Here is a 126,198-nt window from a genome sequence, read left to right as displayed (position 1 = left end):
TGAGGTTTTTGAATTAATCAATAAAAAGTTAGGTATAAAATTAGCCCATAGCAGTGCTGCTCATCCTCAAAGTAATGGAATGAGTGAACGCATTAATCAAGCTATTAAGTCTTCTGTTTTAACTTTACATGAGAAAGGTGTGTCATTTGCAACCAGCTTATTAATTCACCAAAATATATACAATGGTTCAATTCACTCTTCAACCAAATTCACCCCTAACTTACTTCATTTTGGTCGTAATTTGGCCTTAATTTTTGATTGTTTTGAAACTAGTGTTGAACCAATACATTTGGATAAATCTCACTATTTATTGGAGACCTTGAATGAACTCAATATTGCATATGAAAATGCTTACCATAATTCTGAACGAGCACAAGTCAAACAAAATTCGAGACAAGGTGCGAAAGCAAAATTAAGATCACTAAATATTGGTGATATTGTCTACTTAAAACATACTAATGTGTTTAAACCTAAATTTGATGGTCCGTTTACTATTTTGTCAAAATTTAATGATGTGGATTATGTAATACAACTTTTGGACAATACAAAGGCACCTAAACTAACTGTTCATATAGACCGTTTACGTCTATGTCCTCATAGGAGGCAAAATTTGCTTTTTCATCCCTCTTTGGATACCTCCCCTAGTGTAATTGATAGTGATATCACCCTCCCTAAGGCTTGTCCTTACAATTTAAGAAGTAAATAATTTTTTTTCTAATAAATTTTGGTTAAATGTAACATTGATATGTGTGATGGGTGTTATTTGGGTATCGGTGTATATGATGCTGGCCGTCATATCCGCGGAACATCGGGATCCTGTAGTACTTGTCAGGCAATACCAGTGATTTTTTTGGTTAATTTTTTTGATATACAGTTCTTGTAACTAATTTTGTCAATGGTTCTAAAATTTTTTTAATTATTGAATGAGGTATTCAAATAGTGATATGGTTTGTATGGTGGATGATGAGCAGTGCCCTCCTTTTTGCGACTCTACAAACTTATAACTATGGGTTCGTGTTTTTGGTTGTTCATGTTTAACTGATTGCAATTTTTTTAACAAATATTTCATGGTAATATTTGTATTTTTAAATTACTTAAACACATAATTGTAATTAATTAATGACGTCTGATTTTCGAATGCCAAATTTTTTTGTTTTTCGACCCTGTAGTTCTGTACAGTATTTTTTTTCCTTTTCTAGTATGTCATAAGTCACTATTATTACATACAAAATTTTTTTTGGATTTTTGCAGAGTGTGAATTCTCTTTGCATTAGTAATGTATACAAGTACACCTCATTGTACATCTCAAGGTGTCACAACGGTTGTTATGATTTTTTATTGTTTTGTGTTATGTTGTTTTATACAAATTGTTGATGCTGAGTTTGTTAATTGTATATTGTTCAGCAATTTTTGTTAGGTAATGCTTTTTGTAAGCAATGTGTCAAGGCCTTGTTTGCTTTTGTTTTGTTTTAGCAGTTTTTTTTGGTCAAAGTTCTGTGAGTCAATTTGTTGTTTTTTTAAGTGTTAAAATTCCTTGCAGTTTTTGTTAAGTTTAATGTTTTGCCTAGGCTTTTCCTGTTACAACTAGTAAATTTAATTGCAATTTTTTTTAAACTTTTTTCAAGTCTAAAATTAATAATTTTTATGCACTTATTGCTCTCACTAATGACTTTGATTTGTTTCAGGTATACATTTTGATGTGTACTAATTTTTTTTGTCGTTTTAACTCGGATTACTACTTATCAATCTTGTTTGATTGGTTTCAATTTTTTTTTCTCAAAATTCACTTAATGGATTGATGTACAAAAGGTTGTACAAAGTTTTTTTTCCGTTTAAGCTCGGAGTATTGTCAGTCTACAATGGTAGCCTGATTTTTTTCGTTTGTTTGCAATTTTTCAAATTTTTTTTCATAATAAATTCCAGCAAACAAATCAATTTCTTTTCAATTCCTTCTTACAAGGAATAATTTGAGTTAATGTCCTTTACCTCAAAAATTGTTTTTCCACTATTACTAAGTGAGATTTTTTTGAATAATCAATTATCCATTTTACCTCCTTAATGTTATTTTCTTTGGAGAAGATTTTCTCAGTCTACTTCATGTAGCCTGAATTTTTTATACGGGTGTTATTGCACTTATAGGCAATCACATGCATCAAGGCATATGTTGTTTAATTTATATTGCATGTGTAGACGATTCATTGTCAAAATGTTTGTTTTCATGTAGCAAACAATTAAGATTGGTTTGTGTTTTTCGTCCATTTATCAAACAATTCACATTGTTTTACCATTTCACTAATCAAGATGCAGCCATGTAAAGCTGCTTATATGTATGTGTTGTTATGTGTTACTCGTTCTTTGTATGTCTTATGTTTGAGGCACAGCTTTTCTCATTTCAGACTCTTACTATCAAAAGTTTTGATATAGATTGTTATGTAAACATCTGACTATTTGTAAGTGGAGTAGTGGTGAACTGGAGTTGCAGGCTGTTAGAACTTAATTTCATTTATAAATTTTTTTGGATTAATATCTTTTTTTGACAAAAACAAAAAAAAAAATTTTTTTCTTCAAAATTTTTTTCTGCATGTGACATTAGGTCACAGCCTAATTTTCTAAATATCCTGTTTTTTTAATCAAAAATACTAATTCTTTCGACTTAATTTATAATTTTGTAATACATTTTTATTTCATCATCTTTCTTTAGCCCCTTAAGCGGTAGCGCAATTTGGACATTCTCCCCCTAAAATTCCTTACCAGCTCCTTGAAGAGCCCCTTTCTTTCGAGAACTTTCCACCCTTTTTCGTTTCTGAGAATTTCGCACTGGTTGTCGGCATCTTTCATCTCCGCGTGTATGTTGTGTTTCTCAACCGTAACTGTTAACGTATAATCAATTTTTTCGTCTCAACTCGTGATTTTTAGATAATTTAACTTCAACTTGCACAACATGCACTACAACTTCAACTTTAAGTTTTTGTATCTTATAAAAAGGAAGAGCGCGAAAGACGAGAGGCTTTTTCGATAATTTGATGGTCAAAGAATTTGCTGCCCTCCGCTTAACGGAGTTTTGATATTTTTGCTCCCACCTCCCTAAGGTGGAGAAGCTTTTTGGAAGAATGGCTTCCTTGCGACATCTTTATTTGTTGTATTGTTCTCGGTAACTAACTCATCTACCGCCATGCTGTCCAGCTGCTGTCCTTTTCATTGTCTCGGATTAATGCCTACTAAAGAATTTTCCTGATAAATCTCCAGCTTTTAAGATGATCCGCTGACCAACTACCGCCAGTGATGGAAATCCTTCACAGTCATTTTCTAACTCCTGTTCCAGTTATCACTAGTTACCACAATTTTAGGATGTGCCATTGATGATTCCTTACATGATGTGCCTCAACATGATGATTTGTTTAACATGTTTTTCTCCAATAAAACAACAATGATTTTTTTCAAAAAAGAACTGGACTAAATTCATTTTCACTAGCCAAGGATTTTTCTGTTTGTTTCATCCTAAACTCAGGTAGCTTCTATGGATAAGAAGGTATGTTTTTTTGAATATACTTGTTATCTTCTGGAACTTGTTTTTTGAAGAAGAAAAATTACTATTCCTCATGGGTCATAAATGTTTTGCGTCACCACTTCAAAAATGTACTAACTATATGTTTCACCCGGCCATTAATTTTTAGTTTTTTTTCTTTCTAAATTGTTATCATTTTTGCAACTTTTTCATTTTTATTCTATACCCAACCGTAACAGGGCACCATGAAAAGCATTTTTTTATGTGACTCATGAATACTTGTTACTTAGCTATGTAGTAGCTATCTAACCATGCAAGGTACAATTTTCGATGAATTTTTCGGTTACTGAATTGAAACAGATAAAATTCGAATTGATAAGCTTAATAAATGTTATCGCGTTGGGGGTTCGTATAAGAGAGATAATGTTGATCATCAGGGCAGGTGGTGTAGTGATGAATTTAACTGGGTTCCTTACCTATTCTTGGAGTTAAACATTTGATGAGCTGCAGGTAGACATTCGGTGAACCATCTTTCTAAACGCTGAAGACAGGTAATACTGGAACAGAAATTCACAGGATTTGATAAAAAGGTTGCTCATTCTTTTATTTATTTGTTTAATTTACAAATAACGTACACTTCCAGTTCTTCATGACGCACAAATTTAAAGAGGAAATCCAACACGTAGATTGTTGAGTCCTCCCTGTGTACTTCAGGGAGTAAAAAAATTAAATTTATGTAATCAGCATATTTGAGACATCTGCAGTTAAAATTTACGAAATAGATGATTTGCAATTTATTGAATTTATAGAATTGAAAAAGTAAAACTATATATAAATTATTACAAATTTGAAGTAAACAGGGGGAACAAAAATCAAAAACGCCGCCCAAAAAAAGGAAGAAGCAGCACGCTTGAGAGATCCACGGGGAATACTGGTCCATCTCCAAAAGATAGCGTCCCCTCCTTAGCGGTTGCGAGAATCTCTAAAGACGAGCTAGGAGTCGAGCCCTAGAGATCCTGCAAAGGCAATGAAGAGGGCGCTCCTGTTGAAGACAGCCCAGTTGGAAAAGTAACCATTAGGAAAAGTAAACATTGTGGTGATCGGTTGATGTGAAATTATAATCACCACAAATGTGAACTTATAAGGATGCGTTTTTTTCTTAATAAGTGCAATTCAAAAATTTTACTTTTAATACAAAAAATCTATTCAACTTTTAAAAGGCCAGTCCTTTTGATTCGTTTTTCGTCACATTCGACGAAGCAAAGATAAATACACAAGAAACGATACCTCACTTCTACATGCAACATGTAGAAGTATGCAACATGGCATAAATAAGTACTAATACAAAATTGTATTCTTTGTACACATAACCCTTATAATTTTTTAACTATTTATCTTATAGAGTTCTGCTATGTATTATTTATTCAATTTAACATGAAAAATTACGCCTGAAAATCAATTTTACATGATCAAATAATTCCTGGATAGCAATCAATGAAGAATGCGAACATGAGTACGTGCCACAAGAAATACTTTTCATGCATAAAAACTCATGCAAATTTTGAACTATTTGCTCTGTTAACTTGTATAAAGCCTCATTCGATTCGATATGTAAGAAACAATGCTTCCCTTGTTTAGATAACAATATTAAATGAGTAAATAGGTGCAAGTCCGACTTGAATATCTCAAAAATTGAAATAGTTTCAGGCAATTTTCTTATTAGTTTTCGTACTTTATATAAGGAAGTTCAAAAACATTATTTTCCGTTTGTAGTTTATTGTTGGTCCCTCAAGGCTTTAACTTTGTTAAATGCATGAGAAAACGCATGATCTAAACATGTCTGAAGTTATAAAATGATTCTTTTAATATTTCTTGAGAAAGATAAAAAATTGCATTAGTATAAAAGTGTTTCCATTATTTTGTCCGCACTCTATGCATAATAGTAAATTTTTGGTCTCGTCTGTTTCAAACTATACTATAAGGAAATGGATCTACGCCAGTTCATCAGTTTCCGGCATGCACTACCACCTAAGCCCTAATAATTCTTTATAAGTAAATTTATAATTATTTCATATTAGGAAATTTTTTTAAATGTAGCTGAAAATGACGAAATAAAATATGAAACATTAGATAATTTATCCTTTCATTTCACGGAGAAAAAAAATTTAAAAATGAGAATATTAATAAATTGAACTTCTAGACCAGAAAACCACCTTAATACGATTGTCTCGGTATTAATCTGATTCAGAGTGAAAAAATAAACAAATGTCTAACTTGCCTGTCTAGAAAAAATTACCGCTATCAAATCATCCAACTTTCCCCAAAAAAGAGGTGAGCGAGAAGAAGAGAGAAGAAAGGAAATTTTAGGTAACATTTATAAAAGTAATTAGTCAAAAAATACCTTAGGAATTAATTTTTCTGAAGAAACTCTTCTTTTTTTACTGTAATCACTTGACTTATTATAAAAAAGAAAGTTGCAAATACTTTACCACTAGTTAGTCCATAAATTTGGTTTAAATAAATATATATATTATTAAGGAAATCTGGCGTATATTTATTAAAAATGATACTTTTAATGTAACAATCTGCTTTATCTTAAAATAATTTAGAAGTAATAGTGGGGGAATGGAGTGAGTAATTGACATAGATTTCCCCAAGTGACATGAATTGAAATTTAAAAAAAAAAAAAAAAAAAAAAAAAAAAAAATTAAAATTTTAAGACACCGCTCAATTTTGAACGTATGAAATTATTGTTATGGGCTAAAACTGAAATGGGCTTCCATCCAAAATTAAAACTTGATTCGAATTGTACATGCGTACCAAGTTTTCAATTTTATGCTTCGATCATTAAAGGCACGATTGCTGTAAACTATATTAATAATATTTAATGATTGATATTTGCAGTACTACGAATAAAACAGAACTTTTTTTTAAAAAAAGAATCATCATTTGTTTTTAAATACTGACATGGTAAATTTAAAAGCAAACTAACACATTTTCTTAACAACGTTTTATTATAAACTGCGAATATGAACACATTTTTGTAACAATGTTTTATTATAAACTGCAAAAATGAACACATTTTTGTAACAATGTTTTATTATAAATTGCAAATATAAACACATTTTAGCAACAATGTTTTATTATAAACTGCAAATATCAACATATTTTTGCAACAATGTTTATTATAAACTGTAAATTTGGACACATTTTTTCAACAATATTTTATTATCAACTGCAAAAATAAACATATTTATTTTACAAAAAAAATTTCGTATAAACCAGTAATAAGTACTTCAATTTCTAGCACTTTAGTAATAAATAACATACATATGTTACATTAATAAAAGGACAGGTACCAAGAGAGCAGCATTATCCATTTTTTTTAGCCTGAGCAATTTCTTTTTGTAAAAAAACTTAGGGGAGTGTCGGGTACCCCCGCCCACTGTCAATTTCATGTGTATAGAATATTTTTTCAAGTCAATGGGCCATCGGACATTAATTATTATATTAAAAAAAGATTATTTTCAAAGTTTCAAGCATTTATGCAGCTGGTAGTGTGGTAAACAATAGTTTTGAAAATATGTTGAATACAGTAGCCAATTTTTTTAAATTTCTATTTTTTTAAGTTGAACTATTCTTTTTTTGGTTTATTCTTTTTGCATTACTTAATTAGATGATAAAACAATAGAAACATACAAAAATATTGACTATTACTCAATATTATACAGAAATATAAGCAATACTCCTTAAGTGGGCGGGGCTACCCGACTCTCCCCTACATAAAAAATATTAAGTATTTCAATCTCAACACATTAATGTTGATAAAATTACAAATGTAATTACAAAAGTAATATACAAATTTCAGTTAAAAAATATTTTAAGGAATCACTTTATACGGATTAAGTACACCTTTTGGATCAAATAACTTTTTAAGAGACTTCATAGTGGCAATAGCATTGTCTGTTTTATTGAGGTGTAAATACTTTGTTTTCTTATATCCAATACCATGCTCCGCACTTATGCTTCCTTTCCTTTCGGCAGTCCATTCATATATAAAAGGTTCGATTAAAGAAAGAACTTCTGGATCGAATTCCCGGGTTGTGGCATTAAAATGAACATTACCGTCTCCTATGTGTCCATAACCCACGCAGCGAGTGACTTTCTTGCCGAGACGATCTCGCATCACTTTCACAATATCATAATAATCTTTGTGGGGTAGAGATATGTCATATTTGTAGCCACACCCTTCCTGTAAGAGAGCCTCTGTAATTCTTTCTCGGACAGCCCAAATTCCCTATAACATAAACAACATTGTTAAAAATATGATTTTTAAAAAAAGGGTACTTAAGTATTGATATTTAAAAATACATAGTTAGATATGGCCGAGCACACAGTGGGATAAGTAATTATTGCAGCTGTGATGGTTGGAGTTCTTCTTGGTACTCATTTTTCAAATTCCCACCATCATACTATTTTTAATCATAACGCATTTAATCCACATGCTGCTTTTGCAGTCTTCCAAATAAATGATCCTCATGGACGAATTTCATAAAATTAAGATTTCATGGAATTGCATGAAGCTCACAACCATGGAGGGTTAAGGCGTCACTCACACGGATGGTGGAGAGCAGGAGATTGTGAGTTCGATCCCAGAAGCTGGACTAAACAACCGGCTTTTATACCCAGCAAAGTGCATGTTAAATCTGTTGTGGCAGAAAATCCTCTCGTTGGTTGTGGTGAGGAATTTTGGAGTGAGGGGTGACAGCACATGTGATGTCTACGTCATTTGACTGGGGTCAAAATTGTCTAAAGTAAGAACTCCCCCACCCATTCGTCTGGATCCATGTCGGTGACTATGGTAACGAGATATAACTATTTAAAGTGTGGGGTGACTGTTAAAGACAAGTTTTGGCTCGGGTCAGCTAGAGAAAGGCAGCTGTTATTGTTAATTTACGTCGCACTAGAGCTGTACAATGGGCTATTGGCGACGGTCTGGGAAACATCCCGGAGGATGATCCGAAGACATGCCATCACAATTTTGATCCTTTGCGGAGGGGATGGCACCCCCGCTTTGGTAGCCCGACGACTTGCGCGCAAAATCGAGCACTTTACGGTAGCACAGTTTAACGAGGACCAATACCGCACACCCTCGGTCCCTACACAGACTGATCCAAGTGTGGGGTGACTGTTAAAGACAAGTTTTGGCTCGGGTCAGCTAGAGAAAGGTAGCTGTTATTGTTAATTTACGTCGCACTAGAGCTGTACAATGGGCTATTGGCGACGGTCTGGGAAACATCCCGGAGGATGATCCGAAGACATGCCATCACAATTTTGATCCTTTGCGGAGGGGATGGCACCCCCGCTTTGGTAGCCCGACGACTTGCGCGCAAAGTCGAGCACTTTACGGTAGCACAGTTTAACGAGGACCAATACCGCACACCCTCGGTCCCTTCGCAGACTGATCCAAGCGGTCACCCACCCGCACACTGACCGTAGCCAGTGATGCTTGACTTCGGTGATCTGCTGGGATCCGTGTCTTAACGATCAGTCCACTGCGGGACCCAGAGAAAGGTAATCTTTTTCTCTGGTCTATTGTGTTAGACCTAGAGTGAAGAGAAGCTACCCTCCCCGAAATGCGCTGTTCTTGTTTCCATAGCAGCAGACGATCTCAGACTTTGTGGCGGATGGAGTTCTTACCGTAGACAAACTATATATGACATTCCTGCCATCTAATGAAAGAGCTCTGAAAAAGCAACCCTCCCTCCAAACATGCCATGGGAGCCATGGTAAATTGATGTGCTGTTATTGCATCTCATATGTTAAGTTAAATATTTATATTTGATCACTCTAGGTTGTTGTGGTTCTTCTTTTTTTTAAGGAACATCATGCAACGAGTTTATGCCCAATAATACCCTGACTTAGTGAGGCAATTAAGCCGTATTAATTATAAAGTTGTACTTTCACGTAAAGTATTCATAACCTTCAATATTCAACTAATGGCTTGAGAAATGAATGAACACCATTCATTGGTCAAAACCATTGATCAATAAATTTGCCAACAAATCTGGTTAATAAATTGACTAATTTATTGAGCAAAATAAACATAAGATTTAAAAGTAAACCAAAAGTGGAGTAAATCTATAATTACCTCCAAACCATAAATTAATGGCTATTTCCAATTCCAAATGTAATTCAAATCTCTCAAAATTAAAAAAAAAACACTCTAAGTAAAGAAGATATTGATATTTTTAATTCTCAAATGTAATTCAAATCATTCAAAACCTTTAAAGTAAATAAGATAATGGTTGCTTGAATTTTGAAAAGTCTTAAGCTAGCAGGTTTTAATCTCTCCAAATTCAAATCACTTCTAGCATTAAAACGATTCTAAACTTTTTGGGTTTTTAAATTCAAAGTCCAAGCAGATAAACTCAAGTTACATTAAAAACACAATCTTTTATAAACTGAAATACTTTGACTACAGTATCTAAATTATATAAAACAAATTGGAACAATTAATATTCCTATTGCTGCAATATTACTGCCAATGAATTAAAATTTTCTAATACTCAAAGGGTAGCAATTACAAAATTATGCAAACACAATCCCTCAACTGCACCTTCTTTTAAAACTGAAAAAAATTATTTGGAATAACAACACTACATTCCATAGTAGGGCTATAAATGAAATTTTTTAGTATTAAGTATATCACAGTTTTGTTTCAATTTTAGTTGTGAAAAAAAAAATATGTGCAATAGCATCTTTTCACGAAAGTATCTTCATCTGCATACTTTTTAAATTGTCATAAATATATATGTAACACAGAGTTTGCATTAAAATATTTTCTGATCATAAGCTTTAAAGCACATATCCTTTAATACATAGTTTCTGAGTTGTTCCGCTTTAAAATTTGTTTGTTAACTTAAGTAATTCTAAAAATTTCTTTTGTTCAGCAAAAATTAATGCAAACTAAAAACATATTTACTTGAATGCTTTGCTAGTGAATTAACTTTATTTTTGCATGTATTTAAAACAAATACAATATTTAAGAATTAGAACTAATTTATAGACTTATTGTGAATCATGATGATATAAGATGGAATACAATATTACAAGTTTGAAATTTTGAGTAAAAGAATACAAAATATTAAATACTAAATTAACAAAACTATCTTTGAAAGAAATGCGCTTAAAAGCAGCAGAATTTTCAAAAGAAAGAATAATTGAAGCAATAAAAAATCAATGGAATTAAAATTAAAATATGACCACCGAAGCCGACGTCTTCCGGGGGTACCGGCCGCGGTAGCCATAAAACAAAACCTTTTCTATTGAGAGAGAGGACAAATGCCAAATTAACTCTCTTAGTACCCCGAAGGCTTCGTATATGTACAAACAGTACTGAATACATCAAGTATTGGCATTTTGATGATAAATCAGTCAACTGTAAAAATAATACGCATATATAATTTACATAAAATCTTTATTATACTGTCAATCAAGTAAAGAGAATACATTTCATTTTACAACCCAAAATATGTGTAAACAGTATTGAACACATCAAGTTCAGGCACTTAGGTCACAACACATTCAACTATAAAAATAAAAAGCACATTAAAAATATAAGTTATTAACTCGTTAACAATTGCAGTATTTGGTCCCATACCTCTTGTATAAAATTCAAAAATGTGAAATTTATGAATGAATAAAAATATATTTTGAAAATACTTAAAATTTCAATTATGATGAGAATATTTAAACCATTTTAAAACCAGAAATTTGTATGAACAGTATTGAAAGCTCTGGCACTTTCGTAAAAAGACATTCAACAATAAAAATAATAAATATGACGTATGGAAAACACATACATTATTAACTTTAAAAAGTCACAATACCTGCAGAAATTTGTAAAGCATTCCCCTACCATTCCTATGAATAACATGTATCTTCTATGAATAACATGTGTCTGCTATGAATAACACGTGTCTGCTATGAATAACACGTGTCTCCTATGAGTAACACAGGTTTTGAACACTTCTTGGATAAAATAACTTTTCAATTGACTTTAAACAGGCAATAACATTGCCGAGTTGATTTAAATACAAAAAAAAAAAAAATTCCGTGCATCAAATACTATTTAAGTATATATCAAATATATGTAACTCAATAATATATACAACTAAATAACATATTAATATAAACAATATCATGAAATTTTTGATTCAAACATTATTTAAAGAAGAGTTGGGCAAAAGGTAATTAATTACATGCAAGCATGACAGTTAGCCACAATTAGTGATTGGAATTATTAGTATTGGAATTAGTAATTGTGATTACAGGTAATCACAAATGAATCACAAAAAGAAACGATTACAAGTAAACATGATTAAAAGTAATCAAAATCAACGATTATAAGTAATCATGATAAGTAACTGTGATTACAAGTAAGCATGGCTGCAAGCAATCATAATTAGTGATTATAAAAAAGTGATCATCAAAATTACCTGTACTCACAAAAGAAACAATAAGTAATCAAAATCAATTATGAGTAATCAAAATGAACGATCATAAATAATTATGATCTTTAGCAATTGTGATTACAAGATACCAAGTAATTATACCAACAATTAAAAGTTGATTGCCCATGATATTACCCACAACCAAAATCTAATAGTCACAAGAACCTGAAAGCATGTAATAATACATAATTATTGATAATCATAATTTTAAGTGATCTTGATTACAATGTAATCAAGATTATACATAATGTATTGCTCAGTAATTATTATCGGTAACAAATTGGTAATCAATTACTGATATCAGTTCCAAATCTTCTCTAAGGAAGTACTTTATATGGATTTAGAATTCCTTTTGGATCAAATAATTTCTTTAGCATCTTCATGGTGGCAATAGCATTGTCTGTTTGGTTTAAACACAAACATTTTGCCTTCTGATATCCAATACCATGCTCGGCACTTATACTCCCTTTTCTTTCAGCAGTCCATTTATATATGAATGGTTCCATTAAAGAGAGAACTTCAGGATCAAATTCTCGCGTAGTAGCAATAAAATGAACATTACCATCTCCTAAATGGCCACATGCTGCACAACGAGTAACCTTTTTACCTAGACGTTTGCGCATCACTTCCACAATTTCATAAAAATCCTTGTGTGGTAATGACAGGTCATAACTATAGTAGTATCCTTCTTGCAGTGCAGCTTCCGCTATTCGTTCTCGAACTGCCCAGATACCCTAAGAGGCAATATAATACAAATTGTTTTTTTTAAACAACACAATATCTCAATCTAAAAATAAGTGATTTAAAACAGGATATCTAAAAATTGAAGGTGTTCAGCTGGTAAGTTACCCGACTTGGAGTTTTTTGGAGTATGCTTCAAAATGCTCTAATGTTATAGTTCGAAAACAGTAAAAAAAAATTTGCCGATTTATAATTTTAAGAAAAGAGTGGAGTTATGTAATCTCTTTTATCTTTTTTCATAAACAAATAATTTTAAATACAATCAAAATGTTTTAAAAACATTTAAAGAAAAAATACTGAATTTAAATATAGAATATTTTCTAATGCAATTTTTAACTGTAACTTTCTCATCAAAATAAAAATTCATACGAAATATTTATCTAAAAATTGAGTATATGACTAGTACATTTTAAACAGAATTTCTGTTCTTTCTGAAAGATCAATCCAGATTCATTAAGAATGTTATCTCAGTTTCTAAAACTCGTGAATTGATATTCCATTATTCTTTGGGACTTTAACTTTTAGCTTTGTAGTTAATTTTTTAGAAAGAATTATTTAAAATATTGATCAAAATAATTAATATTAAATAAAAATAATGACGTTACTTAGAAACTAAATTCTTCGAAAAAACGTCAAGGTCAACAAAGTTGAAGGAGTTTGTAGCACTTTCAAAAAGTTTCATGTTGCAGAAATTACTTTTAAAAAACCTTGTTAAAAATGAAGTTGAAAAGTATATCCACTATGGGTAGCAAATTAATGTAAAGAAAGTAGCAGAAAGAAAAACGCTATCGAAAAATTAAAACTGTTATTGCTGTGTCATAAATGACAAAAAAAAAGATAAAATTTTTAAAATCCGCTTGTTCGCAAAAAAAAAAAAAAAAACTGATAGGAAGCGAAAAGTGATTGTTGATTGTTAGAAACACCTTCAAGGTACAATCTGATGATATACGGATTAAAATAGAAATATTAAATGTGTTACTCAAAACAAACCTAGCAAATGCTTTTTAATTTAATTGTAAATGTTATTATTTGGTTTCAGATTGGATTAGGTTTTCCTGATTTCAAGAGTGTAAAAAAATTTCTTGCAAAAAAATGAAATACTTAAGATTATTGTAAAACTTATATTTTTACCTGAAACTGGAAACGTTTATTTTGATATATACAAATTTACCTTTCAGAAAAATATTGATTCATGCACATTGAAAACTTACAAAGATTTAAAATGAACAAAAATCAGCTTTTTCGCAATATACAGTAGGCATCACTAATAAATAGCTAGACTAAAAAATCTGGTGAAGAGAAAAAATTTCTTGTATATTATATAATATTTTTGCGTAATAAAGTTCATTAAAAAAATCAGTTCCAATAAAAAAATTCATAAATTAAAAGTTTAGCAATCATAAAAAGTTCCATTTCATAAGCCTATAAATTAAAAACGTCGTAGAGTGAACATGTAAACAAAGAATTAAATTTAAATAGAGCCTATAGCATAAAAAAATAAGTAGGTAATCGAGAAGGCACACAAACAATGTTTGCTCTTGTGCAACCTGTTCAGTGCTTTTGTTCACATTAAACTATGTCATAGTACACACAATATAGAAAGGATAAGGCCTAGCAGTTATTGTATAAAGCTTTCATTCATACCTTACTCATAAAATATCATGATCATTAACTGAAATCCAACAAAAAGCTAACAACACTAAAATTTTTATGAATTTATAATCATATAATTTAAACTCGAACAATCATAAATGACATTTTTGGCAACTATGCTCAAGACTGCTACACAAACAAATCAGCATACTTCAAAAGACTGAATTTATGAAAAATATTTTTACCTATATCATCATGTTTACATTTTTTTTCCACATTTTTAAATATCTAAATTTTTTTTTAAAAATTATAACTTAGTAATGAGCTTTTTGCAAAGAACAATAATTATAGAAAAGTTTCTATTCAAATAATTCATAATTCAAATAAATCAATAAATACATAACATATTTAATACAAATAAATTATATATGTGAAACAATATTGCTGTCAAACAAATATTCTAAAACAGCACCATTCAGAATGACTTTTCTATGAAAATTGCTTCACATTATTAACTTTATATATTTACAAACCTTCATCTAAATGATAAAAAAAATAAAACTTAGTTATGAGCTTTTTGTAATGAATCATGAAAATAAGAATAAAAAAGTGTAATAAATATACAGAAAGAATCATTTTGAATCAACCACATTTAGTTAACCAATACACATTTTTTAATAGTGAATTTCTATACATAGTCAAAATATTTTAAAAAATAACAGTAAACAAAATTCCTTGAATATTCAAATACAGGAATTTATTATAAATACCACATCATTTACCTATCTTTCCCTTCAAATGATTAAAATTAAAGCCAACAATATGATCTTTAATTAAATTGAAATTAAATTCAACTAAACAAAATCTTGATTTAAAATAATTCAAGGATTTTCGTATGAATCTGGATCATTTTTAGATTATTTTACCTTAATTTGGTTAAAATCACAACAAACAGTACCATTATTAACAAGACCATGATGTATCAAATATGTTAAGCATTCAGTATATTTATAAACTCAATAAATGGTGAAAATTTTATGTTATTCAAAGATATCTCCATTAATATAATTTGAAATCACATACAACAGTGCCATCAAAACCAAGACTCTGCATTAAATATGTTAAGCATTTATCAATCGTATAAATTTCGCATCATATATTCATTTGCTTAGAGTTTTCATTTGCTTAAAGATTCTACCTGCAGAAAATCCTCAATCGAAAAGCTGCTTAACCATTAACGTTTTCAATTTTTTCTTTAAACTGATTCTAAGTATTTTGCTTTAAACAAAAACTAGGAGGCTTCGCCTACTGCTCGCTGGCGCTCGCCAACTCCCAGAACTGCTTTTGCAGTTCATTTCGGACTGCTTCGCAATCCGATGCTCTCTTTGCTCGCTCATTGGATATGTTCTTAACGTCTAGCTTTTGTATACTTTTTTGAACACTGAAGTTCCGAAAACTTTACAATGTAGAAAATTCTAAACCTGTGCATTTCAATATTAATTTGAAATTGCAAACAGTTCGCATATTTTTCTTAATCACACTATTCTAAATTTCAGTTGTTGAGAAAAGTAACTGTTGCAAGTTTTGTTTTAAAGTTTTTCCCACCAGAGGGCTAAAACCATGTGTTGTAAAACAATATAAAATAGTACTGAACGCCGGATGTAAAGCATCGGCTTCGATGAAGATAATTTTGTGAGAATTTTTTTGATAATTCGGTGAGAATTCACCTGATTAGACATATGATGCTCACTACGTGCTCTTGCGCACTGAAGCCTATCAATTAAAACGTATTAGCGTTTTATATAATATAGATTAGCCATATGATGATCACTATGTGCTCTTGCGCACCGAATCCTCTCAATTAAAAATGAAAACTGTTGCCAAAGCGAGAAAAGAAATATCATCGGTTTTATTGATACATACGTATTAGCGTTTTATATAATATAGATTGTTTGCACTTATAGAAAGTGCCACTCACAGGAATAGTGAGAGAGCAATTGTTTCACAAAACAATTCAAATTAATTCTTATTTTTAGAGTGTTACAGTATTTAGAAACCACCCTGTACAAGACTCTGATGCCTCAAATTAATGTTCTTAATTTTATAAATTCTCACAGGAACTCTATTAAATTGTGCGAAATATGTATTATTAACAAACATTTACCTTAATACGATTAAAATCACAGGCAACAGTACCATCATTGACAAGGTTCTGATCCATTAAATATGTCAAGCATTCACTTAGTTTTTCTTCATTATGTTGACGATTTGAACCTGAAAAATAAAATTGTGTTAAAAACATGATAAGTAGTTTTAAACCTTTTTGAAAAAGAATTAGTCTAATTAAATTTAATCTTATATTAATGAGCATTATAAGTTAGTATAGTGACATGAAATTAAATTAATACCTTTTTGAGAATAAAAGTTTGTTCAGAATGAAGTTACCATTTTAATTAATAAATCAATTTTATTTAACTATTTTAAAGGTACAGAGATTTCTTTCAATCATTTCTAAATTTATCTTTCAGAATTTCTCTACTGATTCTAATTTTCAGATAAGAAAAATTTAGTCTGAATGAATTTTAATGCATTTAAACAGATCATTCTTAACAAACTATACGGTATGGTGGTTTCATAAAAATAAATTTAATCATTTATTTCCATTCCTTTATTTAAACAGATTAGAGCTTCAAAAGAATTTTTTTCATAAAAATTATCCCTCTTAATTTAATTAGTTAATTAGACATTAAAAACAAGAATATGAAAGTAATTAATTTTTTTAAAAATGTGAAAGTAAACCAAATTGATTTTTCAAAAAAAAGAAATACATATAAGTTTAATAAAACTTCAAGTAACAAATTAATAGCTGAATAAAATTTTTTAATATTTAATTTCAATAAAATTCTTATTTAAATAAAGTTTTCATTTAAAGGAAGTTCATAGAGTTCTTTATGAACAGATGTTTTTTGTTGCTAAAATTATTTAGATAGCTGAAAAAAAATAATAATAAAAGAAGAAACAGGGGGTTCCATTTCCATTTTTCCAGGACTTATTGCCAAAATTATGGTATAGGTACAATAAATAATTAATACAGGGACATAAAATATTAATACAAACCTTAATCAATCATTTATCACAGGACCATTCATTGAGGAAAATAGATATGGGAAAACAAAGAATGCTGATCAATATAAAACATCAGATAATAACTTGAAAATATATTAAAAGTATTAGAAAAATATGCACTCAATGAAAAAATAGTTACAATGCAAAAGAAAAATGAAAAAACACATTTATTTACTTAAAACATTTGGAAATTTTGGTTTGAACGCAGTTTTCACTTCTCAGCACAAACAATAAATGTTCAACATTTGTTACAGATAGCTGTTTATTTACCATAAGTTCGTGAAAATACAAAAAGTTACTTATTGTTTCATATGTTTTGTGGTCTTCTGCAAACCTTGACACTGATTATGGTTCTGTTTCGCCGACTTCTTTCGTATCACTTTGCACTTCTTCAGCTTGAATCAAGAGCACCATAGGTTTCATAATTTTCATCAACTGACACAGAAACATCAAATGTGCTATTACCCAAACTGCAACAAATCTTCATTTTCTTCTTCATCATAAGCATCAAGAATTACTGTTTGTCTTCTCACATCGTAACATAACTTCAATATCTTTCTCTAATGTCAGTAGAATTTCTGAAAATAGATGTGGGAATCTTCTAGTTCCAAATGATGATCTAAACAAGCATTATTAACATTATAGGAGTAGTATTTGTAACCAGACCCTTAAAAATAAGACGATACATACATAAAAACTAAAGATACCTAAATTATGGATCAAGATTCGACTATAATAATGTATCTATGTCATAGAAATTGTAGTCTGCATAGTCATTTAAAGATATCATTAATGAATAGCAGGATGTAAAAACATTGAATGCTAAAATAATGAATAAAGAAAAATATACTTAAGTTATTTTTGCCTAATTCTAAAATAATGACTTTACCTTCCTACACTTTATTTTAAAAAATATAGCAAAATATAGCTCTAATTTTTTCACAAGTTATAACTCTGTTGCTGTATCACAAATTTATAGTCAAGTCAAAAGTGTCCAGAGTGTTTTATTTATAAATTTCTTCAAATAAAATATGGTATATCAAAACATTTTTCAGCTATACTGTGTAAGTTATAAAAAATATTCGAAAACCAATTTGGAATCATTTACAAAAAAATAAAATTTCAGGTTTTGTATACTTTAATATTTAGTGAGAAAACCTATTGAATATCAATTCAGGTTAAAGGTCAAGGATTTTAAAAATAGTATACTTTACCAGATATTTCAACTAGAACATAGAATGGGTGTCTCTCAATAGGGACCGTTAATTTCAAATTATCCCTAACAGTATCAGCAGCTTCATCGTCTAACATTTCAAGTGATGATAGTATTTCTGCGAGCCTTTGTCTAATAACTTTTGCAGTGCCAAGTACATTGTCAAATGAATTGCAGCCTAAAATAAATAAAGTTCCTTTAAAAAAAAGTAAGCAGCAGAGTAATACTATAACTAATATACAATATAATAATATACTATAATACATATACATAATAGAAAATACAATTACTTAGTGTGAGTAAATTTACTATGATCTTGAAAATAATGCAGTAAAATTTAAGCATAATTTAACTAAACAACATTATAGTAAACTTATAATAAATTAATATTTAGACAAAAGTAAAATATGAAAATACATCTAGGCTACTAATGTATTTTAATTTTAAATTTCCTTTTTCTAAAAACGTATTTACAAATTTTTATGTATCATAACATTTATAAACAATTTTCAGGATTTTTACTATGTGTATTATCAAGTTTTAGTAGGTCTCAATCTGAGTGTTATGATAATTTTAAATTAAATTAATTAATTTAAATTGATTTTAAATTAAAATATAATTTAAAATAATTTTTGTTTTATTTTGGGATAGTTTTATTAATAGTTATTAAAATTAAGATTAATAATTTTGATTTATTTTATGACAAGTTAAGTTTTTAAATTTTATAGTTACATTCAATTTTCATAGTTGAAGAAAGTGTTATTTTTAAAATTAAAACATTAAAAAATAAGTTTTTATAAATAAGTTTGTTTTTAATGAGACTACCTTAAGACTGGTTATGATAAACGCATATCTGGCAAAGTCTAAATTAATGGCTAACACAGAATACCGCACTTTTTAGAGAGTATATTTACATTAATATCAATACATATTTTTATAATGTGTAAAAAATTAATTTTAAAAAACTATTCACTTTAGGGATAACAAATTGAAAACTAAATTTAAAATTTTTTTCCTAACTCTTACCAATCATTATAGCTGGAAATAACAGAAAGACTAAAAACCAGATTATCTGTCTTGCAGGACAAGAAAGCATTTTTGTTTTTTCTAGAAGACGATTTTAAGCGTCATATATTTTTTAAAAAATAGTTTTAGAGCATTTGAATTTTTTGTAAAAACATGAAATACGTGTCTCCATGGATAATGGTAAACCTTTAAAAAAATAACATTTATAAAAATCAAGAACTATAAACAATAAAAGTCCAAATCATTTCAGTAATCTAAAAGAGAAAATAATTAACTCACCCAAAAAAGCTACAGAAGTTTCAAGACTTTTAGGATAACAAAGTATAGCAGCATCAGTAATTATTCCAAGTGTTCCTTCAGAACCAATAAACAAGTGCTTTAAATCATAGCCAGTATTATTTTTTGGCATAGAATTCATACAATCCAATATCTGACCATTAGGTAAAACCTATATAAGATAAACAGCACTAAAAAATTCATGAATTTTTTACAGAAAATTCTAAAATCATATTAAAAATATCATAACTACATTGAGGTTTGTATAAACAAGTATTTTATAAGTAATAAATAAATTTGAAAAAGAAAAAAAAACAATCAACAAAAAACTTTATAAAAGAAAAAAATTTTTATATATACGTTTCCGTTTTTCTTTGTATAAAACTTTGTAGAGCTTCATATTGCTAATGAAGGTTTATACCAAAAGGTTATACAAAATCTTATTAAAAAATACTACCTAACTTTCAAAGAAGTACATTCAAAAATCGATAGAAACTCAAGTAAGTTTTAAAATAAAATAATCAGCCATTCTGTGAAAACATCAAATTCGAAGCAGAAAAGAAATATTGTAAATTGAATAATCATTCTTTAAACAACATTTTTCTTATTTCTCTCAAAATTTTTTGAGATAGTATGAATACAATTTTATCCAACTAGTTTCCAAAAAAAAAAGATAACACAAATAATTCCTAAACAATTTTTTCTAACTATTAAAAGACGTATTTTATAATAATAAACTTACAGCTTTTAAGCCAAGTACATTTCCATGTAGAGAGCCATAGCGAATAAATCTCAAACCTCCAGCATTTGTAGAGATATTTCCACCGATTTGACACGTTCCTTTAGCACCTAAATCTACCGGAACAGTGTAACCCTTCTCATTCACAAAATTTTCTAAATTTTCAAGAACACAACCAGCTTGACATTGTAGAACACCTAAGAAGCAATTATTTAAATATGATGCTAATTCGTGAAATTTTAACAAGCTAAGTCAAATATGATACTTTAATTAATAAAACATTTCAATAACTACAATTAGTTGTCAATATATTCATATATAGTTCTAAAAAGAGTCATATAATGTGCATGATACTTTTTAGATTTTATATATGATATTTAGATACAAAATAAGACACCTGGTTTAAAAATTTTCTGAATTTATTTTTGATGTTTGAATGTTAAAAATAATTAACTTTAACATTATGAATTTTTAAAAACATGTTAGTGATAAGAAAAAATAGGAAGAAAAAACAGGCATATAACGCTTCTTACATGAAAGGTTTATTTCAGATTACCAAAGAAAATTACTTTAATTAGTAAATATTTTTTAATGAGCTATGGCATATTTATCAATTTATTTTTAAGGAAAAAAAATCTATACATTTAAAAAAACTAGAGAAAATTTTATAAACACAGAAAAATTACAATTCCAGCAATTTAAAAAATGCCTGTATGCTTTTTTAAATAAAATTATGTTCTAAAGTGTAGAAATAAGTATGTTATAACCCATGTTTTTAAAAATCCCGAAATCCAAATTTGGATCACAAACAGTTTAACCCTCAAACTGCCGTGTTATTTAGGCAAATTTGAGCACAAATTTTCTTGACAAGCACTTTACCTCCATTAAATAACTTTGTGAAAAAGATGGTTTTCTGATTCACGTTGAAATGTTAAGAAATCCAATTTTAGAAAATGCATCAGGAACAAAAAAAATTAGATCTACTCAAATTTATGTTTTACAAAGCAGAAAAATTCAGGTTCAGGTACAAGTTTTTCAGGAAACCAAAATCCCAATTTGGAATTGGATTCATTAATTCAAGAACCATGTATTAGAGAATTCAAAAAGAAAAAATAAAGATGAGGATAAATGATAATACTTTATAATTAAGTGTAAGATTTATTTTAAAATCAAAAGAATTTTACCAGCATTATCATCAAAACAGGTGATTTTATTCATCAAACTTAAGGATAAAACAATTTCATCAAATATAGGAATGCTTCCTCCTACAAGACCAGTATTACCACCCTGAGGACAAACTGCTAAGTTATGTTCATTACAATACTTTAAGATTTCTGATATTTCTTCACTAAGTTTCGGTCTAAGAACTACTGTGCTAGAACCTAAAACAATGAGAGACATTATTAGTGGGTATAAATAATAAATTTGTTAGTCTTTTATTAGTCATATTGAGAATAAGACTTAAGCTAGAAACCATTAAATTTTTGTACAATCATTAAAAAGATATTGGAATATCAAAAAGTCATGTTTTATTATGAAGATAAGATAAACTTTGCACTGTGTATTTAAAAAAAATAACAAGACAATATTAGAAAGCACCAAAAAACAGGGTGTAATTCAGAAATCTGGGGGTCCTAGGCTGTTGGTGGCACCATTGTTCCTCAGATTTACATGCTGTTCATTTACAAGATTTTAAACTTTTTATAACGTGAATAAATTATAATATATTTATAAATTTGTGATTATATTTGTTTCAATTTTTGTTAATTCATAATTCTGATAGGCAATTCTTAAGGAAAAACACACACAAAAAAAATATTTGTAACATTTAGGAGGTTTCAAGATATGTGGGAACCCTAGGCTCAGGCATTCTAGCTTAATAAGCCAAACCATCCAACAACAACAACAAAAAGTTTTTTTATTTCCTTGAACACTAGGGAATTCTTGCTTTATAGAACTGGAACTATAGTCTGCTCATTTTTGTATTTTATTTACCTGTTTTGCTAATTTTTTTTTTCATGTTTCCTCATTATCTATATAAAGAAAAATACATTGTTTTCAACTGCCTAAAAAGAAAGCAAAAGCAGTTAACTATACTATGTAATACACATATCTGTCTAAAAGAAAAAAAAAAGGCACTAAATCCATTTTTTTAAAGAAAAATTAAGTTTTTTATAGTTTTCTATAAAAAAAATTTTACAGAGGTGCAACGCACTTTTTTTAGAAGCACAATGTACTATGACCAAAACTTTAAAAAAAATAATTAAAAAAAACATACTTAGCTAGTTAGTAAAAGTAGTGAAATTAAACAGATAAAAAAAAATTTCTGTATTGTTTAAACATTTAACATTTGCAAGAATAAACATATTGAGAATTTAAAAAAAAACTTCAATATTTTATCATCTAAATTTTGTTACCTTATTTTATTATTCCAGGAAAAAATCAGAAATTTTAGAAAAACTAAAAATTTAAACGTACCATTTTTTACAGTCGAACCTCAAATACCTCATTCAGTTGAAATTGAAATTTTATTCATAATTAAAGTCGACAGAATAGCTTCCTTATGCTGAAATGGCTTCTACATTTGGCTAATAAGCTTAATTTTAAACAGATTATTATTTACACATTTTATTACATAAATAATTAAATGTGTAATTAATAATTTGTAAATCTGCATTTTGTTATATGTTTGATTAAATGTGTAATTAATAATCTTACCCGTGTTAACCAGGACTATTTACTATATGAAACTAAAGTAATGCCCTAAGATGAAGGAAGTTGTATTAAACATATCACCTTGCATTAGATATAAATAAATAGAAAATTTCAATTGTTATTCATTTATATGGTTATAAAATGTGTAACAGTAATTTATGATGAATACAAAAAAGCCATGAAGATGTAATGAAATCATACTGCTATGAAAATGCTTAAATATACATTCACAATTCCATTATATTATTATTCCCATATCATCATATTATGACTAAAATTCCATTATATTCCTATTTTCTTTCATCTGAAGAATGTAAGGGTGTAAATCGGCTGGATTATTCTTCACATATAATAAGTTTAAAAAAATATTCAATAATAAGGTTTAGCTTCTTTTTTTTTTTCCTTTATTGATAAAACCATTAGAAATCATGAAAGCATTGTATGATATTATTAAATAAAAACATACTGAATCAGCCATTACACACAGATATAGGTTTTTAAAATTTCAAAAGTTTTATGTATAGTTCGTTAAAACTTTTTAAACTTTAAGACACTATTTAAAAACATATAAATCATTAGGTAGACAAAAAATTAACATGAAGCTAATCTGATTTAATTTTGAAATCGTAAGTAGGTTTTATTTTGTGATGAGAAATTAATATTTCACAAATTATTTCCAAATATTTAAATTGATTACAATATATGGTAATTAACTTTATCTATATCTCCTGATATCATGAGAACTTGGTTTAGACTTGAGAAATTAGGTTTTCATAGTAAAAATGGTTTTACACTGAGGTGAGATTGAGTTAATACCCACATTATGAAAATGGATTAAGTCAACAGTTTCTTGAATAATTCTCTTACTCATTGTAGGATTTGTAAACTAAAATCAAATCATTATTTTAACTGATAATAACAATAAAATAATGAGATAGGATGCAATTTACCACGATGACTTCGAAGCCAGTCTGTATTATATGCAACTAATTCATCAGAATTTTGAATTACTCCACTAGGTCCAAGTAAAGAATTAAAAAAATCGATATCTTTAGAAGAGATTGATTTGAAGTTTCCTCGCAGAGTACTATAAAAATTTATTTTAGTTTTTAAATTAATAATTTTATTTTCTAATTTCAAGGGTAAACTAAATAATGTCCGAAAAGTGACGCATTTTTTCAACATGGAATGCATTTTATAGACCATTTATATCATAAAAACTTCCTGAAAGATTTGAAGATCTCTGAATGTTTGAATGTATGAAGCAATGTTTGAATCAGAATTCAAATCAATAACGCTAAAATACAAATTAACATCAGTAACCATAAGATTAGAATTTAACTATCGAATAAAATATAGTTTTAAAGCAACAAATAAATTTAAATTTAAAAAAAAAATTAGTTTTAAAGCAACAAATAAATTTAAATTTAAAAAAAAAATTAGTTAGACATAGACATGATCACGGGAACGACAGGGCAATGAGCTGCTTGTTTATTTACATTTTAATATGATGCCAAACTTTAATAATATAATTTTCCATCCAGCTCATCAATGTTTTAAGTTATGAGCTATTCTCACTGTCCTTGATTCACGCAAATACAATCACGATCATGAGAGATTGAGATCCTGATTGGTGAAATATATTTTCAAAAGGAAAATTAACCAATCAGATTCTCCATTTTCAACAGTACAGTTTGGATAAACCTGTTTAATTATGTCATATTTATGTAACTGCAACTGTATTTCTTTTTTCTCATTTGTTTATTTTTTCGCCAACATCTGAAACTTTTCCTTGTATTCCGCTTAGAATGACTCTCTAAGCCCCGCGAAAATTTAATTTTAAATTTCGAAAATGGGTATTACTGGATTACTCCCATTTGTCAAAAATTCATGTCGACCTGCTAATATTAAAGATTTTTCGGGAGCCACGGTTGCAATTGATGCATACAGTTGGCTCCATAAAGGAGCATTTTCCTGTGCAGAAAAATTAGTTAAAGGAGAAAAGACAGATGGGTAAATTTATATCTTATGTTTGAAGAGTTATTCGCAAAGTAAACTATTATGAAACAACGATATATCTTATTTCATAATATTTGTCAGCAAATTTTCTGCTGAAAGTAATAAATTTTAATCAGGTCATAACAGGGATGGAATTTTGTACGTCCTAAACTTATTTTGGACGTACAGTATTAAGTGGGTTTTACTGTCTTAAAGTGTCCAAAGCCTTGAACTTTGGTAAAACGTAAAAATTCAATTGGTGTAACCATTACACATGTAATAATTACATAGATTAATAAATATTTGATACTTTTTATATCATTTGCTTTAACCTACTAAAGGAAAATAATATAATAGGAAACAATTTATAACTTTTGAAGTTCCACAATTCATTGAACAACAAAAGTGAATACCTTATGCTTTTAATACTGGTAAATTATGTTTATGCAAAAGGATAAATAATGCAATATTAAAAATAACAAACTTTTTTAATAAAACAAAAACTTGTCTTCATTTTGTTTCTTGTTCAAAAATTAACCTTTTATTTTTTACAATATCTTTTTTTTTAAAATTGTGATATAATTTGAATAAAAGGGTTTTGGACAGTTTTAGACAAAGGGGTTTTGGACAGGACGGTTTTAACCAGGGTTCTGTCGTAAACCTTGCCAATTCTGGGTTATAATGATTCCCTGAGCTAATTGTTTGTATTTTTATCTGCTTTCATATTCTGTTTTACAAAATGCATTTATTGCTATTTATTCTTATTGAATTCAGTAAATTTTAATTTTTTTAGTTATTTAATGATAATCATTTTATTTGTAATTTAAGTCCTACTGATGTTTATTTAAAAACTTTTATTCTTAGTTTGCATTCAGAAAAATCTTCTTTAGTTTTATATATTTATTATGTATTTATGGCATTAATATTTTAAAACTCTTGACTTATTTAGCTAGCTTGTGATCATGTTCTTAAATTGTTATATACTGTTTATTATTGCTTGATAATTGCATTTTATAATTATAGGTATGTCTTTTATTGTATTAAACTGCTTAATATGCTTCTGGATGCAGGCGTAAAACCTATAATGGTTTTTGATGGGTGTAACTTGGCCTCTAAAGCTATTACAGAGAAGAAGCGCAGAGAGTATGTTTATTTTATTTTTTCTAAGTGTTAAAATTTTGTTTATTATCCTATTTAATAAGCTTAAAATTGGATTTTAATAAGATTAGATGGGATTTCAGCAAACTTTATTTTAACTTTTAAACTTTGATTATTCGCAGTAATAGTAAATTATATCTACTTAAGTCATTCAATAACTGTTTTATCATTAAAGTATTTTTTCTTTAGATGTGTACCTATTAAAGCTTGGCAAAAATCAGGAAAACATGTCAATTTGGTGATTAGAACATGGTTTTTCTTTATGAAAAGTAGCATTTGCATGATTAAACACGTATAATCATTAGGCAATTGACAAATTTTGCAGTTTATCTTGGTGTTTTAAAATTTTTAATTAACAGTTAGCTATTCTAAAAATAAGCTCTTTAAATGTAGTAACTAACCGGTTCTAGATAGTTTAGTTGTAGCTGTCCTCTGCTTTAAAAACTTCGTGATTATTTTGGCTCAGAGATTTGAATTTGGCATCTGGATAACATTTAGGTAACCATCCATCTAGTGATCCATTTTCATCAGTTAACTCAGAAAAGTGCAATAATTCTGCTCAAGCTTGGCATTTTATTAATAATGATACTTACCTATTCCATGACAATGGAAGAGGCAAGACAAAATAGAAAAAAACTGGAGGAAATGGAAAAGAAATTAAAATAACTAACATAATTGTTTAGCTATATAAACGGAATAAAAATAGCTCAAATTTATATGGATTAAATTTAATGTAGTACAATAACTAGGTTAAAGTTTTTTATATCAATGCTTTTTAAAATGAAACTATTTTATTGTTATTTATTTCAATTTTTCACAAAATTTTAAAATCTATGCATAATTTTTTTTCTCTCTTTGCGGAGTATACTTGGTCGTGTAAATGAAAACAACAACTGGAGAAGGAGATTTAACTTTGAACTGTACAAGATTCATAAACAGCCCAATATTATTAAATACATAAAAATGATTTGGATGGCCCATGTGATTCGAATGAGTGATGACAATACAATAAAAAAGATACATCTTTTTACACCCACTGGAGATCAAAGATAAATCGGATTTCGTTATGGAGAAATCTTCAGAGGAAGACATTGACCCACATTGGGCTGTCTGGCCAACTATGACGATGATGATGACATCATATTATTTAAAAGGTGCTTTAAGTAATAATACTTGGCAGTATTTGATTATAAAATTTTTTATGCTATTTGTAATTGAATTGAATGTGTAATTTATAGTAGTTTATATTTTTCCATTTGATTTGTTCATTTAGTAACATTAATAAAACTTGACTGCAATATTATAGGAATAGAGATAAGACAAAACAACGAGGAAAGGAACTTTTATGTGAAGGAAAAGTAAAGGAAGCAAGAGAATGTTTCCAAAGATGTGTTGATGTTACTCCAGAAATGGCTCGAGAAGTTATTCTGGTTGAGTATTTTTTTTATTTTTGAAAGAAAGAAAATGTTATTGGCCTAATTATAGTTTGAAACTTTCAAAATTAAATTTATGTTTTAGTTTTCTTAAAATTTATCATGAAATTGAGCTTATAGTAGTTTGGAAATACGAGTATATTAGTTACGTTACCATTTTAAATTAATTAACAATTCCATAACTGACTAGTTAAATTATATATTTATACTGAATGAAAAGTGACTTTTAAATTGAATGGAGGTGACAAATATTGTGTCTATTTAACATTTAAACGTACGCTAAATCTGTGAATAAAATACTTTTGTGTCATAAGGATCCTCAGAAATTTGAGCCAAGTGTAATTTTAAATTAAGCATTGTAAGTTCCAGTTTAGTACCCATGTTTGTAAAATGAATGGAATTGTTTTAAGCATAATTATTAATTAATATTTATTAATAAAGGAAATAATATTAGTTACATTACATTAACTACATGTATTTACTATTTGTAAGCTAATAATATTTATAATGATATAAATGTACTCATGGGCATTGTTAGTTGGGGGATGTGAGTATGTGTCCACCCTTAATAATTCGAAATCTTTTAAAGTTCTCTTTAATATTTCAGACAAGTAATGACAATTTTCATAAATTAACATCACTCGTGAAATGTAAGATCAAGAAAGTGTTTAATCTTTTAGCAGATGTTTAGCAATTAAGAAATATTTTTTTTGTGTGTGTTAAATTTAGAGAACTAGTTTACAAACAGATGTTTTTACAGTCCCAAAAAATATATGAAGTCTAATTTTCTAAAATAAAAAAAGTTTTTTTTTTAATGTAAAACATTTATAGGATCTGTTTTATTATATGCATCTAAGACATGTGGGCTCTAACCTTGAGATATTTGTCGGCATTTTGTAATTCTTAAGAGAGATATAATAAGAAGTATTTGTGGTTGAACTCAATTGGACGGCTTATAGCGAAGGCAAACAAATTCAAAATTATATAAAATCTTTAAAGAACCTGATGTTGTGAAATACTTGAAAATCCAAAGGATAAATTAGGCGGGATATCTGGTTAGAATTAAGAAAGATCAAAACTGCTAAAAACTTCTTATCAAGCCTATAGGAACAACAAAAATAGCAGACCTCACCTTAGATGGATTGACCATCTTCAAAAAGAATGGAGATTCTGAATACGAAAAATTGAAAGACAGTTACCAAACAGAGAGAGGTCTGAGAAAAACTTCTGGAGAAGACCAGGGCCCACGTAGGGCTGTTGTGCCTCTGAAAAAGAAATATGAATGTGTATTTTAATTTTGTCTCCTTAAAAAATTAAGCTTCTTCAGCACCCATGAATGTATTTATTTTTATTTATTATAATAATTTAAAAGAGATTTTGAACTTCCCAACAAGAAGAAATAGTAATTAGAGGTATGTTAGTGTGAATTTCATGATTACAAATGTTAGTTTACAATTTAAAAACTTAAAGAAGGAAATAATTTATAGTTTAATCTGAACTACTTAAAAAGCATGGTATAGTCAGAAACTATAACCAAATTCTGATATTTTTTTTCTGAATGATAATCTGAACAAATCTGCTATTTCTGTGTGCTACATATTTTTCATTATTATTGTTTTAAGTTTTGTTAATATGTTTGCAAATAACAAAATATTGTTATAGGCATGTAAAAAGAAATCTATTGATTGTATTGTTGCTCCATATGAAGCTGATGCTCAAATGGCTTACCTAGACAAAATAGGGGTGACACAGCTGACAATCACTGAGGATTCTGATCTGATACTTTTTGGCTGCACAAAAGTATGCTATGCTTACAATTACTTTGAATTTTTCTTAAATTAAAATGAACTTGGTTCTTAACAAATATGCATACATGCCTGCTGTTAATTCTAGCAAATCAAGGTGTTATGTACTATACTTATTATGATATAGTTAGGTTTTGTTTAAGGTTTACTAGCAGACGTCTTACTGTAGTATTGAATAAGATTTGGCTGTATTTTCTTGAATTTGCCATTGAATTAAGTCATTCATACCAATTACTAATTTATTTTAAACTTGTGCATTGAAAAATATCACTGTTTTATCTGCTTTCCTTATCAAAATTCATTGTAAAAATGCAATGAATAAGAATAATTTTTAAGTAGTATTTGCCGGTTTCCTTTAAACATCATATATCTTGTTCTAAACTTATTGTATCTATGACAAACTTATTCAGAGTGTTTAAATAATTATGTTTTAAAAAATATAAAGACCATTACAATTTTTTTTATATGCTGTTGCTATATTTCCTGAGTAAAAGCAACCTCTATTTTTTAAATCTAAATTGTTGTATTTTGTATGCATTCAATTTATAAGTTTTTACCTGATTTAATTCTTGTTATAAGTAGAGTTTTTTTACTTCATATGTTTACATTAAAATGGCCAATTTTAATATCTCTTTTCTTATTAACAATTTTTAAATAAATCCTTTAAAAAATTTGACAATTCCCCCCCCCCTTTTTTTTGGTGCATGCATTAACTTTGAAAAAAAAACTATTTAAAAATCTACATAAATAGCATAAGAAAAATTTCAATAATTCTCTTTAAAGGACAAATGAATTACATTAAAAAATCAAACTTTAAGTGCCAAAATATTTAATTAATTTAAAGGAACTTTTTCTAAAACAAAATATGTTCAAAACAATTATTCATTTGAAAAAAAAAATATATATATATATATATATATATATATAAAGGCAGCATGTGTATGATAAATAAAAATAATACAATTGCTTTTCCATTAGAAAATTAAAATCTTGCTAATTATTTTATTATATGTTGAGAAGACAACTTGAGAATTTTATTGCTCTAAATAATAAAAATATTAACTGTTATTTTATGCTAAATCTTAAATAAAAGTTAGAATTTCAATAATTTTATGAAAATTTTCATTTACTTACCTAAAGGGTAATTTCATGCAATAGTATAATCAATCATAAAATGTGTACCAATCAATTGAACTCAACTGTGACTAACAGAGAAGTAATTCAATAAATGTGGCTGGTGTTTCCCAAAAACTGTTCCCAATTTTAAAAATTAATAATAAAAAAAAGTAGAATGAAATAGAAATGTGTGTTTTACTTTTGATGCCAGTTAATTTAATTTCTCCATCAAAATCAGTAATAAAGTTTGTTTGCAAATGGCACTGTTACAAAGCAGTGTTTCCTTCCTTTAATGTGGCATCAAATTAGCAAAACAATTTGGCAGAAAATGACTCTTACAAAGGACCGTTTTACAAAAATATCACCCTTAACAATGTGGCATAATTTAATGATAAAAATAACAGATACCTGTACAAATATTTTAATTGGTTCTGTCATGCAACAGAAAATAGTTTTTTAGTTTTTCAAATTCGTAGCAAAATCTCATGAAGAACTTTGACTCTAGTTTTGAAATTTAATGGGGAAAAAACTGTTTTCCTCTACAGAAGCTAGGGTATAATATTACAAATTATTTATATGTATTTTAAACAATATTTCAGATACTATTCAAAATGGATAATTGCGGTGGTGGAATGTTGTTTGAAAAAGAAAATCTCAACAAATCGTTTGGTAGTAATGCTTCCAAATATAGTTTTGAAAAGTTTCGTTACATGTGTATTCTCTCTGGATGTGATTATTTACCTTCTCTGCCTGGTATTGGACTTGCTAAAGCATTCAAGTTCTTTTCTTTAACTACCAATACAGATTTAACTGTTGTAAGTATGCATGTTTATTTTGTCTTTGTTTGCTGCATGTAACAATGCGTATAATAGTTAATAATGTATCAATCAAAATTTTACAAATTGTACTGAAAATTTTAAAGGTGTTTCACAGCTATTAAAAGATATAAAACATAATGTAGTCTTACTTAATATGTAACTGGTGTCAGTCATAATTAGTAAAGGTCACTTTTGGTATTGTTCTAAAATACAAGTTGTTTCAGTTGTGTAAAATAATAGAAAAGATTTTTTTGCTGAACTTTTAATTGTGCTCAAATGAGGTACAGAAAAAAAAATATTTATTATCTATACATAATTTATAAGAAATTGATGTATCAAATAATAAAATGTAGACTTGGAAATAACCACAAAAGTGATGAATTAGCGAAACAAATTAGTGAGTCAACAAAAAAGATTGGTGACTTAAGATAAATGAACAACCATCCACTTTTTTAAATTTTTTTTTAATTGTTTGATGATAAAAAATACATCAATGCCTCCCCAAGTATTTCGAAGTTGTAATGTATGCATCAAATGTATTTTGCCTCCCCAAGTATTTTTAATAAAGTTCTTTAAAGTCAGTATGCTAATCCTAGTTAACTTAATTTTGTCACACATTTATATTTTTATTGCTGAATTAACTTTTTATAGCTGTTGATAATTTCTAATGATTTTTTTTAAGAATGTCACTTAATTTAAGTAACAAAAGTAAAGTTTGGAAAAAGCTGGCTATTAAATTATAGAAATCTAGCGGCTTCTGGCTATTTACCAAAAATTCAGGTCTATGAGTCAGGTCTAAATTTTCAGATCTAGGAAAAAACAAATCAGTCCAAAATTAGAGTTTAATTTATTTTCTATTTAAAAACAATATAGTAACAGTTTTTTTTTTATTAATTTTTTTTCCTTGCTGACACAATGATAATTTTATATACATGTCAAGATTTAGGCAAAAATTGTTTATTTCTGAAAATGAGCCTCTAACTTTTCATCTTTTTTAATCTATTTTTTTAAGCCCTGTATCTTAAAGAATTCGCATTTTTTATTTAATATGCTATAATGTTACTTAATAAAGCTATATTTATTGATTTTATATTATGTTCATGTCACAATGCCTAACTTTGAACAAATTTTTACCCTTTCTCTAAAATTATAACATTCTTTTTTAAAAAAGAAAAAAAATTGTATCTTTTGTTATTATGTATGTTTTTACTTTTTTTTAAACAAACATTTACAAAATGTTGAAATGTGCATCATAGAAAAATGATAAAAAAAAGTATTGATTTTTTCAAAATTTGTTACTTTTTTTTTACGAAAAATTTTGTCCTTGTTGGGCATTTTATAGGTCACACTCAATAAATCTTTGTTTTTTTTTCTCCTTAGCTCTTTAACCCACTGACGGTTCTGCACGTAAAAAGTCGCATTTTAACCTGCAGTCTTCTCTGCATAGCAAAACCAGTTTTCCCATGTTAATGGATAGGGGAACTGTGTGTAGGGGAGAAACATTCTCCCAATTTTGCCCATTTCCTTAACCGCCAGTGGGTTAATCCTAGTTTTGAAATATTTACATTCATACTATGTGTGATAATGAATATTGATAATTAAAAAAATTTTTGTGTTTGATTCGCTGAAATTGCTTTTTAATGTTATTCTGTTAAAATGCACTAAAATATGCTTTTAATATTTAGATATTATCTAAATTGCCCAGTTATCTGAGGATGCCCAAACTATCAGTGTCTGAAGATTATAAAGACTCTTTCATCAAAGCTGATAACACATTTTTGTACCAGTTAGTTTTCTGTCCTAGAAAAAAGTGTCTTGTTCCTCTTAATCCGTATCCAGAAGGAGTAAACCCTGATGATATGGAATATGCTGGAAAGTATCCTTCTACTGTTAATTTGATATAAAACTTGCAATATTGCCTTCCAAAATTGTGTTTTATATTTGATTTGATTGATTATTTGATTTTAATGTATTCTTATATTAGCAAATAGTAAGTTTAATTAAATTAGTAATAGTAATTAAATTTTTTTGTCATTAAATGGACTTTACCTTGTGATTTGTTTTTTTTTTTATCCAGTTGAATGTAATTTTTCTTCAACATATTTTCATATCAAACATCGATGTTGCAATATCAAACATTGATGTTGTAATATCAAACATCGATTTTCGTATTTATACTCTCTTTGAAAACTACTCGTTACGATTCGTGTTCATGTGACCATGTCAAGTGCGAATCATTGATGCTACTGAAAAAAAATTAATTCAAGTATGAGTGGTTAATTATAACAGTCAAAGTGACCAAAATTGTCAGTAAGAATCTATCAGAAGATATTGAGGTGAAAGTTGGCAACTGATTCAATTTAAAATGGTTGACCCGTAATAAATTTAAAATGATAATTAAGCCACAACATCCAATAATTGATTAATTTTCTTTAATAGAAAAGTGGTCAAAATTTCAAAATTATATTTAAGAATAATTTAAATTTCACTGTCTAAATGCTTCTTCCAATTTAAATATTAAATAAAAATCTCCCGGCAGAGTTGTTTTTAAATGTCTAATTGATATCACAGTATTATATAGAACATCCCCCCCCCTCCCGTCCTGCCCGAATTTTTGCTTATTCAAAGGTTGTATACCTAGCTTAAAATAGGCCTTGTGCAAAATTCAAATCTGACGTTTTTATGAATCATGAATTTTATTCTTGACTTGATGCCAATCACCCTTGCTTTTTTTAAACTTAGATCACTTTTTGAAATCAAAAGAGCAATGGAAGTCTTATTTTTCAGTACTGCTATTACCGTCAACTAACTATTATCATCAAAACATTTTAGTTTAAAATGTAAAAATTTTGTCTATCTTTTACTAAAACTTAAGTCCTTGAGAATTTTATAATAAGTCTTAAAAAGTCCTTGAAAAGTACTTGAATTTTATTTCTAAAGTAGGGCATGAACCCTGTATATAGTTTTTGAAAATTCTCCAAAATTAGGAAAGATTTCCCACACACATACATATATATATATGTGTGTGTTACGGACTGGAAGTGTCGAGGATTAGCTTCAAAGTAATCTAGGAGAGTTATATTTCAAATCTAATAAAATATGGAAAAATCATTAAAATCAAATAAGGAAACACAAAACAATTATAGTTAGAACATCTTTCGGAGCTCTCTCCCTGTTGCCGACTCGTGAGAGAGTGTGTGAAGAGAGCATGTTCTACTATAGATGGCGCTGCATGGCATATTCAACATATATATATATATATATATATATATATATATATATATATATATATATATATATATATATATATATATATATATATATATATATATATATATATATATATATACAGGATAAAAAGATAAAAAACAAAGAAAATTAATAAGTTTTATTTACTGTGCATAAGCTGCAAATATATAGAACTCATGAAATAAGTTTCAAATATAAAGAAAGCATGGAAATAAAGATAACTTTATCTTCAATCAATCTTTATTATTCTTCATGTTTTCTCTATATTTTTAAATTATATATATATAAATATATAAGTTATATAATATATAAGTTATATATATAAGTTATATATATAACTTATAAATATATAAGTTATATATATAAGTATAAGTTAAAAATATCTCTATATTTTTAACTTATACTTATATATATATATACTTCCATATCTAAATCACTATTTTCTTTCACGTAATCTGAAAATAAAATCAAGCTTTAATCATGAAGTAATTATTTTTTTTATGTTTGAAGGAATTCTTGTCTGTTTAATTAGTCTAATTTATTAGCAAATTATGTACTATCCCAATTATTATTTTTAACTATATTACTCTCACATGCTATTATTTGTAGTGGACTTATTGCTGGGATCTCAGATAGTTCGCTATATTAGGTTTTGACTATTATTCTAAAAATGAAAAAACTCCTACATTTACTTGAATCAGACAATTGTTCTAAACTTCCGAAGGACTTCCATGTCTCATATTAAATGATAAAAAATTGACAAAATCGTGTTAAAAAAACCTTTTAAATATATTTATAACTACGATAAATAGAATATAAAAGTCCTAAGTGCATGTATTCCTCCTTTCTATTCTAAAAAGCCTCATTTATTGAACTTTACAACTGAAATTTAGATTTATTTTTAGAAGTTAATATCGTAATTTGTTGTGTTTACTTCTAGCATAGTGCAAGTATGTTCTTTAACGTATTTTAGATATCTTGACAATGATTTAGCTTACCAATTGGCTATGGGGGACATCAATGTCAAGACTTTCAAAAAGTACGATTCAAATGATATTCAGAACTGGTCCGACTCCCACACAAATAAAAGTGGATTATGGAGTCCACTGAATAATTCAGCGATTACCAAGACACCTAAGAAAGGAATAGCTTTTAAATTTAGTACCCCAAAGAGAAAGGCTGGAGATGTTCACAAACATAAATCTTTTGAACAAGGTAAATTATATGAAATATAGTTTATTGTTCTTGTCAATGTGATAAGCATTTTTTTTTTTTAAATTATCTAATTATGCTAGTATTTCTTTTCAGTGCTTGATTCTGTTGTTATTACCAAAGAAATTATTTTATGTATACAGCTTTTATAATATTTTATTTAGTCTTTTTATTGACTAAATTGCTTATTTGAATTAAAAAAGTAGATAAAGATCTGTATAAAAATTTTTACCCTTACTAATTAGCATCAGTTTATAGGTAAAAATCACAAAAAAAGGCCATTAAATATCATTTAAAAGAATAGAATCTCAGGGGCGACTGTTCAAGTAATGTTTTTACTTGCTCTAAAGTAATAAAGGTGCTTTCTTCTTTCTGAAAAAAATTAGTTATTCGAAAATTAAATTTTTTTCCCTTCATCGCTTATTTTTAAGTATCGCTTATATATTATATATATTAAAATATCGCTTATTTTTAAGTATTAAATTTAAAGGGAGAATATGATTGAAAACTTTTTCTTCAATTACTTTGCGAACCCTAATGATATTGGTATCCTTGTTTTAATTTTTTGAAAACTGACTGCAAAATTAACTAGAAATAGTCTGGAAAACAATATTCCACTTTCCCTAAGCTTCTTGAATGTGCTGAAATATAATTCATTAATATAAAAATATTCACTCAAGTTAGTCTAAAAATTGGTTTTTAATGTGTGATGATTTCAAGTATATTTTATGAACTTGTATCCTTTTGTAGTACACAACAAATTATTTTTGAACTTTTAAATACTACTAATATTTCTCATTATTTAGATATCTATTATTGATATATTGAAAATTTGTTGTTGCCTTATGCCACATGCCAATTCTGACAAGCCTATTTTAAGGCAAGATGAGTGCACTTCTTGTTTTCCTCCAAGAAATGTTGCACCCATATGCCACATCGCGTTTTACAGGCAGGACACACATTCACACACTATCCTTCCATCTGCAGATCGTAATTTTGACCTGAACCAAAGCATGAGCAATCTCTAATCCAGTACCCCCAGAGCTATTGATTTGTTATGGGAACAACTTGGGAGTCTTTGGTCAATGGGGCTCTAACTCACGACCTCTTGGATATGGGCCTAATGCCCTACCAGCCAGGCTCTTGGCCACTGAAAATTTGTATGAACAAATTGGAAATATTATTTTAATATTACTGTCAAACTCTCTTGCAAGGGAGAGATTTGTTTATTATAAAAAAACGGGGGCAAGAGATATTAGAAATAAGAATCTTTTGGTGCAAAACAAAAATTTAAAATATTTTTTTTAAAAAAATGTTCTCTTTTGTGTACATAAATGTAGAAGCTAATAAATTTTGTTGATGTTTTATTTTGCATCGGTGCCAACTACTACTATTTATCAGTAATCATTACGATTTTATAGTCAAAATTTCTTAGTCTTGTAATTCAATAACTAGTATTACGGCATTTGAGAATTCCCATAATCTGTTTTAAAAAATTTATTTGAACTATCAAGTGCTATAAAATTTTGTTATTTGCAACTAATCTGCAATAATTTTTTTGTACTCCTTAAACAATTATAAAAACAATAAACAAAAGCAATGTAATAGAAATAAGAAATAAAAAAGGAAAGAAATCCATAAACTCAATTCTAAAATGCTGTGAGCAAAAAAAAATTTTTTTTGTTCAAATTTTAGCAGTTTAAATGAGTTGGTTTTAATTTAGCCAATAACTAGGACATAGTTTCCAACTTAAAAATTTAATTTTATCATTTTTCTAATGTATAAAATTTCAGTATTGTATAAATTTTAATGCCTTTGCTTTTTTTAGCACTTTTACCTAGGTGTTACTTTTTTTTTATTTAATTGTAAATTATTTATGCATATTTTTTTTACATAATATACCTGTATAAAATTAAGTTTTATATGTATCTTAAAACTGTGCTGAATTGCATTTCATAAAAATTCCCTGTACATTTCTGTTTTATTGTAATTATAGGATACTAGATACTGATCTTTACTGATAGGATAGCTAGTTTAGAAAGTTGGCAACTGTGATTTCAAAACTATATTTATATTTACAAATTTGTTATTATAATTAGGTATTTAAATTTTCAGTGGATACAAATAAGAGTGACCTGCCTTCCTCGGAAGAGCTATTTGAAATGTATGGTGGTAATACTAAAAAAAGCAAATCTCATGATCCATATGAAGAAGAACCCATTTTTGTTTCCTCCGAAAAAAAGCCATCATTTGACGTTGATTCATTCAAAAAATCACCTTCCTCCTCTGTCAAAAAAGTAGTTAAAAGCCGGTAATGATTTATTTTTATTTTACTTAGTTTTATTGAAACTATTTTGACTTATTGTTCACATTTGTGAAGCTTCTCACTTTTAAATGTAATTTTATGTGAATTAATGTTTTATATTTTAAAGCTGCAATTTTTAAACTTCACTTCAAATTTTTAGAAATTTTTTTCTAATCCATTTCAAGCTATTTGGTCTGAAGAAAAGGGAGGTAAAAGATGTTGTAGCTGATTAGACAAAATATCAGCATCTAATTTATACAAAAGAAACCTTTATTTTAATATTATGCATTAGAGTCATATTTAATTGAATAGATTCTTCCCCAAAATCGATTCTTAGTGATAAAAAGTACGTTGTCTTGTAAGTTTTCCTGTACTAATAACAGATTTTAGTAGTTTCTTTTTCCTCAAAAATTTTCATCGCTTTTTTCTTTCAAACGCATGACATTTTTCTTTGTATTAACTTTCTCTACTTGTTGTTTTTGACCTTTATTAAACGTGAAATCTTTTTTTAGCAGTTATAAGGTTTTTTAGTGCAGGGATCTACTGCTGGACTTGCGTACTACCATTAAATAAAAAATTTGGTAGAAATTAAAGTGACTTTATTTGTTTAAAAATTTCTGCTTAAAGACTAATTTTTATCTGCAATATATTATTTTATTTTATAACTGGCGTTTAACATCCTACCCATTTCTGACTAACTCTCATTGTTCAATTCTGCTGCCATGTATTTTTGAGTCCTACTCAGAAGACAACAGAACTTCTGGATCAAACATTAGGACATTCAACCTCTGTGGAGTACTTTTTGATGGATTTATATTACAGGAGAAGGAAAACCACCCACTATCAGCTCGACTATTCTAACTCATGATCTCTCTACCATTGAGGATATTTTTATACCTGTACAGTTTTAGTTAGTGCGAAGTAGGAGCAGAATCCGTATCAACCAGCCACTGCTGGGGTTCGAGTCTGGGTCATCTCATTGAGAGGAATGCTCTATCCCTTGAGCCACCATGGTTCTATAATCTGCAGGACAGGCATTAAATTTTTGTGTATCATTTTTAAAATCTATATTAAAAATGGTGATTTAAACAAATTGCATTAAGTTTTTGGCAAAACATGATAAACTCAAAATATTTAAAACTCAAGTTTAACCCACTGACGATTCTGCACATAAAAAGTCACATTTTAACCTGCAGTTTTCTAGGCATAGCAAAACCGGTTTTTACACGTTAATGGATGGGGAAATAGTGTATAGGGAAGGAACATTCTCTCAATTTTGCCCATTCGCTAAACCACCAGTGGATTAATATAATCCATAGTTAAGCTTCCCCAATGGAAAATCTTAACATAAAATTTTAAAAATTAGTCTTTGCATTATATAAAATATTGTGTTATATTGATAATTTCACATGAAATGTTCGTAAGTTAGATCTCCTACTGTATTTATTGCTAGCAATAGTTTTTTAAATTCCAATCTGAGTGTTCTGTCCAAAAATATTTCCTAATTATCGATTTTTTTCTTTCTTTTTATCCGTGTTTATGAGTTTGTATTCTAAATTAATAAATGAAATTATGTACTTTTTTAAGGTTCTTTTCACTTGGGTCTGTGTCAAGTAGTAAAGAAAGTTCTTCTGGATACTTTTCTTCTCCTTCGTCTACCAATAATAGCATCAATGAAGATTTTTTATCTAATTCATTAGCATCTGATTCCTCAATTCATGCCCTGGCTTCACCAGCTGAACCAGAAAGAGATGCAAATCTATTAGATCAGTCTGCTCGAAGTAATAAAGAAAATTTAATAAATAGGTATTATATTTGTTTTTTAAAAAGTAGTTTTCCATTTACATTCTTTGTTCATATATGTTTTCCCCTTATTTATATTTTTTGCTTTGGGATCAAGTTTTGCTATTTAAGGTGCAATATTTTCACATTCCAAATAAAATGTGGATGTTTTGTATTAATTATTATACATTTCTGTTCTCTTTTGGTGGGACTATATGCTCTGCCTCACACTAGACTTCAACTGGCATTGAAAATTGAACAAGTTAGTTGCTACAAGTTGCAAAATTGCAAGAAAAATTTAAACCAAGTGTAATAGCTTTTGATTTCCTTGATAACACTGTATGTTGATTTCCGTATTAAGTTGCCAAGAATGGAAGTTAAGAAGCATACTAGATAAAGCTAAAAAATAATTAAATTAAATAATAAAAAATTATTCTTTTGAAGTACCCTGCGGGATTCCTAAAAGTAACAATTTTTTTATAAAGAGGAAAATAACTTTTATTTTCCTACCTATGTTTGCTTTGTAAACAAAAAATGGATAAGATTGCAAAAAGGAAATAAAGTGAAATGATGTTCGTTTTTCTCTTTTTTGTTGTATTAGATATATTTATTTAGCATAAATTTCTACTTTTAAAAATCTTAACCTGCTACTAATAACTGATTTAAGCAGGAACCTTCAACCTATGTTTAGAAATAAGAAATAATCTAATATAATTAAAAGTGGTAAATTTTTTCTAAACTTGTTAGCCCCCATAATTTTATTTAAATACATCAAAGGCTTAATTTATTTACATTAATTGAAGGTATTTCTATATCTAGAATTTAATTTATGAAAAGAATTCTGAATTTGAAAAATAGATTTTCTTTTCATGAACTGTTTTAAAATCCATATGGAGAAGTTTGCTAAATAAATTTTCAATTAAGTTTACGGTAAAGCTCCATCTGTTTAAAAATAAAAACCCTACATATCCACTAAGTTATGAATAAAAAGGATATAAAATATTTATAAATTGCATCAAGGGTAAATTTCATATAAAAAAATTTTTGAAAATTAAAACATTACATTAAAATTTAATAAAATTGTAATATGGTAATCTTCAAAAATCAGCTAGTTCTTGTTTCGTAAACCCCTAGTTGACAGTAACTAAAAAATTCAGTAAAAATCACTGTTAGAAAATTTGCCTTTATTTTTAGTACATTGTTTTAGCAATTTTCAATACATCAAAAAATAATGTTAACACTAAATGTTCTTTTGATTTCATATTTTTAAAAGTTTGCCATTTAAACAAAAAATATTTTTAAACAATAACTGCCTTCTACATTTGCTTTTATTTTACAATAAAGCAATAGCCTTAATTAAGATCATAAGTTCATGTGTTTTTTATATGTGCCATCTTTTTAAACCTTATCTTTTATTGAATAAATGAAACTTTTTGCATCAATATTTAGGTTAGAGATAGATTGAGTTAAATATATTAATTTTTAAATTGGTAATTTATGCTTAGTCAGAAAATGTAACTATTTAACAAAAATGTTTTTTTTTTTTTCAAGGTTTGCCAAAAAGAAACCTACTGAAGTTAGTCCAGTGCTGAGTGAGGATAAAGATAAGGATATTCCAAAAACACCTAACGATAAAAAAGCATCGGTATTAGACATTTTCAGCTCAGAATCAACTATAGCCACTTCCACCATTTCATCCATGCAAAAATCTGCCAAAATATTGTCCCAAACTGCAGAAGTATCTGTAGTAAAACTAAAACCAAGGAACTTATTCTGCAAAAAGAATAAACTAATCACCACTAAAATAGAAGATTACAAATGGACGAAAGAAGAAAGCCCTCCAAAAGCAACTGAAGCTGATAAAAGTTGTCAAAAAAGTATAGAAGATTCTCCAAAGACAGACAGTGTGGAGAAAAGTCCCTTGAAGGAAATATCACCTTATTTCTTAAATATAAGTGACAATCAGAAACTTAGTGATGCATCTCAAGATGATTCTGTGATAACTATTTTAAGTGACAGTGATGATCCTGATCCTATTGAAGGAGAAACCAACACCTCACCCAAAACTGCTGTTAAGAATACAAAACATTCCAGTTTAAATGGTAAATGTTCGAAAGATATTTTTTTATTTCGTGTGTCAACTATAAACTGTTTGCTTTTCATAGTAATTTAGTTTTGCTTGCTCGAGACCAGTGATTCTCAACCACTGTGCCACTAAATATTAGAAATGATACTTTTTTTTATTATGAGTAAAGTTTAAATTTAAAAAAAGTATATATATATATATATATATATATATATATATATATATATATATATATATATATATATATATATATATATATATATACTTTTCATAATTTTTCCACGCTTCAACCGCAAACATCTTTGTCGGTGATTGTCTGATAATCTTAAAATAAGCTGGAAGTGTTTAAATTGTCTTTGACATACAATTTTAAGAAATGTTAAAATAAGTAGGAAATTTAATGACTGTTAAAATTATTAATTAACAAAGGAAAGCAAGCTAATTATTAACTTTCAAACGGAAATAAAAGCTAATCATTGAAGTGAGCTATGCAATTAATAAGCAAATTAACAAAGGATAACAACAAAAAAACAAATTAGCAAAGGATCGTTAACAAATAATAAGCTAACAATTAATAATTAGCAAAAAAAAAAACTAGTTAACAGGAAATCACAAAAAATAACAGTTAATGCAAAAAAACTAACTGTTAATAACTATAGAAAACAAGCTAACAATTAATAACTAGAAAAAAAAATTACTGTTACTAACTAATAAAAAAATTGTCGAAAAAAATAATTAATCCATTAATAAACATGCTTTTGTAGTACATATTATTTTATTTCACATTCAAGATTATTATCACAAACTATTTTAACACAGTGTATTATTGATAAGTAAACAACTTTTAATCGAATTTTTTTCATTGTGTGTCATCACATTTTGAAATCGTTAAAAGTGTACCGCAACAACAAAAAAAGGTTGAGAATCACTGCTCTAGACAGTATTCTTTAATGTGATAATACAGTGGAATCTTGTGAGACTGTTTTGTTTCTCATGAAGCCATTCACTGCGAAAGTAGGTGGGAGAAAACGATGAATGCAAGTCACATAAAACTATAATATAATGACTTGAAAGCATATAAAAAGTAGTAAAGATTAACTAAATTTAAAAATAATTAAATTTGCAAAAAGTATTTAAAATTTTAATTGAAAAATTATATACTTACTGTAAAAATATTTATGATGCAAAAGAAAGATGAATGAACTGATTTATTTATTTAAAATATAGACAATTTTGGTTTGAAGAGACCTTTTTTTCTTTCGCACAAACAATTAATTTTTGACATTTGTAACTGCTGTTCGTTTTCTGTATGTTTGTATGAATGCCGAAAGTTCCCAAAGCTTTGAGGCCTTCCGCAAATGTTGGCATTGGCTGTAGATCCATTTCACTGTATTTATAGATATCACTTTGCGCTTCCTCAACTTCTGCAACCATTTCTTGACTCAACAACTTCACAAGTTTTCATCAACTGATGCATTAACATCAAATGTGATGTTTGTGGCTTTCTCTCCAAACTGTAACAAATCCTCATTTTCTTCCTACTCTGTAGCATCATAAGTTACTGTTTCTACTCATAAAACCAAATAATTTAATGTTTTTTTTTTAAGTGTTGGTAGGATTTTTGAACGATAATTGCGGGAATCGTCTTATTATCATTATGGCCGCGATAGCTCATCGGGTGGAATAGGACGTTCGCTTTCCAATGAGGTGAACTGGCTTGCACTGACCTCGGTGCTGATGTGAAATATCCTCAGTAGTCGACGTATCATGGATTAGAGTCCCCTTACTGTCAAGCTAACCGTGATCTACCTCTCCTTGTAACACAAACGTGGGTTAGTTCCATCGAAAAGCTCTCCATGAAAATAAATTTCTCCCAATACTTGATCCAGGAGTTCTCTTGTCTTCTGGATTGGGTTCAAAACTACATAGTTGAACATTAGTAGTCGTAAACCCAAAAATTCGGTCGACTAATCAGCACGGTTATAATATAATATTATGTTTATGAAAATAGCATTTGTCTTGGGAATATAAAACAATCGGACACATGGGAGAAAACAAATGATGCGGGAACGATGGATTGAGGTTCAGCTGTCATAGTTTTGAAAAAATATGATTTTAGACAACTGAATGTAAGTAACAATAATTAAAATTAAAGACTAAAAATTTTAGAGTGTCAGGTTAAGGTAAAATTAAGTTGTTGTTTTTTTTAGTTTTACATAATGCATGCATTACTGGCTTCTTATTACCTGTTACTTGTTTGTTTAGGAGATAATTTGATGCTTATTGTAATAAAATATTTAAATTTGTATAAAAAAAAAAAATTTTCTGATGTCCTCAAATATTAAACTCATTTAAATGTAATAAAACACATTTTTTATAATTCATTATGTGAATTCCAATTAAAAAGTTGTTACAGATTTTATTAAAATAAAACTGCATAAATGAAAATTAAGTTAATGACCTGATACTTTGATTTTATATTATATATGATTTTATTGTATTTTTGTGGTACATCTCCAAATGAAATTTTTACGATTTTTGATTTTATTTTGTAATCAATAGTGAGCAAACATAAATGTTAAAATTAATCTTTTAACTATTTTTCTTTTTAAAATTATTTTAATTTGTTCACTATGTTATACTATTAAATGCTTTATTCAAAGACTTCCCCTGATTTATTCTTGCTTTTAGATAAACTCAGTAAATGTCGTTCAATTGGTCTTTCAAAGAAAAGAAAAAGTACTGGCACGGCAGCAAGGAAAGAATCTCTCCTAAATTTTAATTTTACTAGGTATGCTTCTTATTTTTCTTAATTTTAGTTTTGTTATTTTGATAAATGTCTACTTATAAACTATAACTTTTTTGTTTATTTTTTACAGAAAGACTGTTTCTGAAAAATAAAGATAAGAATATTGTTTTTAAAATCATTTACTTGTGTGTTTTAAGGACTTTGCCTAAAATAAGGCTGGACTATATTTTCATTTTCAGTGTTATTTAATTTGCATTCTGTTATTTGCTATTTCCTGAATAGAAGTTTCTATGTATTTTAATTTTTCCTTTTAGTAGAACTATTTAATTATTTTTTCCCCACTTATTTCTTTCCCAACGGCTACCCAATATTTTAAATAGTTATGTTAATAATCCGTTTACTATTCTATGAATATGTTGTTTTTATGCAAAAACTTGAATAACGAAGAGGAAAAATTATTAGCTTGAAAAATACTGATTGAAATGTTTCTTATATTGCCACTCAAAACAATTTTTCATAATCATTGTATTTCTATCATTATATTTTAACCAGAAACTATTAAAATTTTATTAAGTAAAAAGAAAATAAAAATTAATTGCTTTACAATCCTGTTGATAATTATGTAACTAAAGATATCCTATGTATAAATAAAATTATATATGAAAACACCTATTATTTCTATACAAGCATAAACTTATACAGTTGGTGGATCATTATTATCCATGATTGATTTATAAAATATCTTAGTTATTTGATTGCTAAACAGTTACTCTAAAAAACATCTTCTTTTTTTTTTAAATAATTGATAATGCCTTCATTACTTATACATTTTCTATAAATTTTTATACTATATTCTATAAAACTCAAATTGTCCATTTCAATTGAAAGATGCCAAATCTTGATTATTAATAGAAAACTGCAATTATCTTAATTGGAAACTATTCCAGGTCAGAAAGTATTAATATCAGCATAAACAAGTAAATTAATTTGAAAAAATTGCTTTTACTTAGGAGAATCAAACTATATTTTCTTATAACAAATTGATATGTCGTCTCTAACTTTTTTCCTTTTTTACTAGGTTTCATAGTACATGCTTATTTTTCATTTGCTTATAGTTTCATATATTCATTTCTACCTCATTGATGTTTTGACTTAACTTAAAATCTGGTAGCTATCTCCTGTCTTCTGTTTTTCTTTTTAAGTGACTGTAATCATCATCTAATTTAAATCATTGTAAATCTTTTTATTCCTATTTGGCAACCTGATTAATTGGAATTCCACTTTAATATGTGTGCTAGCTTTTATTGTCATTAAAATATGACTTAGTTTATAAAATCAAGCATGATATATATATGTGTGTGTATATATATATATATATATATATATATATATATATATATATATATATATATATATATATATATATATTGTAATTATTTTCTGTAGTCGTATTGTCTATTTTTGGATGTGTACTATTCATAAGAAACAAAAGTATGTTCTCCTTAGTGATGTTATTTGTATATATTTTCTCATTTTGTGTTGAATATTCTAAAATTTAATTTTATTACAAGATTGTGAAAAAAAATCCTTATTAATACTTTTATGTGAGTTTATTAATACTAATATATACTTTTTTTTTTTTTTTGAAAAATTATGAATAGTAAGAACAATTATAGTTTTAAAAAAATCATGCAACATAGTTTTCACTTTGATTTATCTTTCTTTTTGATTTTGAAAATATTTAGTGATAGTAGTTTTATATTTTTCTTTTCTAAACACTGTTAAAAAATTAATGAAAGAACATTAATGAAACAAAAAATGCTTTCTTAGAATGCTGTGCATTTGAATGTTATTCTTATTAGAAATAAAAATTTTAATAATTTGTGATTATGAATAAGAAGTCATTTCTGGGAATAAGTTTATATATATATATATATATATATATATATATATATATATATATATATATTTTAAGGAAAAAAGTTTATTTTGCATGTACAATAAATCCTCAGCCATTCTTATATATTTTTTAAATAAAAAAAGTTATAGTTCCTTGCATTCTTTATGTTGAATCAGGCCATATTTATCTTTTTTAATTTTGAAATTATTTAGGGATTATATTTTTGTATTTCTTTTTGAAACACTTCCAAAATATTTAGGAAGGCTCATTTAAGAAGCTTAAAAGTGCACTCATGGAATGCTGTATATTTTAATGTCATTTTTACTTTTAATAAACATATCGTAATCAGAAATCATTAAAAAAAGAATTATTTCTGGTAATAGTTTTCAATATTTTAGAAAGCCCAGTTGGCATCTAATCTTTAGCTATTTTTAAATGGGTAAAGTTCAATGTTGAAACAGATTTAAGATTCTTGCTATTTTCTAATTTTTTGTTTTTTTCCATGACTGTTGGGAAACAATCATCCTTCTAAAAATGTTTTATTGTGCAGTTTTTATTTTCATAATGTGGAAAAAATCGAAAAATCTAAATCCATTGATTGGTGTCAATTATTAAAAATTAGGATTATAGGGGAACATTCATTAATTTCTGTAAATAAAGAATCACAATTAAGTTGAGGTTTTTGTCTTTAGTCAGCTAAATCTTTCATGTTCATATAAATAGTTTTTTTATGTTCTATTATTATCTTATTTAATTAAAATTTAACGTTATCAAAATTTCATTAGTCAATCTAACATTTTTCAAGGGCTATATTTTCTAATTTGTCTATTATCAATAATGTAATATATCAATCCTCGCTCGAAAAATTCAAACTTTTTATAAGTTACTATGATATACGGTGAAATTTCTTTTTTAATGGCTACCTCTAAAGAAAAGACATTTAAAATATAGCTTAACATTTGTGGAACAGTAAGTCTCTCATAGGATTTACATTAAGTTAAAACTTTTAACAGCCATATCCACTCATTACAAACTTAAAATTTTATTTCAAGTTGAAGTGATAATTACTAAAAATAATTAAAGTGCTAATATAATGCTTAAATATCCAATTTATTATTTTAAGTTTTTCCTTAAACTTTTTTTAAATCAAAAATTTGAAGAAAATATTATCTGAAATTTTGTATAAACAATTTTTTATTTAATTCTAAAAACTTAAATTAATAAATCTTATGAAAAATGCTAATTGTAATTTTAAAGAAAATTCAAAATGTTTGATGTTTAATTGTTGAATCCCCGTCATTTTCAAATAAAGAAATAAATATCCCAATTTGGTGTAAACTTTTCCATTTAGGTTGAAGTTTTGTCATTATCAGTTTTTAATATTATAATATTTAACAAAGTTGACTAAAGTTTTTAGAAAGGCAGAACACAATTCAGTGTTTATTTTATTTTCACACTTTTAATAACATAAAAGCATCACTTATAAAAAAAAAAAAGCTAATTAATAATTCTGATATTAGATCTGCATAACTGAAAGATGATTTTAAATACATAATTGGCAAATATGTGATACAGCTTTAGAAATAATCATTACAACACAAATGGTTTACATTATGCATTAGCACAAAACAAAGAATTTATTGTTTTGTGCAATAGCAAAATAACAATTAATTACATTAGCATAATATGAATCAGTAGCAATATGCACTATGTCACTATATGTGTGTTACTATTACAAACATTTTCCATTAATAGGCAAGTTTAGGCCGTTACTAACTTAGCAATGTAAGTTAAAGTTCTGTGTTAACAGTTAAACTGTAACCTAAACTTAAACCTAAAAATCTAAAAAAATTTCAAAATATTAATGTATTAAAAAAATAAAAATTAGAAAAAGGATAGTGTTTTATGGACCAATTTATTGAAAGCTGCACAAAACGAATTTTTATTATGGTTTTCAATATTGCATAATTTTTACTGTAGTTATTATAATGAAATTATAGCGATAATACCGAAGAACATTAATTCAATATCAATAATTAACAAATAATTTTTAATTCATTAATTTCTTAGCAATAAACTTTAATTTTATTAAAAATTAAATAAGTAGTATCTTAATTGAATAGTATCTTTAAATAAATAGTATCTTGATTGATTCGAGGAATCTGAAAACGGGTAATCTCCGTAAGAAATTCATGTTAGGTGAACTCATGAATTAAATAATAACATTCAAAATGAAATTATTTCATTTGAATTAAAGTATTTATACTTTAAAATGCAATGAGTTCCATTTTTTGAAAAATAAATGCAAATATATATATATATATATTTTTTTTTTTTGTTCATGATGACAAGATTAGGAATGTTAAAACATTAAATAAACTATAACGGATTGACTGTTCATAAATGACAATAAAATAAAGTGATGCACCAGATTTTCTTTGTGGAGGATATAGTTAATTTCCACACAGACAACTTGCAATTAATTTTCATCATGTATCTCTCTTGCATTAATATCAATACTTGACTAAACATTCGAATCCATCTATCGTCAAGCCTATGTGTATCAACCCTTTAATTGTTTAGCTGAGTAAATTTCTACAAAAATTTTCTTCTGAACAAGGTTTGCCCGTTGTATAATGCTGACAAAACCAGTTTCTCTGCAGCAGTCAGTTAACACTATTCAAATTTCTTTTATAAGACTATATAATCAGGCTTTAAATATTATTTCATTATTTTAACGGTATTGTACTTATTTTGAAAAAGAGAGTTCAATATTCTCTATGCAAGGGCATGTGCATCTTTTGTCATCTGCTGACACAACTCCTATTAGAAAAGCAACCAGACACTACCTCAAACTGAATTCAAAGGGTATGCTCACTTCAAAACATCTTTGCAACATTTGTTAAATTATTTATCCCATCATTTGATGCTACTATGTCACTTATTATTTAAAATGGCAAACTCATTTTTTGTTTGCTGCTGTGTCCTGTTTTTCTATGGAAGTTTTCCTTCCTCTTCTGATATTTTCTACTAGAATGAGCTGTCACTGTGAAGGATTTTGGATCGATTTCCGGTGACAGTTTCTGGGAAGTAAGATGGCTAGAGGAGAACAATGCCACAATTTAGCCATTGGCTTCAAAATTTTGTAGAATCTTAACAATCACAAATCCTTTTCCTGGCAACTGGCCCTTATAGGAAAAAAATGACAAAAAAGAAACAAACTTTTAATAGTTTGATCAATATTCTGTGGTAATTATAACTGAAATTGCATACACTTTTGTGCTTAAAGACTTTTTTTTTTTGATGCGTACAAACTTCTAAATATTTAAATGCATAATTCTTAAGGAAAATGTCCCCCACGCCCTTTAAAAATTTGGCTTGCTTTAAAATGCATGTCTATTACACAATTATTACATAATGTATGAAATAGAATTATTTTGCATGAAAATGGCAGTAAGAAAATATGTACAAAAGAAATAAAACATTTAAGACTTCAACATAAATGTTCACTTTTACGCGAAGTGTTTATCTACATGAAAAATGAAGCTCCATTTCACCATCTTTCAGAATAAATAGGAACATTATCGAACATCCAGATTGCACGTTTTCTAGCACCATTTTATAACATGTCTATTTCTTTGCTTTACTTATTTGGCTGTTCCATTTTAAATGTAGAAAACGCAGGTCGAGTAAAACTGTGGACTTCGATGTAGTTGTTTGGCAACACTTGGACAGCTCTAGTCCTGTCCAATTTGCAAGATGGTTTAGGTGGTACTTTAGGGGGAGGATCACTGACATCTATTGGATGTTCATTAGTCAGCAATGGGTCGTAAAGTTTTTCTGATGGAGCACTTGGTACTACAGACTGGAAAAAAAAGAACGTCATTTTAATGGCATGTTTAAAAGTTTAACTCAAATGGAAACATACACTTGTACGATTCATCAGTAACATTACACATATAAATTTTATTTCACAGATCGAGGAAAAAAGACATCTTTAATAGCTTTTGATTTAATGATCGTATTTTGACATACTAGAACTAAAATGACCTGACTTCTTCAAATCTTGAGGACAATCCTCAAATTTCAACCTCAAAAACTTTTGAATACAGAAAATGTCCTCAAATCATAGCATATGCCCTCAAAAATCTCTGAAAACATATCTTTTTTTTTTATATGCAGTGAAATATCAAGAAAAGAATGTGCATGCTTTTTTTATAAACTAGATGGTTTTATCTTAAAGGGAAAAGTCTAAGAGAACCATGCTAAAATTAACAAAAACTCCATATTCGTCTGAAAATAAATTCATCAAAAAATAAACAAAATTAATAATCCTGTACTCATTCATTTACCTGAGTTAAGAAAATGTAGAATATGTATGATATGACAGAATTACTTAGTAATGAAATGAAGTTTAATGAAAATGGTTCTGCACCTGATATTTGTTATCATTTAAATAGAAAGAAACCTTTGGTACATATATAAGTGAATATTTTACAGATTTTTTTCGAGGATGTACCACTGATTATCCTTAAATCATGTCTTAGAAATCTGGTCACTTAACTAGGACTCAATCGTAATTTAAATATGCTTATGTATGCAATCAGAACACAAAAATTTATATTCTTTGAGTACATACATATTCGACAGGGTTGTATTCTAGACTCTCAAAATATGGGGAGTCTTGTAAGTAAGATCCTAATAGTTATAACAGGATCGCAGTTGAAAATGTGGACCTCTTAAATGTAAAATTTGATGCTAAAACTGTGTAACTTATTGCGTATTTCGCCCACTCAAAAAAAGTTTTTTTTAAATTTTATTTAAGAACTATTCAATCGATACCCTTCAAATATTTTCGACAATTAATTAATGATAAAAAAATGAGTTTTTTTTAAACACAAGTTTCTTAACAATCTTACATTTTTTATTAGTTTTGGAGATTTTGCAAAAAGCATAATTAACATTAAGGAGTCAGAACTTCCGATCGCTGTACTGACTAAATTCCTTTGGGACTTTTCCAGATTCCGGCTATCCTCCTGTTTTTAAAATCCAAATCCATTAAGGAAAAAAATTCAGAGAATGGAAGTTATAGTTTATGATTTCGCATATTATCGTCTGCATCAAATAAGTAACATATTTCAGATGTGCTGTTTGAACTACAAGTATTAGATTGATTTTATTGAAATTACATACATTTGCTGACTTGTGTGCTCAATATAGGCTTATAAGTCATTGTCAAGTAGAAAATGCAGATAGAACAATTCAGAGAAAGACATCACAAAGAATACATCCAGGGTAACGGCGGGATTCGAACCCGCTACCTCCACGCTTAACAGAGCGTTTGGAACGGCGATACCGCTCGGCCAGGGAGGCCCCTGAACTATTAGAATAATATATATATGTGATCGTTAAATTATCGTAGAATTATTTGTTCCATATTCCTATAATATTTTGTATTTGCTAAGTGCAGTTTTTGAAGTTATACTTCTTATGCGACTTCCAACAAGGTTGCGTTAAACGTTTAACGCTACATTTTTATTGGCCGGGAAATCACGTGGTAGGATCCAGTTTTCCCTCATTCATTTCCATATTGTTTTGGTTCTCACTAGCATAAAAGTATTGTTTTTCTATAAACTAGGAGGCTTCGCCCCCTGCTCGCTGGCGCTCGCCAACCCCGGATTACGGATTGCTACGCAATCCGATGCTCGCGCATTAGATACGTTCTTAAAGTCTAGCTTTTGTATACTTTTTTAAACACTGAAGTTCCGAAAACTTTTCACTGTAGAAAATTCTCAATTTGTGCATTTCAATATTAATTTGAAATTGCAAACAGTTCACATATTTTTCTTAATCACACTATTCTAAATTTCAGTTGTTGAGAAAAGTAACTTTTGTAAGTTTTGTTTTAAAGTCTATCCCACCAGAAGGCTAAAACCATGTGTTGTAAAACAATATGAAATAGTACTGAACGCCGGATGTAAAGCATCGGCTTCGATGAAGATAATTTTGTGAGAATTGTTTTGATAATTCGGTGAGAATTCACCCGATTAGACATATGATATGCGTGCCGAAACCTATCAATTAAAACGTATTGGCGTTTTATATAATATAGATTAGCCATATGATGCTCACTACGTGCTCTTGCGCGCCGAAGCCTATCAATTAAAAATGAAAACTGTTGCCAACGCGAGAAAAGAAATATCATCGGTTTTATTGATACATACGCATTAGCGTTTTATATAATATAGATATTTTTTTAGTTTGTTTTGATACACATATAATTTAATAGGGTAGTATTTTTTATTTTCAAATTTAGTGGATAACAATTGTAAAAAATGAGTGAAAACAATCCCACGGACAATGCGACGGAATATCAATAGTGAATATCAATTGATTGTTAGGTTTTCTCTTCTGAAATTACATTATGACGCATTCACATACATTATTATGACGCATTCACATACATTATTAATACAAATACATTTTCCAGGGCGAGACGATGAGGCAACCACAAGCACTTCCACTGGTTCAAGAGGTCCACGAAGGAAAAATGCACAATATTACCGTGATTACAGAGCACGGAAGCGAGCGGAGCAGAAAAAAGAGTCGTTGAATAGAACTAGTGATCCTTCTACGACTGCTGATTCTTCTACAACTAACGTCACAGGTTGCGAAGTTTAACTTCTTCCGCGCGGAGGGACTCCACGCACTATTTTTTTTTTTTTTACTCATCTCCCGTAATCTGTTTAATTACTTACTATGAACTACAAACATGAGATAATGATAAAACGCATGACTGATTGGATAAGCTTACAAACATCGTAATTTTTTAATAAATAAAATAAAAACATTGCATTGTGTATGGATTTGAACGTCTGTTTTTACGAACAATTTAAAATGTGTTCAAAAGTCTTAATTTGTTTTTATTATTAAATTGCGAGGCTGATAATTAGAATTTCCTCTATCTACTAAGCAATCAAGCAACCAATTTCTATATCAAATGTGATTAAAAAAAATTTCCGCAATCAATAAGACGCATCATTCTCATGATTACCGCAATCACTAATATAAAAACTTCAATTTAGCCATTTTATTGCCAACCATTCAAATCTAATCACAGATAAATCGCTGTGAAAAAAAATCAAAAGAAGAATTTAATCAAGAAAGACGAAAGCAAAACGATGAATTGAATATTAAAAATAAATATGAAAGCGAGTTCTTCTTCTGGTACATACTATGCAACATCATCATTCGACCTTCCTTTGTTGTTTAAGATGGAGATGTTGACATCTGAAAAGATGTTACTTTTTTTTTACACGCAACTGTCTTATATGGAAAGGGATTGCATAAAACTACAGAACTACGCATGTCTTCTGTAACTGTTGCATAACGTAATTTCTTATCAGACATTTTTTCTTGTTTTCATTTGCACTTCAATTAAGGTGTTCATTTAAAAAACAATGAGCTACTTATACATACTTTGCTGAAATACATAAAAATTTTGTTTCCTTGTGTAAAAGTAAAATGAATTGATATGAAGTTCGTTTTCAAATTTTGTACAATTTGTAATGTATTTGATGTAAAACAATTTGTTACTAAAAAATTAATTTTTTTTCATTAAATAAATTTTTACAGAAAGGAAAAGAACACAATTTTTAAGAAAAAGATTTTATTTTAAAGTTTTGTCGTTTGTTTTGCGTAAAATTGAACGATTCTCGAATATATAATAAATTTCTAAAAATAAATAAATCAAATCAGTTCAATGCCAAACTATAATTTCGTGCGATTTGCTGTAACAGCAATAAGGAACTAAATTGAAAAATATTTCTATTTGAGTCATAATATCGTTGAATGTCGTTACTTAATTTGCTCGATAATATGGTTATATTTGACAAGAAATTTGTCACTGCGCAAAATTTTTAATAGTGTGAATGGGGGATATGTCAGCTGAATGCAGGGATTCTGCTCATTCAAGAAAGGATCGGGAAAAAAAAACATAATAATAACCATTAGTTTGATTTGTAATCACAACGAATTATTTCACAGGCAAAAGATAGATACCAAATTTGTTTTCCCTCCTCAATGGCACGACAGCCAATCGTAGGTCCTGCCCTTCTTCAGAATTTTTAACCACGTTACACATCTTTTGCCTTGTAAATTTATTTACATAACAAAAATTCAAGTAATAAAAAGAAAGAAACATGTCAGTAAACTTACATTATTATAGGGCATCGCGTTCGATTTTTCTGAAGATTTCGCTCCGAAAAGTGCCTCTTGTATGAGATGCGGCGGAAGTTCTAAAGTTAGATCAGGTCCCCATTTCGACGTACTTGAAGATGCGCATGCCCACATAGCAAGAACCAGCACCAAACATGCAACTGTTAACCTGTAACATACATGAAAATTAACATTCATCCAATTATGTAAGATGTATTATTTTTTGTTATAAAGATTAATTGAAAAATTGGTGTAAGACTAGTGAATATTTATTAAACTATTTAAAACTTGCCATACACAGAAAATTAAAGATATGCGTTTCGTGATGGACTAGCTTCCCTTCTTGTAGTTAAGAATGTTAGTTCCAGTTGTATCATGAGAGGAAAGTACTATTTAAAAAATTGGGAGTATTTTCCTAGAAAAATATAATTTTAGTTTTCTGGGTATGATGATTTAAGAAGTTTTAATAAATATTCATATAATTTGTTTTGTATCTTCTTTCATTTTTACTTTTGTGTCAGGTATAGTTTGTTGCATCTCTTTCAATTTTGTCATGTTAAGTAAGTTATAACGTTAGTTATTAAATCATAATTTTCGATTTTTTTTTATCTCGAGTTTTGTGCCATTAATCCTAAACTAAATGATTTCTAGCAAAAAGAATTTTAAAATTTGTTTAACAAAAATGCAAAACAAGCATTTATGTCAAACATAACAAAGTGAAGCAGAAAATGGCGCCTGAATAACTGCTTTACAAAGCTTCCAGGTACAATATTCCATCTTATTTACAAAACTTAATTAAACTGTTTTTTACGAATGCTATAAAAATTGAATAAAATCTGACGTTTCGGAAGCCATTGTGAAATATCGTACAATAAATACTTTTCAAGAAAAACAGGATGATGATTTGACAGGTTACTGCTAAAAACTCATATGGTTTGCTTCCGTTTATTGTTATAGCAACGTAGAACATACTTAGCAGCTGCGACTTCTCTTAATATTAGGAGGACCGAAGTTAGTAGCTAATATGACTTGTTATTTCGAGAAAATAAAGCGCAGTTACTATAGGAAATAAAATAGCTACGCCAAGAAAGCAATATTATTATGTATTTTTATGAAACATAAAAAGAAATCAATTTAATGTTATAAAATAATATCGGTAACCTTGAACTGAAATATCGTGGAAAAGCCGCAAACTTAATAAGATATTAAATTGAATCCCATTTTTTTCTCCGTTTAGTTGAACAATAGAATCGTAAAATCATGTTAAGGCTATGTTGTCACATGAAATAATCTTTTTATGGTACTTTTATAATTGTTATGAATTTATAACAGTTATTCATGACTGCCAGGATATCTTTTGCCTATTTTAAGTCAGCACCCTTGTACTAATTAGGAAAAAGGCGCATGTCAACAAGAAGAAAAATCCCATTTTTTTTTTTAATTAAAAGTATTTGTGATCTAATTTTTTAATGTTTGATAATTAACTCCACCAAATAAGAGATTTTTAAAAAATTATATATTAAATTAAACTATAGCTTTTTGTCATGTTTAAGATACTAAAACCTTTGCTGTTTCTTTCTTTTCCTTGGCTGAAAATTTCGAAAAACACCCTTAAAGAAAAGTTCTTTTGAACAATAATATTGTTCAACAATAGAGTTCAAAGCGTTCAGAAATTTCGAACATTTTACAAAGATTTATTTTTGTTATTCACATTTCATAGTATATATTTCACGAGAATTCATAAGCTATTTATATTCATAAGCTCATAACGTTTAATAATCGCTTTATGTTGCCTTATATTCTTATCAAATACTTTTTACGAATACAAAATTATTGTGTATGCTTATAGTTATTACGAATACGAAAATAGTTGTTATCAGCGAAAAGTTCGAAAATACAAAATATTGAATAAACATTTTGTACCTTAAGATAAGATTATAAATCAAATATTTATAAATGAAATGATAATTAAGCCGTGTTATTAGCCATCAAAATGCGTTCAAAAATGTTAATGAAATAAATAATGGATAAATCTGAGGGAAAATACAAATCATAAAATTACAGCTAAGGTAAACTTGAAATATTTAAATATATAACAAACATATTTGAGAAAATCATCACCTAAAAACCGTTTATTCGGTAAAATTTACTTTCAGTTTCGTATTTTTCACTAAATGTGAGGTAATAAGAACTATAATTTTGAAATTATTATGAACGGAAAAATTACGTAATAATTTAAAATACCACATATATTGGATTTTATTGCTAGAATTATGGTTTTTCACTGCTAGGTAAGTTAATCTTATTTTAATATCTCAATTTAAATTAGTCATAACTAATAAGTAGTACTATATTTTATTACTTAAAAAGACTTGAAAATCTTTCATTATACTCTGTGTTATTTAAATTGTAAGATACAGTTATAAAAATATCAGGAGTCTGTTCATCCAAATATTATTAACCAGGATGACATTTACAACAAGCTGTGTTTGTCAAACATCGATTACTTATTTTTGTACGTTGTAAAACATATATTTATTCTCCGCCTAACTAAAAAGTAGCACAGCCGTTAAAAACGTGCATCACGTGACACTTGTTTTCTTAAGCTAATGTTAACTTAAAAAATTTTAAATATCTGGCAGAAACATTTAAGAAAATCGTGAACCAATTTCGTTGCTTTTTTTTAAATTTCCATTGCTAAATTATAGTTTCATTTTTCTATAGCATAGCAGTTTAAAGACTTTTTACTGAATTTAAAAATTGCGTATTGTGGTTACATTATTGTGAAAACGAAATTGTGGCTTTACTTTAAAGTTCGTCAGAAATATTTTTTATTGATCATTATTTCTAACTTCACCGGCAAATGACGACTTCCAAAATTGAATTGATAGTGAATGATGTACAGTGCGCAAAAAATAAAAATGGACAAACCTGAATAGCTTTTGACGTAATGATTGGATTTTCATGTTCTAAAAACATAAAATTCTGTTTATAAATATTAATTTCGATTGATAATATGTGTTAACTCTTTGTCGCAGATCGGACACCGGTGTTCCAGTTATATATGCATTTTCTTTCTGATGCTTTAATTGCAAGTAAAAATACATTTAATTATATTTTAATTATAAAAAGCAGTCTAATAGTTACTAAAAAACTCAGTTAGATTGTTGGAATTATATTTGAACTAAAATATAAAATTCAATAAAAGTAGTTTGAATTTTTTTTTTCATTCATATTCAAAAATATATCAATAATTCATTTTGAAAATAAAAAAAATTCAAGAAATATTAACTGAAAAGAACTGCAAATTCGAAAATTTTTTTTTTTTGAAGTGAGCTATCTTTTGAAGATTTTACCTTTAAAACCAAAAGGGACAACGGTGTCCTATGCCGCATTTCATAACCATAAATTATTAGGATGCTTAATACAATATTTATCGCTTATTTCACTTAAATCTAATATTTTTCACTTTTTGAAAATTAATAAAAATATATTTAATTCTGCGTCAAATGGTTAACTAATTTCAAGATTTAAATTAAAGGTGTATTGATGTACAAAATTCATGAATTGGTCAATTTATAGATAAGTTTAAATAAGGAAAACTAATTTACTGTGCTAAAAATATTTAAAATTCTTATATATTATTTTTTTTATTTACATCTAATCAAGAACTGTTTAGTTATAAATTTATCGCATTACAATCAACAACTGATTAAGGAAAGGGATAAAAACTTCGATTTAACTCTATATTTTAAAATATTTGAGGAATTCCGCTTATTTCACTGCAGTTTCCTTATCTGAATTCAAGAATAAAATTTAAAATAATTTGCAATTAAATAAAAATATTTCCTAGAATACACATAAGCATTTCACACAATACAGAATTTCCCATTAAATTTTCTCGATGAGGAATTGTATAGCTTGAAAACAGTAATTTGAAAGAACATTATTTTTCCCAATGGGCGTTGACTTGGTTAATATGAAGCCAAAAACTGTTTCAAGGTCAGTTAACAAAAGACTAGTAATAATAACAATTGCTTTCATAAAACAATGATTAAACTTTGTCGCTTTCAATAGAACTATAATTTGAATGAAGCATCTACCTCTTCAAATCGAACCTAAATGGATTTTGGAATAAATGGACTCGATGAAAGGAAATAAGTAGTACTCTGTGGTTTTCAAGGTTCAATTCATTTAAACTTATGAATAATATCTAACCCACACATCACTTTCATTGGATCGATGTAAAATAAAGACGATATTTGATTACAGATGTAAAATTTATTAAAAAAATTTTAAAAAAATACTAAATACCATGGGAGGATTCGAGGAAAATTGTTTTAAATTTAAGGATTGTGCAAAAATGGTGTCCAACTTTCTTCAAAAAAATATTAAATAACTTTTTTCATAAAAATCATAAAAGATAAGCATTCCCGCTGCAGTTAATTGTGGGCAAAGGGATCATGGTGATTCAGGCTACACAATTTCAAGACCAATGGTATGATGGAGGCAATATGTTCAGATGGCGTGCTGACTACCTCTAATGCCTAGATGGTGTGGTACCCATCGATCTAAAGTTTGGTGGGCTTCAAATCGCCACTGAGGATCGAACTTCAGTCCTCCACAATGACAGCTCACTGTCTTTAACCACTGAGCTATAGTGGATTCCTTTATCACATTCCACGCTATAGTACTTAAACAAATATACTTGCAGTTCAAAAACAAAGCACTTCATTGCAGTTTAAGTCCCAAATTTTATTTCTAAACTTTAACTATGGATTTTAATAACACTAGTAAGAGTAATAATAATATGTGTCCTTATTTTATATGAAAGACAAAAGTATCGCATAAAAAAATTAATTGAAAGGTAATGGTAATAAAAAAAACAATTGAAAGCAGTGATATTTTGGATTAGATATAATTTGCGTTAAATCGCTTTAAATTAATCAATACAAAATATGTACTTGTAAATATATAGATTTTTTTCTTTAAAAAAAAGTTCATTGTTTTTACTAAAATTACCATCTCATTTCATTTGGTCACATAATTTTATATTAATTTATAAAGTCATATACACAATCATAAAATTTCAATAACTTGGATTCATTTTAGTACTACCCATTCTTTCTCCTATGTCAAGAGCTAGCTTGTCCACATAGTACATGGGTATTTTGACATCATTCTCATAGAATACTAACGTGCCCGAAATTTTGTGAAAATCAACCGCTACATTTTATTTTAAAAGTAAAAATGCCCATGAAAATTCTTAAATTTAAACGTATTACTAGGACTTAAATAAAACATAAACCGAAATCCACGTTTTTCGATACAGAAGAAAATCAATCCAAATGTTAAACAAAAGCAAAGGAAAAACCATTTTTTATTTTTATTTTCAAAATAAATGTAAAATTAAGAAAAGAATTAAATAAAATTTTATACAAACATTAAATTGGCGGGCTTTAAATGTTTTATATCGACCAAAATGCGCGATTGCTCACATCTTGTTATCCATAATTTAATATTAAGGAAACGTCATCTGATTTTTTTCCCGCTACAATGACGAATGTTTGTAGTTTTATTTAGTGCATCAAGTGATGTTTATAATTTGAAGGGGAACAACCCCCTTCCCTCCAAAAATAATTTCCCTAATTGTTGCAACTATTCTTAAACTTTTCACCTGCTTAGCCCCACCTCATGATAAACAGTAAAAATTAATCTTTCTCCATGACAAATAATGTGGAAATTTTTTATATATATATGAATAGTTTTCTTATAATATGTATAGCTAAACAGTTGTATTGGTTATTTTTAGTTTCTTCCATTTTGTCAGTTTCTTTAGATTTCTTTCAGGTTCTTCTATCCTGGAAAAAGTAGGTTTCTTCTGGACGAAATGCCAACCCTGTGATACGCCTGGAGGGGGTATCCTATAAAACGATTGCTAAAGCGTAAAAACAGGGGTCATTTTTCATGAAAATCATCAGCAGCAATGGTGTCAAGGTCTTGTATACATGCGGTGCAGTGTTTTGTTGATTTTTGTTTTTGCATAAATTTGTTGATTCCATAAAGGAGATTTCTCATTCTGTAAGCGTATAAGTACTTTAAAAATAAAATAACGTTAAAAGTGATTATTCCACCAATAATGAATTTCAACCAAGTGCATATCTTTTATCACATTATGAGTTTCGAAAACGCTTGCACCTGTCGTAAAAAATGACAAAACCTAGGATTTATTTGTTATAAAACCGCGTGGAGGAATCTTTAACTTGCTTTTAAGTAGCTAGACAGACTGATGTGAAATCTTCGTAGACAAATGTCCTATTTAAGCGAAGTCTTTGTAGGTCACAAAGATTAGGCTCGTTTACATGGTTTTTTTGAAAAGATGAAAGTATTTTACACTACCCTTTCCTCTGCAAAATAAAACTTTTGAAAAATTCATAAACACTTCTTCGACAAAGCAATGAGGGCAACAGGGCTAATTTCTGTAAATTTTTTGAGAACGAAAATCTAGCTGAAGAAGAAACTTCATTCCCCTGCAGTTATGCCGTTCTTTCAAATTCATAACAAATTTAATCAAACCGTCAAACAATAATGCTGTAAATATTCTACTACATACAAATATACTAAATTAATCAATCAAAGTCAGATCTTTTTTTTCTTTTTCTTTTAGATGAACAAAACGATATTGAATACCACTATACAATCCATCTTAAAGCAACGTGCCAAGTAAGATGAATAAGCAAAAGCTCTTCGGAACCAGGTACCTGTCTCCTTCAACAACAAGATTAAGATAACTACGTCTTTGCCTAAGAAAAAGAACAATTTAAGTGACTTTTTTATTTCTACAAGGGACAAATTTAATCAGTTAAAATTTCAGTTCATAACCATTATTAGTTCAAACTTGCACAAAGGATAAAAATTAACTCGCTCAATGGCCACTATATCTGTTACTACATGTTAAGAAATTCGGAATACTTGTTGATGAAGGACATATGTACGAGAGGAATAAATATTAAATTTCGAAAAATTGCAGTTTTATAATAAAAGTTGATCACTGTTGAACATGCTATTTTCGCTATTAATTTGAGTGTGTTATTTGAAATCAGGGGTCTGTCTAGGTTTTTCTGAGAGGTACCTATTTTGTGAAAATGTAGACATAATTTGTGAAAATTAAAAATTATATTAAAAAATCAACACAAAAATAAGGATTTATCATTTCTTACAGGATAAAAAAATTAAATTTAAAAAAAAAGTATTTTGTGAAAGTACCGTTTTTCCAAAAGTTGAATTTGTGAAGGTACCGCTTAACGGTAGTAAATTTGGCCTGGGCAGATCCCTGGAAATTATAGCGAAAATATTAAACACGATTTGCGTTGATAAATCAATTTTCCAGTCTATTTTCACTAATATAACATAAAACAAATCTAGTCAGTTTAGTCAAGCAATATATCATTTTTAGTTAAAATTTTTTATGAAATAATTTCATTTCAAATTTCTTTGTCACGTATCCTTTCATTATTGCGATGTTTTTTTTACGAAAGACAATTATTTTTACTGTATTTGTAATACTTATTTATTTGCATACAATTTGCTTGTAAACATTGAGGTCCGGACTTAAGTTTGGGTAAGAAACTAAGTTTTCTTTGTTGAAGATCAGTGAAAACGAAACTCATTGAACTTGCAAGCAATCTCTCAGTTATGTTATAATATTTAAAGATCTTAATCAAGAAATCGCAAGTATTTTTTTAAATAAATATTAGAACCTTCCTTTCCTAAGTCTTTAAAGTATAAAACTTAATTGAGTTACCATAAAAAAAATTTCGATTAATTTGACACACTAATCTACATTTTCGTAAATATCGAGCATTCGAATATTAACAGAAATGACTTCGCGTTTTTAGAAGAACTCTTTTACCGACACGCATATATTCTATTATTTAACGAACCTTGACACACGAACGGCTTTTTATACGATGGTCATATATCATTCAAAGTGAACAACCCTACTTTAAATAAAAATAAAAAGATTCTAACAGGCTTTAAAAGATAACATTACTGACTTTACAAGCAATTTACGCAACCGTTTTCAATGATCTGGGCAATTATTGTGATCATTTTCTTTTGAAGGTAGAAATCACGTTACAACTGTTATCAAATAATTTAGATTAAAGACACGATTAGCGGAAATGAAAAATAGTAAGTCTCTTTGGAAAGTGCGATTTTATAAGCAAATGTTAGGTAAATTAACATAATGTAATTATTAAAATTTGGAAATGTTAATTTATAGAGGGAGTTTAAATGTTGCTGTTGTTAACAAGCCTTTTAGATTAGCGACAAGATTTATAGAAATAAAATTTCCTCCGGCCACTTTTTTTATTCACTACGGACGATTTTGAAAACTTATCTGTCGATGAACTTATGATAGGTGCAATTATAAACACTGCGATCACGGTTTAAAAACGAGATAAGATTTTCATATTTACATCAAATTGCTTTCGGCACTATTCACTTCTGTAGCTTTTGAACATTTCAACACATTTCCAAAAGAGTTAGATTAATATTTTATGCTAAAAGTAGCGTGAAGGGAAATATTCGCTAAAATGAAACTGGTAAAAAACATTAAATAAATAACTCGCAATGAATATCAAACATGCTTTAAAGACTGTTGTCTTCTGATGTTAAAGTAGGAGGAGAATATGCGTTCATATGTATATATATTTTTACATATAAAAATACAGTTTCCATATTTTTCAGTTTGAGGCTCAAATTCTTTAAATGTCAAAAATCCGATTGAATAATTTTTTTTTTTGAGAGAGAGAGAGAAATTATGTTTTGGAACGTGCGTACGGACAGAGGAGAAAGGCAATTGTTAGAAACATGTCCAAACTTCATCAGGCAATTAAACTGGGTTTGGTGTTTTCATCCCTGCATTCGTCAGTATCAGTAATGATTCGTTAAATTTGTTTTTGTTTATTTCTTTGCTTTTTTGAAAATTTAAAACACCTATTGAGCAAACATTTTTTACTTCATATTTTAAAATGGGTTATACGAGTATTACTTTCTTTTAAACACATACTTGCATTTAAACTCAGAAATGCTTTAAAAAAAAAAAAAAAAAAAAAAAAAAACCATCGTTTGATCTAAATATATAATACACAAAATCTTGGTAGAAATATACTGTTAAGTTATGACGACAATACTTTCTTTTCACTATTGGAACAAATCAAAAATAAATTTCCAATTAAAACAGAAAACATTAAATGTTAACATAATACAGATTTTTCAAAATAGTTACATGAATTTTCCTATTCTACTCATAGAAAAGACAGTCTTATTTCTTTCAAATAAATAAAAAAAAGTGGAGAAATGTGCGAACAAAAATTTGGACAATCATGCAATTCAAAATGAAGTTAAAAGACATAATACGCACGTGAAATGCTTTAATACTACTATGGAATTAATATTTTTCAATTATAATAGAATTTATAAGATGTTAAAATAAATGCGCATTTTTTGAAATAATTATTAGATTTTACCTATTGTACTCATAAAAAAATATTTACATTTCTTTCAAATAAATAAATAAAAAGGTAAAAAATGTCAGAACAAAAATTTAGACTAACACGGCATTGAAAATAAAACTGCAAGAAGGCATAAAGATGCACAAGAACTGCATGGAATAACTATGCTGTACACACTTTATTTGAATACAAGATTATTTTTTTAAAAAAATATATAAAATATGAGATGTTTAAACAAATACACATTTTTTAAAATAATTATTAGATTTTTATCTCTTCTACTCATTACAGAAAGGATTATCTCATTTCTTTCAAATAAATGGAACGAACAAAAGTTACTTTCCATTCTGTTTGTGTAGAAAAGAAAATGGCGAATCTCTGAAAATTTTGGACCAAAATGGCAATCAAAATAAAGTGGAAACAAAGCAAAATTTGTAAGTAAAGAATTTTGAACTCTTTGAACAACAAACAAAATAATAAATTTGTTTACAGACGCTATACAGTTCGTACCACATGAATTATTCACATGAATTGAGAGCCGAACAATTTGACCTACCTAATAATTTACCTGCGTGCAATGTGATTAGTATAATTAGGACTTAATTAAAATTAACCTCTGAAAGTTGGCGTTCCTAGTTTTGTTAATGTGTGACATACTTAAATCCGCATTCGAATCTTTGCTTTAAGGTAGGCCGGTTTTCAGAAATTGTTGAGGTGATAATCTGTTCTTATATCAAAGACTGGATCCATTAACAAAATCTTTATATGTTTGCAAATGTCAAGGTATGGAATCTAAAGTAAAAATGAGCTAAACGAATTAGAAGCGACAAAGAAAAAGTATTCCACAAATTTTCTAATAATTTTATTAAAATGATCAAAATTAATGAATTTTAATCAAAAATAATGAATTTGAATTATGAAATAATTAATGCTCAAAAAAGATCTGCATACCTATATATATATCTTTTCAAAAATAAAATTTAAAAATTTAAATAAGAAAACGATTTAAAATATATATAAAATCGTATGCGAAAAAATTTTTTCTCATCAAAAAATTTTACAATCTCATTTTTATATGTTACTCTTCATTAAAGTTAAAAATAAAATTTTAAAATTAATAATAGTTGAATATTAACTTTATTAGAAACTGAAAACACTCTTCTAACTGAAATTTTTTCGAATACAAACTTTTAAGATTTATATAAAGAAAACGATTTCAAAGACACATAAAATCGTTTGCATAAATTATTATTCATTTTCTTATTTTTAAATAATATTTTGCGATTAACATAACTATAATATTTTTTAAATTTAATAAAGTTTAATTCGCGATAAAAAAAATTTCAGCAACGTATGAGAATCACTTAAATAAATACATTAAACCTTTCGTCATTCTAAGAAAAAAATATTAAAAAGCTAGAATTATGTTAATGATTAACCTCGGTTTAAGAACACTGAAAAAATTCTTTGTTTAGAAAAGTGCTTTGAAATGGATCCTTGCAAATTTCTTAGAACATTCACGTAAATATTTATTCTAATTGGATTCAGTTGAGTTCCATCTCATCAATGATTCTGACCACGTTATTATAGCCACGCTTCACTAAGTGCCATTTCCCTACAACATGTTTTCATTGAAAAAAAAAATAATAAATTTTTAAAAAAAAGCATGTCTACTGCTAATCTACGTTGTATCTCAGCAGGTAGATATACACCTGTTTCAAAATTAGAAATCATTAGCATTCGTACATCATCGGTCAGCAATAAAATATATACACTAAGGATATATACACTAAATTATTATTTCTTTTATTAATTTTTATCTAATAATATTTTAATATTTTTTTATTTAACGGTTACATAATACTTATTTTATGTTAATTTTGCTTATTAATTATCTTTATTTAATATGCTTAAGTTTGTTTTATAATTTATCCCTAATTCTATATAAAAATTTAATGATGGTATCGCAGTTTTCCATTGCTGTAGATACATTTTTATTGGCCGGAAAATCACGTGGTAGGATCCACATTAATTTCCGTTGGATCGCTCTAGTGATCAAACTATGAGAACCATACTTACCAGATTGCGGTTAACGCCTATATTTCGGGAGTCAGAAATCCGAATCCGTTGAAAAAAAGGTTTATTTACTCAGAGAAAGTGCGTTTTTGTGTCTGATTTTGGAACTTAAAATATCTTCTGTACTAATTAATTAACACATTTGAGGTCAACCCCTTCAGCCATTAAGTTTGAGTCCTAGAACGTCTTAGAACGTAGTCCGTTTTATTTATTTATTTATTATTATTATATACATTTTTTTTTGGCGCACTGTACAGTGTGATGCATACAAGAATTGTATTAATATATAGCCTTATTGGTAAACAATATATTAGCCATTAGGCTTAAGGCCATATATTAGCCATTAGGCTTAATAATATATATATTATTAGCCTTATTGGTAAACAATAATATTGAATTACAGTTGCGAACTCAAATATCTTTAATTTGAAATGTTATTTAATGATTACTGAGCAAAATTTTTTGTGAACCTAGAATAATTATTTATGGAGATATGGTCATTTTTATAAATAAAAAAAAAAATTATAAAATTTTTTTTAAAAAAACTAATTGCTGTAACTTTATAAATATTCAATGGAATCAAAAATTATTTTGTTATTAATTTGGAAAGCATAGTTATTATGAGTTTTATGTTATTTCCTTATTCCTCTTTCAAAAGTGTTCTGTTACGAATGTGTCCTGTTAATCCACGGTTTTAAATTAATAGATATAAGTTTTATTTATTCCTAATTGTGAAAAATTTTGCAACATCATCATCAGGCTTATTTTGAAACAATAGACAAGAGAGAAAGAATTATGAACTTCCCACTTTATCAGTGATTTATAGCACAAAAATGCAGTCCGTACTATGTGACAACAGTGCTGCGTTGTCGGTATGAAATCTTTTTAAAAGAATTCGCATGAATTCAATGCAATGATTTTAAAGTTGAAAAAAGAAAGTGTTTCGTAACATTTCTATGAAGGAATAAAGTGTTACACGTTACGTTAATGATTTCTTTTAAATCTCACCCTTTTTTTTAATGAACAAAACGCATTTTTGTTTCTTTGTTAAGCATTACGCATTGGCACTGCTAATTGCAATTTTTTTTATTTAGATATTAATGCTTTTTTTTTCTTTTCATGTTTTGTAACACTTTTAATTTAAAACTTACTTAATTAATTTTTAATTCCTTTGAATTGCAAGATCAAAAATAAGCAAAATAAAATATTGTGACTAGAAAAATAATATATTGGGAACAAGGATTATATCGAAAGTTAATTTAATAACTTCTAATTCTTAATAAAGGATAATTACAAGAAAAAAAATCATTACAAAATTGGCTTCTTGCAACTAGAGAAGTAACGTGATCATGCCTAACCAAGTGATTTATATCAGATTTAATTGGATACTTGCAAGTGACTTCACGCATGTGTTTCGAACCTGATTGGCTTCCGAATCGACAAATGCCGCGATTTACCAAAGATTACGTCACTTGCAGGTATCCAATTTCAAAAGCATGCATTTTTTTAAAATTTTCTATTTATTTCATTTTACATTTATTTTTATTGTTTATTTATATACATAAAAAATACTTATTGATTGTTTAATTAAGTTGCCACTTTTCAGCTGATTCAGGTGATTTTCAGGTCTATATTACAAGTTTAATGTCTAAAGTGAATCAAAATTTTAAGAAACAAGAGTGTAATAAAATAATTTTCCAATAAAATATTCATAATAATTCCAGATTTATTAAAAAATAACATGAATAAAATCCATATAGGGTTTATTTTCGACGAAAATAGTGATGATTGGCTGGCGACTGAAAGACAATTTTTAATCGCCATTTCTAAAACTTACTCATCCTTGTAAATTCGTGTAGTAAGTAGTAAGTATGGATCAGAAGGTGAATTAACTTATCAATAAACACGAATTCACATAACAAACAAACTTAACAAATTTTATTATTAAATATAACAGATCTGTAAAAAATGGCAAGAAAAAGAACGATAATGTTTTTCTTATAAAAAGCAAGCGCGTGGCTAGATAATGATTGCACGCGACAACTGTTAAACGGTTTCAGCGCAGTGAAAGTATTTAACGATAGGTGGCGGTCGCCACACCATCTCCCCTTCTGGAAAAAAATAATTAAAGTTCAAATTCCTCAGTTAGCCTTTTTGGGAAGTGTACTACTCGTCCAAAACGAGTCTTTTTTATGGCAGCAGGAATTCGATCATTTTCAGTTGGTCGTAAAACTGGAGTATTATGTACCAATTTGGAAGGAATATCTGGCGGTTCTGGTAAATCAGAACTATCTGAGAGTAAATGAGCTGGTTTTACTCTATCAATTGACACTACACAGTTTTTACCTTTTATTCTGATAGTGAAAGTTTTGTCGTTACGACTGTAAACTTCATAGGGTCCAGTGTAAGGTGTATGAAGAGTTGGTTTTACTGCATCAACTCGTAAGAAAACATGTGTGCAAGCAACCAAGTCTTTGGAAACAAAAACATGTCTTTTGTCGTGAGAAGAGGTCGGAACTGGCTTAAGATCGTGTAGGTGACGATTCAATTTTTGCAAAAACATATTATCGACCTTCTCTATTTCCGAAGAGGTAAAAAATTGTCCCGGAAGACGCAGATTCTCTCCATAAACCAACTCAGCTGGAGAGCATCCCAAATCCTCTCTATACACAGAGCGCAATCCAAGTAACACAGCAGGTAAAGCAAAAGTCCAGTGGATTGAGGTATGACACATAATGGACTGCTTGAGAACCCTATGCCACCTTTCTATCATTCCGTTCGCTTGAGGATGATATGACGTTGTATACGAAAGACGTATACCAAAGTTTTTTGCTAAAGTACGAAATAGTTCACTTCTGAACTGAGATCCTCGATCAGTTGTTATACCTTCAGGAATCCCATATCTAGCAAACCAATGAGTGTAAAGAGCTTGAGCAACTGTCTCGGCTTGTATATTTGTCAACGGTATTGCCTCAGTCCATCTCGTGTACCTATCGATACATGTGAGACAATATGAAAACCCTTGTGAAGAAGGCATAGGTCCAACTAAATCAATGTTTATATGGCTAAATCTTTTGCTTGGGACAATAAATTCTTGCAGCGGCGAGTGAACATGGTGAGAAATCTTTGCTTTTTGACATGCTATGCATGATTTGGCTAGTTTTGCGATTTCTCTTTTCATGTTTGGCCAAATAAAACGATCAGTAATTAGCTTCACAGTAGTTTTAACACCAGGATGAGCAAGGTTATGCATGGCGTCAAATACTTGGATACGAAATTTTTCAGGAATAAATGGACGAATGAATTTACTAGACGTATCACAGAATATGAAATTTTCACTGTTGGGTATTGGAAGTTGTTGAAGTTTAAGGCTGGAATTTGTATCAGATAAAATTTGTTGCAATTCGGGATCATTTTTCTGAGAATGAGCGATTTCATCGAAGTTCAATGATTGAGGGAACTTAATGCTGTTGATTCTTGAAAAGGCATCTGCAACAGGATTTTGTGATCCGTCAATATGTCGAATGTCACTAGTAAATTGAGTAATGAAATTTAGATGGTTAATTTGTCGAGGTGATAGTTTGTCATATTTTTGATTCAAGGCATGAGTTAAAGCTTTATGATCAGTGAAAATGATGAAGTTTACTCCTTCTAATATGTATCGGAAATATTTAATAGCTGCAAAAATGGCTAAAAGTTCTCGGTCATATGTGCTGTACTTTTGCTCTGCCATGCTAAGTTTACGAGAGAAAAAATCAAGAGGCTCCCAACTATTGTCACTGGTTACTTGTTGAATCGATGCTCCAATGGCCTTATCAGACGCATCACACATTAATGCAAGTGTTGCTTTAGAATCAGGATGGGCAAGAAAAGTTACATTTTTTAGCTCTTCTTTGCACTGAGTAAAAGCATTGTCTGACTCTTCTGACCATACTAAAGGAGTCTTGTCATTTTTCTTTGTGACACCCAACATACCATTTAAAACAAATTGTTTTTCAGCAGCTCGAGGAAGAAATCGTCTGTAAAAGTTAATAATGCCAAGGAATCTACGAAGCTCATTAACAGTTGAAGGTTTGGGAAAATTCTCTATTATTTGAATTTTTTCAGGAAGTGGAGTTATACCCTTTTGGTCAATGAAGTGACCCAAAAATTTAACTTTATCAGTAGCAAACACGCATTTGGATAAATTTACCTTTAAATTATGTGCCTTCAACCTACGGAGTACTTCATCTAGATGTAACAAATGCTCTTCAATAGAGGAAGAGGCGATGAGTATGTCATCAATGTATACAAAACAGAAGTTCAAACCCTGAAGGATGTGATCAAGGAGTCTCTGCATGGTCTGGGCGGCATTTCTTAACCCAAAGGTCATGTAGTTAAATTCAAATAAACCGAAGGGAGTTATGATAGCTGTTTTCTTTATATCATCTTTATGCATTGGCACTTGGTGGAATGCTTTTTTTAAATCCAAAGTGGAAAAGACAGTTTTTCCATACAAATTCGAGGAAAAGTCATGTAAGTGACGTATGGGATAATTATCCGGTACTGTCTTTACATTTAATGCCCGAAAATCCCCACAAGGTCTCCAAGATCCATCTGATTTTTTAACTATATGTAGAGGACTACTCCAACAACTATTAGAAGGGCTGCAAATCCCTTTCTGGACCAAAACAGAAAATGCAGCTTTAGCTGCTTCTAGCTTGTCAGCAGATAATCGTCTAGCTTTAGCTGCCACAGGAGGTCCTTTAGTCTCAATAACATGAGTGGTATCGTGAGTTTGAGTTTGGTTTGGAGTATATTCAATATCATCAAATACGGTATTGTATTTTTTGATGACGCTATCAAGTTCAAAAGAAGATTTTAAAGTAGTTATACTAGGTAAACTGTCTGTACTTATTTTACCTCTAGTTGAAACTGATGTTAATCTGTCAATCAAACATTTTCGCTTTAAATCGACAAGTATATCGTAATTTGACAAAAAATCTGCACCCAAAATAGGTCTGGAAACATCAGCTACCGTGAAAGTCCATTTAAAAAGACGACGTAAACCTAAGTCAACAGTTAAAGAGCGTTTTCCATAAACAGGAATTTTGGATCCATTAGCAGCTACTAAATTTAAAATTGACTCTTGTTTTTTGCGTTCTGCAACAGATGGTGGTAGGACGGATATATCTGCACCTGTATCTACAAGAAATTTAAGACCTAATGTCTTCTCACAGATGATTAAGCGGCATTTATTTTCTTTGCCATAAACGCCTGCCACCAACGACGTCTGGCATCCTAGTTTTCCGACTTAAAACTACAAGGAGGAATGCATTTGTTTGCCCTGTCTCTAAACCGAAAATGATACCAACACATCCGTGTTTTGCTATTAGAGCGATCACGACGTTTGTATTCATCCCTGTTTTGGCTACGACTGCGAAATCTCAATGCTTTATCTAGCTTTTTACTCAGTTCATTAATTTGAGTCTGCATGGTAATTATAGTGTCAGATAAACGAACAATTTCGTTCTCAGACTGCAGTGTCGATTTTACCGTAAAAGAGTGAATTTCATTTGAATTTGACACATCGGAAATTTTATCAGCCATCATTGCAAGTTTATTTAATTCGTCAGACGAAGTACTAAGTATAGTTTGCATCTGTGTTGGCAGTCTTTGCAGCCATAACGATCTCAAAAATTTATCATCCACACTATCGCCAGCTAAATTATGCATTTGGCGAAGCAATGCAGATGGGCGTTTATCGCCTAAATCGATATCTTGAAGGAGTTTTTTAAGTCGTCTCTCTTCCGAATCACTAAATACTTCAATTAGTCGATTTTTTAATGTTTTGTACATATCATTAACTGGAGGTGAAGTAATTATATCACTTACTTGCGCCAAGATTTCAGTTTCGATTGATGCAACGACAATATGGTACTTTGTATTGTCTTGCGTTATTCCACTCGTAATGAATTGCGATTCGACTTGCGAAAACCAGATGATAGGATTATCTTTCCAAAATTGTGGACATTTTACGGCAACTCGAGCCAATTCAGTAGTGCCAGTTTCACTTTCATTCGTGTTCGGCATAATTCACAGTTCGTGTCACCAATATAAATTCTCTGTCCGGGTCACCAGTGTAAATTCGTGTAGTAAGTAGTAAGTATGGATCAGAAGGTGAATTAACTTATCAATAAACACGAATTCACATAACAAACAAACTTAACAAATTTTATTATTAAATATAACAGATCTGTAAAAAATGGCAAGAAAAAGAACGATAATGTTTTTCTTATAAAAAGCAAGCGCGTGGCTAGATAATGATTGCACGCGACAACTGTTAAACGGTTTCAGCGCAGTGAAAGTATTTAACGATAGGTGGCGGTCGCCACATCCTGTTGACGGAGGTGACAGTTAGTTTATTTTTAAAGGTTAATTAGTAAGCGAAGTTAAATTCTAAAGTGAAGCAAAATTTTAAGAAGCAAGTGTGTAAGAAAGTAATTTTCAGATTATTATAAAGTATCCATAATAATTTCAGATTTATTAAAAAATAACAACAACAAAAATCCTCATTAGGTGCAATCTCGACGAAAATAGCAGAGATAGGGTGACGACTGGAAGAAAATTTTTTAAACGCCATTTCTTTAACTTACTCATTCTGTGGCTGGAGGTGACCATTAATTTTGCTTTTTTCTGAGACTCCCCCGCAAACGTAAATGTTAATAATGAAATATATATACTAAGCAAAAAGTGATTTTGAGAAGAGATCCGGTAGAAGAAGTAATTTTAGGGGCAAAATTACCATTACAGAGATGAACAGAAGAAAAAAAATTCTCTGACAAATGCGTGAGAAGATGTAGTGAAGCAAACAGACAAGCAAATTTCGCTTCGCTTAAATGGCCAGTGATTTTCTGGTCACTGACCGATTCAGAGAATGAATTATGCCTTGGTCACGCCAGAATCACAGGCGTGAAAGAAATGTACAAATACTCTTATAAATCCAGTACCGGCTGAACTACATCCGTATGTTGATGTTTGATCGGAGTAGAAAAAATGCCTTCAGAAAATTGGAGGTTTAAGAAGTTTTCTACAAGCATTACTGAAAGTATCAATATACTAATAAGTTATTTATTACAAGCTATTTACAAAACACAAGTTTGAATTATTTCATTAGTTTTTTAATTTTAATAATTTAATCCTAAAGAATAAATAATAATAATTTTTGGTATACTTTTATTAAAATTCATTTGATAATTGCAGATACATAAAACAATTTTTCACTTTTTCAACGTTAATATTTAGCTTTTATAGATATATCATAAGTTACTATTTTGTTTCGAGAAAAAAACATTTAAATACATTTTTAGAAAGGAAGCAAAGGATTGGTAGAAAAAATGTCTGCAAATAATATAATTCATACTTTGTTTTGTTTTTCTTCTTTCTTATAGTAGCAGAGGAACGAATTTCACAAATAAAGAAACAAGTAACAAATCAATGTATTATTCTAACAGTAAAATATTCACATAAAAAATGATAAAATACAATAATATTCGTAATATAATAATTGGGCATAATAAGATTCGTAAACAAGATAAACTGTTATAAGCTAGTTAAACTATCTTCTATTCAAGATGAGAATTCAAAGCAATTGATGTATTATAGATGTACGTATTATACACTAAAATATGGTATAAATGCAAAATATGAAGAAAAAAATTTTAAAAAATATGAGAAAACTCAGGGGCGGATCTACCTAAGGGCTTTTTGGGCTGCAGCCCAGGGCCCCGTGGATACAAAGGGCCCCAGTCCCCACTGAAAACAATAGGTGATATTTTGAATTTAAAAAAAATATCTAATATTAAAAAAAACTATTATAAGGTTGGCAACCCCGAGATCAATCAACCCATGCATGTGCGCGTCTATCGAACGGAACGGGAAATTCCCCATCTCTTGTTTTTGGCCAGTGTATTTTTTCGTGTCTATTACGGGGGACTTCCCGCCGAGCCGCTTAACGCCTACGTAATATTTTTTTCGCACTTCTGTTCTCATCGTCAAAGTGACAAACTTGTTTAGTTTACTAACTTGTTTAGAAAATCATGAAGATTCTAATGAACATTAGAAACCAATGTTAGTGTGGTTGACACGAAAAGAAAATAGATCTGTTTTAGACAAGCAGCTTCAGAAACAATTAAGAAAAGAAACAGAATATTATCACTATGTCCTAAAACAGGTTATTGCAGTGGTCAAATTTTAAGTATAAGGGACTTAGCATTTAGAGGTTCCGAGGAAGTATTTGGTTCTCCACATAATGGTAATTTTATGGGTGCTCTGGAGCTATTGGCAGAGTTTGATCCATTCATTCGTAAACACATTGAACAACGAGAGCTGCGACCAAAATCGATAATATCGTAATTATCAAAAACAGTATATGAGGAAATAATTGAGATTATGGGCCAACAGATAATTAAACAAATTATAACTCAAATAAATAACGACGACACAAAGTATTATTCAATTGTGGTGGATTCTACTCCAGATCTATCTCACAATGATCAACTTGCTATTGTATTACGATACTATTTTCGGGGAAAAGTGTATGAAAGATTGTATGAAAGATGTGTATCCTTCATTAAAATTAGTAGTCGTACTGGCTTACATTTATTTAATATTCTACAAGACGTTTTAGAAACAAATGAACTACTACTGGATAATTGTAGGGGACAATCTTATGACAACGCTGCTAATATGGCGGGTCACTACAATGGTGTACAAGCACTACTAAAACAAAGAAATAAATCCGCGGATTGTGTGCCATGTGCTGCTCATTCCCTTAAGTTGGTGAAGAATCTGTTAAGGTTGCAACCAAAATTGTGAACTTTTTTGGAGTAGTGCAAAAAATATACTTTTTCTTTTCTACTTCGACCTATAGGTGGGAACTGTTAAATCGTGAAACAAAACTCAAATTTACATTAAAAAGTTTAAGACAGACTGGATGGTCTTGTCACTATGATGCTGTCAAAGCTTTGAAAAATAATTATGATGACAGTATGAAAATTTTCGAAAGTTTCAGTGAAAATGAGGATGAGAAAGTTGATTTTCGGAAAGAGGCACGAAATTTATTCAATAAAATGGCGAAACTCGATACTGCAATTTTGATTATTTTTTTGGGAAGAAATTTTGGGGAGATTTAATTTAGTTAATAGAAAAATACTGAGCCCTGGATATATATGTGTAGATATTTGATATAATTGTGATATTTGTGAAGGCGACAAGTTAATTGTGTCATTAAAAGACTTCGTGAACAACATAAGGCACCAATCACATCAGAAGCTAAAGGAATACGAAGAGAAAGCTAAAAAATTAAGTACTAGTGTGGGAATTGACAACAATGACATAAACAAGAGACGCATTACTCCAAAATTTTCGGATAAGTCTACAGATAAATTCTCAGTATACGGCGCAGAAAAATTTAAAAGAGACACTCTAAACGTTGTGTTGGATAAGCTGATTATGGATTTAAATAAAAGGAGCCAAGTCTATGAGATGTATAGCAAGAAATTCAAATTTTTAATGGATTTGCAAGACGAAAATATGGAAAACATAGATCGTGTACGCAATATTTTTTATTATTATCCAGAACACGCAAACGAGCATTTAATGAATGAGTGCATTCAGTTAAAATCTTATTTACTTCAGCCTAAGCCAGTCCTACACCTCTTGCAGTGAAATTTTTATGCTAATTTAAGAAAAGAAACTTGTTGATGTTTTCCAAATTGCTATACTATCTTAAAGATTTTTTTAACTTTGCCAATCACTAGCTGTGAAGCGGAGCGCTTTCTCCAGGATGTCATATATAGAAAACAAATATAGGACAACAATGTCAAACCATCGACTAAATCATTTATCAACTCTTTCCATAAATTCTGATTTAACGAAGGACTTACAATGTGATGAGCAAATAAAGGAATTTGCAGCACGAAAATGCAGAAAGGTTGCTTTATAATTTATACAACATAACTACACATAACCTGTCAATTTCTTTTGCAATAATGTTGTACAGTTGCTGTTTGTATACACAAATAAAAATAAATAAATAAAAATAAATAAATAAAATTATTTTATTGTCCTATTTTTTTCTATATGCTTATCTACATCACTAAAGAAAACAGTTTTTTTTGACAAAATGGCTATTAGGGCCCCTAAGTAGTTTTAGCCCAGGGCCCCACAAATTCACGATCCGCCCATGAGAAAACTGATTAAAAAAGACCAAAAGATCATTTTTAACAAATAATATTATTTTGTTAAAATTTATTACTCTTTCATTATTCCTGCTTTATAATACTCAGAAAAATATAACTTAAGAGAATAGGCACTAAGGATTAGACATAATATAGGACATACATAATAAGGATTAGACAGCAATTATAGAAATTTATTCGGTAAAAAAGGCCAAAAATTGCGATTAAATGAATAATAGTTTAATTCACTAGTCCGTAGTCTATTTCCAAGGCATTATGTATGGATAACATTCATTCAAAATTTAAAGTATTATGAGCTAAAATATTTTAAGAGATTTAATTTAGAATGAAATAAGAAAATTAGTTTTGAAAATATAATGCTTTTTTTAAAAATCATCATAACTTATGTTCTATTTGACGTAGAAGCAAAACTCAAATGGTTTTTGAAAGAGAAAGGTCCATATTCTTATTTTACTCATAGAAAAAAAGAAATTAAAAAAATTATATTATGACCAAAATCGACTTAAAAACCTATGATTTTTTTTAATTAAATATTTTTGGATCATGCCAGGTCTGCTTTTTATTTTTCTTGACTTTTTCCACAGCAGTTCTTAGGGGCTGCCCTCCACACACCCACACTCACAAATAGGCAATAGTTGAAGTTCCTAATGCAATTAATTTCAATGACATGAAAGTTGAACAGAAATTTTATTAAAAGTTCCATGTTGTTATCTTAAAAATTACGCTCCTGATATAAGGAAACATAAACTGAAATGAAATTAGTCACATTTTGAAATATAATTATAATAACTCGTATATATTGAATACTCGAGGAATAGAAAAAATTATCCACAATTTGCCAAATGTTAGAGAATTTTGAACTTGTTATATAACCTTTAGAAAAACTTATATAATATATAACCTTTAGAACATTTAAAGAAAAACTTGTTATATAACCTTTAACCAGTCCTGAATTTTTGGCAGACCTGGCCGGTTGTCCAGTTCGCCCAAACCTAAGCATAGGCCCTGGGTGTTAATGTAGAGTTTTCTATATTTTAAAAGCAGTGATAAAAAGCCTATAAAAAAAAGGTAAAATAATCATAAACAATTCACTGTTTGTTTCACTAATTCCAAGAAACAGCTTTTAAAAACACCTGCAAGTACTGACAAAATCGTGAGGCGTCATGAAATTGTCTCTATTCTTGCGTCAGCTAAAAAACCACACGTTTTCAATTACAATTTTATTTACTTTTATGACGTAACCACTCGTCCGTAAAATGATTCCTACAATGTTCATTAAATATAAATCAAGCCTTTTTCACCTCTAATGACAACAAGGCATTATTTTAGTAGAATTTAAAAGGAAGAAACACAAGTAATTGCTTCAAAGCTTTCGCTGGAAAAAAACAACGGAAGACTGGTTTGTGTTTTGAAGTGAATTTGATTGATTTGTTGATACCCATCAAAATAAATATATACGACATCACGATTAATGAACAAGTAGGATAAATAACAGGTTAAGATCTTTTTCAGAGAAAGAAGTATTTCTAAAATTAAAAATTCGTAAGCACAGCCGTCGTTTCTGAGCGCTCTATCCCTTGAGACAACGCTGCTTTATTACGAAGGCTTGTGGAAAACCTTACTTATCATTCAATTATTATTCAGTTCGAGAATTATTAACTGTTAAACTTATCATGAAAAATACCATATGAGTTGCTCTGCAAAAATGTTGACATAGTGAACGTGCTTAAAAAGACAGTTTTGTTTATAAACTTAAAACAGCCTTTTTTTCTTCTTCTTGAAGCTGAAATTCGTTTGAAAGTTGTAAAAATTTTAAATCGTAAATTTTCTCTCATCTTTTTTTTTTATGATTTGTCTGTTTTTGCTGCGCATATACTATGAGATTTAAAAATTTGAAGTTACGATGGGCTGCAGAAAAATTAACAAGGGGGTACTGCTGAATTAAAAAAAAATCAATATTTAAAAATTATTAACTCGTTGACTTGTAGTAAAAAAAATATCGTGTTTGATCGATCTGTAGCCTGCTGAAATGCAACTACGGATCTAAAAATTTACGTGCTTAAAGAACCATTTTTATTAGTGAACTTAGTGAAAAAAAATTGAAATTCCAATTTGTTTGAGATCATTATTTTATAAACTCGTGCTTAGAATGGAATAGTAAAATTACATCGGGAGGAATAGTAAAATTACATCTTGCCGGATACATAGATCTTTACATGTTTATTTTAAATTTTTAAAAATAAAAAATAAATAAAAACTTAATACAAGAGAGAAAAAAAAATTTCCGTTTTTGAATCATCATAAAACTCGTCAACTAGTAAAATTACTCCACATTTATTTCCTCGTATTGAGTTTTCAATTGCAAATGTTAGTTTTTCTATGAATCATTCATTTCATTATGATTAACATATTGACAAAATGTTCTTATTTCAAGCTATTATATAAATGTATCGATTTCTCAAAATTCTGATTAAAAAAAATAAAATAATTAAATAAAAGAATATTGCATGAAAGTTCCAAAATTACTGTTTTAATTTCTGCTTTATGTTTTATTTAGATTGTTTATTAATTATGTTTTCTGTTGAAAACCATTAAACATACGTACAGAATCTGCGCACATAGAATCATAATTATTGTTATGCTCGCAAGTATCATTAAATCACATAGCTTAAGTTTAAAAATAATTTTTAAAACATGATCTAATACCTAAGTACTTTGTTTCTGAATGGCAATTACTATATGTTTTTGCAATAATAAAATCATATTTGATAATAAGGGTCAGAGGTGGGGTGATGTATGACATTTTATGACAAAGTAGGGAGACTAAATGTTAGAAAAAAATTGACATCTCCATATATATGAACAATGGATATGGATAACCCCATTGGACGACCAATGAATACAACCACAAGATTAATTAATTTGTAATGTAAATAAGAAAGAATCTGCAAAAAGAAAACATAAATACTACAAGATATTATTTATACGGCGATCATTAAAGGAGGAAGTGTTACAAACGTAAGAAACGTGTATGGTTCATATTTTCTATGCCAAATAAGGTTTATGACAGACGGTACACTTATTTTTACAAGCTATTTGCTACAAAAACAATTAATAAAAGGGAAAGTCATTAATTCATCTAATGAATCTTTTACCTTGTAAAGGTTTTGACTTATTTGAATTCATATAAATCGAAGAGGAAAACTTTCTGAAAGCTATCAAATTTTATCTATCAACGCATCTAAGAACGAGATAATAACTTGCTATTTATATGAAGTAAAAAGAGGATTTATTGTTTACATGATTTTTCCGTTATTTAATACAATGGATTTTAAATATTTATGTGAAATAGGATTTTCTAGTCCTATATTGAACTAACTTTATTAACTGTTCTTTTTTAGAAAATAAACTATAAAGCTATCTTGGGAATTAAGTTAATGTTAAATTTAACTTCTATACAAGTTGTTTATTATTTACTAGGACTAAATTAGCAAATTGTTAGTTCTATAACACAAACAAAATTAAAAAAATCGAGAAGAAAATTTTTTCAAATTTTCTAAATTAGGAGGAAATTAGGGAATGTAATGATCTAATTATGTCTTTGGAATTAAATAATTAAAGGGAAATATAGTAGTAAGAAAAAAAAATCTGGTCAAAATTACCATAATTTTAATAAAATTAAACGTTTTTTTTTTTTTTTGGCTCCATGGTAACACCAAAATGATCTGTAATTTTTAAGTGCTTTGGTAATGATTTCGGTGAAATTAACAGTAAAATATGGTTTTATAACATGTGATAAAAATTGATAATTGAAGTAAAATTTGATAATTTTATCATGATACCTTAGAGGGTGACATAAAAATCATTTATTCGGTTAAATTTACTCTTGGGGTTTTTGTATTTTTTAGAAAATGTGTGAAAATAAAAACTATAACTTTGAGAACCAGAATTTTAAGTTAACCTTATCAGGTTCATATAAACGGATAAATTACCAAATGAATCGTTGCATTACCGTATATTTTGGTCGTTAATCAAAATTATGCTGTTGTTGTGGTTTTTTACAAGAAAAAAATGTGATTACGATACGGTGAGCATATTTTGCCAAATTTTTTTGTTCCGTGTACAGTCACTGCATTGACCACCTTATTTTAATATTTTTAGAAATCTTTTCCAAGCATGAAATTATGCAGATATGGGGTTGCACGAGAATATTTAAGCAAAAAAAACTCCGGAATCTAATCAATCGCAACTGAAGAAGGTTGAATAGAAAGGATAAAAAATTATTTAGTTATTTGAAAAAACAAGGAAGAGTTAAAGGTGATTATCAGGAACACCTTAAGTTTCATCGGCAATTAAACTGGTTTTGAAGCTTTAAATTCCACTTTCCTGAGTCGTTAGACTTATGTATCACTTTTGTTTCTATCTCGCTTAAATATTAATTTACGATTCTTAATGTGCATACTTAATTTTTGACAAGAATTCAAGAAATATGCAATAAGGGCTGTCATTGAAGAACACCCTGTAGAGCACTTATTGTAGGCCACTATAAAAATAAATACAACTCCTTAAAAATGATCTTTTGGTCGGGATTTACAAACAAAAAGAAAGTTTTATCCAAAAGCAAAAATGCATGATGGGCAGTTTTTCATAAAATATACAAAATGTTACTTTTTTAATGAAAGGAAAATGATAATAAAAGTTAAAAATGTGCTATTCAACTCCGTAACTTCGCAATTTCGAACCTAACCCAGAAGACAAGGCATATCATATTTGAAATTGGGGCATATTTTGAAGTTAAATGAATATCGAGGGTATTAAGTTTCGACTCAACTTGTCAATTACTGACAAAAAAGTGGTAAAGTTCATTAGACGTAAATGTTAAATCAGAATTTTAAATTCTAGGAAAAGATACAACCTTCATACAAAGAACTATTTTTTTCAATATTGTTATTTATGTCACATATTAAACAGAATTACTAGGCTATATTGTTAAAGAATTGTTTTAATAATTTATATTGCATGATTATGTAAGAAAAATCTTTTGTATATTATGCTAAGTGTTTATCACAAGGGGTAAAGAGAATGTTAATTTTGTGCTTCGGAAAAACAAAAAAAATTATAAGAAACTAAAATATTTTAACTATCATATTATTTTATTTTTATTTACTTATTTATTTATTTTTCTAACTGTAGAGATCGATATTATACAATTCCTCTGACCTTTTTAATGTTATGGGCCACAAAATGTAAAGTGTTCAGCTTGAAGAAAAATACGTAAAAGAAAAAAAAAATTATAATAATACTTAAGAGAATGAACATGGCAAGCAAATTATAACACGTCCCCCTGTTATTCATACCAGCTTCAGGGGGCAGGGGTTGAATTTGATTTCATTATACAGGTGCTTTCAAAGTACCATACGCGTCTATTTTATTTATTTATTATTATTTTTTTGACGAATATTACTTGAAATATTTCCATTTTAAAAGGAACGATTTTTTCATTCGATTACAGCGCCATCTTTGAAACAAATCTCAAAACGCTAAACGTAAATTGTATGGTTCTTATTGGAGAATCTGAGTATGCCGACTTTAACTTTGAAGTTGTCCACCCCCCCCCCCTGGATGGAAGTCGAGTTTGTTATAATTGAATGAATTGCTTAAAAAAAATTCTCGTGATTTTAGATTCGAGATATTTGACGGCTTCCATACTGTTCGGACACACTGTACATAACATTGGTCTATCCCTTACTCGTTCTTCTGCATACAGATAAAATAATATGTTTCACGAATAATTGTCGTAAAAGTTTATTTGACGTTCACTACCTTTAATCTGTAAATAGATGAAACATTCACATATTCGTCACATAATTTCTTTGAGATGTGTTTTGATAAATTGATCAAGAAATGGAGATCATCAAAAAAAAAAAATAATAATAAAGAGAGAAAATTAAAAAATACGTTGATTGAATTTTTGAAGTATTTTATTGCAGCAAACAAGAACGTTTTATGATGTTGGCAGCCTTGAATAGTGTTTTCCTACTTTGATTACATGAATAAAAAGTGTGGGTTTCAATCAACCAAACTTAAATAAACTTTTGGAAATTTGCCAAATCATGCATTTGATTGCTAAAAAAGTTTTACCAAAAAATATAGCTTTCATTCATTTATTATTTTCTTATATTTTAAAGTATTATATAAATTAGAAGAATCGATGAAATTTATTTTTAACAAGAACCTTCTCAATACTGCTATGATATACAGGGGGGGGGGACAAAATAATGGAAACATTTCTATACTAATACATTTTGTCATATTTCTTCAGAAATAGGGAGAGAATAATTTTATAACTTCAGAAGTGTTTAAATCGTGCTATTTCTTATACATATCAATGACATTTCTTATAAAAAATAAAAAACTAATTTTTGGGTTTAACGTTTTTTGATATAACTTCAAAAACATTCAATAAAATTAAATGAAATTTTTAGAACATTTTAAAATTAATTTTTTCCTTAAAATTTAAAAAAAAAATTCGTTTAAAACTGTACAAAATGTAAATAGTTAAAGTAGTTCTTTTAAAATGCGCGTGCGCGGGAAAAATTAAGAAATTTTTTCTTCTTAGTTTTGTACTCAATCGTATTTGACAACTAATAAAAAAAGGCAGATTTAAGTATTTTAAATATTTAAAAAGTTTCAACCAATTTTCTATGTAGTTTTTGTACTTATTAAAAGAATGCACAGAATGATAAGGTGTATTCCACATATATCTTTTTGTACAATTTCACAAAATTTATTAAAAATGACCCTGGCATCCCCCATAAAAGTATCTTTTTTTCACCTGATTTCTTTCCTTATTAAATTACATTTTGGTGTATGAACGTTTATTGTAAGGTGTTATCATATGTTATTAAATTATGTCTTATGATACAAAATAATATTTGTAGAAAACCCCTTATCATTTTGAGCTTTCTCTTAAAAAATTCAAAAACTACTTGTAATTGCTTGAAACTTTTTAAATTTTTAAGGTATTCAAATATAACTTTTTTCATTAGTTGCCAAATACAACTCACTACAAAATTAAGAAATGTTTTTTTTGCGCATGCGCAATATAAATGAACTAAGTAGCTTAATTATTCATATCTTGCGCAATTTTAAATAGGTTTTTCTCAAGATTTTAAAGCAAAAATTTTGCAATTAATTTCAAATTGCTCTAAAAATTTTGTTTAATTTTATTAAGTATTTTTAAAGTTATAGCAAATAAGCGTTAGACAAAAAAATTAGATTTTTATTGTAACAATTGTTTTGTAATTTATTGTCAGTCCCTCAAACTTCTGAATACCTTTAAACTTCATTGATATGTATGAGAAATCGCATGATCTAAACACTTCTGAAGTTATAAAATGATTATCTTGGTATACCTGGAGAAATATGAAAAAAAATTATTAATATCGAAGTGTTTCCATTATTTTGTCCACCCCCTGTAATACAGACAACAATGCCATAAAGAAATAAAGCTATAAAAGAAATATTTCAATTATAAAAGTTTCTTTCAAAAATATTTTTTTTGTTTTTATCTTCAAAATGACAAATATAACAAATTAAACGAAAATCATATTAAATTTATAATTTACTTTGAACAAAAACTTACATTTTAATTTAAAGTAATTTAAATTAAAATATAATTTGGAATTTAACATAACTCCGAGAAATTCCGTCCGAAATTTAAGATAATCCAAGAAATTCCGTCCGGAAATGTATCAAGTAACAGTACAAATTAGTTCATACAAATAAATTTGAAACTATAAGAAAAATAAATAAGTTGTGCTAAAATTAAATTCAAAAAAGAAGATAATCCAGGAAATTCCTTCCGAGAAATGTATCAAGTAATAGTACAAATTAATTCATACAAATAAATTTGCTACTAAAAGCAAAATAAATAAGTTGTGCTAAAATTAAATTTAAAAGAGAAGATAATCCAGGAAATTCCGTAGCGGATTAACTGCCTCTGGTTTCACAGGTAGAAAAAAACATAACATAAAGCTATAAAACATGCCATGTAAATGTGTTGCCCAGGTTACATCTTTTTGTTTGTCCCTACGAAGAACTGATTTCAAGCCAGTCATAAAAATTTATCACAAAGAATCTTAAATTAGTTAAGAATTAGTTTTATTCATTTTAGTTAAGAATTTATGAAAATCTTCTGAAAATTATTAATATTGTTCAAATGAAGTTATTTTTTGTTTCTGTTAAATGAAACTACAATGAAGTCATAAAAGTTGAAGAATAATTATTTTCACGAAAATAGTAGAAATAGTTGAATGCAGAAAAAAAAAATAAGATTTTCTATTTGATTTTTTTTAAATAATTAATTCGTCAACTTTTATTTATGTTTATTAAAGGCACTTTAACAAATTCTTTCACTAATTTTGTGAAATTATTTGTTAATTTTCACATAATTTGCACAAATATTGAGCTATTATTTCATTAATCTAAAGTTGAAGAATAATTATTTTCTCAGAAATAGTAGAAATTATAGCTAAAAGCAGAAAAAATAAGATTTCTTTTTTAAATTATTTATTTAATGAAAAATATCGTTTTTATTTATTTTAATTAGATGTAATTAAACAAATCATACACAATAACAATGCGTTATTACAATGCCAGCTTTGAGAAGCTATTTATTAATTTTAATATAATTTGAACAAATAATGTAATATTGTTCCGTTAATTGAAAAATAATTATTTTCACATTAGTACCATCAAAACAATAGCGGAAAACAGAAAAGAAATAAGAATTCTATTAAAACTATTTAATCAATTAAGAATTTTTTTTTTTTTTTAACTAAATATTGATCAATTAACTATTTCACTAGTTTTGCAAAGTTATTTGTTAACTTAATCATAATTTGCAAAAATATATTGTTTCATTAATACAAATAAATATCTTTTCAAAAGTAGAAGTAGATAATTAGTTTCCCAAAAATAGTAGAAATAATAGCTGCAATCAGAAATAAAAGGATTTTTTTTAATCATTTAAAAATGCGCTTTTATTTATTTAAATTAAATATACATCAGCAAATTCTATTGCTAATTTCGTTAAGTTATTTGTAAACTTTTACACCATTTGAAAAAGTAGTGTGTCATTGTTTCATTTAATCTATAATAAATACCTTTCTAGATAAATATCTTTCACCTAAATTTGGAAAATATTTATTTTCACAAAAATAATAGAAATAATAGCTGTAAAGTAAAAATAGTTGAATAAAAGGAATAACTTACAAAGCATAAAAAGTAAATTCCATATTAGTTTCTTTGTCACGTAATCCAAATAATAATTTAATCCACTTTTTCAGACTTAGCAATCCTTTTCCAACAGGTGCCGCCAACTAAATAAGTTGACGGAAAACAAATTCGGAAACAGAAAAATCTACTCCTCCAACTTCAACTGAGTCGGCGAAGATCACAAGTGGTCGTTTACCAAAAGATTCAGAAGTGTGTACGTATGACGCAACAGGTGTCACGTGACGTCACTGTTTCCTATTTTACGCTCAGCGGACGGCGGCACGACTTTCGAGAGGTCATGTGACCTTATCGTCACGCATGAAAAACTGTATTGTTCCATCCCGAGATGAGATTGAATCATTTTCAATTTCTGAGAGAGTTTCAATAAAAAAATCTTCTTTTCTTTCAAAATGTCTTTTCTGATGAAGGCTATGTTTTGATGCAAAAAAGAAACGTGTGTGACTCAGCTAATTATAAATGAAAATTAATGAGCAAACTTAAATTAAATTTCATAAAGTACAAAGTTGGTGACCTGTGAATGTTATAAACAGAATCGTCTGACATGAAAGTTATATGTCAGACGATTTTAATATATATTTTTCTTATCGAGAATGAAAACAATTCGTACGGGATTAAATGAAAACGATTGAATCTCATCCCTTCGTCCAATTTCTGAAAGAGTTCTGATGAAAAATATCTTCCTTTTTTTTTTCTTTCAATATGAACAGAGTCATTTTTGACAAGGGCTGCGTTTTGATGAAAATACGATAATATTTTTTCGACTCAGCTAAATATTAATGGATTTCATGAGCAAAATTAAATTTACTTTAGCAAAAATGTAGTGAATCATGTTATGAGCATTTATCATACGATTTTAACTTCTTTTTTTTCTCCAGAAACGAAGGGGAAAAAAATAATTTACTTTAAATCTCTATCTTATTTTTAAATTAATGTTCTGATCTTGTAATATTGAAATTGTTTTCATTTTCAAATGATTCTAAAAGAAACTTTTACTTGTTCATCTTAAGTTCATGCATTCATAACAAAATTTGAGAATTTGGAATGAATTATTCATAAGAAACTTAGGGGAATTTTCAGTAAATGATAACTTAATTTTACTCTTTCATTTGTATGGTATAATTCATACGTAACAACATACAAACATCAGTGCATGCATAGTCAGTTTCTATATCCTATTTACTTTATTTTTCATGAAATTTTAAGAGAACAAACGCCGGACAGACATTCTAAAAGTAAATTCAATTTGTCTGATAAGTTATCTATTTAACCAAGGTGCATGCATATTTTGGTAGTTGATGACTAATAATTAACAAACGAAATGATAATAGCAAATAATTCAATGTAATTAGGTAGAAATGTTATTAATTTCCAAATATTTACTTATTTATCGATTTATTTTTTGTATGCACTGCGCAACATTTGTTTTTAATTTTAAGATGTTCACATTTAATTTATCTTTTGACTTCTTAAACAGTTTACATTAATGCAGAAAAATGTTTGATTAAAAATATTTGCGTTTCTAAAATAGCTAAACTTTGAAATTTTTCTCATCATTCCATTACAAAAAAATAAAACTAAATGTGAAATAAGAAGAAAACAATTTTTCTATTAGCAATATGATAAAAGAAGACAACTTAATTCTACAAACATGTGTTTTGTGTATTTTAAGAAATATTTTTAAATTAAGATAAGTAACAATTTTCTTGGCATAAAATTTTATGAGCGTTCCGGGGATTTTTCAGTAAATAAAAGACACTAATGGAATGGCACGGAATTTCTCAGCTGTGTTAAGCCAAAGTTGTAATATTGTGACAATTCTACTTACAACTGTTTTAAAATATAAATTATGACATAAATTCTGAATTTAAATGTTTTTAAATGCAAATTGAGACATAAATTCATCATTAAATAATTATAGAAAATAAAAAAAAATTTCAATTAAACTGCGAGTGATTTGGTAACCAATGAAATGCATAGTTCTATATGAACTCTATTTCTGTAAACTTGTATTTATGTATTTTAAAAGTGAAAAGGCAACTTTTCTTTTTAGTCACACTTTATAATATGTTGTGTATTTTCAGTAACTTAGCGTCCGAATAGTATCGCAAATAACACGAAATCTGCCAGATATTTTTAAACAAAAGTTGAAATTTTTTAATATTCTATATTAATTTGTTTAAAAAATTTAAAAAGAATCAACTCAAGGAAAACGATTTGGATTAGGGGCAAATTTAGAACATTAGATAATTCGATTTTACTCTCATTTCAAGGTAATCGGGTACTTGCAACTGGAGAAGAAGTAAAATGATTATGCCTAATCATGTAATTTAAATCAGATTTAATTGGATACCTGTAAGGGACATCACGCCAACCTGATTGGTTTCTGAATCGACAATGTCATGGTTTACCTACAATAACGTAAGTTGAAGGTATTTAATTAAGTTAGTTAATTCCAATATTTTTCGTTCCATAATTTTGTACCAAAAATATTTGTGTTGTCAGCATAAATTATACATGTATAAAAAATTAATTACATTTTTATATTTTCTTTTCTTTCTGTTCTTCTGTAATTATGATAGTTCAACAAAACTTTCAATAATTACTTCTACTATTCATAAAAAAAATGAATCTGAAAATTTCTCATAGGAAATTTATTTAAAAATATGACGATGTTTATTTCAGTTAACAGTTATTATTTCTTTCTTTCCCATGTTTAAAGTGTTTTCCTTTACATATAGCTTTATCTTTGTAAAAATTCACTAAAAAAAAAAATTTAATTAAGAATAATGATATATTGAATGGAATTTCGTAAGGTATAATTTTTTATTCTTTTTTCGATCTCTGGAATGATTTCCTATTATAGTAGCGATGTAAAAGACAAAGATAGAGAGAAAATCTCTGTTACAATTGAATGAAAATAATGAAAGAAAAAATAAATTAAAGGGCTTTTCTAGAAATAGTGATGAGAGAATAAAATAAATTTTTTGTTAAGTTCTTGGAAAAATACAGCGACATTATTTTTCGTTGATGTTCCGACTTAACTTCTGAAATTCATAAAAAAAAAGTTTTAGGAAATATTTACCCAATAACAGTAGGTTGCTGATTAGGAAAATAACCATTTTAAGGGAAGCAAGACGTTTTCGATGTCGAAAAAATGATTTTTTTCAACCATATCGGCAAGCCATTTTTTCTTAATATTAAATACATTTTAAAACTTTAAACTTTACATTTATGACAACTACATATTAATATCATTCAATAACAATAAAAAGGAATTTAAAATGTTTATAAATTTAATTTTTATAAATATTTGAAAATTTAATGTAAATATAATTTTTTTTTTAACAGACATAACTTTCGGTACGCTCTTACAAAAAATAAATCATTGTAAAGTTATGAAAATTTCTATGCTTGTACATATACCTTATTTACATTTAATTAACTATATAAAGTTTATTTTTTTCATTATAATTTTGTTATACAGGGGAAGTTTTTTAAAATTTGAACGAATTTTTGTATTTTTTTCAGAAATACTACATTTATTTTGCTTATATATATAATATATTCAGTACATATTATGAAACAAACTATTTCACCTGATTTTTCAAACATATTTACATTAGTGTATGCCAACTTTCTGTTGATTTTTCATGTAGAAAATTTTTTGAGCGTACCGAAAGCTATGTCTGGTAAAAAAAAATTATATATGCATTAAATTTTCAAATATTTATAAAAATTAAATTTATAAACATTTTAAATTCCTTTCTATTGTTATTGAATAATATTAATATCTAGTTTTCATAAATGTAAAGTTTAAAGTTTTAAAATGTATTTAATATTAAGAAAAAATGCCTTGTCGATATGGTTGAAAAAAATAATTTTTTTGACATCGAAAACGTCTTGCTTTTAATGTAAGATAAAGTATTGTATATATCTGTAACGTACGTTGAGGTAATTAAAATTTATATAGCGTTAAAAAAGATAATAGCGTAATTATAAAATGGCGTTTAATCGCATAACTATTAAATAGCGTTAAAAGGAATGCATAGTGTTTGAATGAAATAATCTTAACTCTTCAGGAAAGGGGAAATAAACATTTCAAAAGTCTTTTTTTTTTTCGTTTTGATCAAAATTATATATTTAATCAATTGAGTTCTTGCTTCTCGAGAAGAAGTGATGCGATTATGCCTAGCTATGTGATTTAAATTAGACTTAATTGGATACCTGTGAGAGACGTCACGCGCGTGTGTCGAGCCTAATTGGCTTCTGGATTGATAAATGCCATGATTTAACTACGATGACGTCAGTTGCAGGCATACAATTCACGATCATACAATTGACTAATAAACTGGTTTTATATCTTCAACCTTTAAAGTTGAATGCTTGTCGAAGAAGTTTTTTTTTTTCAGTTTATTTATATGTAAAGCTTGTTTTTTTTTTTTTTAATAATAAGCGAAAAAAAGCAATTTAAATAAATTTGAAATAAAATATCCATGAATAGATAAAATTTTATTTACTTCCGGAACAAAACGTTTCAGGTCGCTTATAAATAAAACGTTTATTCGGTTATTTAAATGGTAAATTCCCAGCTCGTCAGTTTTATTAAATTTATGAAATAAAAGTTCGTAAGTGTGAGTGTGTTTAATAGTGTGGATTGCACACAGTTTTACTGCTTGTTGCACCTTTCAGCACTAAAGTTTGATGTGGTGGATTTATTAAATATTTATAGATAGTTTAAGTGTTTCTATCAGTACAAGAATATGTTTTATACAGGTAAATTCTTGGTTTTACCCATGATTGCGGATAAGTTAACATTTCAAAATAAATAAAAACTGTTGTTATTTAAACTGGAAAATTTAAAGTGGAAAGTGACAATTAAATACGCACCTTTAAAAAACTAAAATGAAAAAATCTCATTCCATTTTAGACCATTCTCTCTTTGATTCAATAAAATAAAAAGTACTATTATCATATGATAAATATTTCATTTATTTATTAATTGTTTTTTTCAAATATTGTATGGTATATATACATATACATATATATACATACAGTATGTATGGTTAAAAATACTAAAACATATTAAAATTTACTATGTATGGAAACATCAAAAAACCGAATTTACAGCATTATATTACCGAATAATTTTTACCGAAGTGCTTTGGTATTGATTTTGGTAAAATTAACAATAAAATATGACTTTTTAATGAGTGATAAAGTTTGCTAAATGCGGTAAAATTTAGTAATTTTAGCATTATACCTTAGAGTATGATATAAAAACTATTCATACGGTTAAATTTACTTTTCAGTTTCATATTTTTTACTAAATTATGTTTTCAAAACCAGAATTCACGGTAAACCATTACCACATGAACGGGGAAATTACGAAATGAATGGTTTAAATATCATATATTTTGCTTTTTATTACAAGATTTTTTTTTTCTTTTTCCAGAAATGTTAATATTATACAGTACGGTAATTTTACCAGCTTTTTCTCTCTCTCCGATATTACATAGAAATTAACATATAACACCTTTAGCAAGCCACGATTAGAATAGAAAAGAAAGTTGTTAGTAACAATAGAAAAAAAAATTAGGAAACGATTGCATTATACCTAATGACACTAAATTATCAACGGTTATTAATTTAATTATGTTAACAGTTGATAACTTTTTGATGATTATAAACGAAAAAAAATCTATGATCATTTATAACATAAAGAATGTTTCCTTATTGTGTGATTAATTTTGATTTCACCAGCGTTTAACATTCTGACTACTTAAATCATTATTTGTTACTCAAAGTCATTACTGTACTTCAAGGCTAATCTTGTGAAAGGAAACTTTACTTTATAATTTATCTCTAAAGCGCCCAGCAACATCGACGAATTTGTTACAGATTTTGGATCTAAGTAGTGTTTCTCATTAAAAAATAGATAATTTGAAACAGTATTTAGTACTTTCGTATTACTAATTAAAACTATCGATGATCCACTGTGTGTTGTTTTATAAGAGGAGAAATTAGTGGAAAAAACAAGTTAAGTAACACTTTCAAATTCTTTCAACACGCGTTGAATGCAGGAATAAAAAATTTATTAATTACCTTATCTCTAAATGGGGCTATTTTTATTTCGCAATCAGCTGTCCAATTCACAGCAGTGTCATCTCGTAATATGTTTTCAAAGATGTTATCATGCTCTGTTCCAAAACATATTTTCGTGTACATGTTTCGGACATGTTTGGATTGAACTCTATAGTGACACGTGTGGTTGTCTCACTGAAAGTACTCAAAAGGTTAAATATTTACTTTTTTACAAAAAATATTACTTTTCTCATTCTACGTTGGCGAAAATGATTTCATTTAATAATGGCATTTTACGTTGGCGAAATGTTAAATTTTATTTCTATTTCCTACCTTAATTCATTATTTATTTACCCCTTTTTTCGTACTTTAAGTTCTTTCTTTTATGTGAATAATTTCGCATTTCATATGTAAGTGTGAAAAAGATTTTAATTTTATTATAAATGCCTTTTTTACTAACTCACTTACATGTCCAGGATAGATGGATCGTTGTAATCAAAATTTTGACCACTTTCAGATTAGAAAAGAGCTTTAAAATTCAGTTTTATCTTCCTGGCCGATGACTATGCAAGTCACAATCCTTTCCTGTTTGCTGTCAGCAGAATTTATCGACATTTTATCGTCGTATGGAATTGATCACCAATCGAAATTTTGATCACTTTTCATTAGAAACATACTAACACACAGGCAACAAAAATGAAAAAGTTCAAATAAATTAAGAATTTTAAAAACTGCGACTTTTAAGTAGACGTATAAGGCGAAAATAACTTTGTTAAACGTAAAACTAAAAGCACAAGTTGTATCACACTGGAAAAAATTGCGGTAAAAAATACTGGCACTTAGAGATCTGGTACTTTTAACAGAAAAAACATTTTTGTTGTAAAATTTTACAGAGTAAAAAATTTTTTGTACCGTAATTTTTATACAGTAATATTTACTGTAAAATCAAGGAATCACTGTAATTGAATAAATATTACTGCAAAAATTACGGTATAAAATTTTACAGTGAAAATGCCTTTTATGGTAAAATGGATTCAACGAATGAGGCACTCTGAGAGTGCCTCATCTCAGAGAATGAGGCACTAATCCGGATCATTTGATCCAGAATTTTTGTTACAGTGCTCTTTCTTAATGAGTTTCCGTCACCACCGAAAATTCTGATCGCGTTTTCAAAAGAGACCTTGATTTTTTTCCTTTTAAGTTCAACAAATAAAATTCATTTCTCATCTTTAATCTACTTAAAAAACGTAGCTTTTGAAAATTTTAATTTCATATTTTATCATGTTCTTAAACCTAATGTTGTAAGCTCAATAATAATCAACATGTTTTACCGCTACATTCTTCAGTACGAGATTCTAGGTAAAAATAATTCCGTAAAGCTGAAAAATTTCTACTTTTATTCCATTTAATGACAGTCATATTATTATAAGAAGATTTTGCATTGTATACGTACAAGAGAAAACGACGTTATTTATAATTCGTGACAAAGAAAACCAATGCCACCAGTCCAACAAATTTATGATCTATTGACCCTGGGCGCTCCAAACGTGACACCAGCAAACAAAAGAAGCATTCTTCATTCCACGACAAAAATCTCTCCCCGACTTCATCTCCCAGTGATGATGTAAATTTTTGCCAAGATAAACAAACTATTTTTGGTGTTTATCTGAAATGAAGTGAAGAAAAATTATTGAGATAAGCCTCAAACTACTAGACGTCTTCATGAATAAAATCTCGTAAATCATGACTGTTGCTATCGGATTTTTAGATAATGAACTAATTTTCCAATTAAAATTCCAATGACAGATTTGCTTAACATATTCTAATTTCTTTTTAACAATTAATTGAAAGAACGGTACTTAGAAAGAAGAATATGAAGGAGGCTTTTTTAACAATTAATTTGAAATGGCATTATGCATCCTTTTTTATTTTCATAAATTTTTTATGAGGAATTATGAAATTAATTTATCAATTTCATAAGAAATATATACACCGAAAAGCCATTACATTATGACCACCCTCCATCTATAACAATGGGCTCGCCCAGGTTTTCATGGTTTCTCGCCCAGGAACGATGTTTTCATGGGGCACATTACGACCATAATCCTCATAGAACAATCCCTGACGTCTGTAAGCTACTTGAACATAGTTGCAGACCATGTTCACCCATTCATGGCAACAGTTTTTCCTGCGGGGGATGGTGTCTACCAACAGGATAATGCACCATGTCATAAGGGTCGAATCGTCATGGATTGATTCGAGGAACATTCCAGTGACTTTCAAGTCATGTCTTGGCCCCCAAATTCACCTGACCTTAATCCAATAGAGCATTTGTGGTCCTACTTTGAAAACCAAATTCGTGCTACCACGCTACCCCCTCGCAATGTGAGGGAATTGCTGGACCAGTTGGTGAGCGCTTGGTACCAGATACCTCAGACTACCTATCAGCACCTTGTGGAATCAGTGCCACGGCGGGTGCTAGCAGTTTTGAGGGCTAAAGGTGGTCCTACATGTTATTAGCAGGGTGGTCATAATGTAATGGCTCTTCGGTGTATATATATATATATATATATATATATATATATATATATATATATATATATATATATATATATATATATATAATATGTAATCACCCTTAATGAAATACTCAGAGTATCATGACTAATTTTACTGTACAAATATGGTAAAATTTGTCATACGCCACTTTTATTTATGATAAATACATGTTGGATAAATATTTCTCTTTTATGAAATATTTGTAATGAATACTGAAATAATTCATTAGTATAATAAATAAAGCTTGAAAAATACATTTTTTTTTAGTTAAGATAGCATGAATTATTTCAAAATAATCAAAGTATCTTGCCTATTGAACTATATTAAAATTCATCACACGCCACTTGTATTTATGATATATATGTCACATATTTATTTCATTTTTATGATCAATTCATGATGAATTTTGGAATTATTTTGACGTCCTAATGAATAAGGCTGCAGTAAGTGTTGATATTTAAGACAGTGTGAATTGTTTTGAAGTGATTCTTCAGTATTATATTATTTTTCAATATAAGCGATATTCAGATACGTTACTTGCTGTAATTTCTATGCTACATACAAATTATGGATAGAAAATAATAAGGACCTCGAAATCTACCCTGGTGGAGGATCAGATACTAAACTTAGCTCTTTCATTAGTGAACTAATCTGGCACACTGTCAAAATTATCGGCGTACAGTGTTATCTCTTATAATATAGAGTAAACTTGATACACCATGCAACATCTGTGTTGCTGGTTGATTCAGTGGCGAACGGGTGTATTGAATAAAGAGACCATATTTGATAAATAAAAAAATAAAAAAATAATTAATAATAGTAAAACAATAAAAAAAACAATATGACGGTGCGATATTTTTAGGGCTTTCCAATAAGATATCCATTCCGATCCATTGCCTGATATAGAATTATTGTTAGTGATTAAAACGCCCTCTGTTGGTCAGGAATAAATTCCTAACAACCTGTAATTGGAGCAGTAAATCGTGCAAATTTATTTTTTCTACGTTAGATTACACGATTCTGTGATTAACATATATTTAGATTACTGCAAATTTTTCACAATGATATTAAGGTTTAAATTTTAATCGATATACTGATAGTGTACCGTAATACCGTAAAAGGTCAATGTCAGCCACTGTTTTTTAATAAACGTTTTCAAGTCTTGTACGCATCATTATACGCAGGTTATAAAAATGCAGTTTTATTTTAAAACCTTTGAACAATGCCAAAAGGAAAGAAACGTAGACGCTTATAGTTTTCCTTGGAAAAGTGTTTTACTTTAAAAGTCAACAACTTTTTTTTAAAAAAGAAAAAAAAAGTAAAAAGAAATAATAGTACCACGAAAAACTCAATCTGAAAAAGTAAGACAATGTCAAACTTTGCTCTTCGCGGTTATAAAAAAAGAAATTCCTGGAAGTGCACAAACAGTCGTGTTTATTTTCCTTATTTAGGTTGAAGTTGAGGTTACGACATTTTAAAGCTTCATGAAAAACCCGTTTTGCTAACATTTCTTTGAAAAAATGAAGTTATTATTATTAGTGTTGCTAATTATATAGTAACTTGCGATATTTATTATTGATAACTTAATTCGAAATAGTATAACACCGAAACATTTATGAATAAGAAGTTGAAGTTCAAAAGGGATTTTTTTAACACGTCATTACTTATATAATCCTGGTTACAGAAACCCTCAAGCACGCCAGCGACTCTTATTATAGCCTTTGCTAAGTATTTTCATCACACTTTTATTTTCCTTTGGGGTCACAGTAACCAAAAAATGATCAAAATATCTAAAAAGAATTTATTGCTTGTAATAAAACTTCAAACTATTTCATATGCACTGAAAAAAAATCATCTCTCTATCTACATTTTTAAGAAAGTTATGAATGATTTTAGATCGCCCTAATACAGAAACTTGCTCAGCAGACAAGTGCTTTTTCTCATAGATGATAAATTTGTGTTTTAATCTTAATTAAATCCCTTAGGAATTTTTTCTAATTAAGATAAAGCTTTGAAGTGAACTATTTTATCTTGAGTATAATACACTTATTTAAACTGTGCATGGAATAAGCATTTTATGAGGTATTCCAATTTTTACAGCATGTTATATGTACCAAACAGGAATTTTCAACCTTTTTATCTACTTTTTTACAAAATAATCTGTAAAAAATATTTTAATTGATATATCAGTAAATGAATGCACAAAATTTTTAAGATGAATGTTGTAAGCACTAAGAAAAAAAATTGAAAATATGTTAAAATAAAAAAGCCTTAAAGATTTAAAAATTTTGAATTTTTTCAATAATTTTTAAAATTTGAAACAAAAATTAAACAGTTTAATTTTTTTTGAAGATAAACTATTGATGAAATGAGCATGTAAAGCATCCACAAAATAAACGATTATACCTTTGTTTAAAAAAATTGTTCCAAGGGTATTGTGACCCCTTAAAAAACAAACGACCAAATGAGAAAGAAATTGTTATAGCCTCCTTTTTAAGGCATCTCCAAACTTACTTCGAACAAAAATTGAAATAAAAACTGCAAAAAACAAAGAATTAAAATTCTGTTTCATAAGTACAGGCTTAATTGTGCATGGATTTATTCCATTTTTCTTAGCATCTTTGTGTGAAATTCAACTTAAATTCAAACAACATAAAGTTCTTATATATAAGGACCTACTGGTATGTAAGATTAAGTTGATTTTTTGCAATAATAGAGATTTCATATTTTTACGTCAGCTTCCGTACGTAAGATTTGAAGTTACTGCGCATGCTCGCATTCATACTAGATGGTACCTTTGTGTTACGTTGGTGTGGTTAACGTTACGAGGACAAGCTACAAGCACGCTGCTCTATAGCTATAAAACAGGGGTTTCCAACTTACATGGGCCGGGCCCCGCTATTAAAAACACCAGTCAAATGGCGGGCCGCAACTTTATCAAAATTTCATAAAAGACTCTTTAATGTTTGATGGAACATTAAATATTACTTTAAAATTTTTATCAAGTTGTATAAAACAAAAGTATTGAATTGCAAATCATAATAAATATTTTCTTGTATGCAAAACCTGAGAAATAATTTTTTTGTACCGTTAGTAAGTTAAATTTCACAGAAACGAAGAAATTAGTTTTTTTTTTTTTTTTTTTTTTTTTTTAACAAAGGAAAGTATTATAAATCCATATAGATTTTTCACGAAAATTGTCCGCAAAAAATAATATCTAATATATTTTAGTTCGCGGGCCACAAAATAAGGTTTCGCGGTCCGCCAGTTGGTAACCACTGCAACAAAATCTTGTCTTCTGTTTAAGCTTACCTTCGAACAAAAAATATGTTCATGGAATGTACTTTATTTCAAATACCTATTTACCTTTGCGCATTCTCTAACATTAAAACATTCTTGTTTACTAGTCAGATGAAAAAGTTAAACTTCTTTACTCCAATATATCGCTGACGTAAGAGGTAGATATTTTTTTAATGAAACTTAACTGCGTTTTAGTATATCCTACAATTTCACTAAAGAAAGAAAAAGTAAATCAAGAGTTCTTGTAACTTTCAATGTTATAATGCACTACTAAACGTTATTTCGTGACATGCCTACATTTCTTCAAATTACCATATCTAAATAAGGCCTCTTTCTCTGTAAATATGCATAGTTGTTGAATATTAGATATGATGCCAGTCACGTCTGCAGAGAAAGCTAACGAGCGACAATTTGTTTCGGACCACGCTTTACATTGTTGCTCTTTATTGGAGTTCAAGGTAAATACGTCTGGCGTTTGTTCTACGAATAAAGGAAACTGCGTTTCAGAGTAACTTGAAATTCTTTCAGCTTTACATAGTTACTGTCCAGTAATTATAGTGGAACAGATGTAATAGTAATATGATTTTCTTCGGGGGAAATTGAAACCCACGACATTTTTTTTCTTTTGATTGAAAGTGTCGTCATGATATTCTTAATAATGCCTGAAAACACGCTTACTCTCTCGTGTACGCTTTCCCATTTTTTGATGGGTTATTTGAGGGGGATAATTGCATTTCTTGTTGACAATCAATTGAGGCATTACTTCCGATGCATTTTTTCACGCTGAATTTAATGAGGCCGAAACGATCGTGCTAATAGTTAAGAAGTTATAAGGGTTTCATATACGAAAAATAAAAATTTGCACTTATACCAATTTACACTTCTGATATTGCTATTTAAACAATGGAAATATTGTATAATAATGTAATTTTACGCTGATTTGAAAAAGATACACGCAACTTAATAGATCAAATAACTTTAAAGTTACAAGCGTTTTTATGTATAAAAAGTACTATTTTCGATGTAATTTATGTATACTTTTTACTTTGCTATTTAGGGGCTGTCTGAAAGCTTAAGCTTGTATCTCAAGAAATGTTTTTATACTGAATAGAATGAGATAAAAATACGAATTTATAGGATTAATAGTTTAGAAGTGATAAGGATTTTCTTCAAACTAAGTACGATTCAAAAAGAGTACTTTTTATACAAAGATCTCTTTTAAACTTTTAAATAATTTGCACTTTCGATTCGCATTTGATCTAATTCGCCAAAGTTAAAAAAATATAGGAAACACTGCTTCACTTGTCTGTATATCAATATAAGATAAATAAATAAATGTAAGTACGCTATTGTATTTTTTGCACATAAAGTGCTTTTAACTTCGAAATTATTAGTTCAGTAGTGTCGAGATAGGTCTCATGCTGTTCAGCGTAAAAAAAACTGTATCGGAAATATAACTTACATGATTAGACAGTCCCTGGATAGCAATGTAAAATGTGTTCATAAGTTCGTTTCACAAGAAATACGTTTGGGATATTTTGGCTGAGGGGATAGAGTGCTTGCCTTCCAGTGAGGATAACCGGGTTCGAATCCCAGGGATGACTGATCAAATTCGGCTTGCACTGAGCACAGAGCTGACGTAAAATATCCTCATTAGCAGACCGATCGTAACTTAGAGTACCCCTTGCCATCAGGCTAACCGTGGGAGGATTCGTATTTTTCCTCATCACGTAACGCAAATGCTGGTTAGTTCAAGTAAAAATTCCTTCACGAAGGCAAAGTTTTCCTTATACTTGATCCAGAAGTTCCCTTGTCTTATGGATTGGATTCAGAATTACAAGGCTATGGAGTTGAACATATCGTAAACCCGAAATTGGGTCAAGTGTTCAACGATGGTTATGGAAAAAAAAGTTTTTTTTAACTTATAAAAGTTCTTGCAATTTATGAACTATTTGTTCAGTTGACTTGTTTATAATCGTAATCGATTCAAAGTGAAAAAGAAAAAAAAATACATAGAAAAAAATCGCAGCAATGTCAGATGCTTAAATAGGTACAAGTTTATTGTACTTTCTGTACATAAAACGCTTATAACTTCTGAACTAGCAGTCCTATCGGCTTGGTATTGATCTCATTCGAATAATCGTAAATAAGTACATCGGAAACAATGTCTGACTTACCTGTCTAGAAGAAATTCCATTTGCTCCCTCAAGTCAATCTCATTTCCCTCAACAAAAAAAAGAAAGAAAAAGAAAAGAAAAACGTCCAGAGAAGAAAAGATAAGTCTTTCGGCTTCCTTTATAATAATATAGCTAAGTTTTTTAAGAAGAAAAAATCTTTGGTATTGATTTTAATAATAAAAAAGACTTGTTTTACTGAACTATAACAATAATAAAACCATTTCAATAAAATGGAAACTCCGCTCCTGCTCGCTTCACTAATCAACCCACACGATTGCTTTTCAACGATTACTTAACGATAAACAAATTGTGAAACTAAAATAAAATATAAGTATTTAATGAGCCAAAAATTTTTAATTGTGTTAACACAAATTTGGTTCCCTATTCTGTTAGGATGAAATTTAAACCTAATAATTTTGCTAACCTACGTTTTAAACATGTATTTTAATTTTTGGTTACAATAAAAACTTGGTAAACAGTTTTCGTTGAAAGATATTACTTGGTGAAAAGTTAATTCTTGATATTGCTTTAGAATTCTAATCAACTATTTTGCGTGCATTATATTAACTTTAGTTTTGGACAATGCCAGAAATTAATAGCTTAAAATAATATTAAGAAGGAGTAATAAATATATATTACTGGTAAATACCGATAAACAAGGAATCTGGATTTTGTTTATAAAGGATAATTTGTGATTTTTCTGTCCAAAGAGGATTCACGAAACGATGAGACGACGGTTATGATAAATAGTGAAATTTTTTTTAAAAATAGATAAATTCTCATCAAAATTAGGAAAAATCCATTTAACGTACAGAATAAGGTTCTTATTTCTCCGAAACTCTTCAATTTTATTTTAAATGTTTTGTCTTATGATAGAAATGCCTTCCTCTAACTCGGGCTTGGTACAATTTTTGTTTGGTTTTATGCACCTGAGCTACTTATATATCACTTGGGATACGAAATAATTTCACTACCTTTAGTAACCATAAAGTAGCACATTATCCTGTTTGCTGTCGCTCACCAAAACCATGATTACCCCTCCTGGCGTCAAGCCCGTTATATTACGGGCTTGATTTCCATGCTGAAAGCGGCTTGCCCGTGTTTTCACGGGTTCACGATCTGCCTCTAGAGCGGCGAACCCGTCTTTTTCTCCTCTAGAATATTTCCTTCCCCCTCAACCTCCTACTGCTCACAAATTGAGAGGCGTATAAGCTGTCATCGTAAATCACTCACTGTGCTATAGTATTTCTGTTTGAATAGATGTGAATATTTTGCATTCTTTTTGATTTTTGAACCCCCACTCAAACTAAAAGTTTACCTTTAATAAACAGGTTTTTTTTTTTTTTGTTCAACTTATTCGATAGATTGAATTTTATTCAATATTTATTGCTTAATTTATTATACTAAATCTTTAAATGTTTTGAATCGTTTTGTATTTTTAAATTTCAAATAATTTTCGAAAATTCATTTATTTTTAGTGTAAATTGCAACAAATTATTTCTTCTCTAAATAATAATGTAATATTTAATGAACTAATTTATGAATTTTTAATATTACCAATTTTCTATAATATTTAACTAATTTAGTTAAATTAATTAATCGTTTTTTTAAAAAAAAAAAGATTTTTTTTGCTTACACAATATATTTCAAAACAATTCTTTGCAATTGAAGTCAACTCTAAAAACATTCTCTCCTCTTCATGTAATGTTCTGGACTTTCTCGGCGTTTGTCTAAAATCCCATCACCTATGACACTAGTTTTATTTGTACTTTAGTTTAATGATATTGAAACATTTTCATGGATAGAGAGGAAATCGAAATTCTTTTCATTTGTAAATACGTTTTATTAAATTAGTAAAATTACAAGCTGTTAAAACTCCAAATAACTAAGTGAGTTTTAATATACCAAATATTTTTTTTCCATCCACACAAATAATCAAATGAATTGTAAATTTTTTTGTCACTCACATTACGATATACATTTTAAAGAAAATGATTTATAGCTTGTTTTAGTAAAAACAAATAAGTTTAATAATAAATTTAAATTTTCTTAATAAATTATATTAAAAAAAATTACAAGCTGTTAAAACTCCAAAGAACTAAGTGAGTTTTAATATACCAAATATTTTTTTTCCATCCACACAAATAATCAAATAAATTGTAAATTTTTTATGTCACTCACATTACGATATACATTTTAAACAATCCGGAATTTGAAAGTTGTTGATAACGAGGGTGAATACAGTGTTGATTAAAAATAAAATCCTGGTAACAAATACCAACTGCACCGAAATGACCTTACTTTCCACTCCCCCTAATATTCCATTAATTTAACACAATCAAATTAAGTATTACAGTACTGTCATTCGTACTAGAATATTCATCTATTGACGGTCTAAATACTAAAGTAAATGATACTTCTAGTTACGTGATGATCTTGTTAAGTTATTGAAATCGTTTTTAGAAGTTTCATTTGAAATAAGCAATAAACAAGCCTTATTGTGATGTAAATATAATCTAGGTTCCGCTTATAAGTGTTCGGATGAAGTGAGTTTCGCCTATCGCTTTCTTTTCTATTTATGATCAAAAATACTATGAAAGATGATCAAAAAGAAATGGACGTACTGTAATAAGCAGAACGTGTTGCATTAAGTTAGAGAAATGTGAAATGCAGAGAAGATTTGTCACTGTATTTTCTGCGATTCTTTTCGAGAAATTCTCGACTGCAAGCAAATAATAAAACTTAAAATAAGAGCTTCAATAAATTTAGAATGAATAATAATAATATTTGGGAATAAATATGAAAGACATGATGCTTTTTTTCATTCTTAGGAATTGTATATCTTTGAATTCATAAATGACGGTGTAATTTATTTTATAAGGCATAATGCCACCTCTTCTATGTTTGTTTTTTAAGTAGTGCAATAAGTTTTTATTTTTTTGCAAATTTGAAGCTAAAGATCCCTAAAACTTTATTCCTAAATTTGATCTGCTTAAATGTATTAGTAATAATTTAAAAATAAAAAGGAAAATTAGATGAAAGATAAAATTATACTGATAACCTCGTTAGAAATACAAAATATAGCAACTTGATTAAAATTCATTTATATATAGCTTACTTTATTCAATTAAATAGTATTTATAAAATACAAACGAAGTTATGCAATAAAATATTTATTTAAATGAGAAAATGTTAAACAGGTTTCCTTATACTTGATCCAGAAGTTCCCTTGTCTTATGGATTGGATTCAGAATTACAAGGCTATGGAGTTGAACATATCGTAAACCCGAAATTGGGTCGACTGTTCAACGACGGTTATTAAAAAAAAAAGTTTTTTTTTACTTATAAAAGTTCTTGCAATTTATGAACTATTTGTTCAGTTGACTTGTTTATAATCGTAATCGATTCAAAGCGAAAAAGAAAAAAAAAATACATTGAAAAAAATTGCTTCACTTGATTAAATAGCAATGTCAGATGCTTAAATAGGTACAAGTTTATTGTACTTTCTGTACATAAAACGCTTATAACTTCTGAACTAGCAGTCCTATCGGCTTGGTATTGATCTCATTCGAATAATCGTAAATAAGTACATCGGAAACAATGTCTGACTTACCTGTCTAGAAGAAATTCCATTTGCTCCCTCAAGTCAATCTCATTTCCCTCAACAACAAAAAGAAAGAAAAAAAAAAGAAAAACGTCCAGAGAAGAAAAGATAAGTCTTTCGGCTTCCTTCATAATAATATAGCTAAGTTTTTTAAGAAGAAAAAATCTTTGGTATTGATTTTAATAATAAAAAAGACTTGTTTTACTGAACTATAACAATAATAAAATCATTTCAAAAAAATGGAAACTCCGCTCCTGCTCGCTTCACTAATCAACCCACACGATTGCTTTTCAACGATTACTTAACGATAAACAAATTGTGAAACTAAAATAAAATATAAGTATTTAATGAGCCAAAAATTTTTAATTGTGTTAACACAAATTTGGTTCCCTATTCTGTTAGGATGAAATTTAAACCTAATAATTTTGCTAACCTACGTTTTAAGCATGTATTTTAATTTTTGGTTACAATAAAAACTTGGTAAACAGTTTTCGTTGAAAGATATTACTTGGTGAAAAGTTAATTCTTGATATTGCTTTAGAATTCTAAACAACTATTTTGCGTGCATTATATTAACTTTAGTTTTGGACAATGCCAGAAATTAATAGCTTAAAATAATATTAAGAAGGGGTAATAAATATATATTACTGGTAAATACCGATAAACAAGGAATCTGGATTTTGTTTATAAAGGATAATTTGTGATTTTTCTGTCCAAAGAGGATTCACGAAACGATGAGACGACGGTTATGATAAATAGTGAAATTTTTTTTAAAAAATAGATAAATTCTCATCAAAATTAGGAAAAATCCATTTAACGTACAGAATAAGGTTCTTATTTCTCCGAAACTCTTCAATTTTATTTTAAATGTTTTGTCTTATGATAGAAATGCCTTCCTCTAACTCGGGCTTGGTACAATTTTTGTTTGGTTTTATGCACCTGAGCTACTTATATATCACTTGGGATACGAAATAATTTCACTACCTTTAGTAACCATAAAGTAGCACATTATCCTGTTTGCTGTCGCTCACCAAAACCATGATTACTACACAAATATCCCTTCCCTTTGTTTTTCCCAAGTGTTTGAATAACATGTACAACGCTCAAAATAAAAATGATATCACTCTGAATAACTTTCGTTCTAATGATCTGATTTTCCCGTACTGAGTGTCAATCTTAATGGTTCATAAAGATGATTTCAAATATGCTACTTAATTAGAGTTAATTATTAATTAAGTTACGAAATTAAACACAAAAAATCACTTTCTCTGATTAAACACATTTATTCTTTTTACGTATTTAGATTTCTGACCCTAAAAAGGTAGCCGCAATCTGGAAAATGTGTTAATTTCACTCTCAATTGTGTTAATTTCACCCCTTAGTGTTAATTTCACTTTTTGCGTTTTTGGTTTTCCTGATTTTACAATATGTTTACCTAGAATAACCGAAAAAAATTGGGAACAGCTGAACTAGATTACCTGTTAGATAGCTGATTTATACACTTTATTGTTAATTTTATCGTTAACTGTTTCAGTAAAAAAAATACCAGGGTTCACATAAGCATAAACAAATAAAGCATTTTTTTACTCGTATTTGTAGTTGTAAATTTTTTAAATATTAGAAGACAAACAAAATTCTTGAAACTGATTGACGCCTTTATTATTATGTTAATAAAGGCCAAAAAATTATTGTTTTGAAGAGTTTGATCAAAAATGGAAGCTGATAAAACTAAAAACGATAATAATTTCATCTCAATTGCAATAGCATGTTTTTTAGGTAAGAGGATATTTAAACATATATTGAATGTGTTTTATTAAAAAACAAACGTTCGAAATATTCACCAAATTTACTAACAGCCTGAAGTCTCTCTATATATCTTCATTTATATTTATATATCACTCTTTCCATATATATATATTCACTTATTAACGTATTGTAAATTATGAATCACAAAATTAATTTATTTTCTTTTAAATGTTACAAACGCTATATTAGTACGTGACGGCCGAAAAGGAGAATAGCTTTCGAATATATGTACAGTTTAAAATTTTAATTTAATGTATTTGCCATTGAAGTTTTGATATTATAAAAAAAAAAATTTTTAGGATTTTTAGCTTCCTGGTTTACTATATGTTTACCTAGACTTTTCTATAAATTATTAATTTCTTAAATTACTAATGTTTTTCCCAATTTATCATAATGGCGGGATTCTTCCGCGGTATAGCGATTTCCTATCTTTAACCATTGTCCTCTGAGCTAATTTTGAAAATGGCGCCAAATATCAAAAGTCACGTGAAAAAGAGACACAGTTTTAAGGAAATGAAAAATTTTTTTATTTAATTACATACTTAGAAAGTTATACTATCGCTGCATATTATATGGTCTCATAAAATGTGAAAAAATTCGTAATTCGAAAAAAAATTCATTTCATAAATTTTTATTCTAGAACAAAAAACTCGCCACATTTGAGATTTTTATTTTATTCTAAAAACTACTTGACTAATATTTAAGCTATTTGTTAGTTTCAAAACTCAGATTATTATTCTCAGTAAGATAATACGTATATTTTAAAATTATAGCTTCGCCTTGAAAATAAGGCTGAGTCACACTGATGAAACTGTCATTTCCTTCCAGAAAGATCTTCGAAAAACGTCCATAATTGTTACATAATTTTGAAGAAAACGATCTTAAAAGTGCCTGTTTTTTTAATTCAAGAAAACTATATAAAACTAAGTGTATGTATATTGTATTAGGGGGACCGGAAAGTAGTATCGTTTCGGTGCATTTGATATTTGTTATCAAAATTTTACTTTTAATCAATAATGTATTCACCCTCGTTAGCAACAACCTTTCAATGCCCGATCGAAAAAAATGAATTGGTTTTTAAAACTTACAAATATTTAATGCTCCGACACGACATTACTTTCCGGCATCCCCTAATATCTATTCATTTTTAATTGTGTTAATTTTAAGTTTACATGTTTGATGAGTGATGATGAGTTTAAAATAAACTAACTATCTCTAAGCACATAACAAATAGTTCGGTTCTTCCATTTGGTGTATAAATTGAGAAATGAACTCGATATACACTCTATAACAAAAAAATCGACGCACCAAGAAAGAGTTGTCCGATTGAAACGAAAATTGGTGGATAGGAAGACAATATACAGAATAGTAAATTATTAAAATTTCAGAACAATTGTATAATTTATTGCAGAGTTACAGTAACAAGTTCAATAAGGTGTTGACCCGCCTCTAGCCTGGATACAAGCTGCCACACGGCGTGGCATAGACCGATAAAGCTCCCGGATGGTCTCTTGCGGTATTTCCTGCCAAATTCGATCCAATTGTCGAACGAGGTCTTCCCATCATATCCCAGACATGCTCGATGGGAGAGAGATCTGGTGATCTGGCAAACCAAGGAAGAGTTTGAAAAGCTTGCAGACAGTTCATAGCAACACGTGCCGTATGTGGTCTGGCATTATCCTGCTGAAAAACCAGCCCAGGGCGCTGCAAAATGGCGTGCAATAGTGAAGGCAGGATCCCCCCTCTGCCCTGTGCGTCTCCAAACACGTCTTCGATGATCGTCAGGACACAGTTGGAAGCGAGATTCGTCGCTAAAGACTATACGTCCCCAGTCGGCATCATTCCAGCCATATCTGTTCAAAACATTCATGCATACGAAATTTCAAAGCAATCGGATGATTGCTTCTTGGTGCGTCGATTTTTTTGTTATAGAGTGTAGATTGTTTTAATCTTTTTGGCACGTTACTATCAAACATTCTAAATCAAAAATATTACGGGTACAGGAAATAGAGGGCGAAACTTCACCTCATTTTTTTTTTTGGTGGAAAAGACAAGGAAAGGGTAAACATGATTTTGACTTTTTTTAATTTTAACATGCTTTTTCGCCACGTGTGGTAATTGACTCCAATATCTTTCAGACAATTTTAGAAATGCTTATCATAACTCTCTAAACATATTGTTCCTTCGAAATCAAGCTTGGTTTTAATAATATTTAGTAAGACAAGTGGATAGTGGGTTAGATTGAATTAGTGTAATGGCACTAGTCCAGGTGTGTGGCTATATTGCAAAATGGTTGAAGTAAAAAAAATAAAAAGAAACAATAGAAAAATGAGAAAATGTGACTGCAGTATATCACTGTCGTATATATAGATGACATTATAGAATAGAATAATATCTGTATTTATCCAAAATAAATATGTTTCTATCTCTTCCTGAAAGGAATAAAATTAATGGATCAAACTTAAAAAAGAGAAAATCTAAATTGAAAAATAAAATTAAAATAATTAAAAAAAATTTCCACGAAGTTTTTCTGATAATTGCATCACTTTTAATTTTATATATAATATTCGTTTTTTATTAAACACTGAAATATTTTTCTTCTTATTTTTACAGCTATATTTTTTACTCACCTATTAGGAAAGCTGTATGAGAAGGTAAGATTGTAAAATTTAATTTTAATCTGATTTTAATTTAAGGTTTAGTTTAATTAGATATGTTTATTTATATGAATGCACCCGAATAATTCATGTGGTGAATGAGGTGTGGATATTGAATAACAGGAAAAAGTATCTCTCACCAATGAGAATAATACGAAGTTTTCAGTATTAGATTTACAGTTTACATTCACTTTCACATGGAGTGAACTACGTGTGAGGAACAATGACGATAAAAGCTAATTAAGATAGTGATGAGCCTTTCGTTTATCGCATAAAGTGTCTAACAATAAAATTATTTCCTTCTTTTAAAATAAATAGATTTCCGGTAACTAAAAATTTATAGCGACAAAATGTTTAAGTTTTAAATAATAATTCCTGCAACAAATCTATGTGACTAGGCATTAATTTCATTCCAAGAATCTTTTATTTTTATTTATTTTCTAATTTTCGTTCAAAATTTTTCTGAGAGATTGCTTTGCCATCATCAGAACCTATAAATGAAAGAAAAATAATGAAGTCAAAAATTAAGACTAAAAATCAAATTACGATATTTTCAAAAAAGTCCGCATCCGGCTCCCTCTGACCACCGTGATGACGTAAAATATCGTCAGTGGTAGACGGATCATGGGTTAGAGTCCCCTTGCCGTCAGGCTAACCGTGGGAAGTTTTCGTGGTTTTCCTCTCCATGTAACGCAAATGAAAGTTCATTCCATCAAAAAGTCCTTACACGAAGGCAAATTTCTCCCAATACTTGATTCGGGAGTTCCCTTGTCTTCTGGATTGGGTTCAAAATTACAAAGCTATCGAGTTGAACATTAATAGTCGTAAACCCTAAAAAAATTGGGTCGGCTGTTCAACGATGGCTATAATATAAGATAAAATATGCATTATGAGTCGCGATGGCTCAGGCGATAGAGCGCTCGCCTTCCAATGAGGTAAACCGGGTATAAATCCCAGCAATGACCGATCGATACGAATTCCGCATCCAGCTTACACCGACCACAGTGCTGACGTGAAATACCCTCAGTGATTGATGGACCATGGGTTTAAATCCCCTTGCCGTTACATAATATATTACTATACATAATATATTTTATATAACGCATGCACCAGTCTGCTTTAGGACACATTGTCCATCAGAAACATAGTTTTCAAAATTTTTATTTCATTTTATAATTTTCTTCTTTTAAAGTTTAAGTCTGTCAGTTCGTCAATTGTGAAGAAGATATATTGCCTCTATAATTGTCTTTATATTGCCACTAGCCCTTAATGTCTTAGTGCATATTTTGTGACACTACCTTTTCAACTATTACTCTCTAACTATTACTGCTTTTCGTTCGTCAAATTAAATCTGCTTTAAGTTTGTTTGTTTTTTTTAATAAAAGTTTTACACTGCTCTTACTAAGCTTTGCTTTTTGAAGGTTGTTAATTTTTTAAGATATATGAGAATACTAAGTCAACCTCAACCATCATTGACTGTAAATCTCCATCGAGAAGTTGCAGAATTACGTCGAATCACAAATCAGGTATTGTAACCCTCTGTTTTAACCCTCTTATTGTTAAGCATATGATCAAGTTTTTATAAAATAAAAAAAATCCACCAAACTCACTAGTTAATTTAATTGTATAATTTCCATTTTCTTGTAAAACAGCACAGTAAAAGAACTAGATTGGGGCAGAGTTGGCCGTCGATTATAGTAATCGATTACAACTGTAATTGATTACAGATAATTACAGCTATGTAATCAATTACTTGCAATCACGATTACAAGTAATTGATTACTGTAATCAAAAAATGTAATCGATTACATTTTTGGCCAACTCTGGATTGGGGAGGGGTGGAGAGAAATTTGGATTAAAATACTCGAAGTTTATAATGAATGTAAGCAAAATTCAATATTTCTGTAGTTGGAAATAGTTTAAATTTATTATTTGTAAAAAGAAAAAAACCTTATGTAAATATAAATTTTTTAATAGCTCTAATTATCTCATTTAGTTGTACGAGATTAAAAATTTCTAAAATGTGTGCAGGTTAAATATTGAGATTGTTATACAAAAGTAAAAGAATACAAAATATTTAATTCTAAATTGATAAAACTTCTTTGAAAAAAACGCGGTTAAAAGCAGCAGAAATTTCAAAAGGAAGAATAAATGTAGCAATAAAAGATACGAATGTTAAATACTTAGATTTCAAAATTGATACTGTTGACAAAATAATTAAAATTGGTGCTTTTGATGAAAGAAAAGCTTTTAAATTTAAAGTTATTTTTGTCTGCAACTTTAATACTAATCTGTGTAATAAAATTTTTAAAAATTTAGTTTTTTCACAATTTATTAGGGTTAAGAAAATTTGCAATAACGTTGCTGAATAATTTAGCGAGGCTGTGAATAATTTTTTGAATAATTTTTTGAATAATTTGAGTAATAATGATTTTCCTTTTAATTTTTGTAAAGTAAATTTTTTTGATTAAAAAAAATGATTGAAGAATACCAGTTTTTTATTTCTTTTAACAGGGCGCAATTCAAGTCTTAACTGAGCAGCCCCAGTTAAGCATTCTATTAATTTGTTGCGTATTCTTTTCTTTGACTTCTTTTTTTCAATCTGCGCATTTTAATAGAGGGCGTTGTTTTCTTTTGTTTTAAGTGTTTCTTTTGCATTTGGTTTGCTTGTGAAATTGCTGTTTGACCTGGTTAATGTGAGTTTTTATTTTCTGATGATTTTGTTTGAGTTTCTTTTCTGAATTGGTTCTATGTATTTCATGTTTTTTTTCCTGGACTTCTACAAGACCTTCGGGGTACTAAGGGAGTTAATTTAGGCATTTGCCCTCTCTCTCAATAGAAAAGGTTTTGTTTTATGGCTACCGGGGCCGGTACCCCCTGAAGACGTCGGCTTCGGTGGTCATATTTTTATTTCCTTCGTTTCCTTTATTGCTACATTGTTATACAAAGTTTTTCGTAAGAACCGCCATTAATATATATTTTAAAAATGAAAATATATATTTTCTGAATATCCTAGAAATTGCAAATCAAGTTCGTATTTTTTTTTCAATGCGAAACTAACATTGAGCAAAATAAATGTTGATTGTTTATAATAGTTTCTATTCTTTCCTATTCGCTTGCGTTAATTTGAAGCACGATTTTGATGCATAAACCAATCACTCGACCCTGGCTAAACAACTAGCTTTATTTTTAGGGTTCTATCTTTTAACAGCGATGGTAAAAATTTAATAAATTTTTCTCCCTAGTCAAATGACGTGAAAAGTAATTATGTAAGCACCCTCTTTTAAAACTTCCTTACCACAGCCACCAAAAAGTTAATTAATAAATCAACGTACTACTTATACGCGTTATCTGTTTAGTTGGCGGTAGGGATCGAACTAACGCTACTGACTACGCTAGTGGAGCGATCTTAGTATGTGAGCAGATATATAGCATTGAACACTGTGGATGTGTTAAACCATAATATAGTTCAAATTAGCTAAAACCTTAATACGGTGCCGAAATGAACCATAGAGCAAAATAATTCTTCTTGAACTAAGTTACATCATAACATGGTTCTACCTAAACAGAAGCGAGGCTTAATTAAAGACCATATTAATGTTTCAGCAAATTATAAAGATGGTATTGTTTATGAAATTGATAATAAGGTTCAATATTGAATCAAATTTTTTTAAAATGTGAAAAAAATAACAGCTTTTATTTATTATTATTATTATTATTTTTTTTTTTTTTTTTTTTTTGTATTCTATTTAAGTCGATAAGCAGTTCAAAAAATAAAAACGAAAGTCTGAATTTCTGTTCGAATAACACCATTTATTTTGCTCAAAAAATTGGCATGCCTATTTTTTTAAGGATACCGAATCATGTTAATCAGTCCTTATTAACTTTTATTACAGGATACTTAGATTCTACTTAAATGAAAACATGGTTTAATTTAACATCTCAATTTAGATTCAGAAAATTTGCCATATACTAGGGTTCAAAGCACCGTTATTATTCAACATTGAAACATTCTTTCGAAAAGTGTAGTTGAATAAAACGCAGATCATTTTCTTGTGGTTCAAATTTAGTTTTTAATAAAAATGACCCTCTTTATTTAGCTAAAAAAATTGGTAAGCATATTTTTAATGGATTAATAATAACATGGTTTGAACTTTCGGTGAACTTAACATGGTACAAAATTGAACTATATTGTCGTGCTAGTCAACAGTTGTTAAATTTGATTACCCTAAAACATGGTTCTACATGAATTAAGACAATGTCAACTTCAACACCTAATTAAATTTGCAACAAATTGGCGATATTATGATTAAACGATAATTTGATAGAACGTAGAATCAATTTTTCTGAGAATGAATGAATTGGGTAATATAAAATAAGACAAAACAGATTGTTCATAAGATTCTTGGGCACTACCTGAAAAGCAATTAGGTGTGATTACTTAATGATTTGCATTAAGTAATCACACCTTTTGGTAAAACGGTTGTGTGTGGGCTATTACCGTCCACGCGAATGTCATATTTAATCGAGAGATAGTGATGGATATGTGTCACTAGGATTTTTCTGGTGTCTATTCTCGACTGTTAGTTACCGGAGCTTTTTCAAACTTGCGGTTAACTAATACAGATTATCACCACGCTTTACCTGCTTCAGTACTCATTTTATAGTTTGTTAGCATAAATCGGTAGGGTGGTGAATTATGAACCCCATCCCATTTTTAGCATGTTTGGATGCTGGTTCAAGAGGGTACTAGAACAGGAAGAAATTATTTGATGGATTTATTTTCACTTAGTACGTAGGAAACCTCATTTTTCAAGTTGCTCCTGCAGTTTTTTAATGGGATATGGATATGACATTATTCCGCTTGCGTCTATAGGAATCTTTTTGTGTTGGCGTTCGGCCTACAAGGTTAAGCGTAAGTACCAATGACGCATTTGGATTAATGCTATATCTCATCAAAATGGAACGAGAACAAATTGAAATATATTCTGCCTGCATCGATAGGAAGTTTCTTGTGGTGGCTTTTCGCCAACGTCAAGCGTAACTACCAATTACATATTCGGATTAATGTTATATTCCATGAAAATACCACGAGAACAAATTGAAAGATATTCTGCCTGCATCGATAGGAATCTTCTTGCGGTGGCATTTCGCTAACAAGGTTAAGCGTAAGTACCTATGACACATTTGGATTAATGCTATATCCCATCAAAATGGAACGAGAACAAATTGAAATACACATATTCTGCATGCGTCAATAGAAAGTTTCTTGTGGTGGCTTTTTGCCAACGTCAAGCGTAACTACCTATAACACATTCCGATTAAATTTATTTTATAAAAATGCCACGAGAACAAATTGAAAGGTATTCTGCATGTGTCAATGTGGTGGCATTTCGCCAACAAGGTCAAGCGCAAGTACCTATTACACGTACGTAAAATGCTATATTTTATTATAACAACACGATATCAAATTGAAAGATAAAGCTTTCTATATTCTTTGCAGATATACATTCGCCAATCCTTATTTCAAAGTCCGTTTACTCTCGTGTCAATTTTGAGCCCCAAACTCCCAGCACCCACCATGCTAAAAGAGGAAGGCTCACAGCTGTCCATTCATTCTTACAACCCTTAACTAATTGTACCTAATTGATCCATAGAAAAAGTAACTTGTGGGAGGCCTAACTGAGGAACGCCCCATCTAACATGCGTTCTTTTGACCACAAACAAATTAGCAATCTACTCTTTCTACCTTCTAATGCCCCGTCGAATGTCATATTTATTCAGGAAATAGGATTCCCGATGATTTTCCGGCATGAGATGCAGGAAATAGAACATTAATTAGCGTGTGGTCAAGAGTGTGTGTCTTAGTTAACAGCAAGAGTTAAAACATATTTTGTTTCGTTCTTTCACATAGATATCGAATGATTGGGGTGAAATGGCTAACGTCGTGACGTTATTTGATGGCAACAACGTGAAGAGTGATATGAAGTTAATGAACGAGTCCCTCCATGACAGTATGCTATGGTTTCAAGACGAAAGCGATAAAACTGAACAGCAGTACACAGAGATCAAGAAAACGATGAGTTCCATCCTAGAGAAAGTTGATTCCTTGAAGGAAACCACACGGAACAATGGCGATTCAATTTTAAAAACCATTCAGGATTGCAGAGCTTTAAACGCGTTCACGGAGCACAAGTACTGCCAGACAGAAAGAGAAATCGCTGTAAAGAGCAAAATACCAGAGAAAAAGCATTCAGTAAGATTTTTGTTTTTGTTCATTAAGTTATATCTCCTATATTCAGAATAAGCACAATCTGATAGAATTAGCACAATCTGTAAAATTACAAGGCTACGGAGTTGAACATTAGTAGTCTTAAACCCAAAATTTCGTCAGCTGTTCAACGACGGTTGTAAAGTAAAATAAAACCTAGGAGTCAAAATGGACCATACACTGTAATACATGGGAAATAAATTACATCGTCTATTATATGCTATCCATAGATTTTACTTGACTTTGAGAAAAAAGCTAAAAAAAAATTACGTAAACTAAGAGATGTATTATAAAATTTTCAATTAAAGTTTTAGACAAAAGGAAATAAACACACAAATTTTTAAAAAAATAGTTAAAATCTTATTCATTAGTGCAATAACTTTATTCGGGTTTTTTTTTTTTTTTGCCACACCCTGTAAATAGAATCAATACGAATATAGTTTTTACAATGACACGAAGATAAAACTGAGAGTTAAATGAGATTTCGCTGAAGTGACGTACACTTTCTTAATTTTGATATTATGATCTCCTTTTTTCAGAAAAAAATTACGTAAATGGATAAAAAAAAATATTTCTTAAGAGAAAAAAGAACAGCAAAATTTCCTACCGGTGTTGGTTAACTCAACAACAATTGCTCTCAATTATCGTCTAAGCTTGTTTTAAATCAATGCTCTTCTCTGAACATCCAGTCTTTTATTTAAGTTCAGTTGTGAAATTTAAAAATAAAAAAAAGATTTTTAAAGCAAGAAATTCTGCTAAATAATTCTAATTGAAAAAGGGCTAAAGGACATGTCCCTTATAAACCCATTCTATAACAGCCATTGTTCAAACTGGGTATTCTTAACCCTATTTCATTCGTTATCTAAAATCGATTAGCAATTACATCAACTTAGTGTCACAAATATGTTTTGAAAATATCTTTAACCGCTCGCTACTAAAAAACAGATTCTTTAGAAATGTGCAAGAGTATCAACTCATTTGACTTAATGTTCATGAAATATAAAAACATGTTGAAATCATCAGCGGGAGGTGATTGAATGCAATAGGAATGACATTGGATTCGAAATTTAGAACTAACTAATAAAGCTTGTAGTATCACTTCTGAAGGAGTTTACTTTCATAAGGGTAAAATTTGCGACAAAATGTTGGTGTGTATGCTAAATTACACGCAATGTTCTTTTCTCGAACAAAAAATTAGTTTTCACCCACGAGAGATCAGTTCTTTATATACGTCACTGAATAAATGAAATCAGTGTTTTTTTAAATTTATGAATGGTGCTGTCGATTAAATTGATGGAACTATTTGTCTCTAGTAAGTTGATAATATCATTTTTTTTCAGAAGGATAAAATTGTAGAAAGTTCCTCCTCTAAGCAAACTTTGCGAAAAATACTCGGTGAGCTTCAAAGGGAAATCAGAACAAATGCTTCTAAAGAAAGGGAAGAATTGATGTCCCAGCTGGAAGTTATTTCGACTCAAATTAACAATGACCGAGAAGTTATAAAGAATGTTTTGCAACAAGCTTTTGCAGCTACGGCCTATCAGAATCAGCAGTGTTTCGAAAAATTCGGAGTTGCCGGACAGGAAGTTTTGAACTACATGACAGAAAAGTCAGAAAAATCGAACATTCTCATGAAAGACAAGTTCCAAGAATTCGACAAGAAACTGTGTGATATTTTCGAGAGCATGAAATCGAATAGTGTTGACGTGACATCCATTCGAAGCACTTTGGACACTATCGATTCGCAGTTGGATGACATCTTCCAGAGAATAGAACTTGGCTGTCAAAAGAATGCAGATCAATGTGAAGAAGTTCTAGAAGGCTTGGAAACTGCGACGGAAGTTTGGAAAAACAGCACATCGCGCCTATCTGACATGGCCCAGACTCTTTCTGATCTTAACTATGGTGTCGAACACTTGATGGGCGAACTGAAGCAAAGACCCGGTGAGACAAGCTTAGCTGTTGGCGACAAATCTGGGCCCGATTCAATTTTTAACATTGGGGATCAAAACAACAGCGAACACTACTATGCCAATTTAGAATGTTTTCTTAAAATGCAAAACTTGGTGCAGACATGCACAGAAAAAATATCTTCCCTGGAGGGTCGGATCGAAAACGATTCAAGCAAACTTAAAATGGTTATGGAAAACTTGCTAAGACAGATCCAGTTTACTTGCGATTTGTGTGTCAATGTGGTCGAAAAGTTTATGCAATCGGAGGCTCGTCAACTGGGTTCCACGGATTACGAAGCTGTTAATCCGGAAATAGGATTTAAAGGAGATATAAGTACAAATGCAGCGTTAAGAGAAGACGCTATTCAAACAGCTACCAGAATAGTGGATGATCCGTGCATGAGATCGCCGAAAAAGAACAGACCTTCGAAACTGAAACCACCAAGTAGCCCAAGTAAAAGAGGAAAAACGATTCACTCAGATCCTGTTTCGAATAACGGTTGTGGCAAAATTCAGGAACGGAATTTAGAATCGAAATGTAAGTAAATGTATTTCCAATTCATAAAATATCCAAAATTTGGGAAAAGGTCATGCTCCAGGAATATGCCATATATATATATATATATATATATATATATATATATATATATATATATATATATATATATATATATATATATATATATATATATATATATATATATATATATATATATATATATATATATATATATATATATATATATATACAAAAAAAAAACAGGAATAAAATTAAGAAAATTTTTTGAGTGCTTCTCACACTATTGTATTGATATATTTTGCTTTGGCTATATTGATACAATATTAGGAAGCACTCTTTTATGCAGATATAATCGTGTGAGCTGATGAAAAGAATATATCTTTTATTTTCCGGATTTTTAAAAAAAAATTTTTCCTGTTTTTCCGATTTTTTCCCCTTCCAGTTTTTATTTTTATTATTATTTTTCCCCTTTTTTCATTGTTCTGTAATATTCCTTTGTTTTATCTACATTTTGAACACACACACACACACACACATCTATATATATATATACGTGTGTAAAACCAGGTTGACCATTTGCGGCAAAACCAATAACTCGCCATAAACAACACGAATAAAAACTGAGTTAAAAAAGGCGTTATTCGCGCGACGAATTGACAATTATTATTAATTATAATTAAAAAGATAACAAAAGGACATTATCAAACCATGTCAAATAACTATCTAGGTTCATAAGAGGGTTGTATTAAAATCATCAAAAATTAGTGTATAATGTTTGGAATGAAACCTTATGATAAACGAACACGTCATAGTTCTATCCCACTAATAAGCTGGTTTTTTAAATGTTTCATTACATTTTTTTCTGATTAATCGCGATAATGATTTGTCATTGTTAATATCGTTTCTGAAACTACGTAACTCAGGACTAGCCCGAGCATAGTATCAATAGTGATTTTTTCCCAATTCAACGACTGTTGCGAGTCTGCGATTTTATTATTATTGCAGACATAAGAAACATTCTTGTGTAACAACTTTGAATAAGAAACAGCTTTGTATAATAGGTTAAAGACGTAAGGAGTTCAGATGTTCCATAACTACAGCTGGCAACATGTATTTTTAAATTCCCTTTAAAAAATTAAGTAAAAATGAATACACATTATAGGTCGTAATCAATTTTAAAGCGTAGGAAAAACGAAAACGTTTTTATAACAGGCTTAAAAATATCAAAAGAAGTCAAATTAGTGAATACAATTTGGTTAAAGACTTCTATTAATTTCCTCATACAATACAAAAAGTTTTGCTGTTTTTAATCTCGCCTTCCTCTTTGATTATTCATTTTCTTTTTCCTTTTGCATAAATACTAAATTGTGACCCCTAATGAGTGTATTTTTTTCTCGTTTTTCCAAAATTATATATGAAGGGTGGTGATTACGCATCATTTTGTATAATTCCTGAGTAAAAAATTAAGGCAATGACGATTAAAGTGCCAAGGCTGACATATTTATGATATTTTATTTCATGATACATTTATATTCGAGTAACTTTTACTGGCGTTTGTCCGATAGCTTTGTATAACAAATGATGTTCAAGATGTATGAATGTTAATTTAATTGAAAAATCCGGATCGTTACGATTGTCACCGTTATTCTGCGGAGCGCCGGAGGAATTTAAAAAAAGATTCCAGTATTTTCAATACAGGCTTATTACAATCAACCTATATGCCTTTTGGCTAATTTAAAAAATGAAAAAATATTTACTCGGTTTAAATTGAATTAGGTATCTTGCATTTGGAGTAAAGAATATTTTAGAATATATTTTAACAGAATAATAAAAATAATATTTTCATTTTTCAGCTTTGTTTCATGTAACTAAAATATGACAATATGCCATAGCTTCATTTGTCATCTCTGTTGAGTTAAATTTAAAAAAAAAAAAAAAAAAATCTCAGAAAGTCAGCTGTTGGTTTAGAGTTAGTTTTCCTCACAACAACATTGTAATTTTCCTAAATCACCGCTGAATAAAATATATTATACAAAATACTTTACAGATTTAGAACTAATAACATAGAACAACATTACAGTTTGTTTTTGCCTTCAACTCCTAAAGCTTTGTCAGTAGAATTTATTTGAATGCATAAAATCAAGATAACTTTTTTAAGAATTATCATTCTCTTGTGTCGTTCTTAAAATAAAATAAAATGGAACATAGCCTAACAAGAGAATAATTTGTATTAATTTTTTTAAAAATATATTTGTAAATACATTGATTTAAAAAAAATCAATTTGGCCACTCTATTATTTTAAAATTTTGATATTTGTCAAGGAAAATTAGGCAAAACCGTTCCTTAAGGCTTCTTTTTTTCCGGAAAGAAACTCCAAGAATAAAATTGCTTGAATTTTGATTTAAAAGATACATTAGGATTTGAACTCCTAAAAAAAAAAATTTATGTTAAAAAAAAAATAATAATAATAATAATAAAACTCTACTAGGAAGAATAATTTCTTTTAATTTTTTATTCCAATATGCATAGATCTGAATTTATCCAATCCGGTCGGATATACAGTACCGCTCAAAAGTATCAGTACACCTAGAAACTTATAAAAAAATGGCAAAATTCAAAGTGTCATAACTTCTTTAAAAATGATCAATCATGCTTCTGCTTTAGCTCATTTTTAAGCTTAAAATCTCTACTCTTATGTACTCTAATTGTTTTTAATTAATATATTTTGCAACTATGTACAATTACACTCTAAACAATCATATAAAATTGTATTAATTTTTTGTGAAGTTTGGCGTGATGTACGGGCACAAAGGGGTTAGATATTGTTAATTTTTATTATACCATTGAAAAATTTGGACTTTTAGCTTTCATTAAAAAAAAATTCCAAAAAAACATGTTTTTTGACGAAGTTATTGTCGAATAAAAAAAAAGGTTTTTTCTGAATTTAATGATTTTTCAGCAATGATAAGGAATTTTAGTGTAATTATAATATGATATGAAAATTTTTTAATTAAAATAAATTAAAATTTAATATTTCTCGATAATATTATTTCATAATTTATTATAACAATTTTAACTTTTTTTTTTTGAAAATATAATAATGAAATAAGAATCAACGTTATTTTTTCGTATTTTTCTCAGAAAAAATTTGAAAACAAAAATTTATGTACATTTTTGAATGAATTTCTCAGAAAAAATTCAAATTTTTTCTGAGAAAAATACGAAAAAATAAATTTCAAAATATTAAATTTTAAACGTTGATTCTTATTTCATTATTATATTTTCCAATAAAAAAAAGTTAAAATTGTTATAATAAATTATGAAATAATATTATCGAGAAATATTAAATTTTAATTTATTTTAATTAAAAAATTTTCATATCATATTATAATTACACTAAAATTCATTGTAATTGCTGAAAAATCATTAAATTCTGAAAAAAACCTTTTTTTTTTATTTGACAATAACTTCGTCAAAAAACATGTTTTTTTGGAATTTTTTTTTAAATGAAAGCTAAAAGTCCAAATTTTTCAATGGTATAATAAAAATTAACAATATCTAACCACTTTGTGCCCGTACATCACGTCAAACTTCACAAAAAAATTAATACAATTTTCTATGATTGTTTAGAGTGTAATTGTACATAGTTGCAAAGTATATGAATTAAAAACAATTAGAGTATATAAAAGAAGAGATTTTAAGCTTCAAAATGAGCTAAAGCAGAAGCATTTTTGATCATTTTTAAAGAAGTTATGATATTTTGAATTTTGCCATTTTTTTATAAGTTTCTAGGTGTACTGATACTTTTGAGCGGTACTGTACCTAGAAAAAGAAAATTTCTGAAATATTTATTTATAGCAATAAATTAATACTATGACCATCACACGCTGAAAAACTGAGATGGGTATAAAAATCAAGTGACTTAAGGAATATATTTTGAATTTATTGTAAGTTGTTGATCAAATTCTAGAACAGACATCACAAATAAAAATTTAATTGCATTTCTTTTCAATGATGCAAGCTATCACGTGTTCATAGTTAACAGTTTGTCCATCGTTTACAATGCATCGTTTACACTGTGCAATCTGTCAGGGGAAAATAACTCGGTCATGTCCAAGTGAAAATATACCTGTTTTACTCGACAGCTGCCATTTAATTGAAAGTTAGTCTTTGCATGTTTTAAACGTGTTTAAAAAAAAAGCTTTTTTTAGAAATTTAAAATAATTAAAAAGGTGTATAATCAGATGTTGAACTTACCTAAAATTAATCTTCAAGCAATTGGATACTAAATTAAATCAGTGGAGCAAAAATCATAACTTTTCTAATCGAATTTTTCGTAACATTGACGTAGACAAAGAAATAGCCTACATTGTCTTTTATGTATCTCTAAATAACATAGAGATTGTTCGAAACTTTTTTTATATATTATTTCCAATGAGCTGCACAATCAGTCTTCCCGATGAGCAGACCTAGTGCGTTCTCCTGAGGTGGTATCCAACTCTTTCAGGACCACCACAATGGGTGAGATACCGTTGGTCATGTTAATTTGGACGTCTAGTTTCTGCCACACTAGATGGCAGCACCGAGACTGCTCAAAACTAGTTTTATGGGATTTCTGATAAAGGAAGAGCGATAGTCTAGTAAAACATTTCGAGTCCTGGTTTTATATAATTCCACCTTAAAAATGATGGGATAATCCTAAAGTGAAAGATTACACAATAGTTCTAAAGCTTCAGCATTTTAAAATATTACTTTTCATTGTTTAAAACACATGTTGACCTTTTTCAAAAATTTATGTAATTGGACATTACAATAAAAATTACAATACAATTATAATAACAACATTTCAATATAGAAATTATAATTCATTTAATGTTTTTGAAATTTATGAAAATTATTGTTTTTATGCAAATGGCTTATATGATTGTAATTTAAATGATAGAAAAATATGTCCATTGATTGAAATATTACAAAATATATATGTATTCTGATATTATATTAATGTTTTGAACGTTTCATGTATTTCCTTACTTTCAGGGAAAAAATAAAGGAAATTTTCTGGAGAAAGAAATGCCGAAAATGCTAATGACTCAAAACTGATCATATCGAAATTATACTTTTCTGAGAAAAAATTTTGAAATTAATAAAAAATTTTAATGTGGATGCTTTGTTAAAAATTACAATTGTTATTATTATTAACAAAAAAAATTTTTTTTAACTATAAAGTGAAATTTCTGTAAAAAAATAAATTAAGTTATTTTTTCTCACAACCATTCCTCAAATACAAAACATTGATTTTTTTTCTTTCTTTATTTATTTTTTTTAAGAAAAAGAAATTAGTTTTTTCGCTTTCCAAACTGGGACGTGGCGTTTTGTGAAATGTATGCGCTTGTTGATTTTAATATAAACTTATATAATTGCTGTGATTTATATAAGAGAAGATCTGAGCATATTCATGCATTGATTCAGTTTTTAATTCTTCTAGTTATTGTGATTTATTTAGATAAAATTCGAAAATAAGCGAAAACAGAAAACTAAAATATTTCTTGAAGTTCTAGACTTCCTTATATTTAGTGCTGCCATCTATATATTCTTGAACAAACTAAAAAAAGAAAGTGTTCAGTGTTGTATGCTTAATATATTTAACGAGGCATTCCATTGCTTTCATGAATAAAAAATGCAAAATATCGTCCTTACAAACTCATTTCATAGTTCTGCGAACATGATTTATGCATTAATTCAATTTAAACTTCACAAAATTATTGTTAATTTAATGAAAATAAAAATCAGGAGAAGCTGAAGGAAAAAAATTGTTTTCCAAATTATATAGTTCCACTGTTTCAGTGATACTGTCTGCAAATTTTCATATTAATTTAAAAAGAACGCATTCAGTGAAAGAATATAATGTCTTCATAGAGACAATTATGACAATTTATACTTTACATTATTATCTACGAAAAATATACAGACCTTACAAACTCTTTTCCTTTCATATTGCGTTTAATAAGTGCTGTGTGAAATATTTTTAAGTTTTGATTAAATTTTAAATTCATAAAATTACTTATTATATAGTGAAAAATTAAAAATAAGAAAAAGATGAACGAAAAAATGTTTCTTAAAATTTTAGACTTTACGCTTTCAGTGCTACCATTTATAGATTTATGGCACACCACAGATTCTTAAATAAATTAAAGATAAATGTATTCATTGATCAATGAATGAATATATATATATATATATATATATATATATATATATATATATATATATATATATATATATATATATATATATATATATATATATATATATATATATATATATATATATATATATATATATATATATATATATATATATATATATATATATATATATATATATATATATATATATATATATGGTATCTTTGAGTCCCTATCCTAATTTTTAAAATATACTTACATAATATACAGTTTAATTTTCAGTACGAGAACATTTTAAGTATTATATTATAATTAATTAGTTCCTCTTCTTCTTACTTGAGCTTGCTAGATATGTGGCACCTCTGCATTTGTTGCATTTTGTACCATGCTCCAAGCCCAATTTTTCCTAGTTTCGTTGTCTTGGGTGACATTGGTCGCCTACTTTGTTTACATAGTCTGACAGTCCCTTAATGGAGTTAAGGTGTAATTCTTTAGGATATGGATTGCCTAAGGTAGTGAGGCGCGTAAGGGCGAGGGCATCACACTCGTATAGGATGTGATGATGTGCTGATTCTACCGCTTCACGGCATTTCCGACATATTGATTCTTGTTCGAAAACTCCCATTCTATGTAGATGTTTCCTAAAATGATAGTGCCCAGTGATGAAGCCTACAATTGTTTGAATCTTCAATCTTGGGAACCTAAGGATTTCAGAAGCAACTTTTGCAGATGGACTGCTGATCATGCTTTTAGCATGTTTTTGTCCAGGAGAATTGCGCCAAACTTTGTTCATCTCCTGTTTTCCCATTTTAGGATGGCCTTCTATGTAGTCTTCATATTGATTCCACAGAAGGGTTCCGTTCCTATTGGATTGAAAGAGGATCCCTGTTTTGCGAGTTCATCAGCTCTTTCATTACCACCAATTCCTATATGTCCTGGTACCCAAATAAGAATATAATAGCCCATTGTGCAGCTCTAGTGCGACGTAAATTAACAACAACAACAACAACAACCAAATAAGAATAATTTTATTCTCTTTTGCCAGTTCTTTTAGGAGATTCTTGTATTCCAGAACAATTTTTGACTTAACTTGAAATGAGTGAAGAGCCATCAAGGCTGCTTGACTGTCACTGAAAATAAGAATCCGCTTAGGTAGCCTTTCTTAATATTTATCTGCAGACAGTTGACGATCGCAAGTACCTCCGCCTGAAAGACGCCGCATATTCCCCAAGACCTTCAAAAAGATTGAATCTTGATGACACGCCACAGATCCCCATTCCTGAGAGGTTACCTTTCTTTGATCCATCGGTGAACCAGATTAGATCATCATTTTTTGCATCAATCGTGTTGTTATATAGTTCTTCTCTGGTAGGAAAAACTATCTCAAATGGTCTTTCAAACACGTACTTTCTCTCCATGCAGTCAGAAGGCATAAGGAGAGTTGGATGGTGGATTTTCTTAGTAATACTGGTATGACCTCCAGAAGAGGGCCTGCCATACCACTGATATTGCAGTTTCATTCTATATGCAGTCATTCTGGCATCGCTGCACATGAAGATATCTAAAGGAGTCAGGTCCAGAATTGCCTCTAGTGCTCTGGTAGGGGCTGTGGACATTGCGCCTGTGATACACAAGCAGGCCAGTCTGCGCAGACTCCCCAGCTTGTCCTTCACAGTTTTCTGTTCTACTTTACACTACCATGTCACTGAAGCATAAGTGAAAGCGGTCCTGACAATTGCTGTGTACATCCAAAACATCATTTTTTGTGTAGACCCCAGTTTTTACCAAGCATGCGTCTGCACATCATTATGCATTTTTTTGCTTGATTGATTTTGTAGTCAGCATGCTTATTCCAGGTGAGTGTTGGGTCAAGGATTAAGCCTAAAAATTTCACGTCGGAGGCAATATTGATTTCTACGTCAAAAAGTTTCAGGATAAAAAAGCCTTCCCTTTTTATTTCACTAGTGAATGGTACTAGATTGGTCTTCTGTGGATTTATGTCCAGATTACTCTCCCTGCACCCTTTTCTTACATAACTTAGAGCGTTTTGCATTAGTTGGCAAATTATGTAAAATTCTTTACCAAGGATGAGTATGACAATGTCATCCGCATATCCCTGGGTATAGTAGCCTATGTTATTTAGATGTTTTATTAGGCAATTTACAGCCAGATTCCAAAGTAATGGTGATAGTACACCTCGTTGTGGACAGCCTCTGGTTGTTTTCTTTCCTAATGTTTCGTTGAAGATATTCATTTGAATGACTCTATCCAAAAGTAGGGTCCTAATCCATAAACATAAAGTTTGGTCTATCCCTGTATCTCTTAAGTCATTAAGGATGGCTAGGTGAGAGGTATTATCAAAAGCACCCTGAATATCTAGGAAAGCGGTCAATGCAATTTTCTTTCTCTCCAGGGTGTCTTCAATCTTAGATACTAGCTTAAATAAGGCTGTCTCTGTGGATTTGATTTACCAGGTTGGTTGGCAAACTGTAGATTATCCAAGGGGTTATTGCTACCCAGGTAATCCCTAATACGCCTCTCAATAATTGTCTGCATAATTTTGAGAAAGAATGAAGATAAGCTGATTGGTCTGAAAGACTTAGCCTGGTCATAGTTACTTTTGCCAGGTTTGGGAATGTAAACAATCCTGGTCTTCTGCCATAGCTTTGGAA

General features: G+C 28.8%; 5 protein-coding genes across 8 annotated transcripts; 2 read left to right on the top strand and 3 right to left on the bottom strand.

The window, feature by feature from the left end:
• Positions 1-6,500: 6,500 nt before the first annotated feature.
• Positions 6,501-24,964, bottom strand: D2hgdh (D-2-hydroxyglutaric acid dehydrogenase). Of its 2 annotated transcripts, none has more exons than XM_071186097.2 (7): positions 24,401-24,964; positions 21,920-22,117; positions 20,739-20,932; positions 20,000-20,168; positions 18,696-18,872; positions 16,520-16,629; positions 6,501-7,802 (listed from the first exon to the last, which is right to left on the bottom strand). In XM_071186097.2, exons 1-7 carry the CDS (start codon positions 24,654-24,656, stop codon positions 7,386-7,388), a joined length of 1,521 nt encoding a protein of 506 aa, XP_071042198.1. In that variant the 5' UTR covers positions 24,657-24,964; the 3' UTR covers positions 6,501-7,385. The 2 variants fall into 2 exon arrangements, with proteins under 2 accessions (XP_071042198.1, XP_042911082.1); XM_043055148.2 differs by lacking the exon at positions 6,501-7,802 and adding an exon at positions 10,969-12,755 and having other exon boundaries at positions 24,401-24,954.
• A 220-nt stretch (positions 24,965-25,184) lies between these two features.
• Positions 25,185-53,920, top strand: tos (Exonuclease tos). Of its 2 annotated transcripts, none has more exons than XM_087151736.1 (12): positions 25,185-25,463; positions 26,472-26,591; positions 27,913-28,036; positions 29,702-29,839; positions 31,560-31,775; positions 33,464-33,654; positions 36,001-36,242; positions 38,355-38,550; positions 40,132-40,350; positions 41,878-42,428; positions 45,104-45,203; positions 53,552-53,920. In XM_087151736.1, exons 1-12 carry the CDS (start codon positions 25,303-25,305, stop codon positions 53,562-53,564), a joined length of 2,271 nt encoding a protein of 756 aa, XP_087007862.1. In that variant the 5' UTR covers positions 25,185-25,302; the 3' UTR covers positions 53,565-53,920. The 2 variants fall into 2 exon arrangements, with proteins under 2 accessions (XP_087007862.1, XP_087007861.1); XM_087151735.1 differs by lacking the exon at positions 53,552-53,920 and adding an exon at positions 45,292-45,954.
• On the bottom strand, positions 48,489-86,582 carry LOC147804041 (uncharacterized). The gene is made up of 3 exons (XM_087151737.1): positions 86,390-86,582; positions 55,279-55,447; positions 48,489-50,926 (listed from the first exon to the last, which is right to left on the bottom strand). The coding sequence occupies exons 1-3, from the start codon at positions 86,410-86,412 to the stop codon at positions 50,705-50,707; spliced, it is 414 nt and encodes a 137-aa protein (XP_087007863.1). The 5' UTR covers positions 86,413-86,582; the 3' UTR covers positions 48,489-50,704.
• A 19,151-nt stretch (positions 86,583-105,733) lies between these two features.
• LOC107447493 (uncharacterized) lies at positions 105,734-122,504 on the top strand. Of its 2 annotated transcripts, none has more exons than XM_016062421.4 (6): positions 105,734-105,910; positions 108,554-108,594; positions 110,019-110,123; positions 114,512-114,853; positions 116,209-117,358; positions 122,379-122,504. In XM_016062421.4, the coding sequence occupies exons 1-6, from the start codon at positions 105,847-105,849 to the stop codon at positions 122,387-122,389; spliced, it is 1,713 nt and encodes a 570-aa protein (XP_015917907.3). In that variant the 5' UTR covers positions 105,734-105,846; the 3' UTR covers positions 122,390-122,504. The 2 variants fall into 2 exon arrangements, with proteins under 2 accessions (XP_015917907.3, XP_071042930.2); XM_071186829.2 differs by having other exon boundaries at positions 105,746-105,910; positions 116,212-117,358.
• Positions 122,505-123,932: 1,428 nt separating this feature from the next.
• On the bottom strand, positions 123,933-125,142 carry LOC139426856 (uncharacterized). Its single transcript, XM_071186962.2, has 2 exons — positions 124,727-125,142; positions 123,933-124,389 (listed from the first exon to the last, which is right to left on the bottom strand). Exons 1-2 carry the CDS (start codon positions 125,140-125,142, stop codon positions 123,933-123,935), a joined length of 873 nt encoding a protein of 290 aa, XP_071043063.1.
• Between the last annotated feature and the right edge of the window lie 1,056 nt (positions 125,143-126,198).

Source organism: Parasteatoda tepidariorum, chromosome 9 (genome assembly GCF_982258835.1).
Source record: "Parasteatoda tepidariorum strain Cologne lab strain chromosome 9, Ptep-v5.0, whole genome shotgun sequence".
In the NCBI taxonomy this organism is placed as follows: Eukaryota; Metazoa; Arthropoda; class Arachnida; order Araneae; family Theridiidae; genus Parasteatoda; species Parasteatoda tepidariorum.
This window is presented reverse-complemented; position numbering and strand designations above follow the sequence as displayed.

Excerpts from the sequence above, each read along its gene's own strand:
- D2hgdh (XM_071186097.2), bottom strand. The coding sequence starts at position 24,656 with ATGGTCTATAAAATGCATTCCATGTTGAAAAAATGCGTCACTTTTCGG. Across the intron at positions 20,933-21,919 it reads CTGTTTTGATGATAATGCTG|GTGTTCTACAATGTCAAGCT; the intron begins GTAAAATTCTTT and ends ATTGCTTCTTAG. Across the intron at positions 7,803-16,519 it reads GTGATTTTAATCGTATTAAG|GGAATTTGGGCTGTCCGAGA; the intron begins GTAAATGTTTGT and ends TTTATGTTATAG.
- tos (XM_087151735.1), top strand. The coding sequence starts at position 25,303 with ATGGGTATTACTGGATTACTCCCATTTGTCAAAAATTCATGTCGACCT. Across the intron at positions 42,429-45,103 it reads AAAACATTCCAGTTTAAATG|ATAAACTCAGTAAATGTCGT; the intron begins GTAAATGTTCGA and ends TCTTGCTTTTAG. Across the intron at positions 45,204-45,291 it reads CTAAATTTTAATTTTACTAG|AAAGACTGTTTCTGAAAAAT; the intron begins GTATGCTTCTTA and ends TATTTTTTACAG.
- LOC147804041 (XM_087151737.1), bottom strand. The coding sequence starts at position 86,412 with ATGGAATTTACTTTTTATGCTTT. Across the intron at positions 55,448-86,389 it reads GAATTTACTTTTTATGCTTT|GTTAACAGTTGCATGTTTGG; the intron begins GTAAGTTATTCC and ends TGTATGTTACAG. Across the intron at positions 50,927-55,278 it reads ACGCGATGCCCTATAATAAT|TCTGTAGTACCAAGTGCTCC; the intron begins GTAAGTTTACTG and ends TTTTTTTTCCAG.
- LOC107447493 (XM_016062421.4), top strand. The coding sequence starts at position 105,847 with ATGGAAGCTGATAAAACTAAAAACGATAATAATTTCATCTCAATTGCA. Across the intron at positions 105,911-108,553 it reads TGCAATAGCATGTTTTTTAG|CTATATTTTTTACTCACCTA; the intron begins GTAAGAGGATAT and ends TTATTTTTACAG. Across the intron at positions 108,595-110,018 it reads TAGGAAAGCTGTATGAGAAG|GTTGTTAATTTTTTAAGATA; the intron begins GTAAGATTGTAA and ends TGCTTTTTGAAG.
- LOC139426856 (XM_071186962.2), bottom strand. The coding sequence starts at position 125,142 with ATGTCCACAGCCCCTACCAGAGCACTAGAGGCAATTCTGGACCTGACT. Across the intron at positions 124,390-124,726 it reads GCGGCGTCTTTCAGGCGGAG|GAACGGAACCCTTCTGTGGA; the intron begins GTACTTGCGATC and ends TCAATCCAATAG.